The sequence below is a fragment of the Diadema setosum genome, chromosome 17, assembly GCF_964275005.1.
Source record: "Diadema setosum chromosome 17, eeDiaSeto1, whole genome shotgun sequence".
Classification (NCBI taxonomy): Eukaryota; Metazoa; Echinodermata; class Echinoidea; order Diadematoida; family Diadematidae; genus Diadema; species Diadema setosum.
The window spans coordinates 5,953,093-6,075,361 of NC_092701.1; the positions used below are offsets into that span (position 1 = coordinate 5,953,093).

The 122,269-nt window shown below is 37.9% G+C and overlaps 1 protein-coding gene and 1 pseudogene across 1 annotated transcript; both read left to right on the plus strand.

Moving 5' to 3' along the window:
- The first annotated feature begins 345 nt into the window (after positions 1 to 345).
- On the plus strand, positions 346 to 70,424 carry LOC140241126 (galactosylceramide sulfotransferase-like). The gene is made up of 3 exons (XM_072320890.1): positions 346 to 379; positions 11,382 to 12,175; positions 70,329 to 70,424. The coding sequence occupies exons 1-3, from the start codon at positions 346 to 348 to the stop codon at positions 70,422 to 70,424; spliced, it is 924 nt and encodes a 307-aa protein (XP_072176991.1).
- Positions 70,425 to 71,086: 662 nt separating this feature from the next.
- On the plus strand, positions 71,087 to 72,890 carry LOC140241127 (uncharacterized; annotated as a pseudogene).
- Positions 72,891 to 122,269: the final 49,379 nt, after the last annotated feature.

Sequence of the window (122,269 nt, forward strand, 5' to 3'; positions counted from 1 at the left end):
TCATGTTTGATTATGGCGGATCAAGGGGTGCCCAGATCGGGGGGGGGGTGGGGGGAGGGTGATGGGTGGCGGGGGATATTCCACATTTTTAGCATCTTCTCGAAATATCTATGAGGGATTTTCCCCCAACTTGACAGATATCAAGATTATGGTAATAATTATGATCTTAATTTGTTCAAATGAGCCCCAACCCCCCCTTCCCCCACCGCCGAAGGGGGGGGGGGGGTTGAAGCTTCAACGTCCCTAAACTCTGGAATTTAATCTTCTTCTGTCAAACCGATAAAGATTGAGCTAAGTTAGTGTTATGAAGACACAACGTTAATGAATGAAATTTTGTGTTTGGTTATGGCGCGGATCAAGGGGTCTCCAGATCAAGGGGGTGAGGGCAAAGAGAGGAATTTTCCACATTTTCAGCATCTTCTTGAAAAATCTACAGATTTTCACCAAAATTGGCAGATTGCCTCTTTACGGTGATATGCACTTAATTTGTTAAAATGAGCCCCCTCCCATACACACACACACACACACACACACACACTGCTTAAGGGGGGGGGGGTAAAGCCTCGGCGTCCCTAAACTCAATTTTTATCTTCTTCTGTCAAACCGGAAAAGAGAGCTTAGTTAGTGCTATGAAGACATTGAAATTTTATTTCACGTTTGATTGTGGCGGATCGAGGGGTGTCTTTATCGGGGGGGGGGGGGGGTGAGGGGGAGGAGGGGGATTTTCGCATATTTTGCATCCTCTTGAGAAATCTTTGACGGATTTCCACGGAACGTGAGAGGTAGCATCTCTAGGGTAATAGAATCCCACTTTGTTCGAAGGGGCAACAAGTCCAAGTTGTTCCCCTTCCCCAAAGCTAGGGATAAGACCAGGGTAGCCCCCACGTCATTTAGTAAGCAGAAGTGAAATTTCATCAAAGTATAGATCTACCTTCTAAAAATATGATAAGATTGTGTTCTATTACTCTTGGTTGTATAGAAAATTTCTTTAAAAAGTATGTATTCCGTTTTTTTTTTCATATGTATAGGGTTTTCAATAAAATTCTGAATTCCACCCGAACGACCCCACCCCCCTTGTGTTGGTCCCTTTCAAGTTCAAGGGGCGGAGATGAGGGGGGGGGTGCTCCATCTCCTCCCACTTTAGAGTTGGGGCAGTGCTCATTTAGACAAATTGAGGTCATATCAACAGATAAATACGCTACGCTACGTTTCAAGCTTGGCAAATATCTAGTATATAAGGGTTTCAAGAAGAAGCTGAATATGTGACAAATCCGCCTCCGCCGCACTTAACATTAATATTCATGAATTAACTTACCATAACAGGCACCAGCACTCTATTAGCTCCATTATTTTTGTACAGAATTTTTTTTTTTTTAAGCTGATATATAATTTCATTATCCGAGGGATGCGTCTTGAGTTTTCAGGAAAAAGACAAAAAATGTGAAAATTAAGCCTCCTTCCTACCCACTCACCTTTTTGGGCATTCCTTCATCTGTCATTGTAAACTTGAGCCTACATCATGCATTAACTGTATTTACAGTACTATCACCATAAAGATGCTATGGCCAAGTTTGGTGAAAATTCGTCATAGATTTTTCAAGAAGATGGAGAAAATTGTGAAAATCCCCCTCCTCCCCCTGGTTACAGTTCGTTATTCCGAAGGTTCGTTATTCCGAAGGCTCTTTATTCCTAAGATTCGTTATTCCGAAGGTTCATTGTTCCGAATTTCATTTACGGATTAACCAGTCTTCGAAATAACGAACCTTCGGAATAACGCCACAAATTTTCGGATTAACGAACCCTTTTTTATTTTCGGATTAACGAACCTCTGGGTATAGGGACTTTGCGTATTTCGGATTAACGACCCTTTGGAATAACGTACCTTCGGAACAGTGAACCTTCGGAATAACGAACAGCACCCCCTCCCCCTCACCCTCACCTACCCCCGATCAGAGCACACCTAGACCCGCCATAATCAAACACGAGATTTCGGTCATTAATGTCTTTACAGCACAAACTTTTTCGGTTCGACAGAAGTAAAAAAAAAAAAATCAAGAGAATAGGGACTCTGAGGGTTCAACCTCCCCCCCCCCCTACTCGTCGGGTGGGGGGGGGGGGGGAGGGATTCAATTAAAAAAAAAAATAAGACCGAATCACCATGAAAATACTATCTGCCAAGTTTGGCAAATATCCGTCATATATTTTACAAGACTATGCAGAAAATGTGGAAAATCTCCCTCACACCCCTTATCAGCGCACTCCTGGACCCGTCATAATCAAACCTGAAATTTTAGTAACTTTAGTGTCTTCATATAACGTAGTTCCATATTCTTCGGTTTAACAGAAGAAGATTACGGATTCCAGAGTTTAGGGGCCTAAAACTTCAACTCCTCCCCCCCCCCCCCCCCCCCCCCTGGCGGTGGGAGGGGGTGGAGCTCAGTTTACCATATAAGGCCATATCACCGTAAAGATGGTATCTGCCAAGTTTGGTGAAAATCCTTCTTGGGATTTATCAAGAAGATGCAGTAAATGTGTACAATCCCCCTCCTCTCCATCACTTCCCCTCCCCCCACCCCCAATCAGGGCACCCCTGGATCTGCCATAATCAAACATGAAATTTCAGTCATACAAGGCACTAACTTAGCTCTATCTTCTTCTTTTTTTGTACGACAGAAAAAGATTATTAAAAATCCAGAGTTTAGAGACTCTGAGGCTTCAACTCCCCCCCCCCCTTTTCGGCCGGGGGTGGAGGGGGGGGGGGGGAGGATTGGGGGCCAATTTCAATTCATAAAATCATATCACCGTAATGAGGCTATCTGACAAGTTTCGTGAAAATCTGTCCTAGACTTTTCAAGAAGATACTGACAATGTAGAAAATCCTTCTCCTCCCCTCACCCCTTCCCCCGCGATCCGGACATCCCTGAATCCGTCATAATCAAACATGCAATTTCAGTCATTAATGTCTTCATAGCACTAGTTTAGGGACTCTGAGGCTTCAATTTGAAGACTCCTCCCCACTTATGGCCCCGTGCCCTGCATCCCTGGATCTGCCATTAAACGTGAACTCCTGTCATCAATATCTTTAACCCTAAAAGGGTTATAAATCTGTAACGCGAGAAGGCCTCGTCGCGAGGCTTCTTCATTTTCTTTGTTCAAGTCTCGCGCAACTTTTGAGACCAAATTTGCAACGTCCGCGCATACTTTTGCGAAGCCATGCCCATTTTTGTAACGGAATGTCGCCCCAAAACGGGCACAATTTTGTGATTTTGTGTACGTTTCCTATGGAAAACAATGTTCTGTCATGAAAGTCATAAAAACCTGATTATTTTTACAATTAATCACTTTCATTTATTAATTTTGTGCTAATTATGGTAGAAGAGTGGTCAGTGACAATTTCCAATGAAAAAACAAAGAAAAAACAAAAGTTTAAAAACAAAGAAATACATAAGAAATTCTGAAAACAATGAAATAAATAAGAATTGAAATGAGTTTTGGAAGTTTTTGTGAGGTGCAATTGTTGAATATGCAAAAACAGATTTACAGATCAAAAATTAGACTCTCAATGCTTTTAATTAGGCTAAAATATCATCTTGAGCTTAATTTGCATAATTAATTCACTAAAATTAGAAATTGATTGTTTCACAAAATCTTATGACACAATCTTGTAGATTATGACGTGGGTCTCACGCATGCGAAATTTCATCGCTATCGCACCACCAATGGCCGAGATCTCATGGGGGGGGGGGGCGGAATCCATCCCCCCCCCCCCCCCCGGTCTGAGCATAGCCAAAAAAGCCCGGCCCCTTTAGGGTTAAAGAACCATCCTAGCTCATTCTTATTTGGTTATATAATACAAGAAGAATTTCGATAATACCGTAGTTCTGGGACTTAATTGAGCCCCCCTCCCCTTTTTCGGGGGGGGGGGGGGTGGCTGCTATATAAACAAATTGAGATCCCATTGCCATAATCGTGCTACCTGCCAACTTTGTTGAAAATCTGTCAAGGATTTCATTAAGAAAATCTAAATGGTGGAAGTTCATGGGCAGTTTTGATATGGAGTTTATCTACTATCTTTATACACAATATCGCTAAAGTAAATGATTTGCACATTTCCCGGCGACATTTTGCACATTTCCCGGCAAAATTGAACTTTTGCACATTTCCCGGCGTCATGTTTGCACATTTCCCGTTGATGAAATTTGCACATTTCCCGGCGAGACGTTTGCACATTTCCCGGCGTTTGCACATTTCCTGGCAAGACGTTTGCACATTTCCCGGCGTTTGCACATTTCCCGGCGAGACGTTTGCACAATTCCCGGCGTTTGCACATTTCCCGGCGTTTGCACATTTCCCGGCTCCACAGGCATCCTAGAAAACTTCACAGCCATGCAGTTTCCTCCATTCCTCCCTCTCCTATGCAACCTTAGGCCTGACCATCAGTTTCGTATGCTGTCTTCCCATATCTAGTATTTGGTCTTCCCTTTGCTCTGTTTCCTCCTGCGGTGCCTTGTAAATATTGTTTTCAAGTCCTATTTGATCTCACTGTGTACTCATGCCTTTTGAGTTTTGTTTGTTTGAGAGTGAAGTCTGATTTTATTTTCTTTATTGTGAAGTTTCTATCACTCCAGATAACCCTAAGTTTTGTCAGGGTCTGTAATCTTGGCGATCACCTCTAGCTTCTGAACTGTGATCAATTTCCCCTTTGTATATATTGGAAGGATTGCACTTTTTCCAGCTGTTTGGCTTTGACGTTGATGTCAAGACTTGTGCCTTGGTGTTTGTCCTTATTTTATTTTCGGATACTCTAACTGCCATGACATACCATGCCCTTTTGAAACCAAGTAAAAACAATACAAAAACAAGAGAAGCTGAACAGAATAAAATTTATTGCATACATACTACAAGCAGCGATTATACAGGGTCTATTACCGGAAGGCACCTTTGCAAAATACATGATTTTACTTTGCTATTCTTTATGTTTTCTCTTGAATGAAGACGTGGAAGCGTCGTTGCTTGATAATATGTGGGAAGCTATTTCACGCTTTAGGGCCCAAATACCTTGTGCATGGCGAAAATTGTACAGTATGTATTTACCTCATCGTTGTTGTTGTTGTTTTTATATGGCACTCTATACAAATTTTACACCTGTCTTGTTGAGTATGCATTTACCTCATTATTGTTGTGGTTTTTTTTTTATAGAATCCAAATGGCATGGCATTATATTAGTTCTTATAATCAAAGACATCAAGCAAACAATTTGAGTTTCGTTGATCTCACATATCTTCAAGAATTTTCACCCCAGGTAACTTTCCGAACAGATGGGTAGAATGCGTATGTCGTTGTAAGTTTCCAATAATTCTTGTTTGAGGCTTCTGAAGATTTAAAAATCAGATGACATGATGCACTGTTCCCCAGAACAATACTACAGTAGGTTCGTCGTAGCAAAACCAGGTTTGATTGATCCGAAGCGAATATTAAAAGCCATTTATGCTTCAGCTTATTCATAACACCGATTGTATTCTTTATTTTCACAAATATGGTATCAATATGTTTCGTCCACGTAACTTTTCATCAGTCACAACACCTAAAAGATTTACTTATGTAATAAGAAAAGGATATTTGCAATTGTCATAACTGTTTCATCAACAATACAAAGTTAATCATGAATAACTGAACAAAGATGTTAACGTTTGGATCATTATAAGACAAAAATAAACGATTGCTGTCTGCACAAGTGTGAATTAACATACTTGAGAAATGCTAGTTTTTCACGTATGTAAAAAAAAAAAAAAAAATGCCAAAGCAAACTATAAAAGAAACCAGGGTACTATACTTGAAAAATTTCCTCGGAAATCCCACTGTTTCCTCTTGTGGAGCGCCTAAAAACACACACACACACACATATTATAGGCCTATATATCCTGGCAAAGGCTGCTGAAAATCTAGCAGGCACCATCCGGATGCCAGTCTGTCTCAATTCGCCAACCGGTGACCTACTAGCACTGACCAGGAGGTAACTAAGCAGGTGACCAGGAGGTAATTAATACTTGGCAGCAATTTATCGTAGATCTAGTCGCATATATCACGTATACAGCTTGTCCCAGAAAAAAACGAAGGTGAGTTTCATTGCAATTTTTGGGGATCATAAACATAATATGCATGAATGGACAGATTTATTTCTCTTCTTTCATTTGATGCACAACTCATTGTTCATAATTCATGCATGGCCGAGTTAGAGCAATAGAAAGTAATACTACTAAATTTTCATTTGCACGAGCAAATGGCGACTTTGGATGAGTTTCTTTAGGCTTTTTCGGCGATCCTTTGTAAAAAAAAAAAAAAAAAAATGAAATCATGGCCTTAATATCCATTCTTTTACCTTTCAAATGACATCTCATGTGTAAAAAATTATCTACGCCTGCTCGAGGAAACCTAATTTGAAAATATGCTTCCATTTTACTCAGAAAGATGGATAGTAATTAGGACTTAAGGAGTCAGTTAGCTTTCCCGACGCCTGCCCGACTTGGCAGATAGCAATGGCCTTCATGCTTCAATGAATTTACACAAACATGAAGAGAGGGGTTAAAAGGGAATGTTACAGACGGTTCGGAATAGGGTCGTAAATTAGCACATGATCCAACCGCAGAGGAAGGGTGTTCATCAGCGGAGTGTGAAGGGGGAGGAAAGTATCAACTGAAAAAGCCTTCCGAGCCCTCCTTCCTCCCCCCCCCCCCCACACACACACACAAAACAGAAGACGACTTTCTGCCCTGCACTTGTACCTTTGAAATGTACAAAGCAAGTTCAGTGATAAATAAAGTGAAGAATCCTCTCTTTCTGCTTCCCCTCCTCCTTCAAAAACTTCAAAACTCTGTCACTGATGAAGGACTAACCACGCGTGAAATGTGAATGAAAACAGTGAAATAAGTTTCAGGTATCAAATCATCAAAATGTGTATCATTGTTTTACGATTTCACGTAGCCATTGGACTGCGTGCAGTTTGAGAATACTCACTATATTAGTCTTTACTTATTGGTTATGTCTCATAGCTTATTCTTAATGAATGACAACAAAGGGCTGTCCGTCTCATACAGCATCCTCTGTAAATACCCCCCCCCACCCCACCCCCACAACATTCATTGTAGCACAGCGGTTATTTTGTGTGAATTCAATGGTGCAGATGAGCTCATTGTCTAATGCTATGTCGGGAGAGCTGAATGATTGTTTTGTTTGACTATTCGTAGAATTGGCAGAAATGAAGCATGCTTTCATACAGATTTTTCTCAAGCATGCGTTATTCATATTTGACGCGTAAGATCTCATATGAAAGAAGAAAATATGAGTATTTGGGTTAAGAACCTTGTTTTTCGAAACCGTAACGTTAAAAGTCTAAAAAATTCACTGAAAGTCACCATTTGCGCGTGCAAATAAAAATTTGGTAGCACCACTTTTCATTGTTCTAACTCAGTCATGCATGAACAATGAACATTAAGTTGCACATCAAAATGGACGAAGAAAAGTTTATCTTTTCATTGATATATAGCTCGTAAAGAAAATGTATGATTTCGATAGTAAAAAGTTGCATGGAAACCCGGTTTCGTTTTTTCTGGGACATGCTGTACATTGTATTTCATACATCGCTCAACGGAGTTCTTGATTAGATTGAGCGTATTTTGGGTAACGTGGGAAGGTGCAGTCGAAATTTAACCCCGCGGTTTAACTTCGACGGCGACCTAGCGATGCCCTAAAAAGAGCGGTGCAAGGGACAAAATTGTCAAAATATTGCCACTTCTGGCGGCTAATCAGGCTGATTGTGAAAGTTGTGCCCATAGCCTAAACCAACTGCAGATATTCGCTTTGCTCAAATTATAAAAAAAGCAACAACAAAATATACATCAAATTCAACCTGCCTCTGAACGAAAGTTGTGTACGGAAAATTTAGATCATGCAGGGGCGGATCCAGGAATTGCGTAAAGTGGTGGGAGGGGCGCAAAATATTTTCTGGTGCTACTTTAATCAGCTGACAACGTAGCTACAATTACATCGGTGACTGGAAGAAAAAAAAAAGAGAGTCCTCCATGCATTTATTTTTTTGTTTCATTTCTCGCGCCACTTTCGGGTTTCAAATTCGGTCCATTCGAGAAAGATGCTAAACTGAAAAATCAGTTTCCTTTACTGTGTGTTAAGAAACATGAGGGAAGATCAGGAAATTCAGTGACTGTCAACGTGTTTGCTTCTCTAACAGTGTCCAATGTTGTCCGTCCAGCATTTTTGCCTGCCTGTCTCTCAGTTATGCCACATATGTTTGTTGGTGTTTTCTTTTTGTCTTTTATTTTAAAGAAAGTCAAAGGAAAGTGAGATAAACAATCGTGACAGAAACGAATTGCCTGAAGTCATGTGTACACACCTTCATGTAAAAGTCGACTCTACTACGTGATGAACATTAATGACACACTATAGATGATGCAAAGAGGGCCATAGAAAGCTGGCCACTGATTATACGCGGCTGCTACTTACAACACACCGTTTTAAATAAACACACTGTCAAATTTCCCTAGTAAAGAAGGGGTTTATTTTGAGAGTAAATGAAGATGAAGATGTATCTTTAAAAAACGAATTATCATATCATATTCAACTCTACCATCATGATAACTTTCTACCATTCACAGGAAACTAAATTCAACGAGCAAAGCAAAACAGTCACTCACGCTTACAGGGCCACTTCCTAAATCCTCGATCAAAGTTGTTGGCGATGGCGTCCACAATGAATCAAATATCCGAGAACGGACGGATCGTGCTGATTGCCAACCGCTTCAAAGAGTCGTGTATATAAAAACGCATAAAACCGGATCAACAACTTTGGCCACCATACTTGAACGGTACGCATATCTGCGTAATGCCCCAGTCACACAGTGCTTTACGATGGATTACGTCCGCCGCGGATAGATACGAATGAGTGGACGCAGGGGGACGCAGCGTGGACGCAGGCATCCGCAGGGACGTATGTAGACGTAACTGCCCGTAACTCATCCGTAAAGAAACGCAAAATGACGTCGCCGAACCTGCGAAATTTTGAAATGTTCAAAATTTCGCAGAGGGACGCCACGGACGCAAACTTACGTAAGTAACCGTAACCAAACGTAACTATCCGTAACTGAACGTAACTACCCGTGGCTTGGACGCATACCATCCGCAAAAGAATTTACCTTCCGTCCGTTTGCGTTCGCTTACGTCCACCGTAAGTATCCGAAATTCACCACAAGTTAACGTATCACAACAGTTTCGTCCGCTTACGGATATTTACGGACAACAACGGATGTTGCGGACAATTACGTCCTTCGACGTGGCCGTTTTCCACTCGCATGGGAACACAGAGAATCGTGGAAAGGCACACTACTCCTGCTGCCAAGCTGCAACGCCTTTACCTGAAGGAATGCTACAACACAGTGGGAGCGGTGGAGAGGCAGAACTGCATGGTCAAATTATATGAAATTTCTCCCACAATCAATGGTCATTTTAAGTGGCACCCATATACCATGTATACTCATGACATCGGTCGATTCTTGGTGCTGAACTTTTTTCTTGTACTCTTCGAATGTATATTTTTCGAAAAAAGCAATATTTTGGGTAGGGGATGGGGTGACAGCATTTTATTAACTTTTCTGGCCGGGGGAAGGTGTGGGACAGGGGCAACTATATAAAATGAGAACGAATTTAGTACATGTATTTCTCTATAGTCTTACCCATGCACTTTACGCTCCATCGAAGGGGTATTACATTTTTTTTATACTACTACTACTTCTACTGCTACTACTACTACTACTACTACTACTAATAATAATAATAATAAGGACATTTATGATATTATATTGCGCAGCTACTATAATAATATACTCTACTGCGTATTACAAAATGACACGCATACAAGAAATTCAAACAGAAAAAAAACATTACTTCAAGAGATGACTTGATATTGTACTTGGGTGTGGGAGGGGTGTTTGAAGGTTAATTTGATGTCTTTTCTTCTGTAAATCTTATAAGCATTGCTTTATCATAAATATCTCCTTAACATAACCCAGTAAGTCATGAATATCGCTGAACAGCGACAGCGTAACCACAGTTTGTCTATTCCATGACTGCAAGTAATATTTTCTTACTCTAAAGTTTAACTTTTCGATCTATATTGTATTTTATTTGTGGTATAGTGATTATGTGACCCTGCACCACAAAACACACAAAAAGTCGCCACACATGAAATTTTAGTTGGGAGCATGTTCTGAAAGAGCAGACTTTAAGCTTTAAAATGATGTATTACTCAAATCAAATGGACTCTCCTAACCTATCTAAATATTGGAAAGAATGCACACACTCAGAAAAAGAGTAAACTGAGAAAAGAGGCTCTGAAGTAAAGTGTCTATTCAAGCGCTAATCTTTATCAAGCCGTGCTGGTTATGCGATGAATGGGACAAAAAAACAGGATGGAAACCACCGGAGTAACAACAACGAGGGGATTATCAGACTAAGCTGAAATGAATAATAATAATAATAATAATAATAATAATATTACTAATAATGACAATAATGATAATATTATTAACAATAATAATAATAATAATAATAATAATACTAATAATGACAATAATGATAATATTATTAACAATAATAATAATAATGATAGTAATAATAATAATAATAATAATTATAATAATAATGATAAGGCCTTATTTACCCAGGGTAGCCAAGTCAAGATCGGCACGGTTGACCCATTTCACCTATTTTCAGTCCTCCCACAAAATCAGTGTTTGCTAATTTTTGTTCGTTTTGTGATGCACGGTCACATACATTCTTTACATTTATGACGTTTATTCATATCTGAGTTGCACAAACAAAAAATTCAGACTTCAAGTTCAAAATTGGATATATCTTTTATTATTGTAAAGTAAATTAAAGGATTACGATTTTTTTCACAACTTGTACGTAATTCAATTTCAGTTTTCCCCAGTGTACAATGTAAGACAGTCCAAAATGTGATAACCTTGCTGTCATAATACACTGACTTAGCAGGGATCGTAAGAGAAAACCAAATTGTCCATAATTATTCATAGCAATCTGTAACTATCCGTAACTATCCGAAAAATGCACAACTCTCCGCAAGTGTCCAGAACTATTATGTGCCAATTCGTAAGAATATCCGCAAGTGGACAAAAGTATTCGCATCTGGTCGTATCTGTCCGTATCGCCCGCATTTTTTGCCCGCATGTTTTGTACAAATTTCTGGTGACGGCAAAGGATCCGCGGTGGTCCGCGGAAAAAATGAATTTTTTGGACGTAACGCCAGACGCAGAGCATTATGTGACTGGGGCTTAATCTCGACGTTACAGTGCCTCCGGTGAATCACTTCCTTACCAAATATGGCTTGTTTAAAACATCGCAGATTATTGAAATCAAGAATAGAAAGAAAAAAGAATTTGACATGCTGGTTCATCATGTTAGATATAATCGGAGGGAAATGGACATTGCTGTTCCTCATGCAAAATACATCTCAATTATTCGACACCCAGTAACTCAGTATGAATCTTTCTTTGGATATTTTGAATTGGCATGGTACTTGCACATCAATACCACCAATCCATTTGAGACATTCATGTCTGATGTCGAAGGATTCTATGCCAAAAGGAACTATCTGCATTGGCAACGAACAAGAAATGGACAGCTTTATGATTTTGGGTTTGATCAAAGATGTGATGAAAATCTGACCAAAATTAAGGAGAAAATCAAGGAATTGGCGATGGAAATAGATTTAATGATGATTAATGAGTACTATGACGAATCCTTGATTCTTCTGCGGAAATTGATGTGCTGGGAATATAAAGAAATTCTTTACATATCCCAAGCTGTTCGGAGCAAAAGCCACCGGTATCCCATCACGGAGGAAACTAAACAAAGAATCATTTCTTGGAATGCTGGAGAAATAATGCTGTACGACCATTTCATCAAAACGTTTTGGGAGAAAGTCCAAGAATATGGCAACAGTTTTGGCCAGGATCTTGCTCATTTTCGAGCCTTACGCCGAAATGTCAAGAACGAGTGCATCAAGAAAAACGCGACGAACAAGGAATACAGACGGATGGATAAATTCGTTTTGAAACCGAACGCTTCAACACTCTGTACCGATGTAATCCGTGGAGATATTCCGTACACGCGCCTTCTAAAAGAAACAATGATTAATCGATATCAGCGACGCTGATGGGGAATGGCATTTTACCGTCATGTCATGTTTTGACAATACCGACTGCATGATAATAACAAAGATAACAGCAACAACAATGATGATGTTGATGATGATGACAACTACAATGATGATAATTGAAATAATAGTGATAATAAAAGTAATAATAGGAAGAAGAAGAAGAGGACCAGGAGGAGGAAGAAGAAGAAAATGGCAATGCCACCAAGAATTTTAAAATTAACAATATGGCGATATGTACTCAGTGTAACTTCTTATGTGGTATCACGATTCTCCGAGACCATTCGGTCACTATCATGCATGATCGTAGAATAGCATTAGGACGAACATCACTATTCAAAGTATTACCCTTAAGTCGATGACGGCTTCTGAGGCGAAATCATTGCGTCCAAAGACTTGACTTCGGGGTCTCAGTTTCAAGGTTCATACTTATTTACTCTACACGATAATGCCTGTCCTTATCTTTCACTGACCTATATCTTTTTTAAGGCGTGAGTGGCCAGATATGGTGTTTGACCATGCCACATCTCTTTCTCGACAGGGTAAACAGCGGCTGTTGCAAGTAGTTATAACGTGGATATCAATCTAAACCTTGAAATAGAGAATCCGATGTCAAGTCTTTGGACGCGATGTTTTCACCTCCTATACCGTTGTCGACCTAAGGGTATGTGGTATGTTCCTAGTAGTGCTAAAGAATTATGATAGTGACCGAACCCTCTCGAAGAATCGTGATATACCACTGAAGCTACCCTGGATAAACACGATCATATCATTGATTTTATTCATCGTTTTATCGTATTGTCACTTTCTGTTCTTCTTCTTCTTCTTCTTCTTCTTCTTCTTCTTCTTCTTCTTTCTCGACAACGAGCTACATCATGCAGATGAAGTGTTATTACTCGTATTCAAAAAAAAAAAAGGAATTAAACATTCAGTTCTTGATACAATATACCATTAACTGCAGCTTCTAATATTTTTGTTTAATTCCTGGTAGGGAAATTTGTAATGTTCAAGGACAATGCGTGCCGATCAATCAAGTTTTATTAATGTCCAATGTTAAGTTGTGATCTTGGGTACATGCATGGCAATAAAATAAATGAATTTATGCACCTAATTGAATCAAATTCATTATCCAGGTAGACACTAAGTAACCAGTAACTGGAAAAATAAAACGGTTTGTAATAACAGTATATGTTATTAATCCACAGTCGATGACATTAATGGTTGTAATAACAATGACAATTACTATCATGATGATAAATGGCTATTTGAAAATGGTAATTTCATGAGCTTTATTAAAGCAGAAATTTATAGAGAATCTAGAAATGTGACAAGTTTGATATCTACGGAAAGCTACGAAGCTAGTTAACAAAACTGGATATCTTTTAGACGATGTAACTTTACCCCCAAACTGTTTTTGAGATTGAAAAAAAAAAACCCACCCAATTTCCATGACCACGTAGCTCCGTTCGCTACAAGAAACATCAGATTTGAGCGACGTCACCAAATGTGTATGAGCTGATTTGCCGTACGGCTATATGAGACCCGCTCTGGAAAAACCCGAAACTTCTCGGCAAATGTGATTTCGCGCTACAGCCCGAAAAAGGTCAAAAAATGACCTACCTCAGGGACCAAATCGACATTTTGGTATCACGTTGTGGGGGAAATTTTCTTGTTTCTGACTGATATCAACATTTCGAAATACAACCTACAATATGTGGAATTTTGAAGTGAAAAGTGGGATGTCAATCTCAAAAGTTGGCCAAAATCTTACGTCTAAAGACCAAATCGCCTTCGCTTACGGCGAAAATGACTGTTCTTTTGGCGGTCGTGTCTTAGATATTCTGCGTTGAACCCTGACACCTTTGGTACCTACAGAAAGCTCTACCTTTGCTTATTCCAAAATATAGACATGGCTTGATGTCATGCTACTAACTTTCATTCATAAATTCGTCTGAAATATGCGTAAGTTTATGCAAATCGTCTCCCAGACGCGTAAACAGCCTTGTTGCTTACCAAGAAACGTGATCGAAATACGCGTTCACGATTGGTCAACTGCGCCGAGGACCCCCTTGTTTACAAGCAACCTATACTATTATACTATGGGGGGATCGCTGCAGCAGCGGTGCATGCTTGCATGCAACACGTGTATCGGGACTGCTGCTCAGCATGGAAATGTCGCAGTTTCCCGCTTTGTTAGACTGGGGTTTTTTTTAAGCAAGTTGAGGTAGAAATTAGAATTTAAACCAACACACAAGAGAAAAAGAAGGTCACATTTATCTAACAAACCTTCATCATGCCATTTCGAAGAAGAATCAAGCTGAAATCACGGCAACAAGAAATACCTCTTCACTGCCGATTCTGCTGGTATACTGTTGTGCCTACACCCGATCACGGCAATCGCGAATCTTGAGCTGATTACGGTAGGTTTTGTGCTTTTCAAACGTCGTATTTCCGTGAATTTATGGGTGTAAAAATGATTTCCAATCAATTACAGCTCTTTGACTTTCATAGTTATCATCCTTCATGAGTATGTAAGATTACCTCAACTTACGCAATTCCCCCACAATGATCGATTTGTTGTGTCGATAATAACAGCAAATTGTGGCTGTACGAAGGAACAGCTGATCACGGCAACCGTGAATCTTGAGCTGACGATAGGTTTAAGCAAAAAAAAATCTTGAAATTATGGCCTAGATTTTGAAGTATTACAAATGAGCAAGACTATTAGCTTAACATGATTCTGTTCATGGAACATCATTTCTGTTCCTATTCCTTAAACATAAGGAACTTTGTTTTTTAACCATAGAAATACCTAGGGAATATAAAATACAAATAACAAACAGTACAAATGTGTAAAAACCTCCTCAAAAGTTCAAATTTTCTCGTCAAAATGATGTGACATGAACATAATGGAAAAATAAGTTGATAATCAAGATAGTAATTTAAAATAAATATTCCACTCAATCTTGTTATGTTTTCTTGCTTTTTCATGAAAATATCAATTCTTTTTACTATATAAATAGCGGTTGCCATGGTAACCGTCACTGCTATGAGGTAAACATGACGTAAAAATTTTATTTTTTTCATTTGAGTAAAGAAGATTTTTAATGACATATTTTGGTGTTTACAACATGTTTTCATGATGTTTAATGAAGAATATATGTTCTTTTAAGGAAAATAATGCGTTGCCATGGCAATGGCAACAAGTGGATTCGTGTTCAGCACCTTCAAAATAGGGGAAATAGCACAAAAAATCAAAATCTACAGAAAATTTTAAGAACATTACAACTCGCCGTCTACTATACAGTGCATATACGCGTTGTTTACGACGTTGTGTAGCAAAAATGTCTGATACGAGGTATAACTGCAGGGTCGCAGCTAAATAAAGCGAAGCTTGACTGGCTTAAAGCCCTTATGCACAATGCATTTATTAACAAAGCAGTTCACTACAAAGCAATGTTTAGCACATTGAAAACAACAATTAAAACCAACAAAAAAGACAAAAGAACCGTATTAAATATCAATTGTACAAAAGTATAAATGCAACCTAGTACCAGCACATTCTTATCAGTATACGTGCATATCATTATACAGTTTCAAACATATTTTTCAACTAGCTAACTTTAGAAAAGAGGGAGCGGCTTGCAAGGCACATAATGCGCAAGTTCACTTTCCTATTTTTTTTTTTGCCTTCCAAATCTGTTTTTTTTTTCTTCCAGTTCCCTCCCCACCTTTGACCTGACCTTTGACCCTTGACCCTGTGACCCTAAAATTCTCAAGAGAATCACTGTCAGGTAGAACATACTTAGATAATGTCGGCCCTGCTAGGTTTCACGATACACAGAGTCACTTTCAAGATATGGAGAAAAAAATGAAATAGAGCACTTTCACTTGCGCCTTGACTTATTGACCTTTGACCTTTTGGCAGGAAATGTCGCAGAGAATCCCCATAAGGTACGTTTTACATATAAATTAAGTTTCCATTAAAATCTAATCAAGTGATGTAATTACCTTATCATACTTCATATTTTGGACCAACTTTGGCGAAAGTCCACTCAATGTTACTGAAGTTATCGCGTATAAAAAAAAAAAATGGGGCCGGACGTACGGACGAAAGACGGACAACCCGAAAACATAATGCCTCGGGCACCCTTCGGGTGGGGCATAAAAAAAGTACTTACAATAAAGGTATACAAGATCATAAATTGACAATGTTCTCAATCATTTTTGCACGTTACTAATAATTCATTGTTGCCGTTTGATTATAGCCATCATCTTAATCAACACAGGCTGCTACGTTTCAGGTAGCTATCGAGTGTCGAGTCTGTCATGAGAGTAAAATGTAACGTGCTTAACTATTGTATACGCGGCCAAAAAGAAAAATGCTAACGAATGAACAAGATAAAAAAAAACGATTATGCATTGAATAATTTGAAGGAAAGGGATTCACGTTTTGCTATCAATATCGAAATGACATATATTTACACTCTACTAATATGCAACATCAATTACATTGAGTAAAATCATTAAAGGCGGTGCAAATTCAAATACACAGTTTTGCGATGATTATGTCATGCTTATGCAAGTGTACATACCAAAGTGTTCTTTCATAGTCATAGTCCAAAGATACGAAAAAGGTACGGCTCTTTTTTTCATGAAATTGTGATGAAAGGTAACTGTTGTTTTGACCTGTCATTTACTCTATTAATCTTATGCTATCTTGCTACATTGCTATAGAAGGTTCATTGGACAGTTCTACCGACAATAGAAATAGACAAAAAGAACTGACTAGTTATACGAATGGTACAACAGTCAAAGCAACATTTCCTTATCACTACACAATTGCCTGTATCTCGCTATCTACAATATTAATCACATTCTTCAATCATTTGGCTTTTGTGGGAACAGGAGTTACAGTCGGACACTGATATTATTATGGCGAATTATATCTCTCAACATACTTCTGCGTAGGAATTGCGAGGTCTACCTATATCATGGTAGCTAACCTACAATGATAACAGTCACCTTTTCAAAGAAAACCAACAAAAAAAATCTTACTTTGATGATTAGAATCATCGTCATTGAATTTGCTTTGCTCGATATTTGCTAAATACAACATTCTACACTTCTACCTTGTACGCAACGCTAAATGTGATGTTGTAGGAAGACATTGTCATCTTTAACAGTGTCTAAGGCTGCGTTCACATAGAAGTATACTTTTCGGGTATTCGGGCTCGTTTTTCGAGGGCACGCGAATAGCTTGAATCGAACGATAGGATTTCCTCACACCGGTTCACATCAGAGGGCACTATTCGAAAGTACGAATAGCTGCGAAAAGTATAGCAAAGTGGGAATCGAGCTTGTTCGATTTTCTTGCAGCGTATACCGTCTCTCATTTATGAAATAATGACACTTTTGGTCTGGATTTGCCCTTTAGCAAAAATAAGCATGTAGACTGACATTTTGATGCAGTTTAGAAATTGTTAATAAGATTTGCTGGGATGTAGGAGGAAGAAATCCTCACTGCATGGGATGGTGAGTTGACGGTGCGGGTGGCGGTGTATTCGGTGCCCGAATACCGAATACTTCTATGTGAACGCAGCCTTATGTAACTATGCTAAACAACGACAGACCAGCGCAAACAATTTGACATTTTTTTTTACAATTTTCATTATCACAATTTTCATTATCACACAGCACATCGTAGAAACAACGAAGTGTTACCGTAGTAAGAAAGATACATTCAATATTTTGGAAAAAAAAAATATAGAAAGACTGAAAATGCTACATTACAATTGTTACCTTGCATCACAAAACCAACAGAAAGTCGCCAGAAATGGATTTTTAGTTTAAGCAGATTCTGAAAGAGCAGACTCTAAGGTTTAAAATAATGTACTACTGTAAATGTACTGTAAATGGACTACCCTAACCTACCTAAACACTGGAAAGAATGCACAAACTCGGAAAGTGTGAACTGAATGGAAAAAGAAGCTCGACGTACACGGTCTATTCAAGCGCTTAATATTCTTTCCCATAGCAGTGCTGGCTGGGCGATGACAGGGGCAAAACACAGGATGTAAACTGCTGAACACCAACAATGATGGGATTATCAGATTACGCTGTAATTGAGCATGTTCTATCAACTCATTCTGTCCATGATTAATGCCAACTTTTATAGCAGTAGCGTCATCTTTTCAAAGGTTACTAGACTTTGAATTGCAGAGTGTGCAAAGGAATTAAGAAATGAAAAGGGGCCTCTCTAAAGACACAACTGATCATTCTATACTCCGCCCAAAAAGGGTTGTAGAAAAAACTGCTGAAGACACACTTTCCCATTCATGTTTTATGATCCCAAACTATAGAATAATGTAGAAAAAGAGTAGCTCTTTCAGAAACTATGAAAGACTCAAGATTGACTCGGTTGACCCATTTCATCTTTTTTGAGCCCTCGCGGAAAATCAAGGGGTGTGACTTTTTGTTGGTTTTGTGATTCACAGACACAATAGGCGTTTTCACATCAGCCCGATAAAAATCCAAGCTCGAGATATTTTCCTATTTCCCAAGTCAGAAAATAGCGCGCTATTTCAAAACATCGGGCTGATGTGAAAACGCCTAATTAGTCTACTCCATGAGTATGACGTAGAGCCATCAGTCTTCCTTGTCATTCTTTGATGATTATGTCAACGATTATGTTCATTTCACAATGTAAACTTCTACGATTATAGCTTTACAAAGCACATGCACTGTTAAAACTGTTAACTAGAACTATCACTGAAGTCATCTTCAGAATTATTATCTCAACCTGTTAATGTACTGTCCTCTGGTATGTAGGCCTATGCCCTTAACATACTGTTGCATAAATTTTGAAGAAGGAGATGTTTTTACAATCTCATCTTAATTCTTGTAATATATAATGCTTTCGCCGTGGTGTTGAAAATGTTAGAAGGTGTATCACATGAACAATTAAACAAAAAAGGTATTTTCTTCTTTTTACTTCTCCAGCAACAAGCCTGTGTTAGTAACCATCGTGTTAGCCTTAATTATCAATGTATATAGACTATGTATCAAGAGGGAGGACAGGGCCTTGTCAGTTCATACTCACATTGCATTATTCAAGTAGGCCTATATCAAACACACTGAACCATTAAGGAGTTTCAGTGTTTGAATCGGTGAAATTGGCAGGCTAACCATGCATATATTAAATAGTAATAAACGCCATAGTCACCAAGTCACACTGCATTAAATAAAAAAAAGAACTTAAGTGATAGAGGAAATAAAAAATGCAAGTATTGTGTAAGTGAAGTTTCACAGTTTCAATTCATGAGGTATTTTCTGACGACATTGCAGATATGCAAGCACACTTCAAGCTCATCGTAACTGCATGAGACATCATGATTGAGCAACTAAAACCGTTCATTCATATAAAGACATCTAAAAACACAATATTTGAAATACATACATCTATTCGCGATATATTTTGTGGCGAAGTTAACAAAATTCCAACTTAGTCAGTTTATATGGAACGAATGCAGCGTTAAACGATTTTTAATTTGGCAGGGTGTTAGGAAATACGAGCACCAACAGTCATAAAAATGATAAGATGAAGGAATTCATACAATTCAGAATCACTTTCAGTACCAAAGGCGCCACATTCTGCTATCAGTATAATATCAGCATTTCACTTTTATTAACACTTCGTATGAATAGCGAAGACAGTAATGACACGATGAAGACTCGTCCACAAATATTTCTCAGGTATATAAAAGATGTATCAAAATATGGTCATAACTTTGGAGCGTAGCGTTAATCACCATTGTACTTGTACAGTATATAATTATGTCTTAGACCTTTCTGCTTGTATTGGCAAATCTCATCCGTACCCAAGCCTATAACTCCCTTATGAGGTCTCAGAATAATAGTCCATGCTGATGAGATTTTCTGAGATCCTCTGTGGCATCGTCCATCAAGAGCTTTTCCTCTTTGAGCGTGTTGTTGTTGTTGTTTTTTCACACTGTTTCAGGTTCTCCTCATTTGTCCCCCTTCCTTTGTCTTCCTGCTCCTTGGTCTATTTAATCAATGTCTCATGCACTTTCAGCGCCTTTTTTTGCCCTCGCCCATGTTCTCTTTCCCCCTCCCCTTTATCTCTTTCCTTTACCTCTTTTGCTTCCCATCTTCATCGGTCGGCCTTGTGATTCCTCTTCATGACTTTCACCCTGGGAAAAATCCATTGGTCTGTTTGATCACAACCCTAAATTTACTTGTCTTTCTCTTTTTTCTTGAGCATGTCATCTTGCCCTTCCTGGTCTTTCAGGGGAACTATCTTCCCGAAAGTAGTCCGTCACAGGTTCATACCGGGAGGTGATATCTTCTTGTCCAGATCCGGGGCCTGTTCCCTGTCTTCTCTCATATCCTGCATGACACGTGCTTAACGCACTGTGTGCGTGTGTGTGAAGGAAAAATTTGAAAGTATCAACTACCAAATGAAAAAAAAAAACCATAGAACACATGCGAACAGGTCTTTGAAGAGTATACGGCTCGTGTGAAAAGGTATGTTTGAAACTTGCCTTTCCTGATTTACCAACCTATGACACGTTCCTTAATACGATAAGACATTCAATTTTGAACATAAATTTCTGACATGTTAGATACTTTTACTACGGATCTATATGATACATACACATGTACCCACATGAACACACGCACACACACACACACTCGAACATGATAATGTATACAGTGCAGTGTGTGTGCGTGTGTATACATTTGCGTGTTCGTGAACATTAATATCAAGAGTCGAGAGAGAGAGAGAGAAAGAACGAGAGGGAGAAAAGAAGGAGAGAACCCAAATAAAATATTACAAATAACTAGGTTGAAATAGACATAGAATGTATACCAACAAACACACACAAAAATAGAACAGAAACAAAAATCAACACCAACAAGGGCGAGTTATTTGGTTTAAAGGGATGGTAGGTATATTTTGTTGGGGTAAAGGTTCAGCTTGAAACTTTTTTTTTGCCAGATATTGAAATGTTAAAGAACATTCAATTCTAATAAGAATTCAAGGTTTATTTGATGAAAATCAGTTCTGAAATGGCTGGAGACATTCTAAAACAAAGCAATGCTAGTAAAAAGAATGTCATATCTTTTACTTTCTATTAGTTTTGAAAAAAAAAAAGAAAGACAGGCAAATCAAACTGACGATGTACAATAAAGAGTGATTATAGTTAATAAGATTAGCATATCTTTGTACATGAGAGTTGCCCGAGTATACCTGAGAATAGTACTTCATTAGTTGTCACTGAGCTGCTCGTTTAAGGACCTTCCATTGACGATTATGTCCTCCAGCTGTAGCAAGTACACAAGATTTTTTTAAAAATGAAACATAACAAGTGAAATAGTTTTAATTATACAATAAAGTTTAAAGCCTTTGTACCATACACACATCGCGATAAACATATTCTTCTGTTCATGAAAATTAATTGCTTTAATGCGACAGTGAACACAAAAATTACCCTTTGATCTATTCTCTCCCAGTAGGCTGGAATCAATTACAGAAATGTGTGACAAAGAGGAAGCGATTACTTTAAATGGTCGTATTGTCAGTGCTTGTGATATGAATACTGTTAAGGCCTTTATATAGATTAAACTTAAGCAATCAATTGTGCCTGGTCAATAAAATACCATTTCCCATTTCACTCATGCATTTGTAAACACATTGGAGTTTTATTTACTTTTTGTATACAGTGTGTGCTCTGTGCATCAATTGACGTAAAGAATATCCTGGGCAGACGTCTGCACTCGATATCGGCTCCATCGAGATGGGGCATACCACACAGAAACTTGGCCAGGTCTTCTGCGTCTTCGTTTGAAATCCCATCTCCAGAAATATGCAGGTCGAACTTACGAATCTGAAGAAAAGGAAAAGGAAACCAAAAGCACGCGTCTCCGTTTGGGTGTTAAAATCCATCGACACAACAGGAAAGTTTTGTCAGATATATAGGACACACAGCACACACGTGCACAGCATTGTGCAATCGAATGAAGCAAGACTAGCAGTATCTTTTATCATTAATTACAGAGGAAAAGGTTTCTTCCATTTTATGTCTTGTTAATGCCTACTGTCAATGTTTAGCCTCAAGAGAATTAACAGTTAGAATATGAAATGGTCATTCTGCATTGGTTGTGTCATTTCCCCTGCATTATTCAATAAAGCATAATGTGACTTAGTGCTGAAAAAGAAAATCAAAACTCCTAGTTAAAAAAAAAGGCAATCAACCAATCAAATTCAGACTGATAAGCAAGTAAATATAATATTGCATTTCCTTAAACCATCTTCGCGAATACACAGTGCTTCCGTCTCAGTATCATTTCAAATTTGATTGGTCATCTGCTGGCATGAAGGGCAGCTGTGACTAGAAACATTTGACTAGAATATCGAGGGTCAGCCATTATTTTCCTCTTTTCCTTTGTCATCAAGTGATCATATTTTTCATTTTATTTCATTTAATCACTTGCTTATTCATACATTTTTACGTGAGTGCGTCACAAAACATCGAAATACAATGGGGAAAAATTCAATTACAAATCTCCAAAATATTCAACACAGGAAGGAAGCCTTAGTTGTCCTACTTTGCAGCTTGTTCTTACTTTTACAGAGGGCCGCCTCCCGATAGACCGCACACGGAGCGCAAGAGTGGCATAAGTGTCATACTGAAAGTGACCATCGCCAGGACTGAAGATTAGAACATACTAAGTATAAACCACTTCTCCAGCAATCCAAAGGTTCGTGACCATTATACAAAACTAAGAGCATTTCAGGAGGACCCCCGAAAGTAGCCTCGCGAAGGGGAATAATTTTTTAGCGCTTCTCGATAGCCATTTGAAAGATAATCCGTACAGAGTTTAAAGCACTTTGAGAGCGCTAAATGGCCTGTTTGATTGGAGTGTTATGTACATACTATGGAGCTCGATGACATTTACCTCATAATCACCTGATAATATTGCATTCAAGAAAAAAAAATAACTGCAGAGAAATGAGTTTGCTAGAACTGCAAATAAGCAGCTCAAGGAAGGTGGCGCGTGTTATTTCAGAGTGGACTGATTACCATTTGATTTTCTGCGAAACGGTCGATTACTTTTATTTCTTTAAATCCCCCACCCCGCCCCATTTCCGGCAACATACGGTGTAAGTTTATGACAATGAATTAAATATATGCATGAAATTAATTTAAGTATTCCCGCCAGATTTCATCAGATTTGCATTCGAATTAATAAAATTAATTATTCAGTTGAATTCAATCGATTTTGATCTCTCCTCTGCTGTCACGGTTCATTTTAACGCGTAATTAAAGTATTCCCGCCAGATTTCATCAGATTTGCATTCGAATTAATAAAATTAATTATTCAGTTGAATTCAATCGATTTTGATCTCTCCTCTACTGTCACGGTTCATTTTAACGCGTTGAATATTTAATTTCATTTGATGTGATTCATTTAAGATTTTATTTCATTCAATTTCGGGAGAAATTCATTCAATTTAACGACTCGAGGTTGGCATTCAATTTCACGCCAGCTGGATAGACGTTAGACGTTCGACTTCGTGTCAAATACCAGTTTCAATATCATTTGTAAGAAAACAAATTCGCACTTTGAACGTTCAAATTCGATCAATATACATAACTTCTATACGGGCCTTTTTTCACTGTCATACGATTGGATGACAATTTCATTTTCATTTCAAAGTCTCATTTAAAGGACAAGTTCACCTTCATAGGCATGTGGGTTGAACGAGTGCAGCAATATTAGTAGAACACATCAGTGAGAGTTTGAGCAAAATCGGACAATCTGTTAAAAAGTTATGAATTTTTGAAGTTTCTGCCCAGTCACGGCTGGATGAAAAGACTACTATAGCTTGTGATGTCACATGAGTACAACGATATAAAGAAAGAATAAAGAAAATTCAACATATTTCCATTTTTCTTGCATAACAAAAGAACATTCGACTTCTCTCTTTCAGAAGGTGAGGGGGGAATAATATTACCCTTAACATACATCAGTAGCAAGTCGAAGAAATGTGCACTTTATTCAAAAAGTAAAGTTTTGATTGCAATGGATGTATTTCTTTTCTGTCGACCTTTCTGTCACTTTCAATATTAATCACCAACAGCATGAACAGCATGGAAACTAATGAAATCGCTTGAGGATGAAATTAAACTGAATGAAAAAGTTACCTTTGTGGATGCCGATCTCGGTGATCATTACATTTCACTCGATATTGAATGACCGCATTGTTAAATCGAATGCAAATCTGAAGAATTTAGGCAGGAAAACCTATACCGATGTTCTCCTTACGAGGTAAGATTCACTGCACTGAATTTGAATGAATAAAACAGGAGTTAATGACAAGTTGTTCATTCCAACAGGTCAATGTAGTATAGCTACAGATATTTGCAGCATCTTTGCTTCTATACACACCTGTTGAATCTTAGCAGGTATTATAGGATCCCATTTTCGGTGAGTTTTTTTTTTTTTTTCATCATTACTATTTTTTTAGGTGTGACTCATTATCCCTTTGATGACGTTTTCATCGTTGTTGTTCTTTTTTGTCAAAGTGTGATTATATCGCCATGGTCATACGTGTTGCTAAAAGATGATATCAATAGCCCTCAACAAATTATGATTTTTTTATTACAAGACTGATGTTGATGTCAGCGTTGTTTACCCTCTAAGACCCAGAGAAATATGGCGTAAGCAAATAATAACCCTTGACCATCACATAGACTGTAGCCCCTAATTCCCTACATGCCAGGTCCCCTCCCCCTCCCCAACAGTCATCATATCAATGATGGCACGCATTGCTTTGCCCTACCAGACGATCCGGAAATTTTCATTTACCTTTGCTGACGTAACTGTTTCTGAAATAGCACAAAATACGGCAATATAAGGCGGTCAAGAATTTGTGAAGCATTAAGCGATGATATTCAAGGGATGGCATAGTTTTGGTTGAGATGGGGCTTCAGGTTTTTCTACTTTTTTTCAGATATTGAGAAATCTCTTATGAATTATGAAAGAATACAATTCTATGAGGAACTCAAAGTTTATTTCGATGAAAATTTGCTTAGAAATGGATGAGATATCTAGAAACCAACAGGTCCTAATAAAAGGAGGGACCCACCTTTTTTATTAGGACCACTTTGTTTTACTTTGTTTCCGGATATCTCAGCCATATCAATACTGATTTCTCTCAAGTAACTCTTGAAGATTTCTTTGAATTGTATGATTTTTGATATTTGATGAATGGTTTGTAACTATCTTGCGAACAGTTAAAATCTAAATCCCTCATCTTAGCCAAAACTATACCATCGCATCAAGAATGCTCCGTCATTAGCTGTGTTCATAAGAAAACTAAAGTGGATATTGCTGCAATCGTATCGTGAGTAATACCTTTATGGATAAGTATAATCAGTAACTGTCAATGTTCCTACTATGAAGCTCTTGGCTATTCCGTACATGTGAGTGACCATCCCCTCTGTCCTTCCGCTCTCCCATTCTTTTTTCATTTTCTTTCTTTGTTTTTTCAACAATGGTCCCGATTTTCTTTGTTTTGTTGCGTTGATAGTATTCTTGTTCTTACTTCACTAGAGAGTGAAAGCCTGATTTCATGTAGTTTAATTTCGTACTTTAGCACATTCTTTTTTATATTGTCTCAACGATTCTACTGAGTATTGATCTGTTGCCCAGCAGAAGCATCTGCGAGAGTGCTCCATCACTAGTTTACCAGCAATAGACAGATTTGTGTTTATTTGTTTGTTTTTATTTCTGCATTCAATCAGATACAATTTGAATACAAACTTCAAAAAGTACAAAGACAAAGAATAACAAATGCAGTGAAATAAATCGATAACAGTACATAAATAGATACACATAGGTGATTGCATTGAGCAATGTAGATACACAGAAACATAAAATAAAATATACAGTATTTTTCAGTAAACAACAAGATCATTGAATGCAGGAGACCACCATCGTAAGCGATTAAGCTTGAAATGGATGGAGGCCTCATAAAATGACTATCCAACGACACAACTCTCTTGGAGGAAGGTGATCAGGTGAGTGCAGTGCAGTTGCAGGTGAGAGTGCAAGATGCAGTTGAAGGAAGAAAATAGAGATTGACAATAAGATGACAATCATTTACTATGAATATTTGTTAGCTTAATTGGTTTGGAGAATATGATTGTATCAGATATCGTCTTAGTGAAGCTTTCAAAGAATAAATACTTGAACAGGACTTTATATTATCCGGGAGATTATTCCAAATGTCCGGACCCCAATGTCTTATAGATTTATGTGTCACTAATAATTTGGGATTCAAAAGGTGGAAATTTCTACATAAATACGAGTAGGGTAGGAATGGACAGAAGTATTAAAACTAAACATATTATTAAACGATGATGGAAGTTGATCATGTATATATCTAAACATAATTACTGCTACTTGAATAATATTCAAGTTAAAAACGTTCAGTGTTTTAAGCTCATGAAATAAAGAATCAGTATGAGCCAGAAAATGCGATCCCGTACAAATACGTACAACTTTCTTTTGTAATTTGAATATAAAATTTATTTTGGTAGAGCCGCAAGTACCCCATAAAACATTGCACTAACTTATATATGGAAGAATTAAGGAATTATGTAATAGAAATAAAGTTGAAACGAGGAAGAAAAAACTTCAGCTTGGAAATAATCCCTATATTTCTAGAAATACACGTTGTAACATGATGCAAATGCTCATTCCAAGTCAAACTTTCATCTATATATACTCCCAGAAATTTTGAATTCGTTTTCTTTTCTAATGGGATATCATCAATGTTAATATGTATCATTGTATCTTCATTATGAGAATGAAGTTTGAAATAAATGAAATGAGTCTTTTTACAGTCAAAGAAAGTTTATTAGACTTAAACCAATTTGATACTTTACTAATTTCAATATTTAAAGTATTTAAAATCTTAAGATCTTTATGAGAATAAGATATGTTGGTAGCATCAGCAAATAAAAATAAAAGAGAGAAGAGAGGATGTCTTAATTGTATCATTGACATTAAGAAGAAATAATAGTGGGCCCAGAATTGACCCTTGAGGAACACCACATTTGATTAAAAGGGGATCCGATTCACAACCATCAAAAGTAATATATTGTCTTCTATTAATGGTTAGATAATCTTTAAACCATAAAAGTGTTTGTCTCCGAATACCATAATGACTAAGTTTGGAGAGTAAAATAGAATGGTCAAGAGTATCGAATGCCTTACTCAAATCACAAAATATACCTGCAACATGTTCTTTATTTGCAAAAGCACTCGTAATTCTATCGTGAATTTGCATTTATGCTAAATCAGTTGAATAATTCTTTCTGAAACCATATTGATTGGGAATAAGTTAATCATACATAATTAATAAATTTAAGAAGACTATTATAAACGGATTTGTCTGAAATTTTGGGTATACTAGGCAACAAAGAAATGGAACATCACTGTGTGTTCGCTCCGTGTGTCACGCACAGTTTCCGAGGGGGACCTGTGTTATTGTAATACAATAATCTGAAATTAAATAAGGTTCGTTTTAGTGTTCCGAAGGTTCTTTATTACAAAAACACACAGATTCTGATACACCTAAATGTCCGTTTAGTTCGGAACAGTTTGGCGTTATTCCAAACGTTCGTTATTAATGAGGTTCGTTAATCCGACAAAGAAATATGGTTCTTATTATGATTGTTCGTTAGTCCAAAAATGACAGGAATTCGACACATTCATTAATCGGAACATCAAAAAAAGTTTCTTTAATCCAAAAGTGAAAAAGGTGAGTCCACTAACAAAACTTAGGAACTGCAAACCTTATAATCGTCTTAAGAGGGGGCACTGTAGCATAGTGGATAAGACCCCCTACTCCCAATCGGAGGACCCGAGTTCGAATCCCACCCAGTGCTTACGTCCTTGGACAAGATGTTTTTACCCACTGTGTCCCACTCGACCCAGGTGTATAAATGGGTACCTGGCAACGCTAGGGTAATAATGATAGCAGGGCCCTCTGGTAGAGCAATGACAACACTGAAGAGGCTACCCTGGGAAAAAGACATCATTATCATTACTATATAAGATAAGTGTCCCTTTATAGGAATAAATAACCTTTCCTCTTTTTTTCTTTGGAATTACAAACCCTTTTCAGAATAACGAACCTTTTTCATTTTCGGATTAAAAAAAAAAACCTTAGGAACAACAAACCTTCGGAATAGTGATCATTTCCCATTTCTTGATTTACATACCTTCGGAATGACGAACTTCATTTCATTTTCCGATCAATGGACTTTCGAAAAACGAATAATATATATTTTACATCTAAATCATGAACTTTCGGAATTCATAACGAATCTTCGGAAGAGTGAAGCTTCAAATGAACAAACATTCGGAATGACGGGAATGGCGAAATTTCGGAATAAGGAGCCTTCAGAGTAACGAACTTTAGTAAGAAACAAACTTTTGAAATAGTGAACTGTAGCAGAATCCTAAACCATCATCTTCTCTACATGCGTGGCAATACAAATAACTTACGGACCTCTGTTAAATTCAATATTCAAACTAAATAACAAAGGTACATCCCATTTCACATAGCTTTCCGGCGTATGATGAGTATTCAACAAACAGAATGTGATATATGCGTGGTTTCCTTGTTTTCGTTATAAATCATATTAATTTTTTTTTTTCGGTTACAACGAAAATTTCTTTATAACGAAAGAAAACTGTCAGTCCCGAGCATTTCGTTGTAACGGGAATGCACTCTACTTTTTTTTTCTGATTTTTTAAAACATAAACTATAACACAAAAATGTTTCTTCGCGTCAATAAGCGTTTGTAAGATAGAACCTAGAATCATATAAACATTTTTTTTTTTGCGTTTTTAATCATGAATAGTAAAGAAATGCAGAGTCATATAGTGGAAGCTGACATACCTTACAAGATTTCCCCTCGCCGGCTGCTAATGAACAGAAATTAGCGGGCAAGTAATCCCAATCCGCATAGAAGGTCCAAAGATTTGGCATGTTACACATCCACCGGGCAAAGTCTTTTCCCTCCGGGAGTTCGTACATGAGAACTAAGAGAGAGCTGCTAACAGCTGACTCGAGACTTTCGATCTGTAGCCAACCAAAATACCAAAATATTGAACAATGAATTCAGCCGTGTGAATGTGGAAAGAAACCTTGTTTACTATAGTACAGGGGCGGATTCGGAACTTCCGTAAAGTTGAGACGCCTTCACAACCTTAAGGGGCGCATGCGCCCCCCCCCCCCCCCACTGCAGTTCGTAATATTAATGCAAATGTAACAGCTTTGAATATGCCTTGAAACAGTGATACACAGTTACACACAAATAGGGCCATACAATTTCTTAGATAAACGTGTCGTTAAACCGAAGTTTACTTTCTCTCGCTTCCGGATCATTCTAGTACACGAGAAGTAACGGTTATGTGCAATGTTTCAGACAAAGGGTCGATAAATTCATAGTTCAATTCAAACCAAAAGACAAGCTAGTAGATCTGAAACAAACAACAGCACTAATTTTAAAGGCAGGCAAATTCATACCAAACCAAACCAAAACCTCTAATACGTCATTATGAATATGTTTCATTTGCCGTATGTCAATTCTTCTGTTGTCTATTTACCCACATATAGATGATGTTCGCCTCCTTTTCATATTACCATCACACGTTTTGTTACTATAAAATAGTTGTCCTTGCCAGTTTCTACCAAAGTTGTTACATTGTACTTGCATACCCCATGAGGGTGAATGAGGTTTGATAAATTGAACTAAAAGTAGTGGTCCGTAAATTGTTGTAATACATCACCATGCTTTCTGAAGTTTGTTGTCGGAACTTTCTATTCAAAAACCGCTTGGAAGTCAACTGCTAGCGGAATATGAGGTAGATTTATATTTATCTTGGAAACCATAGAACATAGTCAACAAAGGTCAAACCGTGTGAATTCCGGACATCTTCGTCCCAGGATCCAGCATCAGAAGTGAAGGAAGTTCAATGCATTTATACATTCAGAAGGTAAGAAAAGTAATATAGTAAAGGCAGTGGTAAATATGTTAGCCTGATTCATAGGTGGGCAGGATTCTGAGGAGTGCAGAATTATCTATCGACATTATGATAATCTATCGACATTATGATATTAACAGTGTTGATACAAAGACAATTTTCTCCTCATAGTTAAAAAAAAAAAGCTTGATGGGAGCAAATCATGCCCAATGATCCATAGAACCCGATGAAGACATGCTTACATGTTGTGACTATTGCAGAAGTGGCCTTTCAAATAATTATTGCGCCAACTTGATATTCTATTCCGCGCAGATTGCAATAAACTTCTTCATAATTAGCTTATGCCGCAAGCCTTTTTCTAACGAAAAGATGAGCGATACACAAAATGCATCATTGACTATGTGCTGACCGACCATAACACTAACAATTTTGAGGTGCCTCAGGTTATTTCATTACGGCATAGTAAAGCTCCATCTTTAACCTGTACGTTATCATAACGTCTTGTAAATCTACTGTCACGAAGGCCTACCTTACAGCTGGAAGCCTTTTCCCCGAGAATCTTCCAGAAGATTCTGTGAAATATCGATTTACGTATCATAACTTCTCGCAGTGCAGGACTGGAACAAATAGCTTCCGCTAGGTCACGTAACATAGATTCTCTGCAGCTCCTTTCGTACATAGATAATGCTTGCTATGTCATGGGAACAAAATATCGATCGAAAAAAAAAAATGTCAAATTGCATAAATCATGACATGCCTGTGTTGAAGGAGGCAAAATTTGAACAAATTACATAGATAACGTACGTTCAATTCACATGGCGATTAATAGATGAATGTTTTATAGATAGAAGATGGAGGATTGCATTCAAACGAGCAGAAAGACACACATTTAAGAAATTGAGTATATGAATATAAGAACGACCCAAGTCCATAGAAGACCATTTCGAGTAAACTAAAAAAAAAAAAACTTCATATGTTTTTTATTTGTCCAATAATATTCTATTAACTGTGATGGGAAGGCAACATAGTATATACAAATTAGAACATATATTATCATGACAATTAACATTTACATTAATTGTGGAGAGGCCATTTTGTGTGGTGGACTTGGGTCGTTCTTTGATTCATATGGACTTGGGCCGTTCTTTGATTCATATACATGATATTCTGCCATAGAGATGAGAGAAGGATGGGAGAGGGCGCTATTATATGAATGTAAGAATGACCTAAGTCCTGCATTCTTACATTAATATAAGATTTAATTCATTCATTTCAGGCACTTCCGGGGCTAATTAGGATTTATCATTTATACACAAGATGAGTTTATGCATGAGCTACAATTTCCCATGTCAAACTGAATTTGGCCAAAAATTGGACTTGGGTCGTTCTTATATTCATATACTCAATTGCATCGCTTGTTTCTCATAGTATTTTCTGCGACTTATTTATAAATCGATGTCCAAACTTTGATTACTCACCACTTGATTACAATGCAGCATGAAGACAACTCCTGCATTTGTATGTTCTGATTTACCATACGAGAGCATGTATTCATTCCATTGTTTTCCCACTGCTTTGGTGGCCTCCTCCGTGTGACATTCAAACGCAACGTCAACACAGATATCGCTGTCATCATATTCTGTCAGGCCGTCGATAATGTCAAATCCAATCTCTTCCTGTAAAGCTGAGGCGAAGTAGAGTAGATAGCGGAATTCTTCATATCGTCTCAGAAGTTCTAATTTCACTTCGCAGTACTTTTCGCGATTATTGGCAAATAAATCCGTAATATATACCCCTGCAATGTATTCCTGGAACAATTTGTGGGGAAATGAAACAATTGACTTAATAATGAATGAACTTTTGTCAATATCGCGCCGATGCTCCCTGCTAGTGATTCTTGTCTCTTTTGTCAAAAGTCCAACTCTGCAGCATGTTTCCATGGCATCCCGACACTCGGTGAAATGTTTTTCTGGAAATGAAAGCTTCTGGTGAAGTAGACCGTTCAGCGCTATCTCACTTATGTCTTGAATTGCAATTCGGGCTTCTCCCCTATGCTTAGGAAAATCCCGTACATTTTCACATTGTTTTGATGCGTAGTGTTCTATCACAAATGAAATTATTTCATCGAAAATTTTGGGAGAAAGTTTGGAATTTTTGCAATTTTTTTCGTCTGTCTTCATTGAAGTCTTTCCACATGAGGCAAAGCATTGCACAGTAGTTGGGAAAGGGGGCCATGTTCAACCGGATGATATCACCTTCCTCCATGAATCTGATTAAGCTTTCTGCAAGAGCGTCATTCCCTATAATCCTAAAGTAGCTCCTGATATAAGTTGATACATTTTCCGTGGTAAATCCTTCAATTTTAATGAAGGTGTAGGATGCGACAAGACTCGTGTCCCTACGGAATCTATCTGCTTTCCATGGTCGTGTGGTCACAATTACCTTGCATGATCTATATTTCTCCAATGTCAGTGTGCGAAGGATTACGCTGTTGTCAGTCTCACTCAATTTTCCTGCAAACTCGTCAAACCCATCAAACACAATGAGAACTTTACTATGGTTACTTAAAATGTACTGGTCTATCTGGTTTATTGTTGCTGCATTTGAATTAGAGAGATATCCCCTTACAATACCGCCAATACTTTTCTCGTTGGTGACATCTCGGAGAGGAATTACAAGCACCATGTCCAGCTCCTGTAGGATCCTTCCCTGGCACCAGTCCCAGGCGATCTTAGAACAAAGAGTCGTTTTGCCGACACCTCCCTCACCTTGTATCACAAGGCGTTTTGAAAGACTCCCATTTCCAACTTTATTTAGAAGATCATTATATGTTATTGTTGTCTTGTGCATGCAGGTTTGGTCTATTATACTTAAATTGGTATAAATGTCATCCAATTCTCCAAGTTCCATAATGTTGAGTGGATCCACTCTGACTGTGCGTCGTAGACTGTGGTAATACACCTTCAGGTCTTCTTTGCATTGCTGTACCTGGTCATTTGTAAGCGGCGATGGGCTAGGTTCTTGAACTGTCAAGAGAAACAAAAAAAAAAAAGTTAAAAAAAATATGACGCACTTGAAAAACAAATAATCTATTATATTCTAAATATTCGTATTTATGTATACATCTACTGTATATTAATGTATGTATGTTGTCATGAATGTACATACAGTATAATGGTGGTAATAGTGTATGGTTGCTTCAATGTGTGTATGTAGGTACCCGATAAAGGTTTACTAGATTAGTGGAGAATTTTCTTTTTGGTATAGCTACGGTATATGCATGATAAAAGAAAGAGCTCACGCGATCTAATGTTCTAGAAAGTGCTTACATATTTTTCTAAGTGATGTCATACATACATTGTCCTTGTAGCCCAATGTGATTTGTAGTTATTTTAGTTATGATCGTATGCACATGACAGGAAGTCAGGATATCTTTAAGGCTCTTGAAGTCACAGGTATGTAGCCCCAGGTTGGAGAAAATTACCGAAACTTCCAGAAAGGGTGAAGGTAACTATATAAGCCAAAGAAATTCTGAAGTATCCAATGCCTTTGCCCTGAGAGTAACGTCACTTCTGGCTCTGATGTGACTTGTTATATTCAGTCCTGTGTTACCTGCTGACCTGCTATATTTGTGGACATAAGCCTGGGAGACACATTGCATGCAGAGAATTGATTTGCTTACATTTGTGACCAACTTCATTCTCATGCGGGCTGGATTCCTAACTGGATATTATTTGATGGATTATCATTCACGCATCGACTAGACGCGGTCGTCATAACGTCTAGATTCTTCACGTGTCGCTTGGATTAATACTTGGATTACAGTAACTTGTGCTCATTGATTCACGTCAGAGGAATCATTCTTCGATGTATCGAGGGGCGTTCATTTGTGCATCGAATATTATCTTTGGATTATTTCGGAGGATTGCATGGACCTTGTGATTTTTCATTTTTTTGTATCAAAACACACGAACGTTAGTAATTACATTATCATTGTACTGAGATATATAATTGCTTCTATTCATCATTGTCTGTATCCAAAATATATATCAACTGCCTGAACATTAGTTTACTGGTTCTTTTGTGAGTTCACTCTCAGTGTGATTTTGGTCGATCAATAGATTGATGTGAACAAGGTAAAAAATCTACAGATTATAGATTAAGGGGTTACACAACTCCGGATATGTACGTGGGCATAAAGATATCAATGACATCTTTAAATCCAATTGGATTGGCCGCAATGTTTGCATTAATGATGAAAGCAAACAAAACAAAGAGCAAATCCCTATAAGTCTGATTTGTTGTTTTTTTTTCGACCAAGCATTTCGCTCTTGCTTTCAAATAGAATTACTGACTGATATTGGTTTGTAACACACGCATAGTTTGATTGCTCGCATATACACAACAACACTACTATAGGTTTTCCCGGTCAATTTCATACTTTTGTCATTCAAGTTCCTATATTCCGAGCATTCGATTTCACGCATGCTACGCTCGCAGCACTGAATCAGCAATCAAATTCAAAATCCGGTCATTCGAATTTCAGTATCCGATCATTCAAATTCACTGTCGGAGCATTCAAATTCACTATCGGAACATTCAAATTCACTATCGGAGCATTCAAATTTAAGAGAGCAGCACGCATTTCATCAATAAGCATTCAAATTCATGTCAAGCTGGCAACGGAATCTCGTCGGTCATTCAAATTCGTGTATAGGCAACCATGTTCCAAATAACTACATTCAGTTTAAAAGAAGTCCTGAATTTAGTTAGTTTAGGGCCGTGTATGCATGTGTTTCTCACTCTGGCTGTGAATATATTTGGATTTATGATGATTATTTATTTTGCAGTAGAGGTCCACCTGTTAATTGACAATTCTGAACTCGCGCTTAGCAAATTGGAATATACAGGCGCATGTCCCTGGGATTGGACATAAAATGGAGGTCCCACGTGTAAAAGAGTCACAACTCATCCACGTAAAAGATCCTACTTCATTTATTCATCGCAAAGAGCAAAACATCTAACTGGACCCCATATGGAAGACCAGCTTTTGCAGCTGAATATGGGTTATCCAGTCATCTTCTTTGATAGAAAATGAAACAAACAAACAAAAATTAGGCACTGTATAGGCCTACAGACGAGCATAATACGGAGGGTTGGTTGACACTTTCGAGGAAAAAAAAACACGATTTCGACTATTTTGAAACTGATACATGAGCATTTTATACGTGTTGTTTGTTGTGTATTGCTGTCTTATTGATTTGATTTTGCGGGACTATGTGAGATCATTGTGTGTCAGTTTGTCTTACATTGATGAATTGTCATCATGTGGTTGGTGTTAGGGCGTTGCAGTATCATCAAGAAATATGATTACTAGTCGTTGTGTTGTTTGGATGCACTGCTGATTGGACATTGCAATTTGAAATTTATTGAGATGAATAACAACGAATACATGAACAGAGAAAAATGTAGAACATGTAAACAATCCTAATTACACTATATGCAAGCATTCATTGGTTGTGTTGGCCCTTTTTCCTTTCTTTAAAAGTCTCCTCCATTTTCCTCGTTAAATTGATTGCACGAAGTAGGAACTTGATCGCCTAAAAATGAATTTGAACGCTCCAAACAAGCTCATTGGGACTATCACGTGACTATCGCATGAATTTGAATGCACGAGTAGGAAAGTCGGTGCTCGCATTTTGAAATTGAATGCCCGATCGTGAATTTGATTTCACGAAAACGAAATAGAACGCTCATAAATGAAACTGATCGCTCGGATTCTGAATTTGAATGCCCCAATATTTTCGCGTTCGTGCGCTGCGTGAATTTGAATGCACATTAATGAACTTGAGTGACAAATGTATGAAATTGACCGGGAAACCTTTATTAAACTGATTTTCGTCGAAAATGACAGCAATGCATTATCATAATTTTGCCCCAATTGCTATTATCATATCTATTCAACAACACTACAGATGTAGAACTTCTTTAAATGATCCTTTAAAGGGCTTTTTACACTTGTGTTTCTTAACCCCGGACTTTCTCTGACCCAGGACTATCGTTAGTCCCGTACCAATTTTTTCAGCTTTTTACACTCGCCAATTAGTCCCGTACTATCTCTGGTCCGGGGCCAAGGAGAAAACTGACCTTTTTACACTCGTATTTCTTAGCCCCGGACTTTCCAAACCACATGAATATTCATGATTACGCTGTGTACTGTACACGTACACGCACGCACCGGCAGCACTTGATTACCTCGTTTCTGATTGGTCAGTGAGGGTCGGACTTCGTCTCCGTCGCTTAGCCCAGGATTATTTTTTCGTTCTGTTTACACTCACTTTCTTGGCACCGCAATTGCGGTGCTAACCCCTGCTATTTTGCAGGGCCAGATAGTACCGTACTATCGGTGGGGCTAGCCCACTTTGGCAAAAACGAGTGTAAACAGAAAGTGGGCTAAGGATAGTCCCGTACCAACGGTGGGGCTAAGGCCCCCCCTTAGCCCCACCGTTGGTCCGGGGCTAAGCAAAAATTTACAAGTGTAAAAAGCCCTTATGTCCACTCTATGACCTTATACGCAATCTCTATTATGCTTCCTAACTTTCAGTTATTAATTGTTTCCTCGGAAAAGCTTTCATGTGAAATACGAATGTATTGGTGTGACATGTTTCTTGATAGTATGGAAGCCGCACTCTCGTCAGTTCACTGTGCCCCTCATCCCAAAGCCCGATTCTGACTATTGTGTAAGTCTTATCGGCGCCTCTGACTCAGAAGTCATATATTGCAAGCCCACTTGTTTCTGAGGCCATATACCGTGTGTTGGTTTGATCACGCGTAATACTTTGGAGATAACTATAGCTACTATAAACAGTGTGTTCGTACCCTTACTGACAATGATCCAAACATTGATCACGCCACAAACAATAATAGGCCTCTAGGTTTTCCCGGTCAATTTCATACTTTTGTCACTCAAATTCATTAATGTGCATTCAAATTCACGCAGCGCACGCACGCGAAAATATTGGGGCATTCAAATTCAGAACCCGAGCGATCAATTTCATTTATGAGCGTTCTATTTCGTTTTCGTGAAATCAAATTCACGATTGGGCATTCAATTTCAAAATGCGAGCACCGACTTTCCTACTCGTGCATTCAAATTCATACGATAGTCACGTGATAGTCCCAATGAGCTTGTTTGGAGCGTTCAAATTCATTTTTAGGCGATCAAGTTCCTACTTCGTGCAATCAATTTAACGAGGAAAATGGAGGAGACTTTTAAAAAAAAGGAAAAAGGGCCAACACAACCAATGAATGCTTGCATATAGGGCCTAGTGTAATTAGGATTGTTTACATGTTCTACATTGTTCTCTGTTTATGTATTCTTTGTTTTTCATCTCAATAGATTTCAAATTGCAATGTCCAATCAGCAGTGCATCCAAACAACACAACGACTAGTATCATTTCTTGATGATACTGCATGCTGACAACGCCCCAACACCAAAAATATAATGACAATTCCTCAATTCAAGACAAGCTGACACACAATGATCTCACATAGTTCCGCAAAATTGAATCAATAAGACAGCAATACACAACAGACAACACGTATAAAATGCTCATGCATCAGTTTCAATATAGTCGCAATTGCGTATCCGGGCACTTACCCCCTGGGCAACTACCCTCCTGATAACTACCACCCGGATAATTACCCCCCAGGTCTATTCCCCCTTAGGGCAACTACCCCCCGGACAATTACCCTCCTAGGGTAATCACCCTCCAGGGCCATTACCCCCTAGGACAACTACCACCCGGTCATCTACCCTCCTAGGGCAACTACCCCCAAGGGCAATTACCCCTAGGACATCTACCCCCTGGATAACTACCCCCTGGGTAACTACCCCCTGGATGACTACCCCCCGGATAACTACCCCCCAGATAACTACCACCCGGATAACTACCCCTGGATAACTACCCCCCGGATTACTACCCCCTGGATAACTACCCCCCGGAGAATTACCCCCTGGGTAACTACCCCCCGGATAACTACCCCCAGGATAACTACCACCCGGATAACTACCCCCCGGATAATTGCCCCCCGGATAACTACCCCCAGGATAACTACCACCCGGATAATTACTCCCCGGATAACTACTCCCAGGATAACTACCACCCGGATTACTACCCCCCCCCCCCCATAACCATACCCCGAACCGCCCCCTCCACCCGTTGTAATTTTTCCATAAGTTCATAACACCATATCAGAAGATGCACCTTTCTCTTACACTGTCATCATTTGTGACCCTGCACCTCAAAACAAATAAAAAGTCGCCAGATATGAATTTTTATAGTTAAGACAATATTCTGAAAGAGCAGACTTTAAGCTTTAAAATGATGTATAACTCAAATCAAATGGACTCTCCTAACCTATCTAAATATTGAAAAGAAAGCACAAACTCAGGAAAAGTGGGAACTGAGAAAAGAGGCTCTGAAGTACAGTGTCTATTCAAGCGCTTAATCTTTACCAAACCGTGCTGGCTGTGCGATGAATGGGACAAAAAACAGGAAGTAAACCACCAGATTTACAACAATGAAGGAATTATCAGATTAAATTGAAATTAAGCATGCCTCATTAACACATTCTGTCCATAATTAATGCCAATTTTCAAAGCAGTAGCACTATCCTTTCAAAAGTTATTAGAGTTGAAAGTGAAGAGTGTGGACAAGGTTTTTCAGAAATGAAAAAGGGATTCTAAAGACACGCCTAATCACATTATTCTACCAAAAATGTTCGAGATAAACTGCTAATAAAACACACTTTCCTGCCCGTTTTATAACATCAAATTTTAGCATAATGTAAAAGAAGACCCGCTCTTTCAGAAAATATGAAAAAGTCAAGTTCGGCTTGGTTGACCCATTTCACTTATTTTTCAGTCCTCACGCAAAATCAGTGTGTGCGACTTTATGTTCGTTTTGAGGTGCACGGTCACATTAACTCTTTTGGCTTGTCATTTTCTACCGTTATAACACATTAGACGATAAACATAAGAAAAGGAGAGTTGATTTCACTGCAATTCATATTCCCTTATTATTAGAGAAGGACCCTTCGATATAAAGCCATAATTTCTGATAGGATCCGGGCACGGTTTTATGAAGTCAGTCCTGACAAGCTGTCAGTTCCACACAATTACCAATCGTTGTAGGTCGATCAAAGCAGGTCCATGGTAACAAGTCGGTGACTCGAACTTATCAATCAAGCAGAACCCATGGTTTTATTGAAATTATTAGAGACTAACAAGATGTCATAACTGGCAACTTTTATCAAACGGTGCCCTAATCTGTCATAAGAGTAAGATTACAGCTTGTTTTACATTCAAGTAGAATTGTGCTAGTTTTCAAATTAAATGTTCTCGACACTTTAAGGGGAAATCCAGTTCAAATATAAGTTAGACTGATTAGAAAGAGTAAAATATTACTAGTTTAACGGTATTTCTTTTTTTTTTTACAAAACATCCCTAGTTGTTAACGAAGTCTTTTGTCCTGCACCCTCTTTTTGAATAGATCTATAGAGAGTTGTAGTTGACAGAATCCTTTTTACATAATAGGGCTGCTCTGTTTTATCCCGGCCATTTCAAGAGTATTTTTTTTTTCACAAAAACTTGAATCCTTCTTGGAATAACATGCTCTTTAATATTTCGTAAGGGGTTTCTAATTTTCTCACCCAAAAGATGTTTAAAACCTGAAGTTAGGTCTCGACCAAAACCAGACGATATGTAGTGAAAAATATGTTGTTGTTTTTTTCAATTCAAATAGCAAACGTTGTTTAACAATATAATACATATAACAATGAGAAACGTAATTTTCTGGGGGGAGTTATTGTAAGAGGGGTGACTGTTTGGAGCCTAATTTTAATAAGGAGTAATTGTCAAGGAAGGTAATGCTCTGCGGTGATCATACCAAGGAGGTGACAATCTCTTCCCACATTCTTGATATACTATAGTTGTTAATGCCCAATGATGCAGTAGGGCAATTCTGAAATGAGCGTTAACGGTATAACAGTAAAATAGTTACAAAATTGATGAAACAATGCAAAGAGAGGAAATTAAGACAGAGACGAAGAACACAAATAAAGGTACAGTGAACTCCCGTTACAACGAACACGGTTATAACGAAATTTCGTTATGACGAAGCAAAACTTCTGTACCAAAATTATCGCCATTAAAGTATGGTACAAAATTCGCTTATAACGAAGACGGTTATAACAAAATTTTCGTTATCACGAAGTATTTTCTGAGCACCACTGACAAAGAAAAATAAAGGAAATGTGCTCCGTTTTAACGAAATGCGGATCGCATTCGAAAATGCGTAGCGGAACAAGCATTTTTAAAGCGTCTCTGCATGAGCGAATGCATCATTGAATGTTCACTCCGTGTATCACGCACAATTTCCGAGGTGAACTTGCATTATTGTAATACAATAATCTGAATTCAGATAGGCCTAAGGTTTGTTTCATTGTTCCGAAGTCCTTTAATACAAAAACACAGATTCTGATACAACTAAATGTCCGTAATAGTTCGGAAATTAAATATTAAGCACATTTTGGCGTTATTCCATAACAAAGGTTCGTTAATCCGATAATAAAATATGGTCCTTATTCTCATTCTTATACGGTTCGTTAGTCCGAACATGGTAGCAATTCACAACGTTCGTTAATCGTAACATTACAAAGATATCGTTAATCCATGGTGAAAAAAGGAGAGTACACGAACAAAACTTAAGAACTGCAATCCTTATAATCGTCTTAAGATAAATAAATCTTCGAAATAACTAACCTTTCTCATTTTTTTTTTTCATTAACAAAATTTCTTCGGAATAACGAACCTTATTTCATTTTCGGATGAAAAAGCCTTCGGAACAACGGACTTTCTGAATAGTGAACCTTTCTCACTTTTTGATTTATAAACCTTCAAAATGACGAACCTCATTTCATTTTCAGATCAACGAACCTTCGGAAAATGAACAATATATTATTTTGATCTAAATTATGAACTTTCGGAATAATGATTCTTCAGAAATGCGAACCTTCAGATAAACAAACAATCGGAATACCGGGAATGGCGAAACTTCGGAATAAGGAGCCTTCGGAGTAACGTACTTTAGTAAGAAAAGAACCTTTGGAATAGCGAACTGTAACCAAATCCTACACCGTCATTTTCTACACATGTGTGACAACACAAACAACTTTATGCTCTTTTTAAAATGTAATATCTAAACGAAATTAAAAAGGTATTCTCCCATCTCACATAGCTTTCCAGCGTATGATGAGGATTCAACAAATAGAATTTTTTACGCGTGGTTTCCTTCTTTTCCTTTATACATTGCATATTATATTTGTTCGGTTATAATGAAATTTCGTTAAAACGAAAAAAACAAAAAACAAAAAACTGCAGGTCCTGAGCATTTCGTTTTAACGGGAGTGCATTGCACATGAACACACACGAGATAAATCCCTTGTTATGAGAGAAAGAGGAAAGGTGAGTAATGATTGATAGGGATAGACTACCTTCACGGTGGACAGAGAAAAGCGAGAGGGAAGAGGAAGATGATGGGTCAAAACCAGGGCACGTGAGGCATGAGATATAAGCTCCTCAAAATAAAGAAGTGCTACATGGAGTTGTGGTAAACGATAGACGATTGTGGTTAAAAAAATATTGCAAAAAGTATAACTCATTCTGAAGTGTAACATTTCTTCAAAATGTCTTTAATTCAATGGTAAAGGCATTCAAACTTAAAACTTCTTTTATACTATACTATCAAGAGAAATCCGAAATTTCGGAACAGTAAAAGAAAATACAGATTTAGCGAAAATAGTTTTGGTTAAAGGCATTGACATTTACTGGATTACCGGGTAGGATATGAAGGGACGGCTTCGTGTTTTATGAACATAGAGTCAGAATACAGAGGGAGAAATTAAGCTTGTACATAAATCGTCCTAAATGCAAACGATACAAATCGTAAATCCTTAAGATGTTGTTTTCATAAGATGATGTCTCAGTATGGCATCTCCGTGATTCCTGGCAAATAATACAAAGAACTTTGTTTTCTGTCGTAATGATATCCTTTTTATTAAAAGTAAGAGTTGGAGGGGGGTGGGGGGCAGTGACCCGGGAGGTAGTTACCCAGGGAGTAATTGACGTGGTGCACTGTCCTGGGGGTAATTTTCCTCTTGATAGTTGTCGGGGAGGGGAAGTTGTAGGCCTACTTATCCGGGGTAATCATCCATGGGGAGTTATCGGAGGGGGTAGTTATCGGGTGGAAGTTATCTGGGGTCTAGTTATCGGAGGAGGGGGTAATTAACCTGGGGATAATTATCCTGGTGGTAATTATCGGGGGGGGGGGGTAGTTATCCGGAGGGTAATTATCCGGGGGGTAATTATCCGGGGGGTAATTATCCGGGGGTAGTTATCCGAGGGGTAGTTATCCGGGGGGTAGTTATCCTGGGGGTAGTTACCCAGGGGGTAGAAGTTCTCCTGGGGGTAGTTACCCAGGGGGTAGTTTTCCGGGGGGTAGTTATCCAGGAGGTAGTTGTCCGGCGGGTAGTTGTCCTAGGGGGTAATTACCCTGGAGGGTAATTGCCCTTGGAGGGTAGTTGTCCGGGGGGTAGTTGCCCTAGGGGGGAATTGTCCTGGGGGGTAATTATCCGGGTGGTAGTTATCCGGAGGGTGGTTTTCCAGGGGGTACTGTTCCTAGACCCTCGAAATTGTTGTTTTTTTTCCTCGAAAGTGTCACTCAACCCTCCGTATTATGCTCGTCTGTAGGCCTATACGGTGCCTAATTTTTGTTTGTTTTTTTTAATTTTCTATCAAAGAAGATGGCTGGATAACCCATATTCAGCTGCAAAAGCTGGTCTTCCATATGGGGTCCAGTTAGATGTTTTGCTCTTTGCGATGAATAAATGAAGTGGGATCTTTTACGTGCATGAGTTGTGACTCTTTAACACGTGGGACCTCCATTTTATGTCCAATCCCAGGGAAATGTGCCTGTATATTCTTATTTGCTAAGCGCGAGTTCAAAATTGTCAATTAACAGGTGGACCTCTACTGCAAAATAAATAATCATCATAAATCCAAATATATTCACAGCCAGAATGAGAAACACATGCATACACGGCCCCATAGTAACTATATTCAGGACTTCTTTTAAATTGAATGCAGTTATTTGGAACATGGTTGCCTATTCACGAATTTGAATGACCGACGAGATTCCGTCGCCAGCTTGACATGAATTTGAATGCTCTTTGATGAAATGCGTGCTCCTCTCTTAAATTTGAATGCTCCGATAGTAAATTTGAATGTTCCGATAGTGTATTTGAATGCTCCGTTAGTGAATTTGAATGCTTCGAGAGTGAGTTTGAATGTTCGGAGAGTGAATTCGAATGACCGGATTTTGAATTTGATTGCTGATTCAGTGCTGCGAGCGTGGAATGCGTGAAATCGAATGCTCGGAATACAAACTTGAATGACAAAAGTATGAAATTGACCGGGAAAACCTATAGTAGTATTTTTTTTTTTTTTTTTTGCTTCTTATTTGAGAAATGTTTGTCCAGACTTTGTTGAGTCTTGTTCGCAGATGACAGACTCACAAAGACGTAGTTAAAGAAAGTAAATGGCAGTGGATGGATCGATGCACACAATTTGGCTTCAAAAACACTCTGATGGAAAAAAACCATAACTCCCTAATAGACCATACATAGAGGCAGATTTTTTTTTTTTCGTAGGAAAGAGTGGCATGAGCTAGAAATTTAACCAAGAAGATATGTTTCATTTCAAAAATACTCGAGTAAATGTCAATATACTATTTTGTAGGAAAAATACCTCATGATATTCTATGTTAGCAGCCACTCGACTCGCACTGCCCAAAAATACTATTTAGGGAAAGGGAAAGCAATTATCAATGTAGATATTAAAATATCATGATTTGTTCCTAAACAAAGAATTGAAGGAGTTGGAAGCAGGCACCACCTAGTTTTGTGAGAAATTTCCTATACACACTTCAATATCACTTAGAGACCGCTTGAACAGCACTCGGACCCCCCCCCCCCATACCCTTTAGATATATTATTGAGGAACATTAAGTCTGCACGGCCCGTCCAGAGCGGTGCGAAATTCACCCGGACAGTCAGTCGTCACGGCGTGCGAATCTCGCACAGAGCGTTGAGGACGTATGCACGCTCGGAGCGGTCCTGAATACATAATTAGCTAAGTAGGTCTTTTTAAACTATCGTTGTGCAGCCCCGGCATAACATTTACAGCTCATTTTTACATCAAATGAAAGAAGAAAGCTCAAGGTCTAATTTAATGAAAATGATTTGATAATACTGGAAAGGGAATTAGGGTAAAAATACGAGTAATTTCACGCGTTGAAAATACAAAATTTAAACCCGAAAGAAGTGGGTCAAATACGTTCTTAACCAGACCTTGCATCTCTTTCAAACTAAATAAGTAGGATATTTGATTATCTTATTTTCAAAATATGGAAAAATCAAGTCACTCTATCTTTTATACCACATGGGATCCAGCAAATTACAACAGTATGTCACATCGCTCTTTGTTCGAAATCGTCCCTTAGCGCCTTCGTACAATGCTGGATCGTGATTGGTCAGAAACGACGGTCGCATGACGTCATCACATTGTCTGCTACTGTGTTTTTTTTACTTCCTGTGTCGGGTCTCAAAGACGGGAACTCGGCTAAAACGTGTTTATAATAGGTTTATTCTGTCATATTCTGTCAAAATTTAGTAGATAATTATTTAAGGATTCGTTATCGCCACTTTGTGTTCGTATGGATCTGTCATTTGTTTGACTACTTGCAGATACGAGCACGTCAGCAATTTCACACGTAAAAAAAAAAAACACAACACTTGGGTTTAGTCGCGTATAGTATTATTTTTGTTACGATGTTTCTCATGCCTTTCTTTTCTGAAATGTTCCATTATGATTTTCTTTTCATGTTTAGTTTTACATCAAGTTGTCTTGCAAGTTACGGTTTAATAAATGAAATAGCCTTGTGTCTGTTTTTTTTCCTTGGACATTCTCACTCCTTCAAATTATATTTCTGGTTTTGATGATATGTCCGCTAGATTATGATTTATCCATTTTTTTTTTTTATATTTTTTTTTAACTGGAACTTGGAAGCTGCAGCTGGGGACTACTGGTGATTTGCATGAATGTTAATCTTAGATAATCTGATGAACTATTAATCATGCCACATTTATTATTATTATTATTATTATTATTATTATTATTAACATTATTATTATTATAATTATTGTTATTATAATTATTATTATTATATTATTATTATCATTATTATTAATATTATTAGTATAGGTTTTCCCGGTCAATTTCATACTTTTGTCACTCAAATTCATTAATGTGCATTCAAATTCACGCAGCGCACGCACGCGAAAATATTCGGGCATTCAAATTCAGAATCCGAGCGATCAATTTCATTTATGGGGGTTCTATTTCGTTTTCGTGAAATCAAATTCACGATTGGGCATTCAATTTCAAAATGCGAGCACCGACTTTCCTACTCGTGCATTCAAATTCATGCGATAGTCACGTGATAGTCCCAATGAGCTTGTTTGGAGCGTTCAAATTCATTTTTAGGCGATCAAGTTCCTACTTCGTGCAATCAATTTAACGAGGAAAATGAAGTAGACTTTTAAGAAAGGGAAAAGGGCCAACACATTCAATAAAGGCTTGCATATAGTGTTATTATGGTTGTTTACAGGTTCTACGTTGTTCTCTGTTCACGTATTCTTTGTTTTTCATCTCAATAAATTTCAAATTGCAATGTCCATTCAGCCATCATCAGTGCATCCAAACACCACAACGACTAGTAATCATATCTCTTGGTGATACTGCATGCTGACAACGCCCCAACACCAACCACATAATCGTGATAATGACAATTCATCAATTTAAAGACAAACTGACACACAGTGATCTCACATAGTCCCGCAAAAGTAAACCAATAAGACAGCAATACACAACAAACAGCACGTATAAAATGTTAAAGTATCAGTTTCAATATAGCCGAAATTTTTTTTTCCTCGAAAGTGTCAACTAACCACCCGCATTATGCTCGTCTGTAGGCCTATATACAGTGCCTAATTTTTGTTTGTTTGTTTCGTTTTCTATCAAACAAGATGGCTGGATAACCCATATTCAGCTGCAAGAGGTGGTCTTTCATAATATGGGGTCCAGTTTGATGTTCTGCTCTTTGCGATGAATCAATGAAGTGGGATCTTTTACGTGCATGAGTTGTGACTCTCTTGCACGTGGGACCTCCATTTTATGTCCAATCCGAGGGACATGTGCCTGTATATTCCTATTTGCTAAGTGCGAGTTCAAAATTGTCAATGAACAGGTGGACCTCTACTGCAAAATAGGTAATCATCATAAATCCCAATATATTCAAAGCCAAATGAGAAGCACATGCATACACGACCCCAAACTAACTAAATTCAGGACTTCTTTTAAATTGAATGCAGTTATTTGGAACATGGTTGCCTATTCACGAATTTGAATGACCGACGAGATTCCGTCGCCAGCTTGACATGAATTTGACTGTTCATTGATGAAATGCGTGCTCCTCTCTTAAATTTGAATGCTCCGATAGTGAATTTGAATGTTCCGATAGTGAATTTGAATGCTCCGATAGTGAATTTGAATGCTCCGACAGTGAATTTGAATGCTCGGATAGTGAATTCGAATGACCGGATTTTGAATTTGATTGCTGATTCAGTGCTGCGAGCGTGGAAAGCGTGAAATCGAATGCTCGGAATAGGAACTTGAATGACAAAAGTATGAAATTGCCCGGGAAAACCTATATTAGCATTATCATTATCATTATTATCATTATTATTATTATCCTTATCATTATTATTATTATTCTACAGCCCGAAACCCGGGATTTATGAAGCATGCAGTTTCGTTTTCTTTTCAGGGTGATTATTCAAAATGTTATTTCCCCCTTTTTTTTTTTTTGGGGGGGGGGGACTCCCGATTCCACAGAAGACTCTCTGGAAATGAACAATTATGAACCAGCATGGAATCAGAAGCATGTCATTGAACAATCTCACTGATAATTGCATTTCAATGTTGGTAGCTCTATATTATGAATGCAAACAACCCCCAAAACACACACACACACACACACACTCCGGCGATCGCAACTTCCGGTGCAAGTCTCTTTTTATTCAGTTTTTGAACGAATTTTCAAGTAACTTATTGATATTGCATCTTTTCAATTTTAAAAACAAGTATCGGTACATGCTTCCTCTGTCGAATGAAAAAAAATAATAATAATAATTAGAGTATGAAAAGTTTTATACCAGCCAGGATCCAGCAAAATAGAGGTTTATGTCTCAAATACATCAAAACTACGCGCAAAATATAAGGTAAATTTAACTAGAGATTAAACATTGAAAATATTTTTAAGTATGGACAAATTTTATATCAAAAGGAATGAAGAGTACGAAACGGTTGATTGGACTCACTCCACCATGTCGAAATCGTATACACTGGCGCTAACTGCATGGCAACTGTATTGGAGCTTGTACAGAGTCTCGCAAAATCCCGTGAAACCTCAAATTCGCGAGACGGTCATGCGCATCGAGTAAACACTGGCACACGGAACCTCATTATGCCTAATTTGCACACGGCGTGACGACTGACTGGTTATGCCGAAATGGTGCTATTACTTTTTTTAAAGGATGCTTCATCATAATTTCGTGACTAGTATGTTCTATATTCCACGTGGACACACATTGTTATCTCCAGCTTGTTCATGCCAAACCCCCGACCCCTGCTGATAGGGATATGACTCCACATTTTGAAGTGAGGACGGGCCAAGAAATACACGCCAGCCCATCGCCCATGGACGAGTCAATGGGCAGAAGGAGGAATTCACATGTTCCACAAACTGGCAACGACCTGAGTGGCCACCCCAACTAACTTCAGTACATTTACATGACTCCTTCCCATCCGGTAGAATGAGATGGCCTCCTGCTGTAGTGCTAAGGAAATGGTACTCAAGTCAATTTCATTTCTGTTACGGAAATACATTGGTTTATTGGAATGACATAACGTTAAACCATAGCTTAAGTAGTCATTATCATCAAAGTTGAAAGCTGATTGTATGCGCTTGAGCCAAATGTATTATTTACCGGTGTTAAATATGCATTTTTTTTTTTTTTTTTTTGGGGGGGGGTAAGTGCCTTCACAGAGCCATCGTAAGTTACTTTCTAAAAATTGTTGATTGTTGTTGTTGTCTGTGTGATTAACTAGCCCCCCCACCAGGGGAGGGAGTAGCTGTCAGATATTTTAACATCAATAATTGTCAATCGACCCTTGTACCTGGTCATCCTTCCAGGCACTTAGGGGTATTAGATTGATAATTATAGAAGAAACGCTTAAAGAGCATGATTGATAGCATTCAAACTTGATACAGTGTTTTGCGAAAGTAGGCCCATTTACAAAATGTTGACTTTTTTGTGGGGGGGGGGGGGCTCAAGGATGTAGGGAAGGGGTCATTTTTTATCATGAAACCGAGTTCTTCTCATTTTGTCATACTTTAAAGGGGATGGCTAGTAACTGATCAGTGGGAATCAGTGGGAATGCTGAGGGATGATCGTTCCAATCCTTGTGAGATTCATCTAAAGAGAACATTATATCTATTGTTGTGTGAAAATCATTTGGTTCAGAATGGTCTCCTATTCAAGTTATGTGCAATTTAATGTTTCCAGGTAGCATGCTTGTACAGTGACGGGACATTAAACTGCACATTACTTGAATATGAGACCGTTCTCAAGCAAATAATTGTCACACAACAATAGATATATAATGTGCTATTAAATGAATCCCACAAGAATTGGAACAATCATCCCTCAGCATTCCAACTGATTCCCACTGATCAGTTACTAGCCATCCCCTTTAATGACATAAAATGAACAGCTCCAAAATGAGTCAACACTGAGTGATTTCTCATTTGGTCTAGAATAGCGTATCCGGGCAATTACCCCCAGAGGGCAATTACCCACGGCTAAATACTGGTTAGTGGCACGGTAAGAGTTAAGATTAGGGTTAGGGTTAGGTTTAGGGTTAGGTTTAGGGTTAGGGTTAGGTTTAGGGTTAGGATTTTGGGTTAGGAATAGGATTAGGTTCAGGATTAGGGCCAGGGGAACAGTCCGGGGTAATTGCCTAGGGGGTAATTGCCTTAGACCCTAGAATAGATGAAACTAGACATGTAATTCCTCTCCTTGCCATACGATGTCACAAGAAGTCAATGATTGTAAAAATACTGTCATTTTCAACCCGTTCCCTACGAGATCCCAAAATCTACGTGAACCCAAACAAGTAGATTTCTGTAAGCAATGGGATACGTTCGGTATCCTCAAGGAATGAAGAATTTTAGGCATTCAGGTGCGGACCTGCAATGTACCTATACCTTTGATGCACAGTGAAGCTTTGCAGAATGCTTTGGACCGTGCACATTGCTTGTATCTTAAAAAACAAAATGTCACATTTTCAGCATCTTTACTAGTAATTATTGGACATGATATTGTCTTGAAACCAGCGAATCCTTGTCAAGAAGCTCTGTTTAGTTTTCATTTATCGGTCAATGGGGAATTGTGCATTCGTACATTTGATTTCCTTTGTTCCTGGACGCTGAAGTCACTAAACCGTATATAGTGTCATTATTATTGTATTATGACGTACACTGCATATGATAAAACAGATAAAATGTTGAGAATTGAAAATCACTGCATGTGCATAATATGGAACAAAGAACTAAGAAACTAATGACTCTTCCATTTTTACGAAAGAGAAGATTCGATATTGTTTAAATGTTTCTCATACCAAACATTACTCCTTCTCCCGCACTAATTTCTGGGTTTTGTGGTCTCTTCCAAAAGGGAATCCAGCCACATCCTGTGAAACATATCAACGAAGGAAACAGGAGCATTGTTGTGTGTATGTATGTATGTATATATATATATATATATATATATATATATATATATATATATCATATATAATGAAATACCTGCATTTATTATGAAACGTACTTTTATCGTTCATCGTCTTGTCTTTTATATATTTATCTGTAAATATTGTATATAACTTGAAATATGCTAGGATTTACTTATTCTATTCTGTACTCAGTATGTCACTAACCTTTCGTATAACTGTGTATTATGTGCATGAATAATGGCATTGTATTTTGTTGGAAGGGAAGTGAATGAATTGAAATGAACCGAAATGATAAGAAATGAAACGAAATGAAATGAAATAAAATTGAATTAAATTAAATTAAATCAAATTATATCAAATTAAATGAAATAAAGCTATCATGAAAAATTCGTTTATAAATACAATTATCCTAAGGGTAAGTTACTGACATCCTACCTCACTCCTTTTCATGGGTTTGTATATTGCCGCATTTTGCAGATTGATTGTTATTCACTTTACTGGGATCAATGGCTACTCCTTGACTATAGAGAAAGAAAAAAAAATGTTATCTTAAATATGAACAATGAAAGATACACCTTTTTCAGGTAGGCAGTTCGGATTGTATTTTTGAAGACATTTTCCCGGAAGGATAAATAGCATCGCTAAGAGAGCAGGTACCCCAATGACTAGTATAATGATGAGACCCAGATCCCATCGTTTTCCTGAAATTCGATATACACACAGTTGCAATTCGTTATTTATTAATCACTCAACTATTAAAGGGGATGGCTAGTAACTGATCAGTGGGAATCAGTGCGAATGCTAGAGGGTGATTCTTCCGATCCTTGTGGGATTCATTTCAGAGCACATTATAAATATATATATATATATATATATATATATATATATATATATATATATATATATATATATATATATAGACATATATAAATATAATATTGTAGTGAAAATTGTTTGCTTCAGAATGGTCTCATATTCAAGTAATGTGCAATTTAATGTTTCCAGGTTAGCATGCTTGTAGAGTGACGGGGCATTAAACTGCACATTACTTTAATATGAGACCGTTCAGAAGCAAATAATTGTCACACAACAATAGATATATAATGTACTTTTAAATGAATCCCAAAAGAATTGGAACAATCATCCCCCAGCATGTCCACTGATTCCCACTTATCAGCTACTAGCCATCCCCTTTAAAGACACTAGAGACATAAATCAAAGGTCGAGTTTACCTTTGGGAGAAGTGATTTTAAAAAATGTTCAAGATATCATATTTGATGCATATGTGTTGGTCTGTTGTATCACAAAACATCCTACCATATACAATTTTCGCAATAAGGCCGAAATTATGAGGAGATATCAGTATATTTCTCAATAAACCATAACTGTAGACGGTTAAATCTGGAGGAATTCTTACATAACTATAGTTCACATTTTGTGTATCTAACAATACTCAACATCTATTATACGGATTCAAATTTTTACAGTGGTTGTTTCTATCCCTAACTCACATTTTAAAATAATTTTAGAGCACTCATTCTGGGTTTCTGTTTCATCTGCAAATGGTAAATTATGCCTTTAAGGTATCAATAATTTGACAGGAAAAAAATCATGTTTTTGGTCAATGCCAAAGCTGTGGCTGGTGACTGTTGCACTCATGATCATACTGACATGATGACATACTTATGTCTGAAAGCCTTAAAAATCAACTTGCTTAGTCTTTTAATCCTAACGAAATTAACATCAATCGTATCAGGACAACTTCCCCGGAGGACTAGTCCCCCGGGGACTACTCCCACCTGACAGCTCCCCCGGAGGACTACTCCCCCGGAGGACGTCTCCCCCGGGGGACAACTCCCCCGGGGGACAACTCCCCCGGGGGACAACTCCCCCGGGGGACAACTCCCCCGAGGGACCACTCCCCCGGAGGACCACTCCCCCGGAGGACCACTCCCCCGGGGGGCCACTCCCCCGGGGGACCACTCCCCCGGGGGACCACTCCCCCGGGGGACAACTCCCCCGTGGGACAACTCCCCCGGGGGACAACTCCCCGGGGGACAACTCCCCCGGAGGACAACTCCCACCTGACAACTGCCCCGGGGACGTCTCCTGGGGGACAATCCCATAACTGAACAGAGATGTTTCTTATCCGTGTCCTAGAAATTAAAATTGAATTCATCTGTGTAAAAACAGTATTCTTTTTATACAGAATTTAAATTAAAGTTAACGTTACCTAAGACACGTCCATCTTTATAACAAAGTTTTTGAAATCTCAGCACAAAGTTTTTACTTTTGTACACGCTACATGTAATGTTGAGAAAAGTAGAAACGCAGGTCCATTTTATCACTGAAAGTTGGTCAAGAGATAAACACATTGACGGAAACACGCTTTTGAGGGGAGAGTTCATTCCTTAGCATGTACCTGCTATTCTTCATTATTTTATAATATTTTAAGAAGTCCATTTTCCTTTTCTTTTTGCAATTCATGATTATGATAAGGAATATATTAAATGAAAGAAAGATATTATTCAGAGGGGTGAAGGCTCAAATTTTTGAGTTTCTTCAGTTTGTCTCCCTCTACAAAGGAATATGTTGTTAGAAATACCCTTCTAATGGGGTTATGATTTTCATCTTAGATTCTTATGATAGTTACTATCCTATATGTCACTGTCAGTAATACTTTATTGTGCAATTTTCGTTTGTTATGTTGACTGTGAATTTATCTGAACATCATTACAATTCTTAATGTCGGAGAAATAATTGACAGAAAAAAATATGAATATTCTGTGCCTGAAAAGACTTGAACGTGTAAAAAGGTAATATCTTCCAACAGCCCTGGGAAAGCACACCCGCACGACCAACACAAATCTCTCAACCACAAAGATGGGATGATTCGAGTTTCAATTAATTGAAAATTGAGTTTTGTTTCACACAGTTTTATTTGATAACGTTTGAACATGGAAAAAAAAATGTCTAGCGTAAGAGTAATTGAAGTTAGTATGCAAACAACACTTTTGCACGTATATTATACCGGAGATTGGGGTATCAGATAATGGTACACAGTTTACAAGTGACCAGTTCAAAGAGTTTGCTTGTCAGTACCAATTCAAGCATGTCACGTCTTCATCACTTTCTACCTAGCAATGGGAAAGTTGAAAAGACAGTACAAATCGCAATGTCTAATGAAAAAGGCAATGAGAGATGGAACAGATCCAAGTTTGGCATTTCTTGACTATCGGAACACACCGATCGATGGGCTAGATGCTAGTCCTGCACAATTGTTGATGCAGAGGAGGACAAGGACCACCCTGCCAACAGCTAGTCAGCTGCTGAAACCAAAAGTAATAAAGAATGTGCAAACAAAGCTGACCAAGAAACAAAAGTGCAGTAAAATTACTTTGATCGAAGCGAAAAGCGTTGTTGTTTCAAAGACAAAGTTTCCAAGAAGTTGCATAGTGGAATGTGAAGGAAAAATGCTCCTGTCAAAACAGAATTGACATCAGAAGAGGTACAGCGGAAAACAATCCTTAATGCAACAAAGCTAGATGACTCAACATAATATCGTATCACAAGATCAGGTCAAAAATATGGACCAGTGTAAAGACTTATCTATTTTATAGGATAGATACCGGAATTTGACGGGAAATGAAATGACAATGATCACGGGATTGTGATAATGGTTAGATGTTGAACTATTCATCTGGAGAGTAGAGTTGGTTACATTTTGAGTGCAATAAAAGTGTTTCATCTAACTTATCAAAAGTAACAGCTTTGTTGATTATTATAAGAGAAACAATGATTAACGTTTCTTCAAAGACAAAAATAACACATTTCTAAAAGTGAACAAAAGTACAGTTTACAAAACAATCACAAGTATTCCTCCAAGTGTGAAGAGCGAGATTGAACTTACGTCGTTATAAGAGTGCGTTGTAATGTGTCATACAAAGCCGTGATATCTCAATATTGAAGTGAAGTGTTACTCACCTTAGATCAGTAATGTTTGTGTTTATAAGATGTGTTGCTATGATTACACATGTAGTAAAGTTGAATGTAAGATATAAGATATGGCAAGTCAAACACGCCCATACAAGACGTATTTCCATTATTACTCAAATAGGACAAGTATATTGTGTGAACAACGTATCAAATAATTGTCATGATAATCCTAAAAAGACAATGGCTTATTAATTAAGTTTCAGTGGTAGTTGATAAATGAAAAAATCTGTGTGAAAAAGAGAAACTTTACTTTTCTAAAAAAAAAAAAAAAAAAAAAAAAGGGAGATGCCAAATGTTTGAAATTAGTACAGTTTGAACGCAGAGACTAGTGCCTAGCTATGCAGCACCAACCAATCCCCACAGAGATGATGCTGTTGCTATGCTCTATAGTTACCCCTCTCGAGAAACCCCGGAGGTAGATGTACTACCTCAGCAAACTTGCAATACTTGCACCCAAGACCTAGAAGAATAAAAACATATCAACCTATCACCTGCGTGTTAACAAAATGTGCACATAATTATACTTTTTGACCAGTGTCCGTTTCTTCCCTTGGGCATCCGATGCAATCGATATCGCTGAAGCATTTGCATTGTTCAAACTCGTCATGATTGTAATACAACAAATTACTGCCAAGATCGTGTGCTTATTCTGACTGATTAAAGAAACAACTAAGGAACTCTCTAAATAACAGGCTAAATATTACAGTCGTCATCCCTTGATATCTCTTAGAGATGGGCTAAAGAGGATGATATTTTCAGAACATGCTCATCACACCTTAGTTTGATGATTTTGTGCCTACTGACACCATTTTTGAAAAAAAAAAAAGAACGAAAAATGCGAAATCCAGGGTGCCCCGGCCGAAAAGCTGGTCGCCGTTTCGGCTTTAAAAAGACATTTCTGGTTATAACTCGGCTATTTTTTGGTCAATTGTGATGGTTTTGGTGTCTAACCCCATGTTTTGGGGGTCAAGGAAATGGATTATAATGATAATTTTAGTGTAAAACCTAATCTTCCACATGATACTAATCTTTTGCCCATATTTAGGCATAAAATTTCCTTGCCTTTTACCCCTACCCCAACTGCCATTTTTTGCATTTTTTTCTGTATTTTTTCAAGAAGTATTGACTACCATACTCTTAATAACAAGTTCTAGCTATCAATCTGGTGTTTTCTACCAACAATAGTACAGCAAGGGTTATGTTATACGTGTGTCATGCAGATACCGGTATGTGGCTGGTGCATTCAGGATGCATGGTAACTGTGCAACCAGTGCTAATACTGTTTCTGCATTATAGTGCCATGAATGCCGGTTGGAAGATATTACCTTTTTACACGTTCAAGTCTTTTCAGGAACAGAATATTCATATTTTTTTCTGTCAATTATTTCTCCTACATTAAGAATTGTAATGATGTTCAGATAAATTCACAATCAACATAACAAACGAAAATTGCACAATGAAATTACTGACAGTGACATACAGGATAGTAACTATCATAAGAATCTAAGATAAAAATCATAACCCCATTAAAAGGGTATTTCTAACAACATATTCCTTTGTAGAGGGAGACAAACTGAAGAAACTCAAAAACTTGAGCCCAACACTCTGAATGATATCTTTCTTTCATTTAACATATTCCTTTTCATAATCATTATTTCAAAAAGAAAAAGAAAATCATCAAAGAATGGACTTCTTAAAATATTATAAAATAATGAAGAATAACAGGTACATGCTAAGGAATGAACTCTCCCCTCAAAAGCGTGTATCCGTCAATGTGTTTATCTCTTGACCAATTTTCAGTGATAAAATGGACCTGCGTTTCTACTTTTTTCGACATTACATGTAACGTGTACAATGGTAAAAACTTTGTGCTGAGATTTCAAAAACTTTGTTATAAAGATGGACGTGTCTTAGGTAACGCCAACTTTAATTTAAATTTTATTTAAAAAGAATACTGTTTTTACACAGATGAATTTAATTCTAATTTCTAGGACACACACACACACAAAAAAAAAATCTCTGTTCAGTATGGGATTGTCCCCCAGGAGACGTCCCCGGGGCAGTTGTCCTCCGGGGGAGTTGTCCTCCGGGGGAGTTGTCCTCCGGGGGAGTTGTCCCCCGGGGGAGTGATCCTCCGGGGGAGTGGTCCCCCGGGGGAGTGGTCCCCCGGGGGAGTTGTCCCCCGGGAGAGTTGTCCCCCGGGGGAGTTGTCCCCCGGGGGAGTTGTCCCCCGGGGGAGTGATCCTCCGGGGGAGTGGTCCCCCGGGGGAGTTGTCCCCCTGGGGAGTTGTCCCCCGGGGGAGTCGTCCTCCGGGGGAGACATCCTCCGGGGGAGTAGTCCTCCGGGGGAGACGTCCTCCGGGGGAGTTGTCAGGTGGGAGTAGTCCCCGGGGGAGTTGTCCTCCGGGGGACAAGTCCTAGACCCAACATCAATATATAACTAACAAATTAGAATGTCCGGTCAAGAAATGATTGATTAAGGGGAAAAATACCCATCTAAATGTTAACGTCTTACTGACGGATCAGAATCAAAATTTGTCATATATTTAATAACTTTCGACAGTGACAGAAAAAAAAAAAACTAATTCATATCTTGTTATCGTAAATGACGTCAAACTTTGCAATGTCTCAATAACTAAAAAGAAGAAGAAACAACCTGGTAAAGGCAGAACAATGAATTCATACATCCAAATATTGTAAACAATTTGCAGACAGATGAAGGCATCACAATAGCCTGCGTGTCGTTCGTACACATTAATGTATAACATTTCGGAATTGGTTGATTTAGGATTGGCATGATTACGTGATCATTGTAATGCTCTTATTCTTCATGAAAAGGTATTTTGATGACATAAAAACTGCTACAAAATCAAGAACGCAGATTCGTTAACTTTGAACGTACGCGTTCATAAAGCAACTACGTAATCCATCCCTTGTATAAGAAATCCACTTGAAGATGTTATCAATGTCATAAAAGACAGGAGAAAAATCCCTACAGAACAATTCATAAATGGTCAAAATCGGATAAAAACAAGAAATTTTTGCCATTCTGCAATTCATTTATTTTTTTCGGAAAGCATTTTTGAACAGCCGTAGTAAATATTCATATGAGCAAATTGATGATTTTAGGCTTTCACAATTTCTTATTCATTTACATAATTATACAGTATTGGCATAGATCTCATATTTCAGGTGTAAATCTATGAAACTTGTCTTAAAACCACACGAAATGGAAAAGAATTTAAAAAATGCCAACTAATATGTTCTAAAATTGGAATATGCTTTTACATAAGCTAAAAGTACTTTTTTCCCGAACTTCATATTAAGATCTATATAACATACGTGGAAAATTAAGAAGGCCTAACACCATCAGCTCCTTCAATTGAATATTCATGAAGACTGGTTAAGAGATGTTTTCCAAAAGAAAATGTCAAAATGTCATAATTTTCCTTATTTCTTTTGAACGTTCTTCAGGGGATGTTTTCTGTTCCTTTCAGAGTGTATTTATTTTTTGGAGTAGATTTCCTATTTAATCTTAAATTACACGATACAAGCTGTCACTTTCAATCCATTAACAACGAGATTCTGTAACCCCATTAATTAATTAATAACGCCCACTTTAAATATCCAGATAAACGTAGGTTTCACAGAAAGCGTCCGACCGTGCACTTTTGTGCCTGTCTTCTCAAATACGGAGTACAATTTGATACTATCTTTATCACTGAATACAAGGCATATGTACTTTGGGACATAGGATGACATTGCCCCCCCCCCCTCCCCTTGCAATTTTAAGATATCATTTTTGCTCTGGAATCGGATGACATTTAAGATAAAACTGATCGAAAATTGATTTCCATTTTGTATAATATTTCGTGTTTATTATTAGTTTACATTCCTCGCATCTCGTTATCCTAGAGGGACACATGGCATCATCGTGATAACTGTCATCATTCTTATTTTCAACCAGACTCAGATTTGATTTTTCTTCATATTTTGTTGATTGCAATTTCCTAATATTCTAACAAATTTGCATACCAGATCGTTCAATTTCAATTCTGAAAATACAAAAGCTCTCTCATTTCGAAGGGGGACCAGTCCTATACCCTCCCTGGCTCTGTATACTTAACACACAGTGAATGATGCTCACGCAGATTATTGTAGTGAAAATTTACATCATCAATTTCTATAATCTAATGTCCCGTCAAAGTTTACACAAGATTGCTGAATTTTCAATTCAAAAATGCAAAAGCTCCCTAGGTAGGAGCGGGGACACCCGTCCCCTCCCCCTCCCCCCCCCCCACCCCTCCTCCCGCATGCTACATCTCCAGACTTATTGCCCAGTAGAGAAGCACACGCTAAAAAGAAAATAATAATTATTACTTTTCTCGCTTTTCTATTAATAATTTTTAGTCAATACTATACAATGACTAAGTCGTTCTACAAAAAAATATGCAGCATTTCCCTCGTGTTGGAAGTGGGATACCTCCCTCCCATCTCTACACGTTGAAGACGCACACGCGGAGAAAGAGGCGACAGGTGCCACAATTTTTGCCATTTACATCAACACCTTGAATATTCACTAACGACGTTTTCGATTGACATTAACAAAAAAACAAAAACAAAACAAAAAATCCCGCAAAGCTGAGCGCGTTGATTACTAACGTTAGTTCTAAATATTTGAATATGGGAGGATAAATGTCCTTTCTTTTTTTGTGTGTCCATCTCCATAAAATTTGTAGACTTAGCGGACGTGGAATAAGAGGTGACAGGTACTGCGATTTAGCTATTCACATTGTCCTAGAACAGTAATTTTTCCTACTTATTGTCTCCTAGACCATACATTTTTTCTGACACATCAAAAATCAGAGACCCATGGACCTACAACGAATGATCTTGAAACTGAGGCACCATTCTACATACGTACAACAATGACTTAGTTCTTTCACCTGTGGTTCTCGCATTGCCTCCAGAAGATTTGTTAAGATTTTTTCTTTGGCGGCTTTGCACCTCCTCCAAGTAATAATATATCCTTGGGGTTCCAAGGAGGCATATCGTATAGAAAATATGTATCCTTTGGGTCTCGAAAGAAGCATAACGTATAGAAAATATGTATCCTTGGGGGTTCCGAGGAGGCATATCGTATAGAAAATATGTATTTTACAACCGCAGTATAGCCACAATACCTGTCAAGTTTGGTGAAATGTAATCATTATTTTCAACGTGCGTTTTGAAGAAAATGAAAATGTTAAAATTTGGCCCAACTTCTGCTCTCCAATCAAACGGTCTGTCTGCAGATGGTATCAAATTTGAACAAATTTGAAACTACATACAGCCGTCTATCTTAATACCGCCATCCCTTCTGGTTCTAGAGACAAAAATTGGTAAAGATTCCTTACTTTATGAACTTGGCCGGTGTGGGCATTACTATGCATGGGTCCCTCGTGTGGAACAGGTGCCCATTTGTACAATATATTACTGTGTATGTAAACATATACATGATATATATGTGTATTTTTTTCTTGTTCCATATTCCACATTCCATACGAGTTTTATGTACCATTTTATTTCAGAAAAAAAAGTCAGAGAATATGTTTAACACGACAGTAAGTGATGTGTAATATGAGGAATCTGCTAAAAAGCAAAGCTTGTAAATGTAGGATGTAGGTTCCATAGATATGAGCGTTTAGTACAATATGTCAACGATGAAAAATGGCGAAACATGCAAGAATACACTATTAGCTTCATGTCGAGAATATAATAAATTCTAGGGAATGCAAAGTTTATTATGATGTTCAAGGTTAAACCTAACGTATCAATGCTAAGTAAAGTAACGAACTGATCAAACAAATGAAGTCACCTGAGCGAGGTATCAAAACTGTGAGAACGCAGAGATACTTCAAATTATCACGGTAAAATAATTAAACGTTGCGGGAAAATGGCTTTAAGATTTTGCTTTAAGGAACTTACACAGTTGCAACCGAACAGAATACGGTATAACTCATTTCAGAAAGAAGGGCAGGTAGAAGTAATTATCTTAAGGACTAAAACTGTACGAACGGAGGAAAGGGATAGCCCTGTCTTGAAGGGTAAATATGGATATCGCTGTTTTTAGCAAACACTGAGGAAAATACCGTATACTATTACAAAGGAAGATCGCCAAAAATCAACTTTTACATAACAATGCCAACATGATACAAATACGAATCTGAAATTTTTAGCAAATTTCCTTGAAACAAACAATCATCAATAATGTATGTTCCCAATATAAAATGCGCACGATTTACATATCCGCAAGGCTTTTTCCTGACTCAAAAATATGGAATCAATTTTAGTCTTTGAGCAATTCTACCAGACCAATATTCCGTAATTCAAGTAAGGTAAGAGTTGAATAGAGAGTATACAATATTGGCTTTGGGGAGAGATACAAATGTATTTCAGTTTGTGAATAACTCCAACATTTGTACACAATTTACATGAATAATCAATATGTATGTATCTTCCATGAAAGACTGCTGTCGATATGAATACCTATTTCATTTAACTGCAATCCATTTACCAGGGGCCCGTTGCATAAAAGTTACAATTATGGTAACTTTGCCATCCAATTTTAACTGCCATGGTAACGATACTCAACAGTCAATCAAAATAAAGAATTTCATGGAAGTTACCATTGGATGGCAAAGTTACCATAATTGTAACTTTTATGCAACGGGCCCCAGTACTAAAGGAAGAAACTTAATTGTATTACTGTAAACCATAATGATTAGTCTTGTATTGAGCAATAATTTGTTCAGCTGAATTTACTCGAATACCGATTGAAGTTCATTATTAAAAGGAATCGCGTAATACATAAGGATTTGTGTGAGAATAAAAAAGACTTGTGTCATCTGCGAACGATGAATTCCGGAAGTCATTGATATATAAATTAAATAAAAGAGGACCTAAGAGGGAGCCCTGTGGAACATTTGTCCTTCCGTCCGTACGTAAGTCCGTCCCTATTTGGTTAGGCGATAACTTGAGTCTCGACGGGAAGAACGCGCACAGACACACTGCGCGGTTACCATGCACTGTGGCAGTAACTACCAGTCTAGACGCATTCCATCATAGTCTAGTGGGATTTCTGAAAAAGGGCTCTCTAAAATGGTGTTAGAGGCATTTTTGAGTAAAAGTTGGGAACCGGTCTCTTTTACCTAATTTGAGTATACTGAATCCGAAAAATCCGGTTCCCAAGCGAAATTCGCCGATCTTGACCATCTAATTTGCATAAACAAAATGGCTGCCAAGCCACAGAAATTATCAGTTTCAGATACGCATTTTCTAGAAATTCTTTGCAAACGAGTTGGAAAAAAGTGATTTGAAATGTTTGTACAGAGAATAGAATTACAAATTTAAGGGATAAACGTTTCTCAGGTGGGTAAATAGTATATTTTATTCATAATTATGCAAATTAGGACTGAAATATGCAGATGAATATATTTATATATACATTAACACTGGTAGAGTAATTTTGACATTTTTTTTTTCTTGAGAGGCAAATTAAATACTAAATATGAAGACTTTAAGGTTTTCAGGGTTAGGAAAACTTCGGTTCCCAAGCGAAATTCACTGATCTTGACGATCTAATTTGCATAAACAAAATGGCTGCCCAGCCACAGAAATTGTGAGTTACAGACACGCATTTTCTAGATTTTTTTTTTTTTTTTGTGAACGACCTGGAAAAAAGTGATTTGAAATCTATGCACATTGAATGGACTTAGCAACTTGAGGGATAAACGTTTCTTAGGTGGTAAATAGTATATTTCTTTCATAATTATGCAAATTAGTACTGAAATATGCAGATAAATACATATTAACCCTGGGAGGTTTTTTATGGTTTTTTTTTTTCTTGAGAGGGAAGTTAAAAACACTAGACATATAGACTTTAAGGTTTTGAGGGTTAGATAAAAACCAGAATCCCTTCTCAGTGGTATCAAAATAAATGCAAATATTGTAATTGGTATGCAAATTATATGTAGGCTTCATGAGTTTTATGTGCATGCAGTTCATTCAATAGCCTATATACCCTGGTAAATTTTTATTTGTTCAAATCCTCTTAAGAGGTCCTTTGGGATTTTTTTTTAAAGAATTCAAGTTAGGATCTCCAAGATCTCAAAAGGCGCAGCCAATTGGCAAATTATCGAAAAGTTTGAGTATTTCAAGTGCGTTTGACTGCAAACTTTCTGCGAAAGTTCCCACAACAGCTAGGGATATTTCATTTTATAATGCTGTCCTCGCCAAACTTCTCGATCTCTTGCCAGTGTGACCGGACAACAAAAGATCATGAAGACTTCGCGATCTTAAACTTTGCGATCTTTTGCCACTTTTGCCTTATCATGATAAACTTATATAACAATGTTAGAATGGCAGTGAGGGAGAATAAATGGGAAAAAGAAAAGACGTGTGACACACATCTACCAATATTTGATCCTTGTACATCTGTTATAAGAATGTAACTTACTCAACTTCCAAGACAGTTCGAACTCTGAAATTGCCTCGGCCAGTGCAATCTGCGAAATAAGGGGTTTACACCTTCCTGTTCCTTTTTGTTTTTGTTTTCAATATACGTGGATAACATGCCGCCAGTGATAACCACCAAGTATGATACATTTCAACTTATTCTTAACTGGACGACGCCACGCTCCTTGTCTGTCTGACTTATGATATATCTCACCAGGTGTGGTTCAGATCATAGAAATGACATTCTTAGCAAACAGGCCTCTAGCTTTAAGGGCCAGTGGATTTTAAGAACTAAGGAATAATGAATACTCATTAGAAACCATGTTACATGCAGAAGATTCCACTTCGTATCAAACGTAAAGAGTTGCCATTTTGCTTCTCTTAATATGCTTTATCAAGTATAGTTTTTGAATATCCACGTTGTCACTTGAATTTCTGCCCAAGAATTAGGATATGGATCTTTTCATGGAGGACCTGGGTTTTCCACCACCTTGCTAACATGAATTTACTTTTGTTCCCTTGAGACTAACATCGATCCGATAGCTACCTTAAAGAAGCCTTCTTCCGTAGATACTGGAGTTGTGCTTTTTTTCTGCCAGACTGATATTGACAGTACCACTCTTATTAAAGCAAGTGATCAATGGCTCACAATCATCAAGGATGCTGCTTGTACGAGAAGAAAACTAAAGCGTTCCAAGAACATGGTTGTTATCAGTCGTCTTTATAAGAATAAACTTATATTCGATTCAAAGATGTATCACACAAGCTCGTTTGGCACAAAATATGTTCCGCCATTTTACCGACAAAAGTATCCTGAACGCTCGCGGAAGCAGTTCAACGACTATACTCCTGTATTTAAAAAAAAAAAAACGATAAAAAAGAAGAAAATCCTGCTCACTGTGCCAGACCTGATCTTTCTTCACCAGTAGACAATGGATGGGAACGTTTTGATGTGGTCTACAGCCTGTACAACTGATATATCTAGCTCCAATCCTGCAAAGTTGCCTTGAGATGATTTCATCTGCATGCGAAATCAATGCAGAACATTTCGATGCAAATATCACAAATCAGGCCTACGATGTACAGCAGTGTGTGCATGTTAAGCTAGTATCTCACCAACAGAGACATCTCCGCGACGTCACCAACCTATTGTCGCAGCAGTCGCGGAGACGTCTCCAACACAAAATGTCTTGCGGTCTCACCAAGGAGACGTCTCTGAGACGAGTTATGGCAGGTGTCAAAAATTTTCAAATATGAGGGAGCCGTTGCAGGATCACCTGACTTGATCTAGGCAGGATGTCAGTACGCAGATGGGTCACGTGGTTTCTAAAGTAGGTCAAACAGCGTCAAAAAGAGTCGCGGAGACATCTCCGCGACCTCTCACCAGTTTTTCTGGTCTCCAGCAGGTCCCGGCGACGTCTCTGAGACGTCTCGGAGACATCGCGGAGACGTCTCAGCAGTCGCGGATATGATTAGTCTCCGCGACGTCTCCGCAACTGATGGAGACGTCTCGGAGACGTCGCGAAGACTTCACGAAAAATCGAACATGTTTAAATTTCTTGCGACTAATCGCTGACTCTGTAATTTTCAGGAGAGGTCTCGGAGACGTCGCGGAGACGTCTCTGCAACTAGCATAATCTGGAGTCGCGAACGAGTCGCGAACTAGTTTCAAGCCCGGTGAGATACCCCTTTAGCAACAATGTGATGCAAACCTTGCATGAATGTAGATCAATTTAGCTCGATTGAAAAATAGACTTTTCGACTCAGATTATGTTTCTTTTCAGCCAAAATAAGAAGGTGTCGATGACTAGAATTACAAAGTTCATCCTTCGTTTCTGTTTCCGACACTGTCCGAGATACCAGGATTTTTCTTACAATTTTTTTTTTTTTTTGCTTGAGCCTGGAGAGTGGGTGAAGAGATAGATTAAAAAAATAATAAATTATGACGAAATTTATGAAAGTTGCCACTTGATTTTAAATCAAACAGATTGAAAATAACTATAAACCAATTTATCCATTAATGAAAACGACATAGTTCAGGGAAGGATTAAGTGACCTTGCACTAATCCGAAGAGTAATGTATAGTGTTGTGATTGCCCGGCTGGCGATAACTTTGATGGCAAGACCTTGTTTTTGGTGGTAAATATGCATAGAAAATGGGTGAATATTTGCATATACTATTATGCAAATGAGATAATAGATGTGTGTTGTTTAGTAGTTGCAGTCAATTTTTGCATCTCTTATTCACACCAGGAATCATTAACAGGTCTTGATGTTATAACTGTTATGAAACATATTCATATATTGCGGTAGTGCGTTGTAGAATCTCGAAACTTGCCTCGTCTACGGCCTCTTGAATATCAATTAAAAAAACATATTTTCTTTTAGTGTCATTCAGTTCTCCTTTATTGATTCCAGTACCTGGTTCACTTTGGACTCTGACGACATCATAATATGCAACTTGTTTGCTTGATAACTTAGCTGTATTTTAGTACGCCAAGGTACATTTTGATAGCAAGACTTTGTTTTAGGGAATATATCCATACAAATGGCCAACTATTTGTATAATTCATTATGCAAATTAGATTATTAGGGTATTTCTAATAGCGGGGTTTTTTTTTTGCATCTCTTTATCACAAGAGAATCATCAACTTATGTCTTGATATTATAACTATAATGATTCAGATTCATATATCGCGGCAATGTGTTGTAGAATCTCGAAGCCTGTTGTAGTATAGCCTCTTGCATACCAATTTCATGCGTCATTGCAAATATTGTTATTCTTTTTTTTTATTCTGAATTGGTTGATTCCAGTACTTGATTTTCCTCGGACTCAGATGACACCATGTACAGTTTGCTTGACCGATTGCATATCTATTTTTTTCACTACGCCAACGTACATTTTATTAGCAAAACTTTGTTTTAGGGGAAAATATGTTAAAAAAGGAAACATTTTGCTTAATTTATTATGCAAATGAGATGCATGTTTTATTTTAATACTTAAAGTTGGTTCTTGTATCTCTTTATCACACTAGGAATCGTGAACCGGTATTGATACAATGAACTATCATCAGGATTATGATTCAGATCCATATATTGCGGCAATGCGTTGTAGAATCTAGAATCCTGCCAGTTATGTATCCTCTTGTATACCAATTTGCATAGATAATTGCATATGTGTAATTCAATTCTTTTGAATTGATTAATTTTGATTCGACTCTGGCGACACCAAGTACTTTTTGTTTGCCCGATAACTTGTTAAAAATGATTAAAAACAGAAGTGAACACGTAGGTACTTGTGCATATGCGGTAATGCATTGCAGTGTCAGCGGCAACTCCTAATTTGCATATTTCACTTCTTAATTTGCATATATAAGTGAAAGTTATGAACAATTGATGACCTAGCTATTGTCTTTGCACCTTAATTTCTGAAATCATTACTATTTCCGCATGTCTAGGACCATTTTAGGAAAATTAGATCATCGAAATACCTTAGAAAGCAATGAATTGGCGGCCATTTTGTTTATGCAAATTAGATGCTGTTTGACTCGAAATTCCTCTTGGGAACAGGAATTTTTGAATTCAGTGTACTTGATTTATACAAAATAGCCCGGTTCCCAACATGTATAGGTACAAACACATAGATACAGATACACGGATAGATGAACACGTAGGTACTATACATGTGCATATATATATATGCGGTAATGCATTGCTGTATCAGCGGCAACTCCTAATTTGCATATTTCACTTCTTAATTTGCATATATAAGTGAAAGTTATGAACAATTGAGGACCTAGCTATTGTCTTTGCACTTTAATTTCTGAAATTATTCATATTTCTGCATGTCTAGGAACATTTTATGAAAATTAGATCATCGAAACACCTTAAAGAGCAATGAATTGGCGGCCATTTTGTTTATGCAAATTAGATGCTCTTAGACTCAAGATTCTGCTTGGGAACCGGAATTTTCGGATTCAGCGTACTTGAATTATACAAAATAGACCGGTTCCCAACTTTTACTAAAAAAATGCCTCTAACAGTCATATTTTCCCCAAATCCCACTAGACTATCATGATTACTTCGAGTTCAGCATTATTTTACGAGGAGCATAAACGCAATAGTTCACTTGATGCTATTGCTCGGGTCCTATGATATATCTCTAGTTTGCCTTTTTTAGAATAAATTGAATATGCAGGAGTACACCACCTTATTTGGACCCAAACAAAAACAAACAAACAAAGAAGTGACTGTATGTGGGACTGTCCCTGACATGAATGAACTGCTGGCGCGATATTTGCTCCTGCGACAGTGCTCCTGTCTTATTTTCTCCAAAGACTTATGATTAAGGTTAGGGTTACGATAAGTTTTACGGTTTAGTTTGGTTAGAATTACGTTTGTTGGTAGAATTTATGTTTAGTTCAGCGTGCAGATATTTCATGTGAGCAATTGTCACAGGTGCCAGGAACCCAAACATGCCAAATGTTATGGAACCCGCTGTGGTAGTATATAAAGTGATAATCAATGGAAGGTTCTTTACTGTGTAAAATCATTTATCGATTATCATGTAATGTAAAAAAAAAATGATAATGCTGAGAATATTAACAAGAAATGTGGAAAATAAGTTGATAGAAAATGATGACGGTTCCAACTCGGTAAAAAAAAAAAATCTAGATCACCAAGGCTTAAAAAGTTTCCATTACTCTGATTTGATTCTTCTTCCTCTTCAAGCGTGTGTGGTCCTCGCTTGCGGAGACTCCAGCCATATCCTGAAAAAGGAAAATCAAAACGGCATTTTCTGTATTACCAATGACGACTGTATTTGCCAAAACATGCAAATATACAAAAATAGAAACCTGTGATATTATGTTTAATTGGAGGTTAGTTTTTCCTTAACTTTGAACTCCGTAACAGGACTTTTTATTTGAAACAAGAGAGAGCATACCTTCGCCAAGCAGATATGATGAAAATATTGTCATTTCGTGGCCAGTACTTTCAACACAAACATAAAGGCGTAGGGATATCTGTACAGAACATTTGTTGATAATTTGATTACCTATTGAGTTACTGGTTGATTAAGCTTACTCTCTGTCTTTTATGACCCTTATATGACCTTTAACGTTCGACCTCATAACCCCAAATGTATTTTGTTCCTACTTACTACTTATACTGACCTCATAGCCCTAAATTTCAATTGTCTGTAAAAATTCGCTCACCCGTTCTCGACTTATCCTGTACACAAACAGGCACAGACAGACAGACCAGGGGAGGATCCAGGAATTCCGTAGAGATAGCGCAACCAATATTTCTGGTGATACTTCCATGTTTCATCTCATTTGAATCCTTTTCATCTTTTTTTTCCTGTTTTTCAATAACAAATAAAGAGAGGGCGCGCGCCCGGTGCGCCCCCTTTGGATCCACCACTGCAGACGAACAATCCTACAGAACCAATAACATAACCTTCTCCGGCAGTATAGACTCCATCTATGATATATATATATATATATATATATATATATATATATATATATACATATATATATATTATATATATATGTATATGTATATATATATATATATACATACACATATATATATTATACATATATATATATGTATATTTTAGATGGCCAATACAGTTACAAGGATGTGATTGGTCGACAGCTCATCACATGATACTGTTTGCGATGATCGGAAATGTTATATTTTTCCAGCTCTGGACACAGATCTACTGTCAACACAGCCAAGCTCGACACTCCAGTGGGCCACCATTTCAATCTACCCGATCATTCCATCACTGATATGACTCTACAGGGCATTGAATCTTTAGGCACTCGTCCAGACACAGTCAGAACCAGCAGAGAGAAGCTCTGGATGAGACGTCTTCACACTATCCAACCCCATGGCCTCAACATCCAGCAGGGAAATGACTAACCACCTTTTATTTCTTTTCATTATTATTACCATTGTTATTCTCTATTTCATTTTTGAATTTCATTTTGTTCTTTCTTTGCGCTTTTTCCATTTGCAGACCTGTTTATTCCAAAATTAATCCCTTCCTCCAGTCCGAGTCTCTTTTATACAGCCCTTTTCTACCTAAACATACACACACTTGGTTTTGTTGGTTTATACATACATTGTACTTGTGCTTACTATGCCTTGCCTGCTTATCTACATACATTGTATACAATTTTCTTTCCCCCAGTTTTTTCATATGTGTTTTATTTCATTTCTTTTATCAATATCATTTTCATTATTGTTACTTCAATTGTCATTATCATTACTGTGTGTATATATACTTTGATTTATTTGATTACTTCCTTTTGCTGCCTCCTCCTGGTACTCCTTCCAGGGTTCACTGGTTGCTCAGCCCCCCCCCCCCCTCCCCCTGCTGTTGTCCTTTTCACTCTTTCCCTTTCTTTATCCCTCTGGTGTTCCTTATCCTCTTTGATGTTGCCTCCCTATTCATCCCTTTCCTACATTGGTTGCCCCCTTGATCCTCTTGATGAGCACTGACCCTCCTCTGCCTTTTGTCTGTCCACTCTCCTCTGCCCTTTGTCTGTCCACCCTCCTGCTCTAATCCCCCCTCTCTTTACCTGTTGGGCTCCTTGCCCATGACTACCACCCTCTCCTTTTTCTTTGTTCTGTGTACCCAGCCTGTACCTGTCTGTTCTTGTGTGAAGTCCTTATATGTGAGTGCTTTCCCTGCTTGTTTGTCATTTTGCCTCTGACGAAGATTCTGCTAGGATCGAAAGCTCAGGCCCCTTTTGACTCCATTTTACTCCATTGGCTCGCCTTATTGGATAAGCAGTTTTCAGCAGTTTTTTTTTTTTGCCACATTTAGTTCATTCTCTGCTGTTGCATCACGCCCACGTGATCCTCCTTATCCTCTTTGTCTTCTCTGTTCTGTTTTAATTGTTTTAATTGTTTTATTGCTTTGTTCCAGTTCAGTCTCCTTCCTAGCCCTGCTTTTATGTTTCCCTCCCACCTCTCAACTTGCAGTATCTTTGTTTCCACAGTATTGTATTTGTTTGTTTTTACTGTATTTCTTTCTTTCTTCTCAGGTGTTTGTCTCCGTCCCTGTTACTTTTCTCTTCAGTTCCGTGCCTTTATCTCTGAGCTTGTATCATTTCCCTTTATCATTTCTCTTCACTCACTTTTCTGCTTAGCACAGGTTGGCCTAGCTGTACATAGACTGACTGTACTTACCCTTTTCCCTTTGATTTATTCGCCTTACAGGTCAATCTTGCTCCTTTTTTTGAATTTCCCTCAATTCTGACAGGTTATGTATTTCTCCTTCCCTTGTTTGGCTATCATTGTTCTTCTCTGTCCCCTGCCTACCATGGCTAACCATCTACCTCTTTTCCATCAACTGAGGAAAACCAAGCTCAAGGCCCTCAGATTCTCATTTCACCAGGATAATTACAGATTCTACTCCCTTAACCGCATGATACCCACAGGTCTCCAACTCCACTGCACTCCAGCTCTTGGAACACTCTCACCTGAACTACGGAAACGCTGGAACCAGACTCTACGTGGAGCTTCCATCCGTTTGATTAACATTCTCTCTGAACAGTGTGCCGCCTCTCTCACTTCCTTTTCAGCTGACATCGACAGACTGGAGAGTGAACTTCGCTCTTGCTGCACCGACACCCAATGGCTCAAATACAATGATGAAATTGAATCTTGTCTCTCAAAACATGTGTCTGACCTCACTGCTCGCAGGAACAAGAAAATAGGCAACATCACGAAGAAACGTCAAGGGTCTAACAGATTCAGGCGACACACCACACCCACTGATGTATCCTCCACTTCTGTCGTCAACCTTTCTTCTTCTCCCCTTTCTCAAGCAGAAACGTCTCTTCTCTCAAAAGGTCTCAAGTTTTGCCCCACTCCACCCAAGGTTGATCAGATAGCACTCAGCCAAGACCTCTCTACTTTCTACCGCAGGTTACGCCTCAAAGAATTTTTTCTTGATGAACCCCCTTCTGCTCCTGAGCCCTTTCATCAAAAAAGCTCATGGATTCCCCCCAAGAATAGAGTTCCCTCCCTGGAAACGTACATCGAAGCTGTCTCATCTCAAGTCCACTCCGCAGATACCCTCGACATTGCATCACATGACAATCTCCCAAAGGAAGAACGCCAGGCTCTCTCATCTCTCAAAAACAGGTCTGACATCATCATCAAGCCCGCAGACAAAGGATCAGCTGTTGTAGTAATGGACCGCCAGCAGTACATCGATGAAGCCATGAAACATCTCCGCAATCCTTCCCACTACACACTTCTTGACTTTGATCCCACCAATAATTTCTCCCATTAGATCCAGTCGACACTCGGTGACATGAAGGAACATGAACACCTCACCAAGAAGGCTCACAAATTTCTTTCCCCCGTTAATGCCAAACCTGCCCGATTCTATCTCCTCCCCAAGATCCACAAACCTGGCAATCCCGGTCGTCCCATCCTCTCTGGAAATGGTTCCCCAACAGAGAACATCTCCCTCTTTGTTGATCACCACATTAAACCCCTTGTCTCACTCGCCCCCTCCTACATTCATGACACACCAGACTTTCTCAGGAAACTCGATGACATCAAGGACCAGATACCCGAGACAGCAATCATCGGTACTTTCGACGTCTCCTCTCTCTACACCAACATTCCCCACGATGAAGGTATTCTAGCCTCCTGTGAGGCTTTGACTTACAGCGGCCATTCCAACCCCCCCCCCCCCCCCCGTATCTCACATTAAATCCCTCATGTCACATGTACTGACGAAAAACAACTTCACATTCATGGACAAGCACTACCTACAGGTATCTGGCACAGCTATGGGTACCAGGATGGCTCCCTCCTTCGCCTGTCTCTTCATGACCAAGCTAGAGCAGCAGATGTTAGACTCAGCCCCCTGTCGTCCATGGATTTGGTGGCGCTACATCGATGACATCTTCTTCATCTGGACCAGGGAGGAAGAAAGCCTCCATACTTTCATTGACCACATCAATTCTTTCCACAGAACCATCAAATTCACTTCTGATTTCTCCCAAGAAGAGACCAACTTCCTTGATGTCACCGTTAGGAAGGAGTCTAACCATGTCACCACCACTCTCTACACTAAACCCACAGATACCCATCAGTACCTTCACTCAGCCAGCTGCCATCCCCGCCACTGCAAAACCAGTATCCCCTACAGCCAAGCCCTCAGACTTCGCCGTATCTGCTCTGAGGATTCTGAGTTTTCTTTCCATGCCAGGAACCTGAAGAGACATCTCGCAGCCAGGGGCTACGGTACCAGGAGACTTCAACAAGCCATCAACAAAGTTCGTTCTCTCCCCAGATCTGAAGTTCTCAAGCCGAAAACCAACAAGCAGGACATCACTGACAGAATACCCCTTGTGACCACTTTCCATCCCAATCTACCCTCTCTCCACAATATCCTTCGTGATAACCCCCACATCCTTCATACCTCTGATCGTCTCTTACAGGCCATCCCAGATACTCCCATCCTGGCATACCGACGCCCCCACTACCTCAAGGATCTCATCGTCCGTGCTGAAGTACCCTCCCTCACTGACAATTCTTCTCCTTTACAGCATGGCACATTCAAATGTTCAGCCAGTAGGTGCATCATTTGTAGCATACACATCCACGAGAGTGACTCTTTCACCAGCAACTCTACCGGCCTCTCTCACCACACGAAGGGAAACATCACTTGTACTACCACTAATGTTGTGTATCTCATCACTTGCAGAGTTTGCAGAATCCAGTATGTTGGGGAAACCAAGACAACACTCAAAAGACGCTTCTATGGACACAGATCTACTGTCAACACAGCCAAGCTCGACACTCCAGTGGGCCACCATTTCAATCTACCCGATCATTCCATCACTGACATGACTCTACAGGGCATTGAATCTTTAGGCACTCGTCCAGACACAGTCAGAACCAGCAGAGAGAAGCTCTGGATGAGACGTCTTCACACTATCCAACCCCATGGCCTCAACATCCAGCAGGGAAATGACTAACCACCTTTTATTTCTTTTCATTATTATTACCATTGTTATTCTCTTTTTCATTTTTGAATTTCATTTTGTTCTTTCTCTGCGCTTTTTCCATTTGCAGACCTGTTTATTCCAAATTAATCCCTTCCTCCAGTCCGAGTCTCTTTTATACAGCCCTTTTCTACCTAAACATACACACACTTGGTTTTGTTGGTTTATACATACATTGTACTTGTGCTTACTATGCCTTGCCTGCTTATCTACATACATTGTATACAATTTTCTTTCCCCCAGTTTTTTCATATGTGTTTTATTTCATTTCTTTTATCAATATCATTTTCATTATTGTTACTTCAATTGTCATTATCATTACTGTGTGTATATATACTTTGATTTATTTGATTACTTCCTTTTGCTGCCTCCTCCTGGTACTCCTTCCAGGGTTCACTGGTTGCTCAGCCCCCCCCCCCCCCTCCCCCTGCTGTTGTCCTTTTCACTCTTTCCCTTTCTTTATCCCTCTGGTGTTCCTTATCCTCTTTGATGTTGCCTCCCTATTCATCCCTTTCCTACATTGGTTGCCCCCTTGATCCTCTTGATGAGCACTGACCCTCCTCTGCCTTTTGTCTGTCCACTCTCCTCTGCCCTTTGTCTGTCCACCCTCCTGCTCTAATCCCCCCTCTCTTTACCTGTTGGGCTCCTTGCCCATGACTCCCACCCTCTCCTTTGTTTTCTTTGTTCTGTGTACCCAGCCTGTACCTGTCTGTTCTTGTGTGAAGTCCTTATATGTGAGTGCTTTCCATGCTTGTTTGTCATTTTGCCTCTGACGAAGATTCTGCTAGGATCGAAAGCTCAGGCCCCTTTTGACTCCATTTTTCCAGCTCGTTATATTTCAACGTTAGACCGTCTAAAATTTCTAATTGTTAGATCTAACTTAGCTCTACGAAACAAATGATGAAAGTTGCCCAGTATAACGTTCGGCCTAAAAATAGATCTATAGGGCCTATGTCCCACTTATTGAGGCTTACTGATTTCATGCTTCCCGAGAATTATATTCTCCCTGAGGAATTATGTTTTCCCTTAGCGCTGCGCGTTCGTTGAAAATATAATCCCTCGGGAAAATATAACTCCCTTGCGGTCGGAAGAATGTTATGTTCCACCCCGTACCAGTTAATGTCGGATCTGTATAATACCTGCAGAGGTGATAACCTAATACTTATTGCAACGTTGCGTCGTCCATTTTCGCGTTTTGCTTGATTTTGTGCTGAGTGATGTAATTGATGGAACACTGGGGGTAGCATCACCCAAAGTTATTGGTTTGGAGATATTACCAATTATAAACCTTCATACAAAAATTCAAAGAAATCCATCAAGGTTTGTGGCTGCTATAAATAGAGCGCACACAAGATTGTGACGCGGCGGCGGCGTAACGCTGCTATATCCAAAGTATCCTCCGGCATACATACCTGAGGATACAATAATAAACATAATGAATATTCTTTTATTCGTGCACGAACAGAATATTTCATTTGGTGGAAGATGAAATGTTTGATCCATTCAACTTGGCTGCGCCTTGCTGAATAGATCATTTCTATCTTTCACCTCACGAAATATTCTGTCCATTGCACTCATAAACATTTATTATTTGTATAACATATTATGCGACCGTGCATCACAAAACAAACAAAAAGTTGCACCCCTTGATATTACGTAAGGACTCAAGAAAGGTGAAATGGGTGAACGGAATCGATTTTGAGTTTTCATCATTTCTGAAAGACCTATTCTTCTTCTACATTATTCTTGAGTTTGAGATCATATTTTGAATGGGAAAGTGGTTTTTCAGCAGTTTTTCTACAACCCCTTTTTTGTACAGTAGTGTAATCAGGTTTTTCGTAGAGGCTCTTTTCATTTCTTGAAAATCCTTTGCACCCTCTTCACTTTCAACTCTAATAACTTTTGAAAAGATGATGCTATGAGAACTGCTCTGAAAGTTGAAATTTATCTTGGTCAGAATGTTGTAATAGACCATGCCCAATTTCAGCTCAATCTGATAATCCCTAATTCTTAGTGCCACAGCGGTTAACATCGTGTTTTTCTCCCATTCATGGCACAGGTAGCACGGCTTGATAAAGATTAAGCACTTGAATAGACCCTGTACTTCAGAGCCTCTTCTGTCAGTTCACACTTTCCAGAGTGTGTGCTTTTTCCCCAACATTTATATAGGTTAGGAAAAACCATTTGAATTTGAGTAATACATTATTTTAAAGCTTGTAGTCTGCTCTTTCAGAATCTTCACTTAACTAAAAATCCATGTCTGGCGACGTTTTATTTGTTTTGTGGTGCAGGGTCACATATATACAAATGCAGATGAAAATCAAACCAAAGATATAAATACCTTTTCGCTGTTGGTAGTCCGGACGTTTTTTACGTTTTAGCATATACCTCAGACGGACAAGGAGGATTGCTACGGCAGCAGATAATAGGCCTTGTCCAAAGATTAGTCCGAGGATGAGATCGACGTTAGATTTTCCTGAAATTCGATGAGCATATAGCAAACTTGGAACAGGTTATTTATACATTGATAAGTGTGGAAGATAATCAAAATGTATGATAAGCAAATACATTGATATTAAAAAACAAAATGATCTGTATTGTGTCAGTGCCATTGAAAAGGCTGGTTACCGTTCTGTGCACATGCTGACACAATATTATATTTTTCAGAGAAGACACTCAGAAAAGTCGAAACTATTGAGTTTCTTTGTTTTCATCTAATGGCAAAATCAAATTATAGTAACATGCATACCAAATGTATGATCAAGTTATCAGTTTGCAAAAGGAAAAAAGAAAGAATGATAGGGTAAAATTTAAAATTGTCTATAATTTGTATCCAAACACTATTAAAGTAGTAACATCTTTTTATAGATATTCAACAGTGACTGCAGGATCTAAGTCATTAGCTGTCATCATTCATAACAACAAATTTAGAAATATCTCACTGAAACTTGGTACAGGCAGAACAACGATTTCAACGGTTGACGTTCCGTTCAGCGAGTCACCGGTAGCACTGCAGATGAAGATTTGCTGTGACCCTTGGTTGGCTGAAACAGTGATTGTCTCGAACCTCTCATATGTGTCATCAGGGAGTATTGTCTGCTCTGAAGCCACGGAATTTAATATTTCTCCCGACGTCTCGGTCCATAGCATGGAAATGTTTGGCTTGAATCCACTGACAACACACGTAAGGTTAAAGGAAGGGGTGTTGAATGGAGTTTGGTATGTGCATCGTTTTTGATGGTACTGACTCTTACCGATGCATTCCTCAATTGTAGGTTCTGATGCCATCGCTGGTGAAACAGAGAAATAAATCAAAAATTATGAACATGATTTGTAAGTGAATTCATGTCTTTCCTCGGCAATAACCAGTATAGGCACACACAGTTTTATAACATTTTTCTGTACAGTTAGCAAACCAACGTTAAAACTACTGACAAATGATGGAAAATTTCACCAACAGTTCCCATATCAACGTATGGCCGAAATCATAACTTTCTTTCAAATCGACGACTCTATGGAGCCTCTTGCCTTCTGTGTTTCCAACAAAAATATATATGTATTAACAAAAGTTGATAGATAGCTACAGCCAGGTGTATATCATTTTACTGCTATTTCCGAACACAGTAGATAAGCAACTTAAATCAGAAATCTTTATCATGAAAATTTTTATCACAAGAAAATGACAAAAAAAGAAATGATTTGGGAAAATATAAGAGAAACTGATACACTATTCTTTCTCATTTATAACTCCCACGCCAAGTGAAATGATAATCTGACAAAATCATAATTACCTTTTTTTTTTGGGGGGGGGGGGGGCTAATTCTTTATGTAGCTTGCATATCCACTGGAATGATATCTAATCTATACACAAGTTACCCCAGTGATCACAGCCCCGTCGAATGTACGGTGACTGAACATTACTTACAATTAACCGTCACTACGGTTGAATTCTTCGAACTCAGACTCTCCAGAGATACTTCACACATGTAGAGTCCCTCATCTGCTACCTTCAGGTCGGTGATGACGAGGCTGAAGTTCCTGTCCATGTGGAACCGTTCCTCCCTAATCTCAAATGTTCCTTTATTGAAAGTAGCCTTGACCTCAGGCAGTCCTGAACTGACATTTCTGGACCAGTACACAACGCGAGGCTGTTCCTGGATGACACATGGCAGTAGGATATCTTCCCCTTTCCATCCTCGAACGTTGGCGGCAGTACCTGTCATTAAGGCTAGTCGACGAAAATGTGAATGAAAGAAAGTTCATGGGATTGTATTATACAAATGATGCACAGGATAGAGTGTGTTAGCGTAGGCGTGGTGCACTCGAGGGTATTTACAATTGTGAAACATGCACGAGGCGAAGCCGAGTGCATGTTGCACTACATTGTAAATACCCGAGAGTGAGCTACGCCTCCACTAACGCCACGAAATAATCCTGTGCATCATTTGTTTTATAAAATGGGTCGAAAATTCGAAAACTAACATCATTTTTCAGCGTTTTTCACGTACCTTTGTGGGTCAAGACGTCCGAAGATGTTCGTCCCAAACATTTACGCACGTCGCACTCTACAGTTATTCCCAGTAAAATTGGTAGAGATGCTGAGAATGATTAGTTCGATTTTTAAAAGTGTTACATAGTTTTTTTTTTTAAATTCGTGAAATTCTTCCGTCGAGATGTTTTCACTGCAATTGACTGAAAAAATAATTGCCCCTACATAGACGTAAATAAGCACTGAATTGATCAGTGTTTTGGTAGTAGCCATGATAAGAAAGCATGGGCGTACAATAATACTCGAGCAGGATTCGAACCTACGACCTCCTGGTCCCGACAGGCGTCATCTCCACGAGACCACCGAGCGTGCAGCTTTCGCCCCACAGAAAGTGTAGGCTCTAATCCTTTAGACCATGCAGCGGGTACTGGGTAATTATTCAAATTCGTGAAATTCATGATTTTGTGAAACATGTGAAATGGTATTTCATGTACTACTACTTTCATTTCCAAATTGCGCACAGAAGCAACGAGAATATGTTAGTTAACAGTAACATTCCAAACTGAGCATTTGCAGATAAAGGTAATTGCAGACCTTCTCTTGGAGGTGGATTTGCAACAAATGTATTCAAAACCTAGATAGGGCTTCATGATACCTGTACGTGTTCATGAACCAGCAGATTGGTGTTTACAGATGAATGTGCATTCTTTTCAGCAACATTAACAAAAGCCATTCATGCAGCACTGACATGTAAATTACCAGTTCCTGCATAGCTGTTTTCAACTGCTCTTTTTGAAGACTATACCATGTTTTGCGAAGTCTGTGACTAGAGAGATCATTGCAGACTATTGTCAACTGTGAACTTGCTTATAACACCGCCTGTAAGGGACTGTTTCCCCGGGGGATTGACAAAGTTCAAAAATGAGTATATGTCTGCAAAAGATCTTAATTCCGACGAAGGGGCTGTGACATCGTCACATATTCGCCGCGGGCTTAGTTTTTATTTTGGCGGAAATTGAAAAAAAAAAAAAGAAGTTCTGCCAAACGTGTCTGTCATCCTGTTGTTATTTTTTGCGTTGCTCTAGAAAATGTATGCTCCTTGTTCCAAAGGTCAGAGGTGCTGCAGCGCCCCCACCATCACCGGCTAGCTCCAAGGAGCCTGCGTTCGCTTCAACTAGAACGAGATTTGGATGGGAAGAGGACGGGGCCTACAAATTGCGAGGTCAAACATAGCGTGCATACTGGATATTGAAGGATGGTTGTACAATTTGTTATTATAACATGCCCAGCTTTAAAGCATTACTTTAAAGCCTAGTATTCTGCCAAAGATTTGACAACGATGAATTCATACATGCAGGCCTTATGAAAACGGTTGTACTCTGCATTACATTTTCAACAAAATTTGTATTGTACTTCATGATGTGAGTATAGCTCCTTGCAAAATATCACGACAATAATTTGACCGTGTTCTGACCGATGCAAGACATCATGTTTATATATCACAGCAGAATATTTTCTGTCGAATATTCATTAAAGCACAAAATATTGGAAATATATACACAAATCGTAGTATTGTGCGGCCTTGAACATGTGACTCTACTTTGTTTTGTCATGTCATGTGTCATGTTTACGTAGATTTTCATCCCTAAATCACAGCTTATTTTCTTTTCATGAAAAGGAACAATATTTCCACTTTCAGATGAGTCATGCATTTTACTTAGTTTTCACCGTCGCATTGTGATAATAAGCTGTGAAATGGGAAGGTGCTGTAGATCATTCCGTATTCCTGCCACCGTTCGGCGTGCATACAAGCACGAATGAGAGCGCTTTTCGCCGTGCTGTGGTTTGACTGTTTTTCCGCATTTTGAGTCTTGATTTGCTCATGATTTGTCCTTCCGTCCGTCCGTAATCAATTTTGTTGACAGCGAAACTTCAAAAATCATTTGAGGTGTCCTTACCAAACTTGACATGTGTGTGCAAGAGTGGACGAAGTTGTGCCCATGAAGTTTTGGTGGCACATGATTAAGGTCAAAGGACAAGGTCATATTCTCAAATTTTCACTATTCCCCCATTTTCATGCAATGCCTGTAGGTATTTTCTTCAAACTAGGTACATACATGTATTAACAAATAAATATATCAGGCTAATAATATAACAGTTGAGAACAACTTTTATTTTGTATCTATGCCTACCATCATACAAAAACTTTGAAAAGAAGGAAAAGAATACGGTAGATGATTTATGCATAAATTATACTACTGTAACACCGTCACCGTAACGCAAAATGGGCATGTGCTTTTGTGCACTTTATTAACTGACCAAACTCTGTGAAGTCAATGGACGTTCTGAAAATTGGAAGAGTCCATTTGATGTACTAGAGGCTCAATGACATTGTTTAGCAAAGCAAAATTATATTTTAGCAGTCAATTAAAAGAGAAAAATGGCATAGATTATAAATAAGTGCACTGTTTGTTTGTATTTATTTCCGCTTCATGAATAAAAAAACACATACATTTTTATCAAAATATCAAAATCATGCACATCAAAGTAATACGAAGGAGAGCCCAAATTCAGTGATACACGTGTATCTCAAGAATAACACTGTTCCTCCTTGGAGTCCTTACCGTACAGTTTACAAAAAAAAAAAACATGATAATTTTATTTTCGTTCATGTTTGTGTCTACACGAAAAGCCAAGGTGATAAAAAATATCAAAAAAGTAAAGTGGTAAGAATTTAAAGGGATTTCGATAAGTTCAAAGTGCGACAGAAATCACAGTTTACCACTTACCGGCAGTCGCTAGCACCTTTTGTACATGTGGCGGGATATCGTATTGTTTGTCTGTTTGTTTGTATTTATTTCCGCATCATGTATACAAAAACACATACATTTTTAAATAAAAATATCAAAATCATGCACATCAAAGTAATACGGAGGAGAGCCCAAATTCAGTGATACACGTGTATCTCCAGAATAACACTGTTCCTCCTTACCGTACAGTTTACAAAAAAAAAGATACTTTAATCTACACAGAAAACAGAAACAGAAACAAAAGCTAAAACAACAATTAAGTCTAAAAAACAACCAAACACTGTAAGTACAATGTACTGTGACTTCTTAAATGTGTGTAGAAATCTTATGTACAATAATTGTGCTATCATACTCACAACTCATAATAATCATTTTAAATAATTGGTATGGACCATTTACAATGACTGTTTGACATCGCAGTGAAACACTAGTCTTGTAGACAAAATATATAAATACCATATGAAAATCATAAGTGATTAATAAAAACAACAAAAATAGAGAGAAACTATACAACTAACACGTACAATGCCATAATAACAGTAAATGTAGTCATATTTTTGAATATTTTAGCTATTTCTAGCGAACAAGAAAGACTAAAAAAACGACAACAAAGAATAGAAGTTGTTATGGAGACTTGGAAACATTGAAACTGAAATCCTATAATGACAATAAATCTCTGAATTACTTAAAATGAGGAGTTTAAAAGTAAAAGGACGATCCAGAAGGTGCTAATCACAGACATTCACTTGATTTGTTTACACTTTATACAGAAACATGGATTGCTGAATCCATAAACCCCAGATTACACAATACATGTATTTACATTACATTGGATGACAATAAAAGGGATACCAGGGTGGACATTGGCCCTAGCGAGTGCAATATTCCCTGGTATTCCATGAATATTATGCATAATGGAAAATATATTCCATAATGCATTATATTTATTTCAATGTATTTATTCCATTATGCATAATTTGGTTCCTATTTGAACCTCTCACACATAAAACGTATTTCTCAACCACAGTCAAATCGCTCTGTGTTGACCTCTACAGGCGCCTTCGTTGACTCAAGCAATGGACATCACGTTCACCCTTTAATACAAAATTCAATGGACACAGTATTCAGTTCCATTAGTGATGATGACTTTTTGATTTGGTAGGACTTCTTTCGTAGAAAGGGAATCAAATACCAATCAAAACGATATTTTCTTTTATGATTACGTTTCAGACAGTTTTAGTGATCGTCGCAAGAATGAGATTAGGACTTTTACGTAGAATGCCAATTGCAAGGTCCATCTTCCGAATATGTTATTCACAATCAGTTTAATAATAATATTAAGGAGTATTATGATACCATTTTTGCACTTATACATTTTAATATCAGGAGCATCAATAAATACTTTGAAGAACTGCGATTATCTTTAAATAATTCCGTCATGCAAAAATTATCGGCAGTAGGTCTAACCGAAACCTGACTTTACCTTTTTATTAATAAAAATTGTTTTATAATGGGTGATTTTTATTATAGACTCATTAAAGCAAAATAATATGTCACAAGATGATTTGAAAATATTGCTATCTGCTTCTTTTTTCCCTTGATATCTAAATCCATATAATGGTTTATAATTGGTTTATTATTTTTAATATTTTTGTATAGTATTCTACCTCCTCCCGATTCTTTTGTAGTACTCTCAGATATTGCGGATCATTTCCGCATCTCTACTGTTTTTTTTTTCTTTAATTGATACAGTTAATGATACATGCAGAAGTTTCTTAAAACTTGAGAACTTTGCTGGCTCAGAAGACATTAATTTCTGATGGGTTAAAGTATTGGCACTCCATAACAATATAGCAACAGTTAAATTAAAATTCTTTGAATTCTTCTAAGAACAAATTAGAATTATTGTTGTTAAAATCTTATAACATACAACCGAATTAGGTTCGTTTCTTTTCTTTTCTTTTCTTTTTTGAGAACAATAACTTGTTTTGGTATAAGACTCCTAATATTATCTAAGGTTCGTCAATCAGAAAATGAAAACGTTTACCAGAAAATTAAACGAATAGCCGTTATTTGAAGGTTCGTTTACAGTATGGAAATGTAGTTAAAGTTGAGTTTTCTTTTAATCTATATTCACATGTTCACATGACACAATACATAACAGAAGACATGCATGAATACAGGATAAAAGGCACCAGAAAAAAAGCAAGAAAACAAATAAAGTTTGATCCTTATCTGATAGAAAGGTTCTAAAAAGGTAATAAGTACAGTAGTGTACAATGAATGGCTCTAGTTTGGAAATACATGAAACGTGACAATATATTCCTCATATATTCATGTATCTACTCTCGTCTCATCTCTACCGAATTTCCCTCTCATATATCAATGTGCTATCAATGGTGTGATCCAAACAATCCCACTTTTGATCTTTGATAGTTCAAAAACAATGTATCAGATAAGTAACACTGATATGGCGAATACCTGAATAGTGCACAATATAGTTGGAAGTGATTTGAATACGTACAGCATATCAGTTTCATAAAGTCCACGATTGATTCCAAAGTTAGGTTGCAGATTTTGGTCATATTATAACCCTCTTTACAAAACTTGAACTTCACACAGGAACTAATGATGTGCGTTTGAGTATGTGCTTACAATCACCCTGAACAATAGACATAGATACCAGCTGCTCAGCGCTCTGCTGATCAGGCTTTTGGTCTCTTGCTCCAAGGCACATGATTACTTTAATTGACGATGGATTGCCCTGGGCACTGCTAATCTGAACTCATGGTAAAGTATGAAATGAATCAGTGTATTCTGCAAAAACTTTGGATTAAAGAAATTAGTTGAATTAGGCAAATCATTAATATATCAAAATGAGAAATGCTGTTGGGCTTCAAGCAGACATTTTTCACATTAGTAAACTAGAAACACACTGATATGTGTATATTCCAATAGTCTCGGAGCCACAGCACACGTATGCCTCTGATTCCATAATGTTCTTTTTTTTTTGGCACAATATATCATGATTAATTAAAAATAAGTCTTCTTAAAAAAAAAAGAATACGAAGATGAAAAGTATACACGAAATTTGAATGTAACTTACATGTACTTTTTCATACATAAGACTTGTGCACGTTACATGATGAAAATATCTGTGTGTCCACGCGGATACAATGTACATGATTCTAAGCTGAATAAATGAAGTAGAAAATCGACTTCCTAAAACAAAATATGAATGTTCGCAGCAAGCTCACCAGCCACGATTTCTTATTTCAATTGCAAAATTTTCTCGTAAACGACATTAGTTGCTCTTTGTGTTAAATTGAGTGACCGTTAGACGAGAAGCGTACATTTACCGTATTGTTGAATATGAAAAACGATTTTACGAATTTTATTGGCAAGAGTTTGAAATTGACCGTAAAATCCTACATTTTTTGACCTACAGCGTTCAATACAATTTGTCATTGGTCTTTACAAAACCACATTTTGCATGATCATTGTCGACACTTTCTATGAGTTTATTTTTCCGAGCTTTAACTTCCCCGCCTATTTTGAAAGTCATTTTTTTATTCTCTCACTTGACTTGACTTGAGTTCGAAGTTCACGTGGAATTTTCCAATGCCTGCTCAAGCACTGCCTTTAAATAAGGCTCTGTTGATCAGAAAACATTCGGTCAGTCTCAGCCGCCCATATTGTTCGGACTTGAAAACGTTGAAATTTAATTGAGTGCAGGCTAATGATAGACAGAGCAAATACGAAAACCTACCTTTTGTGGTGGGACTGCAGACCAAAGGAATGATCAGGGCTAGTAGCACAATGAAGTGGTACCAGTATGTTTCATCCTTCACACTTGCCATGGTACAGTATACAGTCAATCGACACCAATGCCTAGAGGAAGTCGATGCACAGTTGTTGTTTCGGTGTATGGCTCAGTGGTTTTTCGGTTTACCGAACGGCATTGTAATATTCTTCTTCGTCACCATGTAAATACGATTAAACTTTGGCCAAAAATGATGAAATTATTGCAAAACGAGCTATCTTGACAAACTGTACTTTCAGTTGAAGCTCGCCACTCCTTTATCTGTCCGCCTGATACAATAATAACGTGTGTGCGAGCGTGCGTGCGTGAGGATTCTACAGCATGACGGCAAATGCATAGATACTAGTAAGCGAATATCTTCAGGATACATACACTGAACTGTACCGTTAACCACCGGTAGTCGGGGGAAGTAAGCACTGAGCAGACTTCAGTGGATACATACAGAACTCATTACATGAGGACCTATTTATTCATCATCATCATCATCATCATCACGGATACACAGCAATCAGCGTTAACAGAACGAATACTTCATGACACTGTGGTCGGTTGCTGATGCGACTTATCATTATTTAATGCGGCCTTGAATTTATCTAAGGATGATATTGATGTAATGGCAAAGGGAAGATCATTCCAGTCCCGTTTGATTCTGGGCAGAAAAGAGTACATATGTCTGTCGATTTTGGACTCAATGATATTGTAGACATCCGGTGTAAAACGCCGACTTGAGCGGTTAGAATTTCTGAGTTAGAGCTTGGTTAATGTAACTGGGCATTCTCCAGGTAGAACTGGCTCAGTCTGGCATAGAGTTGTCTGTTAGCAAGACTTCCCACTCCACCATCACTTCACATTATTTCACTCTGTTTAGGAGGTACCTCTACACTTCTAAACTGTGCCTAGAACGAATACTACAATTTCACATTAGAGAGTTGTCATATCGGTTTTCGTTTATTTTTGCTTATCATAATTCATCTCGCCCTCTCCCCCTTTTTTGCACAACGGACTTTATTTCATTTCATTTCAATTTCATTTCAATTTATTTTCATATTTCTCACATATATCACAATAAAGTATATAAATACGAAAATTATACAAAACATAATTCAGATGAGACTTCATCAGAATGTACAGAAGTTTGATTTGGTATAAACACGAGGTCTGTATGCATGCGAATTACACTGTGGTCATAATGCGAAAAAATATGATGGGGCCTGCGTAAAAGCATTAGCTTGTACAGCCGCAGGTCCCGTGAGTAATCAGATTAGGGGAAGTTTAAAGTACGGATGTTTTTTTAAGACCAACTATATCTGGGGAAACCGATTTAAACAAACAAAACAAAAAATCCAATTAAATATATGTCACTAAATGAAAATACAGAAAAACAGGAAGCAGAAAGGTCACATGTTGCAGCAGTGAACAACAACTGCAGAGATTCAAGGGGTGTGTTGCAGAGTATAGAAAATGGCGTAACTGTATGTCATAAATACATAAGTAGAAGGTGGGATAATGAGATTTGTCGTGAATGTAAACAATACCGAAAGCTCAGGAGTAACATTCCAGCATGGGTCCTAAAACAAAGCATTCCGTGTGACCATAGTAACCGACAGCTGTCACGCGCGAGAGTTTCGATAACCGAGTGGAACAATAGGTGCATGAACAGCGCAACAGGCAGACTGTTCAAAAATAGTGTTCATGGTTAGGATCCCGCCGGACTAAGGTGGGATTGACAGGAAGCAGAAAGGTCACATGTTGCAGCAGTGAACAACAACTGCAGAGATTCAAGGGGTGTGTTGCAGAGTATAGAAAACATTCCGTGTGACCATAGTAACCGACAGCTGTCACGCGCGAGAGTTTCGATAACCGAGTGGAACAATAGGTGCATGAACAGCGCAACAGGCAGACTGTTCAAAAATAGTGTTCATGGTTAGGATCCCGCCGGACTAAGGTAGGATAGACAAGGGGTAACATGTAAAAGAGCAACAAGAACTATACACTATGCATGCCGTACAATGTAGCTGCTAAGAAGATATTGCTTCAGTTTTCGTTTGAATGAGGTTACAGTGGTACAACTTACAAGTTCCATAGGGAGTTCGTTCCAATATTTGGGCCCAGCGAACAGAATGGTTTTTTTCGCGAAAATTGTTCGGGTACGTGGAAGGTGATATGCGTAACGTTGACGAGTTGGATAATCATGAACTGTATAATTTCTTGTAAACATTTGGGAAAATACGTCTGGTAATTGGCCAGTTGAAAATTGAAACATAAACAGGCCGACGTTGTAATAAAATAACTCGGGAATTTTCAAAATTTTATTACTTACAAAAAGTTCGTTCGTGTGGGGTAAATATCCAGTGTGGTTAACAATTCTAACAGCTCGTTTTTGTACAAGAAATAACGAATCGATAAGGTTTTTAGAAGCATTTCCCCACGCCAGAATCCCATAGTTGAGATAGGGAGATATCAAAGTTGAATATATGCTCTGTAGAATATTACTTGGAAAATAATAGCTAAGTTTGTTAAGAACCCCGGTATTTCTAGCAATAATTCTGCTTACATAATTAACATGGGTTCTCCAAGATAAATCACTATCGATATGAAGACCCAAAAATTTTGTATTGTTGACCTGTGACAGATCAATGTTGTTTATCTTGACAGAGAGAGGTAACACAGGTAGCGAATTACTGAATAACATATACTGAGTTTTATCAATGTTTAAGGATAATTTGTTCGCAAAAATCCAAGATTGGACAGAAACAAGTTCTTTATTTATTATGTTTATAAGCGCATCAGGATTTTGATGAGAGAAGAACAAATTTGTATAATCTGCAAAGCAAACGAAGGAGAGAATCTTAGAGGAGTTCTGGATATCATTAATTTATAAAATAAAGAGAAGTGGGCCTAACAAGAAACCCTGTGGAACACCACAAGACATCAGTTTTGGTTGGGAATCGTGATCGTGAATACTTACAAATTGTTTTCTATTCGTTAAATAATCAGTGAACCATTCTAGCGCCCTTCCCCGAATTCCGTAATGTTTTAACTTGTAAAGTAAAATGTCATGGTCTATTGTATCAAACGCCTTGGAGAAGTCAAGGAAAACACCGACAGTGTGAGAAACATCATCTATAGCATGAGCTATCTTATCAATAAACTTGAGTAATGCGTGAGTTGTACTATGTTTTTTTCCGAAAATTCCAAATTGAGATTCAGTAAATATTTTTGCCTGAAGAAAAAAATTAAGGGTGCGTTTATACACAAGTCTTTCGAGTATCTTTGAAAAAGAAGTTAAAAGAGAAATGGGGCGATAATTATTGACAAGGTCTTTTCGCCCTTTTTTAAAAACGGGAACAACTCTGGCTACTTTCATTTTTTGAGGAACTTTACCAGTAGACAAAGATTGATTGAAAATATAAGTAAGAGGCGAGATTATTTCATGAATGACATTTTTTACCAAGAAGTTTGTGATTCCATCATATCCCGAACTTTTTTTATTATTTAACTTATCAACAATCTTTATTATTTCATCTTCGACAATTGGGACAAAAAATAAAGATTCCATATTCCTACTACCCAGGAAGGAGTGAAATTCTCGCTGTGCTTCAGGAATTCTATCAGCCAGATTTGGCCCAATGTTTACAAAAAAATCGTTAAAAACTTCAGCTATATCTATGGGGTCATCAATACGAACATCATCCTCTTGAATATAACTAGGCACGTTATTATCAGTATTACGTTTCAACGCTCGGTTTATCACCCTCCACGTACCCTTCACATCAAATTTACATTTGTCGAATTGATTCATAAAATACATCCGTTTGGCTGACCGTAATGCAGAAGTGAGGATATTACGATACTGAGTATATCTGGACTTATTTGTAACTGTGGGTACTTTGCGATATTTATGATAAAGTTTATTTTTCTTATTGATTGATTTTAAAAGTGATTTTGTAACCCATGGCTGCCGGGGTACTTTTTTATGATTTGAGTTAGAGAATTTACGACAAGGGATAGCAATATTAAGCTGAGTTATGAAAATATCTATAAAAATATCAAAAGATAGATTTACGTCATTTTGATTATATACAATCGACCAATCAACGAGTTTCAACCTTTCTCTAAAACTATTCAATTCAATTCAATTCAATTCAATCATAGTTTATTTCCAATCAACGAAAATCCAAAAAAGAAAAAAACATAGTACAAAGTATACATGTGATGAAATATTGTTCAAACGTTTGCAAAAGATTCATGTAATATATAATTATACGAGACAAGTTATAGAACAACATATAACATGTACAATATTTAGGAAAACACTGTATAAATACTTCGTGGGAGAGCGGAAAATGAATTCGATTATGGAAAATAGTGATCCACTAAAAAGCATAGCTTGTCGGACGTGGATCGCTAGACAAATAATGAGTAAATTATATACTATTCTATAACAATATACATGTAATTATTTTGAGATACACCGGTTGGGAAAAAAATATAGAATACCAATGCTAGTGCCCGGACACTGCTCACTGAACCACGTGTACCGGGAAAATATGACAAGGACAACACGTTCGTACACACATTCGATTACCCACACGTATACACTGTAAGACGCGAGACAGTACCGAGAGGAGAGAAGACGGTAACAATACAAGTCTACGAGGAACAAAAGACAGGAAAGGAAGAGGAGAGAAGAAAGAAGAGAAGTCTGCACACAGAACACGCCAAGTGCTGCGACATCAGGACAGGTGAAGGCTCAAGCATGAATCAAAACAATTTAAATTATCTAAGATTATAGGTAGAAAGTAAATATTTTCTGAGTTTGTATTTAAATGTAACAAATTTGGGGGAATCTTTTAAACTATTATCTAAGTTATTCCAAAGTCTGGGTCCGGTATAAAGAAATGTATTTTGGGCATGTGCGGTTCTCATTAGTGGAAGATGAAATTCGTCGGATCGTCGCGTGGGATAGTTATGAACATGACTATTTCGATGAAATGAATCATGGAATATTTTAGGTAAAAAGTTACTGTTGTAATTAAACATAAACTGGCCAAGTTGAAACACATACAAATCATTTACTTTTAATATTTTATGGTCAGAAAACAAAGCATCTGTATGTTCTCGGGTATGTAAATTAAAAACAATTCTAAGCGCTTTCTTTTGCAGTAAAAGAAGTTTATCAAGTAACATCTGATATGTATTACCCCAAGCAAGAATCCCGTAGTTTAAATAAGGTAGTATCAAACTAGAATAAAGAGTTAATAATGCAGATGAAGGAAGATAATATTTTAATCTATTCATTACGCCAATGTTACGTGATATAATTGTACATATGTTATCAACATGATTCCTCCATGAAAGCTTGTTATCGACGCAAACACCAAGAAATTTAAAGGAAGAAACTTCTTCTAAGGGAGTAGTATCAAATGTTATTTTGCCTGGGAGGCTATCTAAAGAATTACTAAAAAGCATAACTTTTGTTTTTTGAATATTTAATGACAATTTATTTGCGTATATCCATTGTATAACCTTTTTCAGTTCTTCATTGACTGTTCTTATTAAAATGTTTGGGTCAGGGTGAGAAAAAAAAAGGTTAGAGTCATCCGCGAATAATATGAATGATAGTTTCTCCGAGGATCTATGAAAATCATTAATATAAATAATGAATAACAATGGGCCTAATAAACTCCCTTGTGGAACACCAGATGCAATTGTTTTACTTTGAGAGTCAAAGCCGTTAACAAATACAAATTGGGATCTTTCTGATAGGTAACTCGTGAACCACTCCAAGGCCTTTCCACGTATTCCATAATGAGACAGTTTGGCGAGAAGTATTCCGTGGTTAATCGTGTCAAAGGCCTTGGAGAAGTCCAAGAAGATACCTATTGTGTGTGAATGTGTGTCGAGTGCTTGTGTGACTTTGTCGATGAGGGCAAGTAGTGCGTGTGTTGTGCTGTGATTTTCCCTGAATCCAAATTGAAAGTTTGAGAATATGTCGCAGGTTTTAAGAAAACGTACTGTCCTGATATAAACTATTCTTTCAAGAATCTTAGAAATAGAAGATAATAGAGATATGGGTCTATAGTTATTGACATCATCCTTCTCCCCTTTCTTGTAAATAGGAATTACTTTCGCAATTTTCATGCTATTTGGCACATGGCCAGTTGTAAGTGATGAGTTGATAATGTGTACTAAGGGATCCACTATTTGAGGAATTATGTTTTTTATCAAATAGTTGTCAATTCCGTCATGGCCAGGACTTTTTCCTTCTTTCAAATTAGCAACAATCTTTATTATTTCTTCTTTATATGTTGGGTCAAAAAATATAGTTTTGGAGTTAGGTGTATCTAAGAAATCATTAAAAGATTTACTAGAAAGAGGAATATTTTGAGAAAGATTTTTTCCAATTGAAGAGAAAAAGTCATTGAAAATTTCCGCCATGCCAGCGGGAGTGTTGCTGGAGGCATTGCCCCACCGAATTTCAGAAATATTAGATGAATTGTTAGATATATTCATAGCATTCTTTAATGTTTTCCATGTGTTTTTAATATCATTTTTGTATTTGCTTATCTGATTCACATAGAACATTTTCTTCTGCGTACGTAATAATTTGGTGAGTGTGTTTTTGTATGAAACATATTTTTTCTTATTTTTTTCAGTGGGATTAAATCTATATTTATAAAACAAATTATTTTTCCTGTTTATAGATCGTAATATAGACTGGGTTATCCACGGGAGTCTTGGAATTTGCTTATATCTATTTTTTATATTACGCAGGGGAATATGGTTATCGATTTCGGAGGTAAGAGTAGATATGAAATAGTCATAAGACAAGTTGACATCTGTAGTGTTGTATACAGAAGACCAGTCGATTTCTTTTAAACTGTTTTGAAGACTTATAAGATTATCTGCAGTAATCTTACGACGCTTATAATAATTATTTTGTTTATTCAGTTTAATTGGTACCTGAGCAAATATAGGAAAATGGTCAGTGATGTCTGAGAGGTTCGAGTCTGACATAACACGAAAACCGGATTTTTTTTGCACACTGTCAGCAAGAGGGTGGATACTACCAATAAGTGCATACACAGGAAAATGATCAGAGATATCCGTAACAACAATACCAGATGAAATATCAGAAAATGACTTGTTAACAAATATATTATCTATTAAAGTAGAAGAGAGGTCGGTGATTCTTGTAGGTCTTCTTATGAGAGGAATAAAAGACTTAGACAACAGTTGATTAAGAAACTCTTGGCAATTATGATTATCATAATGTAAAAGATTTAAATTAAAATCACCCATAAGAAAACATAATTATTCTTGAAATAGTTATTCGACAAAATACCGTGGATTAATTCACCGAATTCAGTAAAATTAGAGTTTGGTGGCCTATGAATTTCTCCAACAATTACATTTCCTTTATTTGGTACTTTTATCTCAATGAAAATACTTTCAAAAAATTCTGTCATAAAACTGAACTCTTCTAATAACCGATGGTTTAAATTTTCTGTTACATAAAAACCAACTCCACCTCCTTTCTTGCACGGTCTATTATTTGTAATCAGTTTGAATCTATCAATATGAAACAATGAAGAAGGAGACACCTCCTGTAACCATGTTTCACCGAGGCCGATGACACCAAATGTGAATCGTAATTCATCAATGAATAAGCGAAGTTGATCAAAATGTTGGTTTAAACTCCTAATATTGAAATGAGAAAAAACGATTTGATTTGGGTCCGAATTGGATAATGTAATGACATCTTTTTCTAAGCAGTAACTTGTAGAAAACATGTGAGGTGGAATATCATTAGGATCAAAATCAAGTTTTAATTCATCGGTTTCTGTGGTTGAAAAAAATTTTAAGTCAGAATTATCACCGTTCTCATTATTTGTAATGGTTACAGAACTTTCACCTTCCAATGACCGAACATCTACAAAAGCATTACTCATATTCATTGTGATAAAACTCAAAGCAATTCATCCTATTTTCGTTGGGAAATGTAACAGAATGCACAGCAATGTTGGACAAGCCATATTTCCGTTGACCTGGACACAAAATGGTAGAAGACACGTAAACATGTTTGTCTTTGAGACATACATGCACCTGGACAGTTGATGCCGACATTGGAAAAACATGTTTATGCAAGAAGGAGGAAAAATACACCAGCGTGAATGCATGGAATTCGGAAATGCGAATAACAAGTGAACAATTAAGAAGTACTGGGGCACTGCAAATGCGAATGGAATGTGACACTAGGTGGGATAATGTATGAAACAATTTTCCATAGGTAAATATGAGAACATAGGGATGCATAGGTTCAACCTGTGCGGGTGACACTTCGGTACGTTCAATTAAAAATTGTAAACATGTGACCTTCCTTAAGAGCAAATGTGCACATTTGGCGTTGCCAATGAATACAAGGATGAAACATTTAAACATCAATGCAGAGACAAACGAAAAAAAAAAGCATGTACATCACTAGCTCTACCTTAGAGCACATCACTAATGATAGTAGAGTGACAAAAAATATCAAACTACACATTTCTTTCGAAGATATCGACAGCCAACCCACCCTCCTCTCTTAATCCATTATATGAAATTAAATTATTAAAATCTAATTATCACAGTTTATGGTAAGATTCATTATGTAGTACATAGCGGTATCAAAAGAAATATCACAACCCCCTCCAAAAGAGGGACTCATGTGAATACATTATACCTTGTGCATGTCACATGAGTTTAAAACATGGAGGGAATATACTCCGGATTACTATGGATTCATAAACATAAATATACAAATCTACGAACATAACTGCTATTCAGTCTGTGTGAACTAATCTCTCTCGATCTGTTTCCGTACATGAGCAAGGGAATCTGTTATCTCGATTCTCTTCTCATAGAACCATTCCAACGAGCTCGCCACAATCCTTCCGCAGGTCACATGGGGTCATAGCGTGCGCATTGTGTGGTGTACAGACACTGTATTACAACTATGGACATTGGCAGACTTTGCAGAATTTGAGAGCCAATTCTATGGCATAATCAAAATCAACCCATGAAAGGGTAAAGGTCAGAGATCGTATCAGGCCACACGAGAGCTAGGACAGTTCAACAGCCGTTAACAATGTAAATTTTGTGTATTAAAGGCCCCATACATACTACACTCACTGCAATGAGCAAATGGATATTGATATGGGCTGAACAACTGAGCTCCAGGACATTATTGAATTTAAATGTACTGTGTGCAACCTTTTTTTTTTCTCGATGACATGTCCGATCAGCTGTGCCTCGTAATTCTTTGTTTGAGTTACTATTGGTAATTGCGCCAGTAATAACAACGATAGATGCGGTCTCTTGACAGCAAGAAAAAAGAAATATATATATATATGTAACAAAAACAAAGGGCAAAAAACACCACAAAACAAAAAGAAAACAAACACAAATGAGATTGCTCGTATGAATTCTTATAGTATTTGAAGTATGAAAATGATTTGGGTTTTCTTCAAAATAAAATGTGAGAATAATTAAATCCATTAAATAACACTCAACCTCTCCCCCCCCCCCATAAATAATTTAGAAGCCCACACATATCTCAGATTAAAGGTATCCAATATATCTAAGCGTTCAAATATCTTCTACATTATTTTCATGCATATACTTAAATACAAATTAGGAAATTAGACTTATGCTTCATTAAAAGTTGAGTCAATAGAATTATGAATAAAGTTGAAAATTATGTGTGACAACATACGATAGCATTGCGTATGTTAGCGCTCCATATTTTGGATACATATTGAACAAAGAAAAACTGGCGAACTTTTTGAGACCCAGGGGAATTGTCATCCATTAACAGCAATGATGCCTGTCAAGTCTGATGAATATTTGGACATGTGTTGTAATATAATTTATATAATTTTTTTTTTTTTTAAATCAGAATGTGAAAACCTGCTCCAAATTTAGTCCAAGCCTGAGACAGCCATCCTTAATCCTCAATAGCAAACAAACAAACTTGAGCTCAATAGGTGTGGGGCCAATTGCGGCATGATGTCTGTTTTGGATTTTATGCAAATATGGTTTTATCATGATTAGAAGCCTTAATGACGTCTGTCAAGTTTGGTGCCACACATTACATTATGCTTTTGGAATCTACACCCTACAAGCAATGCTTTTATATAGATTCCTCATATTTCACATGTTTAATTGTCTTAAATGCTGTATTTGACAATTCATCCATGCATCCGTTCAGTTTATGGTTTATTTGTTGAAATGTGGAATATGGAACAATAAAAACAAACAAACAATGATAGGTTTTCAAGAAGATGATTGAAAATATGAAAATAAGTTCCCAAATTGGTACCTTCCCTCCCCCGGGGGCCGAGAGCCACCCCGTATCTACTGTGACTACACTTGAAACTGCAGTCACCAACATATTATAGTATATTCTTTTTATTTTTGTTTGATTTATAAAAAGGGAGTGATATCCAAATATGAGGATTCTCTGCTGGAAAGAACATAAAATCTCATAATGTGAAAACAATGTGAAACACAGTGTGAACGGATTGTTAAAACAGGGTGAAATCTCTTGAAACTGTTAATGTTTTAACATTGTGAACCCATCGTGAAACATCAATTTACCGTGTGAAACAGAGCATTACTATGTAAACACTCTGTTGAATCACACCACAGTGTGAAATCATCTTCACACGGATAACTTCTATGTATGATCGTTTTTACATAATAGTCTTCTATTTGAACACATTGTGAAGACACTGTGGGGCAGCAGGGCCGGTGGAGCGTTTTCAAAAGCGGGGGCCCACTTCCTGGTTTCATGAGCTAACAAGCAAAAAAAAAAAAAAAAAAAAAAAAAAAAAACCCTTCAGTTGACAAGTAGAAAAAAAAAAAAATGGCCTTACCACGCTCACACTTCAAGGTCTCTATCTACATGTATTTCATTCTAGTGCCACTTATGATACGCACTTCCGGGGTCAGAAAAAAAAGTGGGGGATCAAAGTGGTGACACATTATGTATTCTTTTGTATGGTGCAAAAAAAAAATGGGAGCCCGACCCCCCCCCCCCCATCCTAGAGATATAACCTGCAAATTTTGGTAACATACAGTTTCAGGAGGGTTATTATGTGACAATTAGCCACTCAAAAGGGGAGAATATTACGCAATGAAGATTAAATGGAAAGACGCACGCACACATGAGATATACACACACATTTATATGAACACGCGCTATAACCTCACACTTGTTAGGGAACTGTTTTACAGTCGTAATGTCAAGTATTAAAATAGTCTCTCCTGTCACTCTGTGTGCCCCCTTCTACATCAGCATCATCATAATAATGATAGATCAGCACCTTCTCATTTTTATAACCTTTAGACAGAGAAGACGTGACCACATCCGACCCCAACCCCTTGATTCGCCACAGATTCATTTTAGGGAAGTTATTATTTTCATGTATATTTCATATTAATCTCACCATTTTCGTAGTGCACATGGTCAAATGAATAGTGTCCAATACTGTAACGTCGTTTGTCATTTTATCTTGAGTTTGTATTGTAGTATTGTAATGTATGTTCATAATTAAATAACATCCAAATATATCGGTAGTATCTAAAGGCATTTCAACTTCAAACTTCGTATGCACAGCATGGTATTCAACAAATTTATCGTAGCAGGCTATCCATTCTGACACTCATAGAATAAATTCAGGTTTCGTGCTGGTACTGGTGTTATGAATAGTTACTAGAAGTTTAAATTACAAACGCACGAGAAATGCGGACTAATGTATGCAAGAAATGTTTATATAATATCATATTTGGACGCCTTTGTAATGTGTTGCATCCAGTCAGCATCGAACACTATTCTACACGGTGTGATATGTGAGCGTGATTGCTGTTGCGGGGTACGGAGCAAGTTTATTTCCCATGCTAACAACAATGCAATATGTATTTGGAATTTACAGAATGCTTAAAAGCATACCTCCTCAAAGAATATTATATCATGCGATGCAAATGTCATTTGACTTATATCGCTACACAGTATAATTATGAGCATTATTCACGTGGCCAAATGAATATCTATATACATAACGTGCAGTAATTTTGTTATTTTTGGTTTTGCTAATCTTCTTCATATTACTTGGATTTGCATGCAAAAACAAAAAAAAAAATAGAGAGAAGTTTCGGAGCCAAAATTGTGTGTGGATGACATCAGTTAATGATGATAATAGCGATAATAATAATAATGATAATAATAACAATAATAACATATGCACGAACCACATAAAGTTTCTGAAAATGACCATGTTAAAATCCTGCGGGATTTCGATGTTGAAACTGACAATGCCATCCAGCATAGGCGTCCGGATATCATCGTCGTAGAAAGGGCTCAACAGAATGTGCACGATCGTCGATGTCGCCGTACCAGGAGACAGCAGACTCTATTAGCCGAGAAGGAGAAGGAAAAAATAGAAAGGTACCAGGACCTTGCTAGAGAACTTCGCCGCCTGTGGAATATGAAAACGAAGGTTATCCCTATTGTCGTTGGAGCACTCGGAACAACGCCAAAGGAGCTGCGACGCCACTTGGACGATGTGGATATACCCGATCGAGTGCAAACGCTCCAAAAAGTAGCACTGCTGGGGACGGCGCGAATCCTCAGAAAGTTACTAAAGGTCGAAGGTTCCAGGATGGAACTTGACGTGATATTATTCCAAAAGATATCCAGTGAAGATATGGAATAACAATAACAATAATGTACAAATAAGGTATTTTATCCAGGGTAGCCTCTCCAGTGTTGCCATTGCGCTACAAAAGGACCCTGCTATATATCATTATTACCCTACAGCGTTGTCAGGCACCCATTTATACACCTGGGTCGAGAGAGATATGGTTGGGTAAAAACATCTTATCCAAGGACGTAAGCACTGGCAGATTGGCGGGAATTGAACTCGGGACCTCCGATTGAGAGTCGGGAGTCTCATTCACTATGCCGACCGCCCCCACTAATATTTTTGATATTTATATACGACTGTTTTCACAAGACCTTGGAATGCACCTTACTATGAAAAGAACATGACTTGCATGCTTCAGTACTACGGTAGAAACTCAGTACACGTATGACGAGATCCTTGTTACCAAGACATTTTGTTCTTTATATCAGATATTTTGTTATATCAGTATCCAATAAACAATACAATACAAAGGAAATAAATTCATTGGGACGGGAGGAATTTGTTTGTTCTATCATGTATTTTGTTCTAAAGTTTCCATAGTGATGAGCTATGTTTAATTGCATGCTAACACAGTCTGTATGTGGGTGTGTGAGATGATAGGTCACACCGTCCTGAAAATTATTGGGTGCCATCCCCATCCTCCCCCACCGCCCCCTCCCCCTTTATCTGCATTCCTATAACGAAAAGGCAAAATTTACCGTTGACAGTGGGATACCGTCCTGCAGGCTTTCTACTCCTCTATGCTCCCTTAAAAAACAAACACATACATTGATACACACATTCACGTTGACGTTCATAAACACCCAGATGTATTAATCAACTGGAAATCGATATTTACAATTGTCATTCTGATAATTTTGATATGTGTTTTCCTCCTCTTCCACCTCCTCCTCTTCATCCACTTTACCATCACCACGATGGATCATGTATGATGAATAATTATAGTTTTTAAAAAGCTCCTCGAGACTAGTTTCTCATTAACGAACACTATTTCATTTCGGGAGAAGCGAATCTCCGGAATATCAAGCAACACCCACACTTAATATCTCTCTCCTCTCTGTCTTTCTCTTTACATATTTCAGCGAGGAGTCATACAACTGGTACAAAGACATTTAGGTTGAGTAGTTGTCAATTCCGTCAGGGTGGCTGTTTTCGTATTGATCCTGGTGACAGAAAGTCGTAACCACTTTGCTTTGAATGCTATAGACCCTACAGTTTAATTTCGATCACGGACAAGAAACCTTATTTTTCTCATTTCAGAGGCTTACTGCCGGAAGTATGATAGTACTTTCCGTGCACCAGATGCATTCAACGAAGAGTAAATCTAAAAGTCATCAATGCCAAACCACCATCAAGTGCATCTTTAACGGAAAGATATAACTACACTTTGAAGTGCTTGTAAGCTCATGATGTTGCCATATTGTCAAATGGCAGAATATACATTTATAGTCGGCGGTATGTGTTTTGTTTACTAGTGCATTTATAAAGGGAAATAGTATAACACTGACTAACCACAGTTTATTGAATTGTCTTTGAAAGGGCCTTGACAATATCAATTTACAAGCTCTGACACACCAATCATTTGAAACAGTCACTTCCTGTTTGTGATATATTTCTGTAACCAACCCAAGTCTTTTGGAAAAGAATATATCAAAGCGGCAATTTAATGCGTTCTGTGTTGCACTGAAGTAAGAGTAGGCCTATAATATATATATATATATATATATATATACATATATATATATATATATATATATATATATATATATATATACGTTCCAATTATAGAGATGAGTAACAGTTTAACCTAGTGCTCTCTAAGGCCCACTCTCGCCTGTCCTTCTGACGACCACAAAGTTTATTCGAGATTTCCACATTTCGAGATTACCATTCTGCCGATACAGTATAATGTTTTCCATGACACGCCTGCAAGAAACGCATTTACTAGCTCTTAACTGGACAGGGAGAATTGCGTTAAAACGTTCAACTTGCTTCATGTGTGGACCTTGTTTCGTCAAGTCGTGTGATGGCTTGATTTCGCCTGCAGGTCATTTGTTCTCTCTCTCTCTCTCTTTTAGCGGTTGGGACAGATGCTTTCACGACAAAACTTGCACAGTTTTGATAGCTTTCGTCTATGGTTTAGTGTGAAAGGAGGATACATGAAGAGGAATGCATGTATATCTATTTGTTTGCGATTTTCTTCTTCGAAGAAAATAAAAAGCGATTAAAAGCGATTTTGATGGAGAACAAATGAAATGTTGACCTTCCTATTCAATTTAGTTCATAAAAATTCTGTAATTTTAGTTCATTCTTCTGATTTCTACGTGCCAGTGGTTTAAGTATAAAATCACGATGATTTGGCTGCATCTGTTCACCATTAGCCCATGATTGGCCCTGGAAATCCAAATACAGGCTTATGAAGCAATACAAGACAATTTAAGAATTCGTGGCTAGTGCAACACAAGTCCATCACACTCCATAGTGCCATTTTGCTCGTTTTACCAGACCATGAATTGTGATAGTGTTGAACGTATATTTCAATAGAATTGCAAAAGTAATACGAAAATTAAGCACGCAATCACCAACGACTCCGCGTGGTTCCGTGTATATCCTCTATACAGCGTGTCCCAGAAAAAACGAAACCGGATTTCAATGCACTTTTTTACTATCGACATCATACATTTTCTTTATGAGATATACATCAATGGAAAGATAAACATTTCTTTTTACATTTCATGCACAACTCATTGTTCAAAATTCGTGCATGACTGAGTTAGAACAATAGACAGTAATGCTACTAAATTTTCATTTGCAAATAGCGACTTTGCATGAAGTTTTCAGACTTTTTCAGCAATCTTTTGCAAAAAATAAAATCATAGCCTTAATATCCATTCTTTTTCCTTTCATATGATATCCCAGGCATAAAAAATGATCAACGCTGCTCGAGAAAACTTAATTTGAAAATATGCTTCCATTTTTCCTATATAGATAGGTAGTAAATAAGGAGCCAGTTAGCTTTCCCGACACCTGCCCAACTTGGCAGATAACAATGGCCTTCGTGCTTCAATGAATGTACACAAACATAAAGGGAGGGGTAAAAAGGATTGTTACAGACGGTTCGGTTGTGAATAGGGTTGTTACGATCATGAGCTTGCCTGACCATGCAGCTAACTACAGAGCAAAGGATGTTCATCAGCGGAATGTTTGGGAAGGTGGGGTGGGAGTAACGGACCGAAAAAAACCTTCCAAGCCTCCCCCCCCCCCAAAAAAAAGACTACTTTCTGCCCAGCACTATTACCTTTGAAATGTTAGAAGCGCAAGTTCAGTGATAAATAAAGTGATGTGCTCTCTCTTTCTGCTTCACCTCCCCCTTCAAAAACTTCAAACCCCTGTCAGTGATGAAGGACTAACCACGCGTGAGGGAAATGTAGAGAGGAATGAAAACAGTGAAATAAGTTTGAGGTACAAAATCATCAAAAAGTGCATCATTGTTGTAATGTTGATTTCCCATAGCCATTGGACTGCGTGCAGCCTGAAAATACTCACGACATTAGTCTTCAATTATTGGTTATATCTCATAGCTTATTCTAAATAAATGACAACAAAGGGCTTTCCGTCTCATACAGCATTCTCTGTAAATCTCCCCCCTCCCCCACAACAACAACATTCACTGTAGCACTGCGGTTGTTTTGTGTGAATTCAATGATGCACATGAGCCTATTGTCTAATATGATAAGTCGGGAGAGCTGAGTGCTCGTTTTTCGACTATCCGTAGAATCGGTAGAAATGAAGCATGTTTTCATGCAAATTTTTCTCGAGCATGCGTTAGGGCCTATTCATATTTGACGCGTAGGGTCTCATATGAAAGAAGAAATATGAATATTTGGGTTATGAACTTTGTTTTTCAAAAACGTAACGTTAAAAGTCAGAGAATTTCACTTCAAGTCATCATTTGCGCGTGCAAATTAAAATTTGGTAGCACCACTGTTCATTGTTCTAACTCAGTCATGCATGAACGATGAACGTTAAGTTGTATATCAAATGAAAGAAGAAAAGTTTATATTTCCATTGATGTATATCTCATAAAGAACATGTATGATTTGGATACTAAAAAAGTGCATGGAAACCCGGTTTCGTTTTTTCTAGGACACGCTGTACAGCGAATCACAATGATTCTCTTCTTCTTTTAAGACCAGGCGTCCACTAGGGCGCGGACAAGACGCGGACAAGACCCGGAATGCAAATTTGGTATTCCGCACTCCTTCGGCAACCTGTCCGCACGTTCCTGAACGTGTCCGCTCACTGTCCTAAACATGTCCGGGCGTTTCCGCACCTTCGGGAGAGAGAAAAATTTCCGCGTCCAAATTTTGATCGAGACCAAAATTTGGACGCGGAAATGAACTTCCTGACACCTTCGGCGACTTGTCCTGACGATGTCCTGAGGATGTCCCGCTTGTCCGGACAGCCCAGCTGAACCCGCCCCCCCCCCCCCCCAAAAAAAAGTAAATTAAAGTAGGTTACAAATATTTCCCCATTTTTACACTTCATTGACAATAGGCTTGTAAGCTCTAAGCATGAAAAAAAAATCGGACTTGAATCATTGCAAAATGTTCAAAAGTGATCAAAATAAGAGAGAGTTAGAGATGCACAAGGATAAAAATGAGAGAAAGAAAAACAAATTTAATGATTAGGATCATTTTGGCATGCTCTGCAGAAGTATTAGACAAAACATGTTTATACTTCACGATGGATAAAGCACAGGTGTAGAAAAAGGAAATAATATATATATATATATATATATATATATATATATATATATATATATATATATTTAAGTAGCAGAACTGCAACCAAGTTCATGCTGTATTCACAAACGGTTTATTTCTTGTGAAGAAATCTTTTTATCTTGCCAACACGTGGACTACCTTATCAACATTTATATATATATATATATATATATATATATATATATATTCATATATTATATGTATATACATTTACATTTTTGTGTATTTTATATATATATATATATATATATATATATATATATATATATATGGTTCAAAATATATGCGAATATCATCCATGTGACTGTAGGCAGAGAAAAGATTGTCCTCCCAGATGAGAAAAAAAAATTGAGTCGTCAGCCGACATGCAGACAATCCTATTCCTCGACTTTTGGTGGTCACATTTATAAAATAATATTGACCAATCATATCAATATAATATCAGCAGCTACTGCGGAATCACAACAAGGAGCATCAATGACGGCTAGCAGTCAAATGAGGAAAAGTCAAAGTCAGCTCAAAATTTATACCTTTCCATTTTCCTGGTATTGTCCGCAGTTTGTCCGCATGCCTAACTTGTGTTGTCCGGAAGGCATCCTGATTGTCCGCGTTCATTCCTGGTGTAATCCTAGATGTTTCCGCGCTGCCCGGCTACGATTAGCATATTCGGAGGTATTTCGCACTCTTCCGGAGTGATTCCTAGGAATGTCCGCAGTCAGTCCGCGGACAGTCCGCGGACAGTCCGCGGACAGTCCTAGGAATGTCCCAGGACAAGCCGATTCACAAAGTTATTCCGCGTCTGTCGCGAACAGGATGCCGAAATGACAAAATTTGCTTCCGCAACCCTTCCGGGGCTTGTCCGCGCCCAAGTGGACGTCCGCCCTTATCCAAAGCAAAAGCAGAGCCGGAGCATCTCGGAAATATCAAACACGTTAAACGTGATCATTGTAGTGGCACTCAGAAGGACCTTGGTTGGCGTACGTAAGATTCCTAGGTATCGCAATACCTGATGACATATGAATCAATGTTATATAAAAGCATAGCTTTGGAGAATGCTTCAAGCAATTCTTTGTTAATTCTTGAGCCAAGCTTTGAAGAACACATAATGAAACACGTATGTTTCACATTGACACAAAGACTGAGACACTATGACACGATAAACACATGATTCACATAGAGTGAACTCACTTGAACTACAGCCTATAAAAGGGGATGAGGCTGTTTTAAGCAACAACGGGGACGATGATTGAAAAAAAGGTCTATGAAGAATTTAAGTACATAATAATGTAGCCCGATTAAAATGTCCTTTTTCACGTGTATGGGAGTATAAGAACCATTATTATATTGAAATGTTTGGTCATGGCCGACACGGCGATCGTTATACATGGTAGCCGAATTTCTATTAGACTGACCCGCCTTATTATAATCGTGGATATATTACTCTTCTGACATAATAATCTTTGGGCTACATCGGTTTACACTAATAGGATAGTTATTTTCAATTTCAATCCCATTTGAGCAGGGGACAGTCAAGAACTTTGACAAAGGAAATATTTCTTCTTCTTCTGTTATCTGTTTTTTTTTTAAAGAGTTACGTCCAAGGTAAATTGGTTATAAGAAATGGGGGGGGGGGGTAGATCAAGGCATTTCCGAAGCCATGTGTCAAATAATATTGTCTTACCATACACGAGCTGTATGCCATTGATGTCGTCATCAGCCAGTCTTACAACAGGACGATGTGTGTAGAAAGGAAACAGTATAGCGTCCTCTTCCGACATCACACCAACTTTGATCAACACATTCAATATCTACTCGTAATGGAGAGGGAAAATAGTAAATAACATCATTGCAAGATTGATGCATTTCTGCCAAGACAACAGACAAGGAACTGATTCCATGTAAAATACGTAAATATGTATGTTGATTTTCCATTGAATTGTTCCCATGTCATAACGCATAAAGCAGTGTCAGGCAGTGCAAAATGTGGGAAATGCTACATATTACCGCGATATAAACTGTCAATCTCTTCCAGTATACTGGGATTGAAGAACGTTTGGAAATTCATTGGATGTCGAAGTTGTGTTTTGTTGAATTTATGTGTTTTCAATTTATCTACCTGTATTTTGTTATAGATTATCAATATTGAAGGAGGTAAATTCGGTAGTACAATAATACAGACATCGCTACTAAATACACTTATAGATGACTTTAATTATTTAAGTGAATTTCTAAATCAAAAATCAGGACAGTATTATTTTGCTGATATTGTGTGTATTTCAAATACCATTAAGGGCATACTATTGTTCTTACTACCATATCCCCTTGTGACGCCATAAGGGTATGTTTTACAGGTAACGTCATTTAAGGCGGTACATACTGGACATTCCGTAGTAAGTCATTCCTGACGACATTAACATTCTGAGGTGTTTGGACGGGTGCACGTCACAAGACCGACACCCAAGAGTCATACAGCCCACAAGTTATACAGCTCACAAGTCATACAGCCCTCGAGTCATACAGCTCACAAATCATACAGCCCATCAGTTATACAGCCCACGAGTTCGACATTTGGACCCCGTCTACAGTGCGAGGCTCGGGCGCGGCTCGGCCGCGGCCGAGCCCGCCTTCATTTCAGTGTAAACGCACAAAAGGCCAAATGCGGGGCCAAAATTGGCCGCGCATTTGGCCACGCTCTGGAGGTGGTCCGGCCTTTTCTCAGTCAGTGTAAACGCAAACTGGGCCAAATGCGCGGCCAATTTTAGTCTGGCTTCCAAACCCTCTGCCGGTACTATTTCGTTATTCAGGACTTTAACCCCCTCAACGTTGAAAACTAGTATACTTTAAGGTGGTTTTGTCCTGCAAAGGATTTACTTCGGCAAAGGCCTTTGCCTGAACGGCGACTTCGTCACCACGGAATCCAGTTGGCAAAGGGTCTGAAAACCAGACTATACCAAATTGCGTTTGTTTACAAGCAGAGCGCCACTACGACAAAATATTGAAAGGTTTGAAGTAAAAGCGCGGCCGAGCCTGGCAGTGTAAACGGATTAGAATTGTTTTTAATTTACATACCCGAGAACATACAGATGCTTTGTTTTCTGACCATGAAATACTAAAAGTAAATGATTTGTATATGTTTCAACTTGGCCAGTTCATGTTAAATTTTAACAGTAACGTTTTACCTAAAATATTCCACGATTCATTTCATCGAAACAGTCATGTTCATAACTATCCCACGCGGCGATCCGACGAATTCCATCTTCCATTAATGAGAACCGCACATGCCCAAAATACATTTCTTTATACCGGACCCAGTCTTTGGAATAATTTAGATAATAGTTTAAAAGATTCCCCCAAATTTGTCACATTTAAATACAAACTCAGAAAACATTTACTTTCTACTTATAATCTTAGATAATCTAAATTGCTTTAATTCATGATTGAGCTTTCACCTGTCCTGATGTCGCAGCACTTGGCGTGTTCTGTGTTCAGACCTCTCTTTTTTTCTTCTCTCCTCTTCCTTTCCTGTCTTTTGTTCTTCGTAGACTTGTAGGCCCGAATTCACGAAGGTGGTACAAACAAAACCATGGTCTAAACCATGGACAAAAACCATGGAGCGCCAAGTGTCAAACAGAATATTTCATTACGAAATTGGTCATTTCGTCGACAAAATGACTGTTTCGTTAACGGAATTATCATTTCGTGGACGAAATGTTCATTTAGTTACAAAATGTTGTCATTTCTTTACAAAATAATCATTTCATCGACGAAATGACTGATTTCGTAGCGAAATATCGCATGCGACACTTGGCATTCCATGGTTTTTGTCCATGGTTTAAACCATGGTTTCATTTGTACCACCTTCGTGAATTCGGGCCGTATTGTTACCGTCTTCTCTCCTCTCGGTACTGTCTCGCGTCTTACAGTGTATATGCGTGTGGGTAATTGAATGCGTGTACGAATGTGTTGTCCCTGTCATATTTTTTTTTTTAACACGTGGTTCAGTGAACAGTGTCTGGGCACTAGCATTGGTATTCTATATTTTTTCCCGACCTGTGTATCTCAAAATAACTACATGTATATTGTTATAGAATAGTATATCATTTACTCATTATTTATCTAGCGATCCACGTCCGACAAGCTTTGCTTTTTAGTGGATCACTATTTTCCATAATCGAATTTATTTTCCGCTCGCCCACGAAGTATTTATACAGTGTTCCTCACAATTATTGTACATAATTTTATATGTTGTTCTATAATTTGTCTCGTATATCACATGAATCTTTTGCAAACGTTTGAACAATATTATGTCATGACATGTATACTTTGTTCTATGTTTTTGATTTTCGTTGATTGGAAATAAACTATGATTGAATTGAATTGAACGGACAAAATTGCGGGGCTCGTCCCCGCAACTGAGGCTGGGCTCGGCCGCGGCTCGGCCCAGCCCCGCACTGTAAACGGGGTCTGAGCAAATAAAGCCCACGAGTTCGACACCAAGTAAAATAAGCCCAGGAGTTATACGGCTCATGGGACCGACACTACGCACAAAACTCGGGGCTCATGAGACCGACACTAAGACCCCGTTTACAGTGCGAGGCTCGGCCGCGGCTCGGCCGCGGCCGAGCCCATTCCCACTTCAGTGTAAACGCGCAAAAGGCCAAATGCGGGGCCAAAATTGGCCTCGCATTTGGCCTCGCTCTGGAGGTGGTCTCGGCATTTTCTCAGTGTAAACGCAAACTGGGCCAAATGCGCGGCCAATTTTAGTCTGGCTTCCAAACCCTCTGCCCGTACTATTTCGCTATTTAGGATATTAACCCCCTCAACGTCCAAAGCTAGTATAGTTTAAGGTAGTTTTGTCCTGCAAAGGAACGGCGACTTCGTCACCACGGAATCCAGTAGGCAAAGGGTCTGAAAACCGGACTATACCAAATTGCGTTTGTTTACAAGCAGAGCGCCACTATGATTACGACAAAATATTGAAAGGTTTGAATTAAAAGCGCGGCCGAGCCTGGCAGTGTAAACGGACAAAATTGCGGCGCTCGGCCCCGCAATTGAGGCTGGGGTCGGCCGCGGCTCGGCCCAGCCCCGCACTGTAAACGGGGTCTAAGCAAACAAAGCCTACGAGACCGACACTACACTTAAAAGGCCCACGAGACCGACATTACGCAAAAGAGGTTCACGAGACCGACACTAAGCAAAGAAGGCCCACGAGACCGACAGGATGAACCGCGCCACCTATAGACCAATAACTTGTATAGGCTGTCCTGATAATGGCGTAAGAAGATATAAGAGATGGAAAAGAAGAGTTGCCAGGGTGTAACCCCATCAGTTGTTTCCCACCCCCTGAAATGATCAGGATCTTTAATTGTGTTTGCCTGGGTGTGTGTTTGTGAAAAAATGAACAAAATTCAGTAAAAGTGTGCAACAGATCTTTCCAAAATAAACCTGCGAGGGTGTTGATTTAGTATTAATAAGAAAATAAATAACGTAGTCGTCTATTAAGGTAGCGTTAGGGATTCGGAAAAAACAAGATGCATCCAAAAAACAGCTATTGTATTTCACGAAAAAAAATGTATTGTTTGGAGGAGAATAACACAAACCACAAATCGAGGTGAATCCCTGCGATATAAAACGTTCTAATCAGTTGAATTACATCATAGTTACAGAGAAAATTAATATAGATCTTACTCCAAAACGGCTAAGCAGAAGGGTAGGATGTCTAATACAGCCTACGTAACTAGCGAATCGAGAGAGAAAGAGGTAAAAAGTACATCCTGTCCATCTTCTAGCTAAAAACTGGGAAAGCATATTAAAAAATAGCATGGTGGCATTATCAAAGCTCTATAATTAATCCATACATCGTTCTTGTCCTCTTTTATTGATTCATTTGTGGGGGGTTGTCTTTTTTTGGGGGGGGGGGCATGAGGAATACAATTCTATTCTTCTAATTGATAACAATGTTAGAAGTGTGTGATGTCGTTCATATGCAGATGGTTACCATCTTTCACTTGATAGCGTGACGAAGTTGCACCCGCCAGTATGTTATTTTTCCGTGTGGTGGAACACCCTGTACAGGTAATTGACATGTAGATGGCGCTGTTTATACTGTCGGTCTTGTGGGCCTTCTTTGCCTACTGTCGTTCTCGTGGGCTTTTTTTGCTTAATGTCGGTCTCGTAAGCCTTTTTTGTAGTACCGGTCTCGCGGACCTTCTCTGCCTACTGTCGGTCACGGGGGCTTTCTTTGCTTAGTGTCGGTCTCGTGAGCCTTTATTGCTTAGTGTCGGTCTCGTGGGCTGTGTTTGCTTAGTGTCGGTCTCATGAGCATTTTGTGCGTAGTGTCGAACTCATGGGCTGTGTGATTCCTGAGCCGTATGACTCGTGGGCTGTATGACTCATGAACCTATTATTGATGTCGGTCTCGTGGACCGTATGACTCGTGGGTGTCGGTCTCGTGGGATGACCCCCTATAATTTATTTGATTGCACGAAACGAGACCGACATCCACGAATCATACAACCCATGAGTCATACAACCCATGAATTCAACACTATTACATGGCTAACAAGACCGACACATTAAGCCCCGTGTTGTAATGTCGAACTCGTGGGTTTTTTTTTTACCTAGTACCGAACTCATGGGCTTTTTTTGCCTAGTGTCGATCTCATGGGCTGTATTACTCGTGAGCTGTATGACTCATGGACCTGCTCTCAGAGTCGAACTCTTGGGCTGTATGACTCGTTGGTGTCTGTCTAGTGGGATGAACCCATTGGATCTACCATTATATCTTAATGTGTAACTGTAATGTTGCACCCATCCACGTCAGTCAATGAAAGTTGAGTGTGCTAAGGAGGACTATTACATTAGTATCATTATAATAAAAATCGTTCAGTGAAGGAGGAAGAAGATGCCACTTGTGTGGTGCATGTACGAACGGGGACAAAGGAGCACAATTTGTTATCAGCACAGTGAACATAATCAAGACATTCTATATTATGCCTGTGATATTTCTAAAGCTGTATTATCAATCTGAAGACCGATTGGCAATGATATTTCCATTTCGGTGATGTCAACTCACCTACGCGCGCGCACACATACACACACACTCACGCACAAACAAAAACTTTGTTATTTTTTTCTTTCATATTTCGGTTCTTACAAGCCCGTAGCCAGGATTTTTCAAGGGGGGTGCGGTCACTAAAAAAATGGACCTTCGGTACCAATACCAATGATGACACACACACACACACACACACACAATATATATATATATATATATATATATATATATATATATATATATATATATTCTTTGGACGACCGAACTACAAAAGTTGTATAAGAATTTGCGCGCGAAGCGCGCCGCAAATTGTGAATTTTGACTGTTTTAATGACGTTTTAAAGTCTCGAGGAAATTTGTATTTTTGTCTGTTGCATGCAATCGCGTTTCGGTATTTCATCTAGGAAATAGTAAAAACTCATTTTGCCAGGAAGTTGCAAAGTTTAATTGTGTTCGAGACTCTGCGCGCGTAGCGCGCCGCAAAATTGAGAATAGTGATTTTCCTGGTGTTGTTTTAACTTTTATTTTTTCTATTGTATACCCGCGTTAGCAGGCCTGAAGCCAGGATTTTTAAAGGAAGGGGGGATTGCGTTAATTAACAAAACGGTCCTTTGATACTGTCCCGGGAGGGGTAGCGACAATTAAAAGGTGGACACCATGCTCATACATGGACTTTCAAAATGGCCCCTAAACGAGTAATGATCATATGATTTTTTTTGGGCCTTAAAAACAAGTATTCCTTAAATGTTTCCTGCACCCTAAAGAAGTACTTCATCATGATTGAACAATATACCATTTTCCCAAATTTCGGCCTTTTTGATACCCTTTGATTATATACGCTCGTACATCACACTTTCCATCTAATCCGTGAGAAAAAACGACCCCTATTACGCGTTTTCTTTAGCGAGTATGGTCACGGTGTCCACCTTTCAGTTGGAGTTTTCCATCCCATTGGATGCTGTTTGGAAGATGAAACATTCACTTTACTATACAGTATATCAGCCGTTGGTATGCGAGTTTGTCAAAAACGAAAATAAATAAGAACATTTTTAAAACAAAATGAATTGTAAATGTGAACCATTTATATTTTGCCTCCTTGTGGTAGGATATTTCCAGCATTTCCGAACTTTCAAATAATCATTTTAGATTTAATAATATTAAAGGTAGTAGATCCGATTCGCAAACATCTCCAATATCAGTCAAATGTCATATTAACCATCATGCTAAGAAGGTTTTCTTTGTGAAATTTGGAGGTCAGTGAAATTCAAAAATTAAACATCCGTTAGCCATTGGAAGAAGTTGAGTGCAAATTCAGACCTCAGGCTTAGTGCTCAGATGTTATCCTATTTGATTTGATCTGTCTTACTGTGCACACTAAGATACATACTGGAATGGTTATTTCTTATTTATTAAAATAATTATAGTAGCATATTTGGTTACTAGCTGTCTCTAAGCATTTTCGAATTTGGGCTGCAAAGAGATCCACTACCTTTAAGTTAGAAGAGAGATAAGTAAATAATAATAAAATAAACAAACAAAAAAGAATGAGTTTCTTTTGTAATACTATCTGACAAACTTTTTACTTTACCATTTTACTTCATAGCTCAGCACTTTCCATTCTCTCTCATACCCTCTTACCCATTACATTTAAATGAAATACAACTACAATGAGTTTGCGTGCCTGCATAATACTCTTTGGAAATTATAAGTGAGAATGTTCTTAGGTTTTGGCTCACTTTAAAATGAGAACCAATAGAACTGTCACAACATGAGAAAATGTATAAGTAATAATCAACAGTACATTTCCGAATTTGGCCTGCAAAGAAATCCGCTACCTGTAAGTTAGAAAAGAGATTAGTAAATAATGATAAAATAAACAACAAAAATGAACGAGTTTCTACCGCCGTATCCAGAACAGAGCCTGAAACGGTGCAGACTCAAGAAATCGTTTGTACTAATACGTCTTGAAGTACTGTGTGATACTGTTAACTCAGACTTCTACAAAGCTGTAAGTAAGAATTTTAACCCAATCCGGCTCATTACCTGTGTTTTTTATGAAAAAGATGAATAAAGAATGTAAATTAAATAACGACGCGTCACAATGCAGTCTAACGCTCTCACAATGTTATCATACATAGGGTTTTTCCCTGACTGTTTTTACTCCGGAGCTCTTGCAATATTCAGGCTTTTGTAATACTATCTGACAAACTTTTTACTTTACCATTTTACTTCATAGCTCATCATTCTCTCTCATACCCTCTTACCCATTACATTTAAATGAAATACAACTAAATTGAGTTTGCGTGTCTGCATAATACTCTTTGGAAATTATAAGTGAGAATGTTCTTAGGTTTTGGCTCACTTCAAAATAGTAGACTTGCTAAGGGGGTAAACGCTGCATTTTTTAGTACAAATGTCCTATTTGCCACAGATGTTCCCTAGGGCAAATGAAAAATTTTCATCTAAAGAGACAATCTGTATCTATGCAAATAAGCCTTAATTTGCATAATTTATGCAGAAATACATATAAAAATTATTTTAAAATATATGTGCATCCAGCAGAAGTACCTAATTTGGTAGAAGTATTCTGTAGAGTATTCAAAAGTGGAAACATTCCTGCAAAAATTGATTTCATACCTATTTAAATAAACATAAAATCTGCATAATTATGCAAGTTATTGTGCAAAAATCTGCATTTTTGAAAGAATTTCTAATCTATTAAGCACTGGATCTTGAAGAACAAAGTTTGAACCTGGGATGGATGTTCCTTGGGTCAAAACCAAGTGATTCATCTAAAGAGACAAACTGTCTCTATGCAAACAACCTGTTATTTGCATGATATGCATATCAAAATCTACACATAGATAATCAGAACAAACAAAAAGCAATTATGTGACAATGTCTTAAATCGCTTTGAACTTAACATCTAAAAAGCTAATAGAATAAGACAATATTCTTACAACAACACTTTTCAGTTGCTTAAAGTTATTTCCATATTATTTAATCAACTTAGGTATTTTATGCATGAATTATGTTAATAAGTATACAAGACGTGAAATTTCCAAACATATTGATCTTTGAAATGATTTTTACTATCAATTTTCCCTTATTGCATAAATGCTTTGCAGGGTGGAAAAATAACAATCGATAGTGACACTCTTTAAATATGATTATGCAAATATAAAAGTTGGGCCTACATAGGAACAGATGCAATTCGGAACAATATTGCTTACAAAAGGATTGTTTTCCCTTGCAAACAGTACACAACTGAGGTCATGGTTAGAAATCATTACAAAAATCACTACAATAGCGAAAATTCTGATTTTCATTGTGTTTTGTAGGCACCCAAGCGAATGAGGGGCTTTTTATATCAAACTGATTATAAACTTTTGTAAATTATGTGGATTATGTTGATTAAGGGTATCTGCACACATTAAGAACTTAGAAGCTTGAGTTTAGAAACAAAGTCTGTTTCTGAAAAAAAAACCACAAACCTTTCCCACAGTATACTATGAGCTGCTATGGCATGGAAACTATGCTAGGAAATTTATACACAATAACATTTTGATAAGGCAATAATTTATGCAAAAATTGTCATGTGAACAATAATCTTAGTCTCTGACTGAAAATCAGTCAATTTCAACAATAAATCAAAGCAGAAATAATATGTTCATAGCCATAAAAGAGTATATTAGATGGCGTTCACAATTAGGATGTGATTTGTCAACAGATCGTCACATGCTATTGTTTACGAGGATCGTAAATATCATATTCTCCCTGGTTGTGATCGTTTTCCCTTGGGTAATGTAACTCCCTGGCGGTCCAAAGAATGTTATATTCCACCACATACCAGCTAATACCTGTATATATGATTATGACCTACATGATCTTGAAGCTTTTTCCAAAAAAAACAAAAACAAAAACAAAAAAAACATAATTATGTTAACTGGTTTCGTGTATAGATGTCAAAGGTTAAATAAAAAAATACACAGGTAAAAGTGTAAAAGGTAAGAATGTCAGAGGTTATACATGTGTATACATCAAAATTAACTTTCATACATTAAATGCAATGACGGTGATGACTATACCATGTCACTGAATTCCATGTCCTTTCCTGCTTATCAAGAGGAAACAAAAACACTTGAGAGGGGAGGGCTTAAACATTTTTTCGATAATCAACAAGGGTATCACTGTCAGGAAAGAACACGCACTAATATGTACTAAGTTTTATGATACCTTGATTCACATTCAAGATATGGAAGAAAAAGTGAAATATAGCACTTTCATCAGAGTTTTGACCTTTTGGCAGGAAATTTCCCAGAGAAAATCCATTAGGTAATACATGTATATATTAAGTTTCAAGAAAAATCCTACAAGCATTGCAAAAATATCAGGGAAATAGTGAAATTTTGAGGGCTCAATTGACCTTGATCTTTGACCCTTGACCTTTGACGAATGACCTCTAAATTCCCTAGAAAATACCTGCCATCAATACCAAGTTTCATGAAGACACCTTGAACCATTTGCGAGATACAGAGACAAAAGTGAAATTTTAACATTTTCACCTGACCTTTGATCTTTGACCTCTTGACCTGAAACTCTCTGAAGAATCTTATTTTGGTATGTATAGTACATGTATGCAGTCACTAAGTTTCAAGAAAATACCTTCAGGCATTGCATAGATATGGGGGAAATAATGAAATTTTAGCATTGAACTTGAACTTTTTGACCTTTGACCTCTTGCCGATTTTACTTAAAAACTGCTTAATTAATTGCCCCATCATACGTCATCTTTGGACCAAGTTTGGTGAAATTTGCTTAATCCCGTCTTGAGTTATCGCGTAAACTGAAACAAGTCGACCTTGACCATTGACTTCAGGTACATTCGGGTATTAATATGCACAATATGCTAATTAGGTGGTATTTGCATAGAGAAATAGTGTTTTGATACTACAAACGAGAAATAATGTTTTGACATTACAAACCATTTCCTTTTGACTAAAGGATATTCATAATACTTTGGTAGTTTTTATCATAAAATGCAGTTCTTATACTGTAAGAAAAACTTTAAAAATAATGTTTTTACTTTACTTTCTTTAGTAATTATGTAAATTAGCTGGTAATGATAATTCAATTTTTCAAATTCTTTTTTCATTTTGTTTCATAGAGTGTTTCTAAAGGGTTATATCTATCTAGGAAGAGATTTAAGGGGGTTTCATTGTTTACGAATCAATTTGAATAACTCACATAATTATGCAAATTTTATGTTTATTTACATAGGTATGAAATCAATTTTTGCAGGAATTGTTTCCACCTACTCTATAGAATACTTCCCTAAATTGAGTATTTCTGCTGGATGCACATATATTTTTTAACAATTTTTATATGTATTTTTGCATAAATTATGCAAATTAAGGCTTATTTGCATAGATACAGATTGTCTCTTTAGATGGAAAAATTCCATTTGTACCGAGGAACATGTGTGCCAAATAGGACATTTGTACTACAAAATGCAGCAATCACCCCTTTTTTCGCCCTTAGCAAGCCTACTAAAATGAGAACCAATCGAACTGTCACAACATGAGAAAATGTATAACTAATAGAGAACTGGAGTAAGACAGGCCTTTCATTTTGTTTTGTCTCTCCTGATCGTTCGTAAGAAATGCTAATTCATGACCACCTTTTCACAATTTGATTGGAGCATGCATTCATAATGGAAAATAGTTGACATAATAATCTATCCCCAGGCATTATCATGCCAACATGTACCTAAATGTACATGTACTATATCTTTGTGAGACGTAGATATAAAGTAATGTCTCAGGTTTTCGATTATAGTAGTTTCGAGGAAATTTCTTTAATTTTTATCATATGTGACCGTGCACCTCAAAACGAACATAAAGTCGCACACACTGATTTTGCGTGAGGACTGAAAATAAGTGAAGTGGGTCTGTTGCGACACGGATTGTCGCCCCTACACGGATTGTCGCCTCCTGCTCGGGGCGACAATCCGTGACGGGCGCTGGCGGCACGGATTGTCGCCCCCTACACGGATTGTCGCCTGGCGACAATCCGTGACGCTTGTGCAGTTCCCAGTTTTTGACCTCGAAGGCGACAATCCGTGTTGGCAAAAAAAATTGTTGCGACACGGATCGTCGCCCCGTCACGGATTGTCGCCCCGGGCTCGGGGTGGTTCCTCCGGTGTTAAGCTTTGGTGGGATGGGTATGACTGGTAAGTTATGCGTATGTGTGTGTGTGTGTGTGTGTGTGTATTGTGAGCTGCGTGATATATGATGTGTATGATTTGTTGTGTGTGTGTGTGTGTGTGTTTGTGTGTGTGTTTGGAGTATAATAATACAATATTATATGTAGAAACTGTGCATGTGTGGTGGTTACATAGTGGTAGTGGTTTGTTTGTCTGTGTGTATACGTGTGCCTGTATGTTTACGTGTGTATGTGGAATATAGTGGCGCTACTGTGGCAATACAAACGCCTTCAGAGTGTATGAGCACGTGTTTAAAGAATTCACACCAGCGTTGATCTAAAAATAGTATGGGTGTGTCAACCAAATATCAGCGGTGAGGCGGGCTAGGCGAGAGAGAGACCGAGAGAAAATACATACGAGGGAGGTACCCTCCCCAAATGTTATTTGTCTTTGTTCATTTTTCCCTGCAGTCATTTTCTTCCATCAGCCTTATAAACTAGAACGTCCATACCACTATTCTTTGTCCCAGAATAGGTTTGGCATGCTTTATGCATGAGCGAATAATTTCCACACGCCGTAAAAAATTTGTCAATCGTTACTTGATTAATTAGCACAAACGAACTGCCATTGCACACCGCCAATACATACGTAATACAAACAAACACCAACAAACACTCAAACAAACCTCATAATGCAAACAAACCAACTCAACACTTTTTTCCTTGATATTTATTGATTTCATTCAAATCATTCATAAATCGACCCATTCTGGGTGCAACAAGAACAAAAAAAGTTACAAATGGCAATTCGAAACAAAAGCAAATCCATGTGTCAATTTATACCACAAATAATCTCACTTCAACATAGATAACTCGATTAAAGACCAACCCTACTAACAATTTCTTCACGAGAAAGTTTTGACATGTATAGGGCCCTACCAAACCTATATTCCTTGAATATATTGGTTTGGATCATGTAACACCTTCTTACTTAAAAGGGCATATACATAAAAAAACCCACACAAATATATTACACAAATCTAGAATGAAATCAGTCATAAAACACCCTACCACCCCCTCCCTTCCCAAACCGAAACAAATCTAGGGCCTACATCTATCCTAAATATTAAATCCTACCAACATCCGTCATACCATTTATAACTATCCTTCTTCAAATCCAATCCCCAACCCACCAACCCCTGATTAAACAAAACCTAAATCATCCCACACCCACATTCACCGACCCAAATACATACATACATACACACACACACACACCCACACACACACACACACACACACGCACACACACACACACACACGAAGGTTCGTTATTCCGAAGTTTCGTTTTTTCCGAGGCTTCATTTATCCGAAACACACAATTCCCTATACCTAGTGGTTGGTTGATCCAAAAATGAAATTCGGAATAACGAACCTTCGGAATAATGACCCTTCGGACGAATGAGCCTTCGGACGAATGAGCCTTCAGAATAACAAACTTTTGCAATAACGAAATGTAACCCCCTTCCCACATACCGACGCACACCCGAACCGATACCACATCCTTCCTGATGGAACGATTTCCCAGTGTTGATAAATAAGACATAATGGACCGTACGCAGAAAAGCAGCATCCGCCCGCATGCAAGCTCCACTCCGAATTCATATACAAATCTGCCAAACAAACTCATCAAATTCAAAGCTGCTGATAAAATCAATATCAATGTTTATGCCAGCAACAGCTTACTAGGTATCCCTCCCCACGCGCAGCTAAAAAACACTTACGCAAAAAACTGACATAATAAACACATTCTTCCATCACACACACACACGCACACACACACACACACGCACACGCACAAACGGACACTAAATTATCATGTGCACGCGCACATACACACTTCCTTGAAACCTCACCATGAGTTTTTACATGGCATGTTTGCATGGATGTAGCCATGTAAGTTATGTGTTAGTATTTCAATGATTATGTCCAGAACGATATTACCCAGCAAAATGCGCTTCGAGGGCGGGCGACAATCCGTGTAGGGGGCGACAATCCGTGCCGCCAACGCCCGTCACGGATTGTCGCCCCGGGCAGGAGGCGACAATCCGTGTAGGGGCGACAATCCGTGTCGCAACAGGGTCAGCCTAACCGAACTTGACTTTTTCGTATTTTCTGAAAGAGAGGGTCTTCCTTTACATTATGCTAAAATTTGGTATCATAAAATGGGCAGGAATTACTGTGTTTTTTAACAGTTTATCTCGAACATTTTTTGGTAGAATAGTGTGGTTAGGTGTGTCTTTAGAATCCCTTTTTCATTTCTGAAAAACCTTGTCCACACTCTTCACTTTCAACTGATAACTTTTAAAAAGATAGTGTTACCGCTTTGAAAGTTGGCATTGATTATGGACAGAATATGTTAATGAGGCATGCTTAATTTCAGTTTAATCTGATAATCCCTTCATTGTTGTTACTCTGGTGGTTTACTTCCTGTTTTTTTGTCTCATTCATCGCACAGCCAGCGCGGTTTGGTAAAGATTAAGCGCTTGAATAGACACTGTACTTTAATAAGAGCCTCTTTTCTCAGTTCACACTTTTCCTGAGTTTGTGCTTTCTTTCCAATATTTACATATGTTAGGAGAGTCCATTTGATTTGAGTTATACATCATTTTAAAGCTTAAAGTGTGCTCTTTCAGAATATGGTCTTAACTAAAAATTCATGTCTGGCGACTTTTTGTTTGTTTTGAGGTGCAGGGTCACATTATATGTAAACTTGAGGCTATTAGATTTTCATCCACTTACCTCTGTTCCTGTGAAAAAATGCAAGTGTCAACCTCAATGTCATCCACGAATCGCACGTACTCGGGCGGCCAGTGGAAAAAAAAAAAAAAACACCGGTCACACGCGCCAAGGGCCATGGCATGCAGTGCCAATATAATAATAGCTCGCACAAATTGATACATGACATTTGTGTTTGTGTGCATGGGGACGATCCGATGGTTCATACAACAAAAGGGTTTCGTACAATTATTTTTATCATTGTTAAACGTACTCTTCCACATTTACGTAGCATATAATGTGTCTTTATATTTATTTGGATTGTTATCTTGAGAATTGCTAAAAACCGTTGTTATGAAAAAGTGGACCTTTCAGAATTTTGGGGGGGGGGGGGGGGTGCGTACGCACCCGACGCACCCCCCCCCCCCCCCCCCCTCCCTGGCTACGGGCCTGCCGGGTTACAAGGTCCTGATATGAAAATATTTTAGAGATTATTTTCCACGTTAATCATTGATGCCGTTTGTTTATAACAAGCGAGACTGTTTTCTTACATGTAGGGCGTCACTGCTGTCATGCCTATGAAGACAGACATATCAAGGCATGATTGACTGGGTGAACGATGAGAGTAGCTCAGGAAAAGGAAAGAAACAAGATGACAACAAGACCAGCCTTGACTAGACGTTATACATAACCTCGAGGGGAAAGAAGAGACCTGTTGCGTTATCAAACATGTTTCAATCGATTTATTTGTCCTTGCGTTATCATTGTACATGCACACTTTGTTGATATAACATAGTATACATTATTATACGTGGTTTACAATGTCGTGTAGCAAGAGTGTACCCGTGTAATACGAGGTATACAATACACTGAAGAGTTACGGCTTAATTAAACATAGTTTGATTTGCAAAGCCCTTACTATGCAAATGCATTGATTTACAACGCCTCTCAACAGCACAGCAAAGTTTTACACATTAAACATAACAATTAAAACAATTGTCAATTGACAAAGACAAAAAGAACAATTGAATGCCTGTTGTGCAAAAAGGCACCTATATAAAGGCACATTCTTGTCAGTAACAATAAGTGTTTATCACTACACAATTTGAAATATGCAGTATTTTTGAGCTAGCTTACTTTGAAAGGTTGAAACGGAGCAGCTTCATAGGCATATACACGCGACTTTAATTCTCCCCATTTGTTTTGCCTTCCAAAACTTTTTATTTTTTTTTTTTGGGGGGGGGGGCAGCAGGGGGGGGGGGGAGGGAGGAAGGAGCATCGCCCCCTCGCCTCCGAACCCTCCCCCCCCCCACCCTTTAGCTTTGCCCAAGCCTATAGGTGTACCTGTAATGATACCCAACCAGTGTTGTACCACTATCATGGTTCAGTTATGATAACATATATCATGCAAACGAAAAGTTCTTTTCAAAGATCATAAAGCGGTTTACAAGCTCATAAATTAGCAACGTTCTAAATTTCTTTTGACCGTACATATCCATTGTTGCCGCTTGTATAGCAAGCACCATAATCAACAGAAACGTTTACATTTATGTAGCTGTCGAGTTTGTCATAAAAGTAAAATCCATCGTGCTTAACTATACGTGGCCAAAATGAAAAAGGCAGACGAATGAACAAGACTACGCGCTGAATAAATTCAACGATGGGAGTAACCTTTCACTATCAATATCGAAATTACACATACATTGTATTTACACTCCACTGATATGCAACATCAATACATTGAACTAACCATTAACAGTGGTGCAAATTCAAATACACCGTTTCACGATGATTATGCAACCTATTCAAGTGCACATACGAAAGTGCTCTTTCGTACAGTCATTCACTTCGAAAGGTACAAAAAAGGTACGACACTTTTTGTATGAAATTGCGATGAATGGTAACTGTTGTTTTGACCAGTCATTTACTCTATAAATCTAATGCTATCTTGCCACATTGCTAGAAGGTTCATTGCCCAGCTGAGAGAATGTCTGCCAGCAGTGGCTACCTATGTTGCACTATAGACACAGCACATGTATGCACACACACACACACACACACACACACACACGTGCATGCATGCAAATGTACTGTACATGTACATAACTGTGAGTCCCAAAAAAAATTAATAAATAAATAAAATCGACTCTCGCAAAAGTCGCATTTTCTTTTTCCTTTTTCAGTCCCGAGAGCTTCGGCTCGTGCGAGGTTTGCTGTACCCAGGTATATGCAACATTTACCATAGCCTGTAGCTTGTCACATACAATGTATTTTCATACTCATTGTTGCCTCTCTGTACTACTCCCTTTGAGGAATATTTCATTTCAATGTTGTCATGGGAATTATTATCATGTTTTTGTTGTTGTTTTTTGTGTGTGTTTGTGTTTGTGATGTAATGTATTTTGTAAGGCAGCTCACCACAAGCTTTGCTTTTTTGAGGTTCTGCCTTCCTGTACAATAATTTCATGCATGTGATTTCCTACATGAAAAAAGATGGAAAATAAATGTTATACAAACTTGAACTTGAACTTGAATGATAGCAGTTACCTTCTCAAAGAAAACAAACAAAAACCATTTCCTAACTTTGATGAGTAGAATCATCGTTGGTTAAAATTACTTGGTTCAATATTTACTAAATGCAACATTCTACACTTCTATCTTGTATGCAACGCCAAAAGTAATGTTGTAGGGAGGCACCTTTTTTTAACAGTGTCTTATGTAGCTATGGTTGGCGTGCTAAACAACGACAGACCAGCGCAAACATTTTTATTTTTTTTTTAAATTTTCATTATCACACAACACATGGTAGAAACAACGACGTTTTATTGTGGTCAGAAATATGCATTTGATATTTTGGAAAAAAAAATATAGAAAAATTGGAAATGCCACATTAAAATTATGGCCCTGCATCACAAAACCAATTAAAAGTCGCCAGAAATTAATTTTTAATTAAGGGCAGATTCTGAAAGAGCAGAGACTCTAAGCTTTAAGATGATGTACTCCCCTAACCTATCTAAATACTGGAAAGAACACACACACACTCGGAAAATGTGAACTGAAAGAAAGAGGCTCTGAAGTACAGAGTCTATTCAAGCGCTTTAATCTTTACCAATCCGTGCTAGCTGGGCGATGACAAGGGCAAAACACAGGATGTAAACTGCTGCAGCAACAGTAATGAAGGGATTATCAGATTGAGCTGTAATTGAGCATGTTCTATTTACTCATTCTGTCCATGATTTATGCCAACTTTTAAAGCAGTAGCGTTATTCTTTCAAAAGTTATTAGACTTCAAATTGAAGAGTGTGCACAGGATTTCAAGAAATGAAAAGGAGCCTCTGTAAAGACAAAAATGATCATTCTATGCTCCGCCGAAAATGGGTTGTAGAAAAACTGCTTAAAACACACTTTCCCATTCATGTTTTACTATCCCAAACTAAATAATAATTTAGAAGAAGGGTGGCTCTTTCAGAAAATATGAAAAACTCAAGATTGACTCGGTTGACTCATTTCATCTTTTTTGAGCCCTCACGTAAAAAAGAATATCAAAGGGTACGACTTTTTGTGGTTTTATGATGCACAGTCACAATAGTCTACTCCATGAATATGATGTAGAGCCATCAATCTTCCTTGTCATTCTTTGATGATTATGCCAACAATTGTTCATTGCAAAATATAACTTCTACAGTTATAGCTTTACAAAGCGCATGCACTGTTAAAACTCAGCTAGAACTATCACTGAAGTCTTCTTCATAATCATTATCTCAACCTGTTAATGTTCTGTCCTCTGGTATGTAGGGCTATGCCCTTAACATAATGTTGCATACATATTGAAGAGGGAGATGTTTTAACAATCCCATCTTTACTCTTGTAATATAATGTTTTCGCTGTGGTGTTGAGAATGGTAGAAGGTATATCACAAGAACAATTAAACAAAAGAGTGCTTTCTTCTTTTTGCTTATCCAGCAACAAGCCTGTCTGCGTAACCATCATGTTAAACTTTATTACCAATACATAGACCATGTAATCAGGTCCGCACAAACAGTTAAAAGAAAATAAAAAATGATTCACCGAAACAAATACGTCTTAAGTCTTTATAACATTTTGTACACATCAAGAGGGAGAACAGGGCTGTTAAACCTTGTCAATTCATACTTACATTGCACTATTCAAGTATAATTATAAAACACACTGAACCATAAAGAAAGTCAGTGTTTGCTATGATGATATTGGCAAGCTACCCATGCATGTATTAAATGGTATTCAAGAAAACAACATCATGGTTACCAAGTCACACAGCATTAACTTTAAAAAAAAGTGATAAGGGAAATAAAAAAATGCAAGTATTGTGTAAGTGAAGCTTTACAGTTTGAATTCATGACTACTTCCTGACTACATGGCAGATATCCAAGCACACTTCAAGCTCATCGTAACTGAATGAGATATCATGATTGAGCAACTAAAATTGTTTACAATCATTCATATAGAGACATCGAAAAATATTTGAAATATTTATATCTGTACGAGATATATTTTGTGATGGAGCTAACAAAATCCGAACCTAGTCAGTTTATATGGAATAAATGTAGCATTAAATGTTTTTTAATTGGCAGGCTGTTAGGAAATACGAGCACCAACGGTAAAAAAAAAAAAAATAG

What these genes read in the sequence shown, in the direction of transcription:
- LOC140241126 (XM_072320890.1), top strand. Translation starts at nt 346, where the DNA reads ATGGCGCGGATCAAGGGGTCTCCAGATCAAGGGG. An exon ending in GGGGTCTCCAGATCAAGGGG is followed by an intron (nt 380 to 11,381) that starts GTGAGGGCAAAG and finishes TCGACGTTACAG; the next exon opens with TGCCTCCGGTGAATCACTTC. An exon ending in CTTCAACACTCTGTACCGAT is followed by an intron (nt 12,176 to 70,328) that starts GTAATCCGTGGA and finishes TGATACCCACAG; the next exon opens with GTCTCCAACTCCACTGCACT.